The following is a 144,179-nucleotide window of genomic DNA, read 5'->3' as shown; positions in this document are numbered from 1 at the left end:
AATACAAAATTATTAGTGAATCATGACAAAAAAATTCAAAGGCATTAAAATCTATACATCAAATATCATGTATAAAGAAGTGTTGCACGACTAATAATGTACAATTAATTATATGTCTATATAAACTTGTAAACATTCATAAATCTTCATTTTTATTTTTTACTGAGTTGATTTTTTCTAGAATGACTCTTATTGATAATTGTTTAGATGTCGTAAACTATTTGTGCAAAAAAAAAAAACTAATCGTTTCTAGAAATTAATATTAACTCTTATTTATACTCGTCGTTTGACGCAGGTAAACGACTAGTGTGTGTGTGTGTGTATATATATATATATATATATATATATATATATATATATATATATATATATATATATATAGAGAGAGAGAGAGAGAGAGAGAGACTAAAAGAAAATGAAAAAAAGTATTAGTTAATCGAAGAAAATATGATATAGAAACATTAATATCAATAATGGTAGAAAGTAGGTACGATATAATTTCCAAAAATAAAAAGGTGCGTAAAGAAAGTGGGAAGGTAATGGGGTGATAGCAGACGTCACTTCAATTTGGGGTTGAAATCAAGTCAAAACTTGTTTGGAGTTTGTAAAATGGTTTTGATCAAGGTAAATCTGGTGCCAATAAAAACACCCATTTGACTAGTATACAAAAATCTATTTCCATATCTTCAATCGTGGTATGGCATCCATATTTGATGGTGTCGTGTTACCTTTTCTTTCTTGACCTCCTCTTCAAATGGAGATCATACATGGTAACTTTATACCATTCATTTGGAAGTTTGGTTTCAAATTCATTCTAGCATTTCCTACTTGAATCCTTCAATAGTTAAAGGAAACAAACTAAAACGTTAAAAACAATACTACAATTAAATAGTATTCAATTACGTGATGTACCCACTCTTGCTAAAGCTAAATGTTTGGAATCGATGATGGACCCACACTTGTTCCTAAAGAGGCAAACAATTAGCAATAGCCAACCAATTTGTTTATCCTAATAAAAAGATGGTTGGCGCAAGTACTAATTAATGTATTTCAATATTCCACTATTAATAAAAAGGGGGTGGAGGACTTCATTTGTAGTATCACAACACATGCATCATAGTAATCAAAGTACAAACAACCATTGTATTTAAAAGTATAATATTTACATGTGTTCAATCATTGTATATTGAAACCAAAACAGTTATACAAAGGAAGAAGATAAGACTCATAATGGCTCCATCTTCTCAAAAAGCTCGGGGAGTACCTGTTATTATTTCCCTGAGAATACAAGTAATTTGAAAAGAGAGTATCAACAATAAGTTGAGTGAGTACATAAGTCTTTATGTTTGCAAGGGTGTCTTTGTATTTTGAATAAGAAAATTGTTCTAGAAAATCCCATATTTTATGTGGTATGTGAAAAGTAGTTTTATTCCCATAAAACCGTCCTATTTGTAAACCATTGTATTTGTAAAACTTGTATTTGAGAGTGTGTCTGGCTTCACCAGCTGTTATTGAAAACTGTAGTATACCATTGTACTTTGTATTTTGTAAACTGGTACTTTGAAGATGTACTTTAGTTGTTTATACACTAACATGTGGTTAATATCTTTTTAATGAGTTATTATAACCATACTAAGACATGAACGCCTGAAACAAACGTCTTGTGAGCGCTTAAAATGTTGATAACACTTGTCACTCATTGGCGTGTATGCCTGACTGTAGCTAGCAGCCTGAGTGCGGGGTTGTCAATCCCGATATAAATCTACACACAACTTGTTTCGATCCCCGGACTGGAGATTCTGGTTATAATGTTAGGGCTTTACCTTGGTTGTCTAAACTGAATCTAAACAACCTGAATTGAATGTCTCATAAAAAGCATATAAACGTTACATGTATATTAGTTATGAAAACTCAATCATTCTGAAATAAATGATTGACAGTATGTTCTTGACTTAGTATCCCGAACATGTATTTGATAAGTGTAAACCCTTGATTTGTTTTGAATTAAAACCCTTGTTGCATGTAAAACAGTGTATTCATATGAATTATTGCTCTATGTATCATAAATTATACCTATTATAATTTATATGTACCTTATGAATTGGTAAATAACTATTTTTGCATGTAATCCTTTGCTCAACATGTTACAAAGGGTGATTAAACTGATGAAATAACTTTTAATTTTATATACATATACAATTTTATATATAAATAAAATTTGAATGACCTTCAGACAAATAACTGGTACTATAAGTCCATATCCAAACAAGGAAAAGGACCTAGAATGAAATATTAGTCCTAAGCCTTTTAAATCTTATTTATATTAAATTATCTATACAAATATGTATATTTGGGAAAAATATAAATTTATAAAAGAGTTTAATATTTAAATTATTTTTGATGCTTTAAAATCATTCTATCGTGATTTGAAATCATTTATTTATAACACAAAGTTGTTGTGTTATACTTGTATTTCCCCCCTTAAAACAGTAGAAATTATGAAAATACGGGGGTATGAACTCACTTGATAGGTGGTAATTCGGACAGGGTTTCGTTTCAGGAAAATGAGTTTATTTGTCGAGAAACCGGCTCAAATCGGGCAGAGTTTTGACAGGAGAGAGGACGAATTCTTGAGAATTTCGGGGCTTCACGGCTTACTTCGGGCTCGAGTCTTGATACCGGGGCTTTAAGGGTTGTATATAAGCTTAAGGGAGTGGAAAAGGTGAGAGAGGGTAAAATTTGGGGTGAAAAAGTGTAATTTCTTCGGAACCCTCGCATGGCTTATATAGGCCGAAGCCTCGGATCCGAAGCTTATGCGAGGCTATGCGAGGCTGACACTTTGCGAAGGGAAGCAGCTTCGGTTCGGAGGTGGTAGGCTCGGATTGGACCAGACCTCAGTCCAATGGGAAGAGGGCACGTGCGAAGGAGTGTCCGAGGAGCATCCGTGGGGTGTCTCCTGCGAAGGTTGTCGGTTGCTTATTGGACCTCGGTCTCGGTCCAATCAGATGGTGACACGACGAACTTCGGTCCAACCAGAGGATGACATGTGGAGGCCTCACATGCGAGGGTGACGTGGTAGTCACTGTTCATGCGAATTTTCCCGGTTTTTTCTATTTTTCTTTATTTTTTTGCCAAAACTTGTAAAATTCATAACTTTTGCATACGAACTCCGTTTTTGACGTTCTTTATATGCACGTGTAGGTAAAATTATACTCTACGACTTTCGTTTAGACTTTGTCGGCTAGTTTTGACTTTATTTTTAATATTATTATTTTAAACAGACCGGGACGTGAATCCGTTATAAATTCATAACTTTTTCATACGACGTCCGTTTTTGTCTGTCTTTTTACCGTTGTACTACTAATGACGAGACCTTCAATTCTTGTTTAGGTTGTGTCGGCTAAAAACCACTCGATCTTTATTTTGAGTTTTTAGCTGTACACTGCTATACTGAAACTTCGAAAAATCATAACTTCCTCATACGAAGTCAGATTTTGGCGTTCTTTTTATGAAAGTTCTCGGTTTAACATAAACTATAACTTTCATTTAGATTGTTAAGGCTAGAAATTTTATTAAAAATTCAGTTTTTACACTGAACACTGTTTTGCCGGTTTTGTCGCGGATTTTCGATTGGTCATAACTTCTTCGTTATAACTCGGATTTTAGTGTTCTTTATATTTTTGGAAACCTTGTTACAATCTCTATCACTTGGTTCAACCCAATTGAGATTATTTAATAATTTATTTTTGAGGGTCAATTATGTAAATATACATAGTATGCCAAAATTTCTCTTTATAAGTTTACAAATAAGTAGAAATTGACCTACACTATTACATAGGTTTGAAATAACGGTTTGTTACACTATGTGCCAAACATAGTTTGGTGGTTGTGCCACGGGCCGCACGTGGTCTTCCTGGTCCAGCCTGGGGCCATTCCATGGAAATGTTTCCATTATTGGGAGTTGGAAATTAAGAATTTAGTTTTGATTGAGTTTTAAAATGTTTCTAAAATTTAAAATACACATAAAACATTATATAAATAAGATAATACACAAGTAGCTCAAATGCTTTCACAAGATCTTTGGATGACTATTTACTATCACTTAAAGAGAAGGGCAAATCAAATTAACTAGATGAGTTTATTTCTCAAAGATTTCTTTATGCTCGCTTGAATATGACATGTTCCTATCTAAGTTAAAGAGGAAACAATTTACAATTCGATTATGTTTTGTGATGACAATCAGTAAAGCTTAGGGACAAACAATTCCAAATGTATGTATTTATCTTCAAGAATCGGCTTTCTCGCATGACCAACTTTATGTGACATTCTCTAGAGGGTTATCATGTGTCAATACAAAATTATTAGTGAATCATGACAAAAAAATTCAAAGGCATTAAAAACTATACATCAAATATGATGTATAAAGAAGTGTTTCACGACTAATAATGTACAATTAATCATGTGTCTATATAAACTTGTAAACATTCATAAATCTTCATTTTTATTTTTTACTGAGTTGATTTTTTCTAGAATGACTCTTATTGATAATTGTTTAGATGTCGTAAACTATTTGTGCAAAAAAAAAAAACTAATCGTTTCTAGAAATTAATATTAACTCTTATTTATATTCGTCGTTTGACGCAGGTAAACGACTAGTGTGTGTGTGTGTGTATATATATATATATATATATATATATATATATATATATATATATATATATATATATAGAGAGAGAGAGAGAGAGAGAGAGACTAAAAGAAAATGAAAAAAAGTATTAGTTAATCGAAGAAAATATGATATAGAAACATTAATATCAATAATGGTAGAAAGTAGGTACGATATAATTTCCAAAAATAAAAAGGTGCGTAAAGAAAGTGGGAAGGTAATGGGGTGATAGCAGACGTCACTTCAATTTGGGGTTGAAATCAAGTCAAAACTTGTTTGGAGTTTGTAAAATGGTTTTGATCAAGGTAAATCTGGTGCCAATAAAAACACCCATTTGACTAGTATACAAAAATCTATTTCCATATCTTCAATCGTGGTATGGCATCTGTATTTGATGGTGTCGTGTTACCTTTTCTTTCTTGACCTCCTCTTCAAATGGAGATCATACATGGTAACTTTATACCATTCATTTGGAAGTTTGGTTTCAAATTCATTCTAGCATTTCCTACTTGAATCCTTCAATAGTTAAAGGAAACAAACTAAAACGTTAAAAACAATACTACAATTAAATAGTATTCAATTACGTGATGTACCCACTCTTGCTAAAGCTAAATGTTTGGAATCGATGATGGACCCACACTTGTTCCTAAAGAGGCAAACAATTAGCAATAGCCAACCAATTTGTTTATCCTAATAAAAAGATGGTTGGCGCAAGTACAAAAAACTAATATACAAAATAAAAAATGCATCGTAAAACTTCTCAAAAAATGAAATAAAACAAAAAACTGTTTTTACAAAAGAAAACGAATTACATCAACCATGGTAGTTATCTTACAACTACAAATTTTGATTCATAATAAAACAAACAACCATTTCTTGTTTCAAACTTATTATAATAATCCCACATCGGTATTTTCACAAACTTTCGATCTCTTTATAAAACTCATTTGAAGAGAAGTCACCACCGGGCTTGGTAGCGCTTGCCTATAACTCAAGCGAGGGTATCAAAGGTGGTTGGACTGTGTCATGACCTGGCTCGATTGGTCATGTTAGAGCTCAAACCGGCTTGCCCATTCCAAGTTGTGAGTTGAACCATGTGGCTCGAGCGAAGGCTTGGCTCACTTGGCTCCTAGAGAAGAGGGCACTGCATTAGGCTGGCTTCACAGAGCTGTGAAAACCTCTCGCTTATGACAGTGGAAGGATAACAAGTCGCGGCTCTACTTGGCTATATAATCCGCTAGGCTCTCTCAAATGAACATCCATCTTTTTTCTAAGCTTACTTTTTTATCTTAAAAAGAGTTGCGATATTGACCACGATAAGGGATGAGATTTTACGTAAATAAATACAAGACATTCAAATATACATCGAGGTATATCCGCTAGTAAAATATAATTTAAATAAATAAATTTACACTATATTTTTGATTTTAGGCTGATTTAAATAAATATACATCGACTAGGAACAATCGAACACAACAACTCTTTCCCCTTTTGTTGATACGGTTTTACGATGAATAACGACTTGCCGGAGTATGACATATCGGTGGACGTGCCGGAGTGGTTATCGGGCATGACTAGAAATCATGTGGGCTTTGCCCGCGCAGGTTCGAATCCTGCCGTCCACGGTTTTTTTTTTCCGTACGTGTGTTTTTTTTCACAAGTTAGGGTTGATAGAATCCTGTTGGCAATCTTAAGGGGTATAGATGTCATTTGGTGCAGTGGAGAAAGGGTCGCAAGTTCTCTCCATAACAAAGGAATCATCATCACCTTCTTCATTTGGTTGAATCATTTTGTGGGCCAATGTTGTTATTTCTGAATTCGACTACAAAAAAAAAAAAAAAAAAAAATGAACACATTAATCACATTTGGTTGAATCATTTGTGGGCCAACCAGTAGAAGTATAGAAGACTTCAAGTTGTAAAATTTCTGAAATTCTTGATTTGGTACTTACTTGTTTATAGCATCTTACTTTTATTTCTTTTATTTACTTGCATATTAATTTAAAGCCTCTTACTTTCAAACATGTTTTATTTCTCTTTAATGAAATCTAATCACATTGCTCATGATTGTGTTATATAAGTTGTGAATGATTGAAAATTTTGGACAGGTGAAGGTGTTGTTAGAATGGAACTTCAAGTTCAAATATTCGGGCATTTTCTTGCTTCATTGTCTTGAGATTGGTAGATTTCAAGGCTGTCTTTCAGTGATCGTTTACCTAATAGTGTTAAGCTTACATTTATATGGTAAGTTTCAATTGTAAACCTTTGTTTTTTTAGGGATAATGACTTGAAAGGGTAACGAACTTTCGACTTTTGTCACATTTAATCACTAAACTTTTTTTGGTTATCTATTTGTCATTGAACTATTGAAACTGTTCACATTTTACCCTTATGACCGGCTGTTACCGGTCATAAGGGTAAAATGTGAACAGTTTCAATAGTTTAGTGGCAAATAGATAACGAAAAAAAAGTTTAGTGACTAAATGTGAACAAAATTGAAAGTTCGTTTCCCTCTAAAAAGTTCAATGACTAAATGTGAACAAACTTCATATTGTATTATGTTTTAGCAAAATTATTTATTTTTGTTTAATTGTAGCAACATTTGTTGATGAAGAAATCTATGAAATAAAAAAACAAAATGTAACATCCGGATTTCTAGGTATCATAATTTAAGTATTTTTCTTTTGAGTTAAGAAGAGAGACTCGACGAGTTGACGCCTCAACTCGTCGAGTAAGGTCGCGACTGATGACTTGGATTAATGAATGGACTCGATGAGTCGGTGAGGCGACTCGACGAGTCCGCGCTGTTGGTAGAAACCCGAAATCTTTGGGCCCGAGCCATACTTAAAGGCACTTATGGCCTTCAATTGTGACTAGTTTTCCCATAAGTGAGAACCCTAGCGAGCTTGAGTGTGTAGAGTGAGAGGAAAAGCTATCTTGAGCTTTTTGGTGTGATAGATCTGGACCCTTCTAGGTTCAGAGAGCCGAGAATATGAAACTTTAGTAGAGTAAACCTTGGGGTTCGAAGTTAGGAAGTATTTATGGGATTTTTATGGTATATATAGTTACTTTCATCTTACACATAGATATGAAGTATTTTATATAAATTACGTGCTATGTGTGCATATTATTTGAATACTTGTTGTCTATGCTGGATGAACGATTTTATACATGTTTTAAAAGATTTAAACGGTATATTTATTTTATATCTACAAATATGTTGCGGATGAAACATGGTAGATGAAATAGTTGGTGTGTGATAAAATAAAATGATGAGAGATAGGTGATGATAGAAAGGTGATGATAATTAGGTAAATAGATGATGAAGAATATGTGATGTAGGATTGAAGGAGATACCATAACCTTAACCAACAATGTGGCGATGTAGTCATCTACCAGAGTATAGATGGCGACCACGGACTATTCTAGACAACCCAGTGGAAACACCAGCAGACCCATAACCCGTAGGTGATAAATTACGAGTTCAAGCGATGTTGTAACTACGTGCTCATGCGATGATACTCTAACCCCTTACTATGAATTACGAGTTTAGACGATGTTGTAACTACATATTCATGGGATGTCACAAATTTCACATGCCAAACCAATGGTCATAATTCACATCAGTGAGAATGGTTCATTTTTTTGTAAAACCAAAATTAGATTGGAAATTTTGATTTTTTATTTTGGAAAATGTCAAACCATTGGTTTTTTATTTCAGTTTTGGTTTTTGGTTTTTTTTTAAATATATTTTCAGGGTTTTTTTTATTTCATAGATTTCTTCATCAACAAATGTCGTTACAATCTAACAAAAATAAATAATTTGCTAAAACATAATACAAGAGGAAGTTTGTTCACATTTAGTCATTGAACTTTTTAGAGGGAAACGAACTTTCGATTTTGTTCATATTTAGTCACTAAACTTTTTTTCATTATCTATTTGCCATTGAACTATTGAAACTGTTCACATTTTACCCTTATGACCGGCAACAGCCGGTCATAAGGGTAAAATGTGAACAGTTTCAATAGTTCAATGACAAGTAGATAACGAAAAAAGTTTAGTGACTAAATGTGACAAAAGTCAAAAGTTCATTACCCTTCCAAGTCATTATCCCTTTTTTTTATATGGGAAGTTGTGAGTATACAAAGTAATTATATGTTTTTACCTTTATTGGCAAAATACTTTTTAACTTTTAACTTTGTACCAATTTGGTTCGACTATTATACCTAGTTGTGCTAAGTTAATCTTTGTTCTAATTTTAATTAATGAATAAAGTGAATATGTGATGATAAAAGTTGGTCAAATAAGATGTGATTCTTATTTAATGGACTGGTGTAGTGGTGTTGGTTTTTTTGGAATTGACTAAACTACATAAATGGTCCCTATGGTTTGTTTAACTTTGGTCCAAAAAGGTTTGGACTAGCATCAGAGGTCCAAAACTTTCATATGTTGCGTTTTTTTATCAAATCTACTATGTTTTTTTTTCAAAATGATGATTTGTCCCTATTAATATGATTTTCCTTTTTTTTTTCTTATTTGCTTTTTTTTTATTTTCAAATTAAAAAAATAAAAATAAAAATAAATCTACAGCTAATAACCCACCAAACTATACCCCACCTCTCTCTCTCTCTCTCTCTCTCTCTCTCTCTCTCTCTTACTTCTCTGGAAACCATCTCCATATCGATGCCCCTTCTACGATCTCCGATCTTCGCTCCAGACCTCCGATCAACGGTACCGGCTACTGCTCCTTCTCTGATATGGTAAGTCCTATTTTCTTTATCGGGTTACACCTCCTAAATCGATACATGAATTTTGATTTTTGGAATCGATGAATCACATGATTTTCTTCTTCTGTTTTGAATCTAAATATCAATTCGTCTTTGATTTTTGGTTTGGTGTTAAACCTATTTTCTTTTTCTAGTTCAGTAAGCCAATGAAGAAAAAAGACCATTTTCAGGTGAGGTGATGAAGAAGAACACCGGGTAAGGGAATGTGGGTTTTCTTATTGAGCATTGTTTATTATGTATGTGTATATGTGTGTGATAGAGAAATAGAGAAAGATAAGGAGGATACTTGTGGGGAAAATGGAACACAAGTTGAACCCATTGTTGGATTAGTGTCTAAGTCCATAACTATATTTGGTATGTACTTGACCCGGTTGTAGCATGATCCTTTTGGGTTGCCTTCACCAGAACAACTTGACTGGATGATTAGCGGAGAAAGAGGATATTATGGTTTATTAATATATTATATGAATAATATATTAAAAAAATCATATTGATTAATTAATGTTGGTCAAGAATTAATTAAGAACTTAATTTTGTGATCAAAAAGATATTAATTAAACTTAGGGGACTGGAATTGCAATTATAAGATAATTGGATGTTGGGTTGTGGATCATATGGATAAAGGGGTGGATGAAATTAGAGTGGAAGCCCGCCTTGAAATCGTTCAAGGCCTTATTCCAGAAGGTTCCATTGGACTGCTTAAGGTTTAAGCTATCCAATTAGGGTCTTGACTGAAACCCTAGCAGGTGCACTATATAAGGACCCCTAGGGCTTCAGAAATCGGCACCCAGAAACCCTAAGAAGTCTTAGAGCCGATTTTGAGCCTCTCATCCTCTCTCTTCAAGATTATCCAACTTGCTTTGGTGTCTGTGATCCATTAGAGGCATCACATTTGAGGTACTAAGTTCTCATAAGCTAAAGATCTTCAAGCAACAATCAATGTGATCATCTAAACTTGTTTTATTTGTTATTTTCGGATTTTGTATGCTAGATCTAGGGTTTGTAAGATTTGGATGATTTGCATATACAATAGAGAAACCTAGATCCAAAGCTTTAGGGTTTGCATGTGCACCATAAGATTGATGTATTGCTCAAAACTCATCAGTGGTATCAGATCATTGATTGATTTCTATTGTATTTGATGCATTGTACGATTATTCATTGCTTAAAATCAAAATTTTTGCTTTCTGCCTGACTAACCCGTCGAGTCACCTGATGAACTCGACGAGTTAGATGAACTCGACGAGTCCAGATGGTGACTCGGCGAGTCGGAGAGTCAAACAGAGGAAATTTCAGGATTTTGGCCTATTTTGACTTAGGATAATTACCAAAAACATTTTTGATTAATAAAATCCGAATTTTATTAATATGATGTGATTATCCTTATCAAAATAGAAGATAATTCTTAAATTTATTAGATAATTATTGTCTTATATGATAAACTTTAATTATTTGAATTATTTGAAACAATTATCTTGCCATGGAATTGGATTAGGTCAAAATTAGATAATCATCAATTAATTCTTTAATTAAATTATTTAAATTTTTATCTAGAGAGTTTTGAAAACTTTTAAAACTTGCCCTTAAATTTTGGAATTTAAATTTTGATTAAAAAGTTTAATTTTGAAATATTTAAATTCTAAACCCTAGAATTTTACAAGTTTAAAATTCAACCATTATACTATTATAATATTATAAGAATAATGATTATATATATGTATAAGATTAATGTTAGTTTTACCGTTAGTAGGCCTCATTAATGAAGCCGATCTATAAGCGGTGTATAAGGTTGCTGTCTATAAAATGTCAGTTTAATGGGTGTCTACTCTCACCCACCGCTTCCTTGATTGGTGGAGGGTCGTTAGCCGAACGGGTAGTATAGGGCAACTAATTCCTCATTAAAAGTATAATGGTTAATAAAGTAACTAACTTTTTGTAAGATCCAACTGTAGATTGTGTAAAGCGTTTAGACATAGCAAAAGTATGTTGTAGTGTTCATGAGTGCTCCTGAAATAAGATTTGAGTATTGGATTAAACCCACGCTCACTTGAATCACTTCATGGATTTTATCACGAGTGATTAGTGAGACGATAATATTTTATATTCTTGAAACGGAGACATGTGAGTTGTAGTTTACAAGTCGGTTGCACATTGACATATGTAAACGCACTAGTAACTTGGTGTTATAAAACATATTGTTGTGTGTGATTTGATGAGTAAGTACAAGCAAACATTTGAGTCGAATTTTATCCGTTCCTTTTACCCAATGTGGGATAAAAGCGATATATGTGGTCCCCTCGATGATTTAGTGATGACACCCTACGCCCTTGGCCAAGCCTATACTAAGTTAATGTGTTCAACTGAAGTCTATTGACAGTCGTCTTAAATCGGAAATTAGGAAACAACCATCGGAAAGAGGTTGATTATAATCCATGTCTCATGTCCATATGATATCTTGTAGAATGGAGGAATATTTGATCCCTTATCTAAGGACACGTTACTGACTAGGTCAGAGTTCGACAGCGACTTTTGGTAGCTAAATTTTGCTAGTCGATTTTTGAAGTGATACTTGCAACTATAGTTATTAGACTTATCCAAGTGAGATCCTATTGGATTAGATGTCTAAACCGATAAATATAATTGGTATGTACTTGAATTGACAGTAGCAATGTCCTTTTGGGTTGCCTTCAAACCCGTGAATTGAATAGGATAACTGTTGGAGAGAGAAGAATGATTTATTAATTTATTACTTGGTTAATAAGTTAATCTGAAATCAAGATAAATGATTTATTAATGTATTATGGATATAATATATTAATTAGAAATCATATTGTTTAATTAATATTTAATCAGAAATTAATTTGGAATTAATTTTAGGATTAAAGGAATTAACTGAAACTGCAGGGACTAAAGGTGACAATGTTCAAAAGTTGAGCATTGAGCATTCTAAATCCTCACTTAGAGGTGGGGAACGAAATCTAGAGTGTCCTAGGGTTTCCTTGGGGTCTAAGGGTGCCTTGGAAGCCTTAAGAAGGAAGTTAAGGGATTAGGGTTATCTAAGATACACCTGCATCATCCTAAACCTTCCTTATCACCTATATAAAGCCCCATAGGGTTTGGATTTCGTCCCATGCACTCCAAGAAAGGCTTAGAGCCTAATTTTCAATTCTTTTCTCTCTCTCTCTCTCTCTCTCTCTCCATAGTAATCATTGTTATATTGTTATTACAATATAACAATAAATGTATGTATCCTAACCCTAATTATATGTTAATTTCAAAAATTACATGTGCCTCCTAGGGTTTCTAGTTTTTTTGTTCAATGCTTATATGTCTAATAGTGAAAACATAGATCCTCAAATTAGAGATGCATGCACACATAGGATAGTTTGTTATGTATAAAACCCAACAATTTTCATAGTTGACAACGATATTGTTGGTTGTCTTTTACTACACCACATGTCACACCCCCGAACCAGACGGCGGAAACGTCCGGGGGCTGTCGTGACTCAATTGAATACCATCACAATGAATATACATGAAACATAACATCATACAATACCAAGCATTGGAATATTACAACTGGTAGCGTTTACATTCAGTACATAGTTTCAAAATATTACATTCCCAAAAGTAAATTGTTCGATATTAATTAAACAACAGCAAAACGTCATAGAGTATAATTTTTCCTTCACTTTATCTGTTACCTGAGAATACAAGTATTTTGAAAAACGTCAACATATGAAATGTTGGTGAGTTCATAAGTAATGTTTGAAATCCAATGTTTTGTATCGTTTTGAAAACCACCAGAAAATCCGATATTTTCTGAAAATTGTATAGTATAAAAGGTGTGAAGATCCGAAAGTATGCTTGTTTGTTTCTATAAATGTAAGAGTAAGATTTGTAAAACTCGGTATGTAATTCGCAGGTGTAATAATTGAAAATCCTAGGAAAACCCGACGTTTTTCCATTACTTTGCATTAAATAATTTTATGTTTCGTTATTTCGTTACGACAAGTGTATTCGTTGAGCTCCGGGGACGTTGGATTAGTTGTGGATTGTGAATTGTTGTAAACGTACATTAATGAAAATGACCCGTTGACAACCGTACAAACGATTCCCTTAGGCGTCGCTCGCACTATTCACTTAACCCAACCACCCGGACTCATGTAGCCCCACGACCGAGGGGAAAAAGTGAGTGCGAAGCCCCAGGTAATTCCCTACGTCGTTCAAGGCTATAGTGAATGCGAAGGGCCCTTAGCCCAACTCGCATTGGTGAATTCTCGACTTTGCTAATAGTACCGAAGGACCCTTGGGGACCAGCAGCACGTTGCCATTGAAAGTCCTTTTACGCTGTGTTGGATCATGTAAGACCCAACAACTCGTAAGGTTGATGTCTTCGGGCCTAAAGATCAGGTCATTGGGCTAGCTAGGCCCAACAAACAAGATTTTACACTTTTGGGCCCAAAGATGGTGTATCGACGTCTGTGCACTCTCACGTGTGTATTGAATTCCCGAATTTTCCGTGTATGAATCGAGTTGTCGTCGTGTTAGTAGTTTCGGATTTGTTATTGATTCGAGACCGAATCAATTCGTTTGATAACGATTTTTGGTGTTGTTGTGTGTTGTAATTCGTCGGTAGTCGCAGTGTCAATATTTGATCACAACGGATGTATTGAATTAACATTGAAATTTTTCTGTTTACAACCCCTCTTTATTTTGTAAATTTACTTTTTCAACCCTTTGAATAAATTAATTTCCGGTTTAGTCCTTAAACCATTTTTCTTGGCATTCTAACACCAAAACTTATTGAAATTGATATTTTTCAGCACATTTTTAGTTGAAAACAGTTTTAGTCCCTCATGATACAGTTTTCTCGGCTGTAACCTCTCTTTTTCGCAATTTTTACACTTTTGGCCCAAATTGGAAAATTTTTGCAACTTTGGTCCTTTTTAATTATGAAAAGCATTTTTAACCTTTGAAAAGGACTTGGAACACTAGTAGTCCATTGTTTTACGGAAAAACACAGTTTCAGCCCCTCAAATTGGAAAATTTCGCATATTGGGCCCTATTGGGCCGAAAAGTTCATTTTTAGCCCATTAAGTTTAGAAATTTACATTTTAAACATTCTAAAGTGTATATTTCTGGAAAAATTCCTTTATGAAACTGTTTTGACACTTCTTAACCTCCAGAATTTGTATTTTTACATTTTGGGCCCTTAAACTTCATATTCTTAGCATTTTAAGTCCAAAAATGTGATTTTTAGCCCAAGATGTTCATCTAAACCAACTTGGTTATTTTTCTAGTAATGGCTTATGTATAATGATATGTTTTAGCACTTGTTTCATGCATCATAACACAAATCTCGATTTTTAGGTCCTTTTGACTAGTTTCAACACCATAAACACACAAAAGTATGTAAATAAACATAGAAATCATACAAGGCATACACATAATGATAGATCTACACATTTGCTTGTATTCCCCCCCCCCCCCCCACAAAACTTATAAAAACCGAAAATAAGGGGGTATGAAGCTCACCTTAGGGTGTGGTTTCGGTTTTGGAGGAGAAATGGAAGAAAGTTTGGTGATTTTTGGCCCTAGCACCCCTTGATGAAGATCTCGGCCTTGAGGTGTTTCTAAGATACAAGATCATGATTTCTCATGAGTTAAGAAGAGATTTTTGATAGATCAAGGAACCTAGATCATAGAATTTAGTATAACCTTACCTTGGAGGGTGATTTTTGGTAAAAAATCTCCTTGGAATGCCTTTAAATCTCGAAAATTTTAGGAGAAGGAGGGAGGAATGCTCTTCAAGACTTAGAGAGGTTTGGAATGAATTTTTGGTGGGTGTAGGAGGGTGTTCGGCCGAGAATGAGAGAGGGGAAGAAGAAGAGAGGGTTGAGTTGACATACATAGATGTATGTTGGTCCATGCATGGAAGTATGGTGGACATAAATGAGGTGGCATGAAGAAGTCAACTCCTTTCTTCTTGGGCTTGTCTTGGGCCGAATTTTGGAAAGAAAAAGAGAGTATTGGGCTTTAATGCCCCTAAGCCTAATATTAGAGTTAGGTTTGATGATTGTAAGATATAAGTGTGATTTTTTTTTATACTTTGTTGGGCTAGCTTAAGTTAACTATGGCCCATAATGTTTCATGAAGTTGATTTATTCCATTCTAGGCCTAATGTGGCCCAAATTATTGGAATAAATGAAAGTAGGTCCAATTAGAGCCCATTAAAAGGTTCTAAACCCATGATAGTCAAATTGGAGGCTTATTGGCCCAATGAGTCCAATAAGGAAGTCCTAGTCCAAATTGGACCTAACAAGAACTTCTAGGGTTTCCAATTGCTTATTGACTATTAGTAGTATTTGTATGGTGTATTGGATTGAAATTTTGTTGTCATAGAGTAAGTATCATACATGTTCTTTAGGTTTTTGATTCTATACTTTTACCTGAATGTAGTGATTACAAGACACAAAATTTCTAGTTGTGACACCACAAAAATTTTCCTGTCCCCGTTGAAATATTTTATATAGTTAGTTATGCCTCCTTTTGGCAAACTTGTATGCATGTGGTTTGTCTCCTTTGTAATCCTGAGCTAATTCCCCCAATGTTAACGTGTTATAACTGTTAGATTAAGAGTGACTTGTCATGGATAAAGGATATAATAAAAAAACAGGGTAAAGAGATACAATGTTAAACCAACATAACTTTTGATCTTTAGAAGGTGGTTTGTCTGTGATTAGATCAATGTTTTATAAGGAACTTAAGAATTGACTTCTTCCTCCCCATTTGAATTGCATATGCAGATTGTTTTAACCATAACTTGTGAAAAAAGATATACCAACAGAATTTTGAAAAACACAAGAGAAATGGTCATTTTGTAAAGTTTACAACAATTTTTTAAACGAAGTCCAACTCGGCCAATCACCTTTTACAAAAATATATGTATTTTTCATTTAAATGTGTTGGTGTAACCATTCAACTATGTAAACTATGTAGGTTCATGTCGTGTAGGTACTAATACTACATACATACAAATTACACTTTTAAAAAAAATGTACGATAATAAACAATTATTTGTTATCTTATTCAACAAAACTACAAGTACGCAAATCAAAATTGTTTGTTACTATCTTTTTTCCTTCGTTTGAGCACTAAATAAAATTGTTAGTTGCAACTGGCCTATAAATATATTCTAAATGAGCAGTTTTACACTGTTATTTATTTAGTTATTTATTTATTTTTAAGATAATGAAGCCACCATTTAATTTGCTATATCATGGTAGTTATTTTACAACACAATTACAACTAAAATTTATAAAATAAACAAAGGTTTCATTGGTTAAACATCAATAAAATAAATAACTTAACATAACTTACCGATTAAATATTCAAAAAAAAAAAAAAAAAAATCAATCACAAACTAAGCCATATAGAATTTTCTCTTTAATAGCTTGTCCCACATCGGTAGCTTCACAAACTTTCGATCTCTTTATAAAACCCATTTGAAAAGAAGATGAGTGTCGACATATCGCTATGGATATTATTACTAAGGTTTTAGGTTGAGCGGTTTTGGTAACCTGTTGCTCACACTTTTTATTATCTTCTTTCCACTTGTACCATATATATGATAATATGAAGCAAAATGTGTGGGTTGGAAGTGATGGATTTTCATATGTTTTGGATTTGGAGTTAGAAAAAATAAATAAAATAAATAAAAAAACTAATGTAACACCTAGGGGATGAATGGCTTGGAAGGAATAAATTCCCTCCACCCTTGTGATTTATGTTTTATTAAACATGCTAGTTGGTTTACAACTTATTTAGAGTAAAATTTATAATTCTTGATAAAATAAATAAAGATTTGTTTGGTTAAAAATCAACATAACAATTTACCGATTTAAATAAATTTAATCAACCACAAAATTTTGTGGCTGCAAAGTGTATTTTTACAAATTTATGTCTAATAGACCAATTTAAAAACAAGTTATTAAATCAAAAACTAGTGGATAGCTAATAAAAAAATATCCTTTGGTAAAACAATTGATAAACTCATTGAAATATGTAAACAGATATGAAGGACATGTAGGAGATCAAGTTTTCTTTTATAACTATCAAAAAGTATATGTGAGAATTTTTTAAAAAAGAAAATCACACGTAGAAACGTTAGTCTGGGTAGCTTTTAAAAGCTATTTTTTTAATTCGCCAAACATAACAACCTGACAACAACAAGCCTTTGTTGTTGATGGGGTTGAGAAAACAAGATTGGTATATAGAGTAAATTTCAAATTTATTGATGAAAATTGGGTTACTACCCGTGGAAATCACAGATGAGAAAGAAAAACACAATTAAATTTCAAATAGTAATAGTAATAAGTAATCAAAGATTTGCAAAATTTTACTAATTTACAAAGATAAAAGTTTTTTCTATAAGTTATAATGATTTAGTCAATGAAATTATACATTTTTTTCTTCATAACACCAACTAAACATACCATAAAACATGACAAAATAGAGTTTACCAATATAGCCCCATCTAGATATAACCACCTATTATCTGCATTTATACATTTCCTTTTTTATTATTCTAAAACTTCTGCTAAATTTAGTGGAAGGACGAACATTATTTTTTGAAATTCCAAATTATTAGAAACAAGTAACACCAAACATATAATGAAAATTTTATTTCATAAACATAATCCCTTTTATAAAAAGAACTTGATTGGCAAGGGACATTTTTGGAATGTGAAAATGTTCTTCAACTAGTAGAACATAAGATTTTTGTTGTTATAAAATAAAACTTTCTTGCTCCAGACAGCGTGCAATTTTGTTGGTAATCATCACTTTTTTGCTTCCATAAGATTCGGCTCCGGCTCCATGACCAACCTTTAATTTTCTGCTGGTTTAAGCATTCTCCCCTTATGACGGAAACCAAAATAGCAGCAACAACATTAGATGGACAATCATAACTTTTTATGTCTACTTATGTCATAAGAATAGATAAGTAACATTCTTTCAACATCGTGTATTTGGGAAACTAAACCATTACCTCTCACCCATTAACAACCGTTCCTAAAAGAATTTGAATACATATATGGTAGTAGAAACTGAAGTAACATAACAAAAATGTCAAAAACCAAACACACTTGACTTATTTCCCTGTTTAATAAACCAAACATTTCATCTAACACTTGGCGTGCATCAAAACCCATAGAAAATACCAAATACTGAAATACACACTTACATGTTACGGAAAGCATTTTACCCGAAAACATTACCGGAAGATCTAATGCTATCTGTGGGTGAATACAACTATAGTTGATCAGAACTACATCATCAGGTGCCTTCGAATTTGACTGTGAATCAATATATAAAAAGAAAAGTAACAAAGCTTATCACAAACATTGAACACAAAATAAATATTACACGTAAATGATTTTAAATGAATGAAATTGGTATAAGCTTTTACCTTGAATAAGATATGGTTGAAGTTGCAATGCGTTTTGAAGAGAAAGATGATGAATGTCTATCAAATTGAATGGTTATGGGACAAAAGGACATCGCCTGCCAACATCTACAACAAAATTGTTGTTTGATCAGATCTTTTCTTCATTCCTCTGACGCCCTTAAATTTTTGCCGACAACTTAGAAAGATAATCAACTACAAAGAATAAATAAGAGGACGTCGATAACTGAATAAAGTAGATGATTTGCTTCCTAGTTTCAAGCAATCCTCATGGAGTTGTTTGTAATTTAAATAGCAGAAAGAGAGAAAACCAATGGAAAGAACAAATATGAAGGGATGCAAATCAATCCATTTATCTAGTAGATTTACAAATACTCGGTGCGCAAATTACGACAATGAATTTTAGGAGCGTTTGAATTTTAATTTTGAGTTTTAAGGAGCTTATGAGCTGTCACATAAGAAAATGAATTCTTTTATTAGGTAAATTAAGGAGCTTAAGAGCTGTCACATAAGAAAATGGATTATTTTATTAGGTAGGGCATTAGGCTGTGATTTGGTTGAAGGGATTATACATTGGACACCTATTTTGTATATGCCAACTTTGGGAACATACTTTGTATCATTGTATGTATTTATATATACATAAAAGCTTAAAAAGTTTGGGAACCGTACCTTTTTTTCTCTTTCATAAATTCACACGAGACTTTTGTTTTTCTTATTTTGGATACGAATACTTCATACATTTTCTCCTTCTTATCTTATTTTGTTACCGCCTAGCCGCCCATTCCACCAATGATATTTATTGTGCTTTGTTTATTTCTTTTCCTCTTTCGTACCTCTTTCTTCTTATCTCAATTTGCTCCCAATTTCATCAGGAAGGCTTCCATGTCTGTAAGCCCCTTCTAGTGATGATGACAACAGATGCGTCGCTGCTGGTGGTGGTAAGTGACGGTGTCACCGGAGTGCAGAAACGGCGACCAATTCCTACACCGATTGAAGCATCTATTTTCCCGATTCTGGCATCCGACTTCTTCCGTAAATACAGGTGCCATTTTCGGATAATAAGCTACAACTGATTTGGTTTATTTTCTTTCTCTATCACTTTTTGTTCCTCTTATATGTTTCTGTATGAGAGATTTCGCTTAATCCATGGATGCTCTAATTGAGTAATTCTCCAACACGCAAATGGGAAACTTAATTTTTGGCTGCGATTGTTGCATTTGTCCTTTTTAGTATGCATAACAAGTGTTTGATAAAATGTCTCAATAGCCAACACAATGTACAGTCACACTCAAGTAGCTTAATTACTGCACATGAATTGGAGCCGACTTGAAACAAGTAGCTTAATCAAGGTTAGTCTTATTTACTTGAATTTGGTAAATTGGTGAATATAGTCACAGTCAGGCGGCTTAATTTCTGCACTTGATTGGTAAATTTTAGCATGAAAGCTTACTTAAATGTTTATTGTTGCTATTGAAATCACCGTTTCATATCTTGATTGAGCCCCGGTTAGTTACTTTTCCTGAAATTCAGATGTTGTTATCAAATGGTACATTAGACCAAGCTGTTGTCCCAGTAGGGCATCCACCGGTAAGATTTGTTTCTCTCATGAATCAATCTTTTTCTTAGAATGATTTCCCCAAATCCATCTATGCCTATCTTTCTACTTTTGTCATATTTGGTTAAAAAAAATTTAAAAATATGTAGCCTTTTATTTCGTATATCAATGGTGTACACAGTAGACATGCATGCATTTGATTTAACTTGCAAGCAGCCAAGCAGGTACTTTGCTAGAATTTCAGACGTAATAATAACATATGCACAACAATTTTTGTCTTGTAGGCACTAGCCATTGAAGACCGTATGCAAACATTCTCAAGATACAGGAACAAGAAAACAAAGAGGAATTTTGGCAGAAAAATCAAGGTATTACATACTACATTATCACATATTTTAGATTCTTAATGCACATTTCTTGACGGGTTAACAAGATTATTTTTAGAAAAACTTTGCATCTTTAACAATAATTTTTTTTTCTTTCCAGTATGTGTAGCACCTGGTTTCCGGTATGTGAATTTTATTTGAGCATTGCCCTAATTTAGCCTTAGACTCGGCGAGTCATAGGGTCCGACTCGCCGAGTAGGGACGAGACTCAGGACGCGTTTTAAGTAGGCGACTCGACGAGTCCATATCCTGGACTCGGCGAGTCACCGCTGCGGGATGAAACCCTAAGTTTCAAGGGTTTGCACCCTATTTAAACTCTCATTCCGCCCCAACTCGTCCCCATTCACCCCCAGAACTCCCCCTACATCGTTTCCCCTTGTTTCCTTGAGAGTTTGAGGTGTTCTTGGTGTGTTCTTGAAGGTTTTGAAGAGTAAGAGGAGTAGATCAAGAAGAGGAGAAGGAGATCAGCCATCCTTGTGTCATTTCAACATTTCCTTTGAGGTATAACCCGTTTTCCCCTTGATTTTATGCTTAAAACTTCATTTGGGTCCTTCTTGGTCATTTCCCCAAGTTTGCATGTGCATTATACGTTGTAATAAGGCGTTTGGCCTTTGGATCTATGTAAGATTGAGCTCCAGGAGCTCAGATCTGTTAGCTTTTTGACCTCATGAGGCTTGTTAACCTTAGATCTACCATTTTGAGACATTTTGAGCCCTATAATCCATATTGGTGAATATCCACACGTAAAGTTGGAAACTTTACGTGTGATTCGTGTCCTAGAAGTCCAGATCTATGAATGGCATGGTTTGGAACCGAGCAAATCGGTATATTTAAGGAGTGCATGGCGACGACTCGGCGAGTCGCATAGGTGACTCGGCGAGTCTGGTCGCGAGTCACCGAATTGGTCCCTTCTTCATGTGTCGAGTTGAGCCTTGAGTCACAGGGGGTGACTCGGTGAGTTGGGAGCTGAACTCACCCATGTTAGGACTCGGCGAGTCAATGCCCTGACTCGGCGAGTCCAAGGCAATCTTCTTAGCTCAAGAACAGACTCGGCGAGTTGTTCATACAACTCGGCGAGTCTTAGCATAAAGTGTTCATTGGATGAAGATGGACTCGACGAGTTGTTCATACAACTCGGCGAGTAGGATGAAGGACTTGAGTATTGGTCTTGAAGGCGAACCCGTCGAGTCGTCGCCTAACTCGACGGGTAGGATCGGGATTCAGGGCAGTCGTTTGTGTAGGGACTCGGCGAGTCGGAAAGCCTACTCGGCGAGTCGAGGTCAACTGAAAGTTGACTCTGACTTTGACTTGGGGCAAGGTCAGGGGTAAAATGGTCATTTTACCCAAAGGTCAGTGAGCAGTGTTTGATTGAGTATATTGTGGGAATTGCAGCCGGAGGGTTTCCGGAGCAGCAGCAGCAGTAGTAGGTGATCAGTTCCCACGCAGACCAGCAGCTATTTCGAGGTGAGTATCCTTCCCAGTAGGAACGGGTCTAGGGCACCAGGGCCGACCCGTGTAAACGAGATGCTAGTACCAGAGTGTGGGCCGAGCCCGTATCTCTGTTGTAGTTAAGTACGGTATATGTGTTAATAAGATAGTATTGCTTATACTTGTTGTCTGCGTGATACTTGTATGTTATGGGATAGTGGTTGAGTGTGGGCAGGGCCCGTATCTCGCCAAGGTCGGAGTGTGGGCTAGGCCCGTATCTCCCAGATAGCGAAGTGTGGGCAGGGCCCGTATCTTCACGAGTGTGGGCGAGGCCCGTATCTCCCGGCTAGCGAAGTGTGGGCAGGGCCCGTATCTTCCCGAGTGTGGGCGAGGCCCGTAACTCCTAGCTGAATAGTGGCTGTTACTTGTTGCATGGTATGTGGTATTATGGGGGAACTCACTAAGCTTTGTGCTTACAGTTTTCAGTTTTGGTTTCAGGTATCTCCTCTGCTAGGGGAAAGGAGCCGGCGCGGTAGCAGCACGTCACGCACACACTCTCCGGTTCCCGCATTTACGAGCTTTTCTGGGATTCGTACTCTGATATTTTAATTGAATGTATGAATTGACTTTTAGACATGATTCACTGGTGTGATATTTTGATCAGACAATGTTTTAGCCTTTTATATTTTCTAAAAGTAATGTTCTTTTAAAACGAAATTTTTGGTCATGAAAATTGGGTCGTTACAGTTGGTATCAGAGCCCTGGTTTGAGGGATTCGGACACACCTTCGGGGGTGCCTGAACTCAAATCGAGGGATTAAAAGATTTTCTGAAAGAAAATGTTTTTGAAAATTGAGAAAAGGATTTTGGGAAAGAACGAAGTGTGTGTGATGTGTGCGACCGGCCGAGCTCGAGTAAGTATTCCCCAAATTACCCATACAAGTTTATGTTATGCTTATCAGCTTTCGTAGAACAGCATGCTAGAATAGGACTAAGGATCTAGGAATGATACCTTATGTGCCTGCTATTTGTATTTTAGTTGTATGAAAATTGCATGCTAGTTTCGGGTAGACAGCAAGTAGGATAGCCTGATTAGGTTATGCCTGGTGGTATGAGCTTAGAACTTTATGCTAGCTCAGTTCCTGAAGTTGATGGAGTTAGTTGAGATTGTTACCCTTTTACCCGAATGCTGCTTGCTTTGTGCTTCGTGGGGCTCTGAATAATGGGAGTTAGCCATTAGGCGAATGCGTCACACCACGCGTGACTAGGGTTGAATAATCTTAGAATGCCGGATTTGATCCTACTGCGCAGCTCTTGTTTGAGTCCAACCGTTGTAGGGACGAGTCGGATACTCGAAGAATTATTTGGGCCTCGTCACATGTGATGGTATTCGGGTAATGGCTAACTGACATTACAAGGAGGCCTGTAGCAGCTGAGGACTGGTTAGAGTGGAACTAGAGATTTCCCTAGGGTAAGCCTAGGATGAGTATAGCAGTGATCAGCAATAGTGAAAGGGATCTGGTGGAGTCGAGGCAATCCTTGAAGAAGGTACGGATAGATGTGGAAGGTAGTATGGGCCCGTACTACTAAAAGCAGAGGATCTGTACCCGAACCAAGGATGGCCAAGATAAGACCAGGGAACTTGTAAGTAGATGTGATCTCTCAGGGAGTATCAGTATCACTAATGATTGTTATGATGTATTGCAGAATGGTGGTACTCCGATCGAGGCCGGTAGATGGTGGCTCAGGAGAGGGGTCAGGTTCGGGATCAGGTTCCGAGCCAATTGATGAGGGGCTACGCGAGTTCATCGCGTCAGAGATCACCAGGGGTATCCTTGAGTCGACTCCCATTATCTTTGGGTCGATCAAGGAAGGGATCATGGAGTTGATGGAGGATCGCCTTCGGGCATTCAGGAGTGATATGGCATCTAGCCAGTCAGGATCTCGCACGCTGTCCTTCAAGGACTTCAGGGGCAGCGGTGCACCGGATTTCCACGGGGCGAAAGACCCCATTGTTGCCAGGCGATGGATTGCAGACATCGAGTCTGCCCAGTTGACCAGCTTCTGCCCCGAGGGGTCGAAGGTGAGGTATGCAGCGGGGTGTCTACGGGACCGAGCCCGGGATTGGTGGGAGTCAGTGGGTGACTCGTTGGGAGCCTCAGCTATCGAGGCTATGACCTGGTCGGATTTTGTGACCAGGTTCAGGGCAGAGTTCGCGCCGGCGGTCGAGCTTCAGCAGCTGGCCAGGGAGTTTCTTGACATGAAGCAGACAACGGAGACTGTGGCGGAGATCACCGCCAAGTTCAGGGAGAGGGCCTTGTTGGTGCCCCAGTATGCCGGTGACGAGGACATGAGGAGGACTCGTTACCATGATATGCTACGAGCTGACATCCGGGAGCATGTTAGCTTTTCGGCTTGCCCTACCCTGGACTCCATGATTGTCAGGGCAAGGGAGAGGGAGATAGATTTGGAGCATATCCGGAAACGGAAGCTAGAGGAGGGTCAGGCAGGAGGGGCTTCGGGGAAGAAGCCCAAGGGATCAGATGGTAGGCCGAAAGGTCAGTCAGGACCGAGCCGCTGCGGGAAATGCGGCAGGTCGCATGTGGGGGCATGTAGGATGGGTTCAGTAGGCTGCTACAAGTGCGGCAAGGCAGGGCACTTTAGCAGGGATTGTACTGCTCCAGTTTCAGCTATTCAGACATCAGAGTTGCTGTGTTTTCACTGCAATCAGAGGGGCCACAAGAAGGCCAATTGCCCCCAGTTGACAGTTTCAGCGCCAGTGAAGGCGCCAGCTCCAGCGACCCTGCGGATCACGGATGGTCGGCAGGGCAAGGCAGAGGCTCCAGTGGTGAGAAGCCGGGCATTTCAGCTGACTACCGAGGAGGCACGCGCCGCACCCGATGTGGTGACGGGTATGATTCTTTCCTTCTGTCTTGTTTTTATGATGTTATGATATTGATATGTGCTCTGTATGCTTTAGGATCGTTCCATGTGAACGGCATTCCAGTTCAGGTATTGTTTGATTCGGGTGCATCCCGATCGTTTGTTTCTCTTGCGCTTAGCAAGAGGTTTCATGAGGCTTCAAGAGAGTTAGATTGTCCTTTAGAAGTAGAGATTGCCGATGATCGTTCGGTGCGAGCATCGATGGTATTCCGAGATTGCGTTCTGCGGTTGTTCGAGGAGCGTTACTTGGTAGACTTGGTTCCCATACCGTTGCGTGGGAACAAGGTGATTATTGGCATGGATTGGTTGAGCCCTAATGGGGCGGTGATAGATTGCGCGCAGCAGTTAGTGCGGGTCAGGACCCCAAGTGGGGGAGAGTTGGTGATTCATGGAGAAAGGCCGCAGTGTGGACCCGCCGTATGTTCAGCAGCGAGGGCTAGGCGCTATCTCCAGCAGGGATGCGCAGGTTATGTCGCGTATGTGATGGATACCCGAAAGGCGGGTAATGCATCGATGAGCGAGGTTCCGGTGGTTCGGGACTTTGTAGACGTCTTCCCAGAGGAGCTTCCTGGGATACCTCCGGAGCGACAGGTGGAGTTCAGGATTGACCTCGTTCCCGGTGCGGCTCCGATAGCCAAAGCACCGTATCGGTTGGCTCCTCCCGAGATGCAGGAGTTGTCTACGCAGCTGCAGGAGCTGCTGGACAAGGGATTTATTCGGCCGAGCAGTTCGCCCTGGGGAGCCCCGATTCTGTTTGTGAAGAAGAAAGATGGGTCGCATCGGATGTGTATAGATTATCGGGAGCTGAACAAGGTAACGGTGAAGAACCGTTACCCGCTCCCGAGGATTGATGACCTCTTTGACCAGCTTCAGGGCGCATCTTGGTTCTCCAAGATTGATTTGCGTTTGGGTTATCATCAGATGAGGGTCAGGGAGGAGGATATGCAGAAGACCGCGTTTCGGACGCGCTATGGCCATTACGAGTTTGTGGTGATGCCGTTTGGGCTCACCAATGCTCCTGCCGCGTTCATGGACCTCATGAACCGTGTATGCAGACCGATGCTGGACCGGTCTGTGATAGTCTTTATCGATGATATCTTGGTTTATTCCAAGACCCGGGAGGAGCATGAGGAGCATTTGAGAGAGGTGTTAGAGACCCTGAGGAGGGAGAGCTTGTATGCCAAGTTCTCCAAGTGTGAGTTTTGGTTGCGCGAGGTGCAATTTCTGGGGCACCTCGTCAACCAGAACGGGATTCTGGTCGATCCGGCCAAGGTTGAGGCCGTGATGAGGTGGGAGGTTCCGAAGTCCCCATCTGAGATTCGGAGCTTCCTAGGATTGGCAGGCTACTATCGGAGATTTATCCAGGATTTCTCCAAGATAGCCGTGCCCCTGACGCGGCTGACGAGGAAAGCCGCGGTCTTTCGGTGGGGACCCGAGCAGCAGGCTGCATTTGAGACGCTGAGACAGAGATTGTGTGAGGCGCCGATCTTAGCCCTGCCAGAGGGCGTAGAGGATTTTGTGGTTTATTGTGATGCGTCCATTTCTGGGTTGGGCGCGGTGCTGATGCAAAGGGGGCATGTCATTGCTTACGCTTCGAGGCAGCTCAAGCCTCACGAGGCGAAATACCCGACGCACGATTTGGAGTTGGGGGCGGTGGTATTTGCCCTCAAGATTTGGCGACACTACCTCTATGGGGTTCGGTGTACCATCTACACGGACCACAAGAGCTTGAGGTACCTCATGGACCAGCCGAATCTGAACATGAGGCAGCGTCGGTGGTTGGATGTGGTGAAGGATTATGACTGCGAGATCCTTTACCATCCGGGGAAGGCCAATGTGGTGGCCGATGCGCTTAGCCGCAAGGCGGCGCCGATCAGGGACGTTTGCATGCGGATGACCGTGGTGACTCCCCTGTTGGAGCAGATTCGGGAGGCTCAACAGGAGGCTATCAAGGAGGAGCATCGGAAGAGCGAGCGTGTAGTGGGTCAGGTTTCCTCCTTCGATTATGATAGCCGAGGGTTATTGACGCTACACCATAGGGTGTGGGTGCCGTATCGCGGAGGCGTGCGCCAGATTTTGATGGAGGAGGCGCACAAGTCCCGATTCTCTATTCATCCCGGGGCGACGAAGATGTATAGGGATCTTCGTCTAGACTATTGGTGGCCCAGCATGAAGCGGGATGTGGCTTGGTATGTCGAGCGATGTTTGACCTGCAGGAAGGTCAAGGCCGAACATCAGAGACCGCATGGCAAGATGCAGCCGTTGGATATTCCACTGTGGAAATGGGAAGATATCACGATGGATTTTATCACGAAGCTTCCCAGGACCGCACGTGGAGTGGATTCGATTTGGGTCATTGTGGATAGATTGACCAAGAGTGCTCACTTTATTCCGATTCAGGAGAGCATATCGGCCGAGAAGTTGGCCGACATCTATATCAGGGAGATTGTGGCACGGCATGGGGTGCCAGTATCGGTAATCTCGGACAGGGATGTGCGTTTCACTTCCAGGTTTTGGAAGAGATTCCATGACGAGTTGGGCACTCGTCTGCATTTTAGCACTGCCTTTCACCCGCAGACGGATGGGCAGAGCGAACGGACCATCCAGACTCTGGAGGATATGCTGCGGGCGTGTGTGCTAGATTTCGGTGGTAGCTGGGATACCTATCTTCCCCTGGCCGAGTTCTCCTACAACAACAGCTATCACGCGAGTATCGACCGCCCTCCCTTCGAGATGTTGTACGGACGGAGGTGTAGGACCCCGATATGCTGGGGTGAGGTTGGCCAGAGAGTCGTGGGAAGCACCGAAGTGGTGCTCAAGACGACTGAGAGGATCCAGCAGGTCCGGAGCAGGCTTCAGACTGCTCAGAGTTGACAGAAAAGTTATGCCGACAAGCGTCGATCCGACTTAGAGTTCCAGGTCGGGGATATGGTCCTCCTGAAGGTGTCGCCGTGGAAAGGCGTCATCCGATTCAGGAAGCGGGGCAAGTTGGGCCCGCGATTTATCGGACCGTTCAGGGTCTTAGCCCGGGTGGGCAAGGTAGCATATAGGCTGGATCTGCCAGCCGAGCTTAGCCAGATCCACAGCACTTTCCATGTTTCGCAGTTGCGGAAGTGCCTAGTGGACGATTCTGCAGTAGTACCTTTGGAGGATATTCAGGTTGATGACAGCCTGAACTACATCGAGCGCCCAGTCGCAATCCTCGACAGGAAGTCGAAGGATTTAAGGAACAAGAGGGTGGAGCTAGTGAAGGTGCAATGGCAGCACCGCAAGGGTTCAGAGTGGACTTGGGAGCCGGTAGACGAGATGATGGAGCACTACCCCGAGCTGTTTCAGGATCAGGCGGCAGACTTCGAGGACGAAGTCTAAAATAAGTGGGGGAGATTTGTAGCACCTGGTTTCCGGTATGTGAATTTTATTTGAGCATTGCCCTAATTTAGCCTTAGACTCGGCGAGTCATAGGGTCCGACTCGCCGAGTAGGGACGAGACTCAGGACGCGTTTTAAGTAGGCGACTCGACGAGTCCATATCCTGGACTCGGCGAGTCACCGCTGCGGGATGAAACCCTAAGTTTCAAGGGTTTGCACCCTATTTAAACTCTCATTCCGCCCCAACTCGTCCCCATTCACCCCCAGAACTCCCCCTACATCGTTTCCCCTTGTTTCCTTGAGAGTTTGAGGTGTTCTTGGTGTGTTCTTGAAGGTTTTGAAGAGTAAGAGGAGTAGATCAAGAAGAGGAGAAGGAGATCAGCCATCCTTGTGTCATTTCAACATTTCCTTTGAGGTATAACCCGTTTTCCCCTTGATTTTATGCTTAAAACTTCATTTGGGTCCTTCTTGGTCATTTCCCCAAGTTTGCATGTGCATTATACGTTGTAATAAGGCGTTTGGCCTTTGGATATATGTAAGATTGAGCTCCAGGAGCTCAGATCTGTTAGCTTTTTGACCTCATGAGGCTTGTTAACCTTAGATCTACCATTTTGAGACATTTTGAGCCCTATAATCCATATTGGTGAATATCCACACGTAAAGTTGGAAACTTTACGTGTGATTCGTGTCCTAGAAGTCCAGATCTATGAATGGCATGGTTTGGAACCGAGCAAATCGGTATATTTAAGGAGTGCATGGCGACGACTCGGCGAGTCGCATAGGTGACTCGGCGAGTCTGGTCGCGAGTCACCGAATTGGTCCCTTCTTCATGTGTCGAGTTGAGCCTTGAGTCACAGGGGGTGACTCGGTGAGTTGGGAGCTGAACTCACCCATGTTAGGACTCGGCGAGTCAATGCCCTGACTCGGCGAGTCCAAGGCAATCTTCTTAGCTCAAGAACAGACTCGGCGAGTTGTTCATACAACTCGGCGAGTCTTAGCATAAAGTGTTCATTGGATGAAGATGGACTCGACGAGTTGTTCATACAACTCGGCGAGTAGGATGAAGGACTTGAGTATTGGTCTTGAAGGCGAACCCGTCGAGTCGTCGCCTAACTCGACGGGTAGGATCGGGATTCAGGGCAGTCGTTTGTGTAGGGACTCGGCGAGTCGGAAAGCCTACTCGGCGAGTCGAGGTCAACTGAAAGTTGACTCTGACTTTGACTTGGGGCAAGGTCAGGGGTAAAATGGTCATTTTACCCAAAGGTCAGTGAGCAGTGTTTGATTGAGTATATTGTGGGAATTGCAGCCGGAGGGTTTCCGGAGCAGCAGCAGCAGTAGTAGGTGATCAGTTCCCACGCAGACCAGCAGCTATTTCGAGGTGAGTATCCTTCCCAGTAGGAACGGGTCTAGGGCACCAGGGCCGACCCGTGTAAACGAGATGCTAGTACCAGAGTGTGGGCCGAGCCCGTATCTCTGTTGTAGTTAAGTACGGTATATGTGTTAATAAGATAGTATTGCTTATACTTGTTGTCTGCGTGATACTTGTATGTTATGGGATAGTGGTTGAGTGTGGGCAGGGCCCGTATCTCGCCAAGGTCGGAGTGTGGGCTAGGCCCGTATCTCCCAGATAGCGAAGTGTGGGCAGGGCCCGTATCTTCACGAGTGTGGGCGAGGCCCGTATCTCCCGGCTAGCGAAGTGTGGGCAGGGCCCGTATCTTCCCGAGTGTGGGCGAGGCCCGTAACTCCTAGCTGAATAGTGGCTGTTACTTGTTGCATGGTATGTGGTATTATGGGGGAACTCACTAAGCTTTGTGCTTACAGTTTTCAGTTTTGGTTTCAGGTATCTCCTCTGCTAGGGGAAAGGAGCCGGCGCGGTAGCAGCACGTCACGCACACACTCTCCGGTTCCCGCATTTACGAGCTTTTCTGGGATTCGTACTCTGATATTTTAATTGAATGTATGAATTGACTTTTAGACATGATTCACTGGTGTGATATTTTGATCAGACAATGTTTTAGCCTTTTATATTTTCTAAAAGTAATGTTCTTTTAAAACGAAATTTTTGGTCATGAAAATTGGGTCGTTACAGTATGCTTGCAGGAAGGCTTTGGGGGCAGTCAAGAAAGCAAGGTTGTAAAGGTGTTAAATGAATAACCTCATTGTCACATTCCTTTTGTAACTCAACTGACTTTCTTACATACATTTTTCTCTTGATAACTTGATCCTCAATATTCATACCAATATATAATATATATTTCATCTGTAAGAGTAGGTTCAACAAAATATGGATAAGTTTATATTGTTCCTATCATATTTAATGAAATAAATACCCGAGTGATTATTGAAAAGGAAAATAAAATAATTATAAATCCCAATAATTATTTTGTGAAGTGATTAGGTACTTGACTGGCAACTCCCTGAACAGAAGTATTCCAGCATGGATCAATAGTGGAGATACTGCATAGTACGTTTTCTGTTTTCCTTTTCTCATTTTAGAAAAAGTTTTTCATGTGACATAATTTGATGTGATAGATGCATGGCTGTAGACTTGGTTATATACGTACAATCTATAATTTTGACCTAAAAATGTTCCTCTTAATATGTAATTTTACTCACAATAGTTATATAATTCATGAACGTTGATATGTGGTTTATTGACAATAGATGGAGCGGTATGATAGAAGACACAATGACTCTAGGAGCCGAAGCTCTAGTATGGATGGACAATCTAGTATGTGATATTACTAGGTGTACTATTTGTATTCCAAATATTAAAAAAAAAAGTTTTTTTATCACTTAAAAAAATTGTTTACTCAAAAAAGAAAAAAATTTTAATTGTCAGAAAATTTAAAATAAACTTATGATTAATAAAATATTTATTTATAGTTTGTAATTGAATGGTATCAGGGCGTTCAATAAAATCGACGGCAATCAACCTTTTTTTTATTGATGAGCTTGTGGGACAGAAAATAAAGAGAATGATAAAATAGTCCAAATGATGTGAAAACCAACTATATACCTTTCTGTTCCCTAAGATCAAAGTAAGATGCCTTAATATGACCATTTGAAATGTATAATGCAATATTTTAGTTTCAGAATCTTTTTCATTTTTTAAAAACAAATCTTTTTAGTATTCTAAAGTTTATTGTATTATTATAGTAATGAACTATTAAAAATGGAAAAAGGTAAAAGCGGTTGTAGCATGAACACAAGATTCATAATCATTGTCAGATAGTGGATAGAAATTTGGACCAAAATACCCCTACTATAGGATTAACTGTAGGCCTGTCGAAAAAACCCGAAACCCGTTCTACCCATCCGACTCGTTCCGAATTCGGGTAGAATGGGTCGGATAGAACGGGTAACGGGTATGAACATTCGGGTAATAGGTTAACCCGATAATAATATAGGTCGGGTTTTAGGTATGAATATTTATTTTCGGGTATACCCAAATACCCGAATTCGTTTTTACCTAATACCATATATACAATGCAGTCACGTACACACACTTCAAATAAAACAAAACCCTTCATAACATATTATAATGATTTGTATTCTTATTATATATGCATTTGCTAATTGTATGGAGTATTTTCCTAACCAATTCTATATTAAACCAACCAATATATAAAAAACAAAAAAAATATATCAATAAGTGTCACTTAATAAATTTTCGGGTATACCCGAAACTTACCCGACCCAACCTCAAACCCGAATACCCGAAACCCGAAAACCCAAATTACAATATAGGTCGGATATCGGGTATTATTTTCTTAAGGAAATACCCGTTCTATCCGAAACCCGAAAATTTTACCCGTTCAACACCCCTAATTAAATGCAAGAAACTTTGATGTTCTGCTGCTGCGTTCCCGCTAACCACCATCCTTACGTCTAATATCTTTTTATGTTTATTGTCATCTTTTGCTGTGTTCGCTTTCTAAATATAATGTAGTATTTTGCATGTAATATGTAATATCATTTTGCAACAACTATAGTAAGTTTTCTTATTTAGTTTGGTATCATTCAGGATAATAGTCAACCAATGACGATACTATTGATCATTGACATTGTTAATAGCATTACAAATCAAGATATTTGACATTATATACGCAATGAGTCAACCCAAGTCTTGCGACTTCTTTCTAGGGTTCCTTTTTTATCATTCTCTAATTTCTTTACATTTTACAATATCAATCAATCACCCTCAACACGAATGGCGACTAGGAACAATCGAACACAACGACAACTCTTTCCCCTTTTCTTGATACGCTTTTACGATCAATAACGACGTCAAAATCATCAAATCAATCGAAAGGGAAAGAACACAAACCCATAGTAATCGAATCGAGGTTTTGAAGGGTTTACATTGACGCAAAGCCACATCGGAAATCGCGACTCTGATCGGCGTACATTCCGTCAGGTTCTGTAAATCCGGATACGTTGCAATCAAATTCTCGATCGATTGAATGTACGCCATTGTTTTTCCGTATGAAGATTCTGGAAAAAATCTCCCTTGTGCTTTACAGATCTTTGTCGGTATGTTTTTTTCACAAGTTAGGGTTGATAGAATCTGCATACACACACTCCAAAAACAGAGAAAAGAAGACATTTTTTGAGTTCCTAATCAAAAATTGGATCTGAAATCGTAATCCATGAAATTGCAAGAAACAGATTAACACACTAACATTTGGGAGATCATGAATTTGAATTGAATCCTGTGGGCAATCTCCAGGGGCATAGTTGTAATTTGGTGCAGTTGAGAAAGGATCGCAAATTCTCTCCATAGCAAACGAATCATCACCTTCTTCATTTGGTTGAATCATTTTGTGAGCCAATGTTGTTATTTCTGAATTCGACTACAACAAACACACACACACACACATTAATCACAAATTTGAAATTTCCCTTAAACAAGACAATGTTACACAGCTCTTTCAATCTACCTCAGATATGTATTTATGAACAGTGTATCCAATTTGAGCCATGAATTTATCTGAATTTGAAGAATTTGAACATGAAGATAAGATCGACATGATACTATTGCTTTCGGGATTTTGATTTCGTTCAAAATTCTCAAAAGCTGAACACGTGTCACCTCCAAAACTGCATTGTCACCTAATGATTTCAGACACGAAGTATAAAATCGACCAAAATTGACCAAATTTTTTCTTGAAATTTAACTCACATGTGAAAGAAGAAATCAAACCCGGTTAAGATCCAACTAACAGTTGTCAAGATCCAGCAAACAATAATAACACTGTATATGAAGAGAGTATTAAATTATTAATTTAATTAATGCAACAATATTTTTTTTTTCTATGAAAAATAATATAAATTTTTACTCACATGATAAATCCTGGATGCCAATGCAAGAATACAACAACTGAATGAAATAGCAATCAATTAGTCCAAAAAGTATATTTTTTTTTAAAGGCAACAAAATAAAAATTAAAAAATTAAAAAATCTCACCACATCCTGCAACTAACACTACAAAATTTGCTGTTACAAGAACAAGATTCGCGATATAACTGAAAAACAAAACAAAAAAAATGTTATGATTTATAATTTATGAACACAAACAAAAACATTTATGAAGATTCATTAAAAGATGATTACTTAATACTTACACTGCTTTAATTGCATGATTAGAAGCTTGTCGTGCTTCTTTAACAAAATTCTGAATCGAAATTGTTTCTTTTTGCATTTGATTAGTTATATGATCCAAAAGGTCATATGTTTCAACATCATAAGGCCTTAAAAGGGTTTGGATTTTTATTAATCCTTGCGTTACAGATTCAATTGTTTGTTTCATAGAATTAGCAGCTCCAAGAATGGTGTTCATAAGGTTCTTGCTTCTGTGTAAAGAGGTTTGGTTTGCTACCACGATCAAACTTGAAAAAATTCTTCAAAAACAAGAGATTGAAGAAGAAGATTTGTAAAATTGGAAAATGGGTATTCAATTATTGAAAGATGTTTATGAATGATGATGAAGAACTTACATGGCGATTGAAGCGAAGATAGCAATGAGTGCAAAACATGCAAGGAAGTAAGAATTTGGGTGATTGATGAATGGATGAAAACCTCCATGAAAGCTCTTGATGATCAAGTAACTCCCGAAAGTTAAACCGAATAGCATCCAGATTCCCGCCATAGCATAGCCATGGATGCCTGTAAATGCCGCAGACTGACCATTTTTCAATATATTAATATACAAAACTTAAACCTTGTTCATAATCGTTGGGGATTTCATTATAAGAGAAATGAGGCTTCATTGAGGAATTTTAACAAACACTTACAGCCCAATAATGTTTGTTGCGAATATCATACCCTCCTTTGTACAATCTGAAATGGCGAAGAGGATCTGGCCTGGTGAATGTCTGGTTGCGAACAAAAGGGGAAGCGAAAACGGATGGATTTGGAGTAAAAATGGAGGTGAAAAGCAATAGGGAGATTAAGGGAAGCTGAAACGCTTTGAAATTCGACATGGGCAAAGGTGTTTGTGAAAATGCCAAGAAGAAAGAAAGAAATGGGGGTTAGGAGATTGCCATGAAAAGGGAAAAAGGGAAGGTGGCGAATGCATAATTCTTTAGATTCTTTAACTTGGTGATTAAGGTAAGGATAGCTTCGTGGTTAGTGTTTTATGGAGATGAAACTGGCGTTGTGAATGTGATGATCGGAGAATCAAGAAACCGAAGATTTAGGTGATACGCTAGATTTCTTCAGGAATCGGCCGCCATTTTCGTTCGTGTGTATTCAAGATTTTTCCTCCTTTCTAATTTCATATACCTTTCCACCCAAAAAGAAAATCTAAACAAGGCGATTTTGATGGGTATCTGGATTCTGGATGAGCGTGTGAGAAGAATATTTGATTACCATGGCTTCAAGTAATGCTATTTCATATAGAATATTTGAAATTTTGAATGCAAGGATGACAAGTTTTGTTATTCAAGGCTCGCATAATATGAATCAATTAGACAAAATTGCAAAAATGGTCCATGTGGTATGTCAAAACTAGTATGTTTTGACCAAAACGGTTTTGGCTAGCGGTCCAAAAGTTTCATTTTCTTGCAAGTTTGGTCCAATTTGGTTTGAATTTTTTTTGAAAGACGATTTTGCCCTTATTATTTAATTTTTCATTTTTGTTTTATTACCAACAATTAAAAATAAAACAAAATAAAATACACACACTCTCTCTAATACCATCTCTCTCTCTCTCTCTCTCTCTCTCTCTCTCTCTCTCTTCAAAGTTGTCGGACCACCACAGCAGCCGAACGACCACCGCCAGTCAGCCAACCACCATTAGTCGGACCACCACCTCTTACCGGAACCCTAGCATTTTCCGACGACGACTTCGTTGTGTCATCCATTTCATTGCCACAATTCAGATCAAGGGTTGTTGCCTCCAACCGTGGCTCAATTTTCCAATGATGACGAATGGAGACGGTGTTCTGAATCTTTGATGATGACCCCACTGGAGAAAGAATTTGCAAATTTGAGAGAGGGGGAAAGAGGCGTCTCCGGCAAACCTACCCCTAACGTCATTGTGTTTGTATCTCGAAGCTTAAAGCTGTCTTCGGAGAAAGCGAAGACGATGTAAAATCGAGCCACATACTTCACCCTTTCAACGTAGTTCTTGTGGAACCCTTCCCATTGAGGGTGAACAGACGTCATCATCGTTTTGGCTTCACCATTTGAGCTTTGTTCTCGCTTCACTGATGGTGTTGGAAACACTACTACACTCTCACCTTCGTCACTGCTACACCCATCACCATGCTCGTCGCCTTCAAATATGTTCAGTCTGTAGCTAGAGGATCCAGCGGTGGTGTGGAGATGTAACCTAGATCGATGACCCCCTTGATCAATGACAACAACCTCGTCGGAGGCTTAATAGCCGAGGAAAATTGATCTGAGGTGTCTTCCCCTCGATTTCCAGTCGCGAAACCCTCCATCTGAAAACCCTACCCGCCAAGAAACTCTAATCGTCAAGAAACCCGAACTTCAGATCTCGATCTCCTTTCTCTCGTTGGCATCTGTCTAGGTTCAAAGGGAGGGTAGCAACAATCGAATCGGGTGTTTGGGGTGGTGCTACCTGACCGGAGGGAGTCGGAGGGGCAGCCTAGGCCAGCGACAACCACTCATTCTTCTTTTGTGGACAGTGGTAAGCAAGAAATGAGAGAGAGAGAGAGAGAGGGTATTTTATTTTATTTTTAATTATTTTTAATTGTTGGTAATAAAACAAAAATAAAAAATTAAATAATAAGGGCAAATTCGTCTTTCCAAAAAAATTCAAACTAAATTGGACCAAACTTGCAAGAAAATTAAACTTTTGGACCATTGATGCTAGCCAAAACCGTTTTGGCCCAAACATGCTAGTTTTGACATACCACAGGGACCATTTTTGCAATTTTGTCAATCAATTAACACATGACATGATGGAAAAATTGAAACAAAATTTGTTGGGTCGGGTTTACTTTAGATGGGTTGATTACAATTGATATTGGATACGATTAAACCAGGAACTTAAAATTTTAGTAACATACAAATTACAAACTAGAATGCTAGTTGATCGATGGTTTTCCCTATTCATGATTCCATTGAAAATCCGTGTTGATAAGACCAACAACGACAAAATTAATGAGGAACTTAGAGAATTAGCGGCCAATCCAATCCAATTTTCTCTTTAATTATAGTTTATCTCTCATGAAGCTCAACCAAACCCGATTATTATATATAGGGTTTAGGTCATTTTTAGTCATTAGAAAAACCTGAAAATTTTAGTTTCACTTTGGGTCCCTTGTAAAGTTGTAACATCCAAAAATACATCTCAATATTTTTTTTTTGTTTTAATAATAAAAATCATATGTTGAACGTCATATCATAAAACCATACGTCAAATATGTCAAACCATAATAAAATGTCGTGATACAACTGTATCAAATCAAAATAAGTATCAAAACAATCTCCCAGGACAAAAACTGAAGCTGTGGTGTGTGCGATGCCATCATCCCGAGCTCTTCCCTTTACTTGCGGAAGTACCTGAAACCAAAACTGAAACTGTAAGCATGAAGCTTAGTGATCTCCCCCAAATTACCACATACCATACAAACATATAACAATTACTGGGCCTTGCCCACCACATCGGACCGAAGTCCGGAACTAACCAGGTCCTTGCCCTCTGCATCGGACCGAAGTCCGGAACTACTAAGGCCTTGCCTCCTACATCGGACCGGAATCCGGAACTAACTGCATCGGACCGAAGTCCGGAACTGACTGCATCGGACAGAAGTCCGGAACTACTGAACATAGCATAGCATAAACATATCAACTAACACAACAACACATACTGCATACTAATTCGGGCCATAACCCGGAACACATAACACGCAAACCTGTCTGAGCTACGAAGGCGTCAAACATACTAACTACTGCATCAAACCGAGGTCCGAAAACTATTACTAATTGAGCGGGCCGGCATTGTGGCCTTAGACCCGTTCCTACTAGAAGGGAACTCACCTCGTGAACTGGCTGCTGAGTGTATGGCTCTGGAAGCTATCTACTGCTGCTCCGGTGTCTCCCCGACTACAATTCCACAAACACACTCAATCAAATACTAATAACTGTATTGGGGTGAAATGACTATTTTACCCCCGGTCAAAGTCAACTTACAGTTGACCTGACTCGCCGAGTTGGGCCGCCAACTTGCCGAGTCCCTACTCTCACTTCTCAACCCTGTTCGCTGCTACTCGTCGAGTATGGCATCAACTCGACGAGTTTCCTTTCGATTCTAGAACTCAGGCTATTTGCATCCGACTCGCCGAGTTGTATGAACAACTCGACGAGTTGTTCTTGAACTAAGAAGATTGCCTTGGACTCGCCGAGTTGTATCAATAACTCGTCGAGTCCCTCCATTACTGAGTCTGACCCCGGCTCACTGAGTCCATTCCACTACTCACTGGTCCCCACTCAGAATCACTCAAAAAAGGGGAAAATCGGGGACTCGCGACTCGACTCGCCGAGTCACATGCATGCAGTTATTATAAACTCGATTCTGCTTGAATCCAGCACATATAACTTGTAGATCTGGGCTCCTTAGGCTCGATTAACAAGTAAAGATTCTATCTTTACGTGCCCATAAGCATCCATGAAGATTAAAAGGCTCAAAAAGCATAATAAAGGCTAGATCTATGGTTCTCATGCAAAGCAACTTCAAAAAGGCAATAGAGCAGGGCTCTACAACTCCTAAATGAACAGATCTAGGGATATCTTGACCCATCAAGGCATCCATACAACTACAAAGCTTGGAAAATACATTAAACTAGCCTTAGAGGTGTTCCAATGGAGGTTTTAAGCACAAAACAGAATGATTCCGAGAAATACATCAATGAACTCTGATTTTGACCTTGGATCTTTGCTCTACACCTCTTCTTTTTGGTCCTTTCTTCTTTTTCTTCTTCAAACCTTCAAGAATCCACACAAAACACTTTAATCAAACAAGGAATGGTTTAGGGTTGCTCACAGACTCTCTGAGGGTGAAGGAGGCAAGTTTGGGGCACATATCATTGCTTAAATAGTGAGCAAACCAGGGGATTTAGCGTTTCTTCCAGATAGGCGGACTCGCCGAGTCCCGAATATGGACTCGTCGAGTCGCCGACTTACACGTGCTCGAAATCCTGTCTCTACTCGACGAGTCGGGCTATAGATTCGCCGAGTCCCTCTGGAAAACTTCAAAATAAATAAACATGAAAACAACATACCAGAGACGGGACGTTACAAAAGTCTTTGCATCGGGTGGTCAAAGTGGACAATATTTTGGTAGCTATGAATTAATTGAAACATAAACAAGTCTATTTCTTCTTCTAGGAGCTCGAATCGAGGGACTCGGTCCTTTGAATTCTATGGTAAGTGATTAATTGATTAGTATTGGATATCTACTTTAAATTCTAGAAATCCAAAATACATATAAGAAAATAATCAATATTACATTAATTTCTATACATTAAAATGACGACTAAATTTAAAGGATGTATGAGACCAAAGTGAAACTAAGGTGTTTTTTTTTCTGAAGTCAAAACGTGTGCAGCCTGCGAACTATGTCTGCAAGCCTCTGCAACAGAAGAGGCGGACCAAATGTTTGTAGTCTGCAATAAGAAGTTTGTTTTTTAACGTCTGCAGGTACTGATATAAACTGATTTTTCAAACTTAATTTCATGCCATAAACATAAAAAAGGTATTTTCAACGAAAAAGATAGGCGGCGGAGAAAGGAAAAAAGATGGACGACGTTTTTTTTTTCTTTTTTGGTTTAGGTTACAATTAGGCATGAAGAACTTTGAAGACAGTAGCCCATGTCTGCAACAGGAAAACCTCGCGCAAACGTTTTTTGATCTGCGCACTTCCAAAAATCAAACACCCTGCAAGGGTATATGTCTGCGCGACACAGACAAAAGTGGTTGAGCAGATCTGCACAATAATAATAATAATAATAATAATAATAATAATAAATAAAAAATAAACAGCCCCTAAGTATCAACGGGTACCGGGTGCATTAATTCCGGAGACAAAAGCGATGGGGTGGATGAGGACAAAATAGTCTTTTGAAATCCGGGATCATCTAAGTTAAAGAAAAAAAACTAAGGACTAAATGTGCATTCTATCCTAAATCACATGGATCATTCGTGTAATTTATTTTAAAATAAATGATGTAACAAGTGTGGAGAAAAGGGGAAAAAATATTTTTTGTTATTTTCTTTTAAATGATAATAATAAAGTAAAGTGGCTGAAATGCAAATTTTAAACAAATCCAGTGATTAATGGTAACTTAAACAAAGTATAATAATTAAAATAAGACATTCAGAAAAATTCAATAACTAATTATAATCTTGATGAAGTTGTTCCATGTTATAAACTACAATCGGATATAATGACTAAAATGAATAATAATAATAATAATAATAACAATAATAATAATAATAAACAAGTTCAGTGACTAATAATAGCTTAAATAAAATATAATTACTAAAATAAAACACTTAAAAAAGTTCGGTGACTAAAAATGATTTATATTTCGATAATTTCATGAAGAAAATATTTTATTTATTTTGATATATTTTAATTTTTTGTAGTAAAGACAAACTTTATTATCAATCTCCATGGATGCACGGATTCTGATCGTTGCCTAGGTCACCACTTTTGGTTAATTTTTATTTATTATTTATTTTCATTTTGGTGAGCGGTTCACATAAAAACTACCACCGATCAGTTGGTCTTAGTTGTGGAATTAGGAAGAAACTTGGTGATGGAGTTAGCGATGTACTTTGGAACCAGGTGGGTTTTGCCATGGTGTCCTCGCTAATTCATTGTTGCTTGTCTTTAAATGAGCATTTTTACGTTGTTAATCATAGTCACTAATATAACTAACAAACAATTATATATTAGGTGTCGAGTCTTATTGTAGTATTAATAAATTATGCTTATATATAAACAAATTATATTTTGGGATTATTTTTACTTTTCACGTAATGCCTTCAAAGTAATCTGAAGAGCCTTGATAGGATAAAGGTATTTTCATAAAGATACTTATGTATCTTTACAATCCTCTCAAATATAATTATAAACAACAATGTAAATTCATATGTGTGTATCGGTCTAGTGCATATATATTCAGAAAGTTTTTTATGCATTTCTTATGCTTTTAAAGAGAAAATGGATTTTTCTCTTTCACAGTTGTAAAACTCATTGGAGTTTTTGTTTAAGTAACTATTAATTTTCATGATATTCAGCCACCTGGGTTGTCGTGACTTGGTAAGACATGTGAAAGATATGATGGATAACTTATTGATCCATGTTCAAATCCTAGCATCACTCAGCTCTTGTGGCCATGGAGGTTCGTCTGTAGTGACTCCAGGGCATGAGGCAAAGCCTCGTGTTTGGAGCGTGAGATTAGTCGGTACGTGAAAGCTGGCCCGGAAACCCTCGTTACGGAAGTTCCCTTTCCAAAAAAAAAAAAAAACGGTCATGATATTCATTGTTATTATTTTTATGTTTTAATATTAAAAAAAAAAAAAAAAAAAAAAAAAAAAAAAAAAAAAAAAAAAAAAAAAAACTGTATCAACACCCCTCATGCATGTGTGTATGGGTGGGTGGGTGGGGGCTCTTATTTTCATATATTCTATATAACAAGAAGCAAGATAAACCTTTAATTTCATGATCCCTATTGATCTATATCATATTTCTAAGTCTATCAAGTTTTTCACCATCCTTTCACTTGATAATGTCTTCTTCCTATGGATCCAAATATCCTTCCTTCGTTGTCACATAATTCTCTATGTGGCAATTGATCATTCATATGTAATCCTTTGATCCATACATGTTTTCAATCAAGTGATGAACCATATGTACTTACCAAGCTACCACTGCTTCAAATATTGGTGTTATTGTTGTTGAGGGTGAAAGACCAACTCAACCAACATGATTATAGGTCACGTTCATCAAGTAAGCTTTCGGTAGACAAGCATCAAATGATTTTCTTATATATTGATTGCAATAAATAACATATAAACTATAAAATATTGTAGAAGTGATTTGTACATTTGCTTCCACATAAATAAGATGGTGTTTCTCATTATATAATGTTTTACCAAAAAAAATGTTATATAGTACAAACAAGTTAAATAATGTTACAAACCTATAAATTCAATGGAAATTATACAAGTACAAGGCACAGTGGGCTCGGAAAATGTGCAACACAATCATTTTTAGACGACTTTCAGTCAAGTTCATGACATTTTCAACCAATGTGATTCGTTCATAAATGGTGGAGTTGACACTAATGCATTTTTATTATTTATATAGAACTAGGTGTGAGACCTGTGTATTACACGGGTTTATTAAAAGAAAGTTTTGGTAACCACAAAGACCATGTTCATAAAAAATAAGTAACGATTGAGTTTGTGACTTTTTGGTAAACCGTATGCACTATTTATGTAATTTGGTCTTAATTAATCTATACTAATAAAATTAACTAATATAAATTCACATATGGAATGTACTATCTATATTAATATACATACACATTAATTAATATATTAATAGAAATAAGAATTCAAAAACTGAAAGTTATTATGTACATTAATAAATATATTTATAAAATTAATTAATATGAGGTGACATTTAATAGGTGAGATTTGAATAAAAAATAAAAAATAAACTATAAAAATGACAAATGGATATTAAATAATTAAAACATCTAGAGAATGACAAGTGTCAAAATGAAAGAGAAGAGAACATGTGGCAAAATCATTCTTATTTATTAGGGTAGATTCACAAATTACCTCATATCTGCAAACATGATAATCAAGACCCGTGACATGTTGCTAATGATTAACTATCAAAGATCCTTGAGAACTGCACCTATATTATGATATATAAGGTATACACACGATCTCACAATTGATTAAACCCATAGACAGGTTCTACGACACAATTTTCAACAAACTGCATTGATTGTATTCCTAGCGTGTCATTCCAGACAAGTACAAAGTGATTAATTATCTAAGAACAATTTTGACATAGAATGTGAAGCAATAAAAGAACATAACATAATAAAAAATATATAAGGTTTTTATGTATTTATTATCCACTTTTGACTATAGAAGTCTTTATTCTTTATCTTTGACTTTAAATATTTTTGTTTTTGATATATAATATTTGATTCAAAATATATGAATAGATTGTGTTTTAATTTTTTTTCATTGCTATAAGTTTCATTAATTAATTTATAATACAAATAAAAATATTTAAAATTAAAGTTGAAAAATAAAGACTTTAAATTTTAAAAATAGATAATACATATAGGATATATGGAGTATCATAGAAAAGTACATAACTAAACACAGGTGTCATGTCAACTCGTGCATGTAAACAATTGAAATCTCTTATCTATACTCGTTTATTTCGGGTTAGGTTCGTGTCCTATTAGCTTATAATTTTTTTAATCTCGTCTATTAATTACAAATAAGTTGGAAGAAATGTATAAAACCATATATAATGTTGTAAATATATTTGTTTTTAAATAGGAAACCTGTATAATAGGGAATACAAATTCACAGAAAATGATTATTTGATTAATTATGTGATATTAATTGAAAGTTTGGTTATATTAATATATTAGCCTCGGATCTAATCAATCTTTTTGGAATTTACTCAACATTCAAAGTATTTTCCAAATTCACTCAAACTTGGGAGTTGGGAACATAAAACACCCGAACCTCTAACACAAACCAGCCTCCGCGGTTGGCCCATTTATAAAAAATAAAACACACGAACCAAAGAAAGAAGTGAACGACACGCACCAATACTATTAAGATGAAGTGTTGTCGTCATCCACTCACATCCATTCATAAAAACGCGTGATAGACACGCGCCATAGACTTGAATGAGATGTACCAGCTTTCAGATGATTGGTCCACGTCATGCTCACTCAGTGAAATCGAGCTTCAAAATCACAGGTCAGTTTTATCATTACGTTAATTCCCCAATTTGAAAATCACGGTATTCCTTCACCGAATTCCCTTGGATTCCGCTTCAAGATGTTCTTCAAAAATTAATCGAGAAGAGAGGGTGGGAAGAAAGGAGAAAGAAAAGTATTGTTGAAGAAAGTCAAAATCAATCCACGAAGGTCATAGAGAAAGAGAGAAAGAGTGATCTCGTTGGTTCAATAGATCTCTTTCTCTCTTTGTTTTTCGTTTGAGATTTCTATTTCTTCCTCTTATTTGAATCGTTATGGGTATATGGGAAGTTTTTCTGAATTGGCTGCGAAGGTAATCTCTTGATTTGTCCATCGAATTCGCTTATGTTTCGTTTGAATTTGAATGTGCGTGATTGTTTAAGGCAGAATTCTTCTAGGGTTTTCTGTTTGTTATCATTAGGTTGTTCTGGTAACGGTTGCAGGTTGTTTATTCTTAAGTTTATCTATGAAATTGTCAATATTTTGGATCATCCGTCTCTATTCTGTTGCGAATTTTAGGTGATGCGATTGATTATGTTCATGGTTGTGAAATCAGTCTGTTAACTGAAGAATATCAATACAAGATTCTTTTAGCACTCACTGAGCTGTTCGATTATAGATATGACTCTCAAATAAGCATATAAAGATGATCTTTGTGAAGGCTAATAATGTTTACGAGCTTTCTTTCATGCTACAAATTGGTGTAAAATAAACCTAATCCTGAAATCATCATATGTTGTATACAGCCTATTTTTCAAGCAAGAAATGGAGCTTTCTCTAATTGGGCTCCAAAACGCTGGAAAAACTTCACTCGTTAATGTTGTTGCTGTAAGTCAATCAACCCACATTTAGTAATTCAGGTTTAACTTTTATTCATTTATCAAGAAATCATCTTCTAACATGGTCAAAACTGTCTTTTCACTTTTCTTTCTCATAGACTGGTGGATACAGCGAGGACATGATCCCTACAGTGAGTTTTTCTTTTTCTTTTTACTTCAAATTTTACATCGATCTTTAACATAATCCCTAAAACTGATTTCATCTTACTTTTTTTTATTTGTGATTTCAGGTGGGATTTAATATGAGAAAAGTAACAAAAGGAAATGTGACAATAAAGCTGTGGGATCTTGGAGGTCAACCTAGATTTCGCAGTATGTGGGAGAGATATTGTCGAGCAGTTTCTGCCATTGTGTATGCTACTTAACTTTCAAGAAATCATTTTGACTTATGATTTTGTAAAAAAGCTTTCACCTTTTTCACATTTTCTTGATTTTTTTTATCATGGGTTGGATGCAGTTATGTTGTTGATGCTGCAGATCATGATAATTTAAGCATCTCAAAGGGTGAACTCCATGATCTTTTGAGTAAACCTGCATTGAGTGGCATTCCTTTGCTTGTTTTGGGCAACAAAATTGACAAGCCTAGTGCTCTTTCTAAACAAGCTTTGACTGATCAAATGTAAGCCCACTTTTCAACTTTTTTACATCTGGAGGGCATTTATGTCTTTTTGCATGGACAAGATATCGGGACCTAGTTCTAGTTCTTATTGTGACTTTTGACAGTCTGGTGTTAGTCGAATGCATGACAAACACAGTACAACACGGCATGTCATATCATAGGATGAGAAGGGCATTTACGTCTTTTACTTACTAATACATACATTTAAATTTTTTTTTGTAGGGACTTGAAAGGTATAGGTGATAGAGAAGTATGTTGCTTTATGATCTCATGCAAGAACTCAACAAACATTGATCAAGTCATTGATTGGCTTGTGAAGCATTCCAAATCAAAAACTTAAACTCAATTAGAAAGATTTTGAGGAACACCATTTTTTTGTGCTTGTTTTTTGGGTTGAGTTTTCCAAACTTTAAGTGGAATAGAGGAATATTTGAGTGAATTATGTCATGCTTTTGTTAGAGGTGTGTTTGTATTCTATAATTTTTTTAGTTTTTTTCTATTGATTTTAAGAAAGTTTCGTTTTATCAATACGTTTATATGCTAAACGCCTAATCCTCTGTGTGTATGTATCAGGGCTTTTATATAGATATTATTTATTGTGTGGTTTATAGCTCAAATCATTGGTTGAAATTTTGATACAAAAATGGTTTAAGTCTAAAATGTATAATTTAGGCTTAAAGTTTAATTTGCGATACTTGGATATTGTGTTAATGCGTTTGGAGTATGTGGACTCTATTTGATGTGAACTAGAATTAGAATAGTCCTAAGTATTTTATGGACAAGATTTAAGCTAAGAAAGTAGGAACATAAGAATTTCGACTAATTTCAATACAAGGTGACTTCACTTTTCAATAATCTTAGTCTCTCTTTTCTTCCTCTTCTTCTTATTATTATTAATGATTTGAGATGTATGATATTGCTGTTATTATTGCATGCAGCTTTTGTTTTTGACTCACAGAAGTGCAAAAGAGATTTTAGGCCCAAAAGTATTAAATTGTAAATATTATTGGAATTAAGCCCATACATATGTCTAATGTCCATTGTCCCTAATTTAGCGGTGATACTAGGACTTGGGTTTTTCTGTTGGACGGGACATCAAGTACATATATCTTTACCGATTAACTAATTTCTAAACACCGAAGGAATACCACTTCCTTGTGAATTTATCTTGAATTAGGATCTTTTGGCTCAACTTTATCCTAGTTTTGCCTAGGAAGCAACCCCATTTTTCACCTTGAATTGGTCAAAATATGCGGACTTTCTTACTTTTCATAGAGGATTAGACCGAGTAACTGGATGTCTATCATCATTTAGTTATTACAATAAATGTTGTTGTAGACTTTTGGTAATGGTCGTCGCATGGTATTCCAATATTTTGAGCATGAATTATATAGTTGTTGCAGTTAAAACATTAGCATGTATTTGGTTAAAAAGTGTATGCGTGTGTGTTGTATGGTTACTTTGTGAGTAAAAACTATTTTTGTAAACACTTTTGAAATACTAACTAGAATTTATGTGTGTAGTCACATTGATTAGCATGTTCTCATTCTTTTAGCTTGTGATTCCACGAGTCATGTGTGACATGTGATATTACGGGATTGAATTTGAGACATAGTGGTTGTTGAGTTTTGTGGTTGGAAAATTTTAATTTTTTATTATTAGTATGACTAGAGAAAAGGTCTTATGTGAACTGAAATAAAATGTCACATGTTGAAGTGAAATTATAGAAATCGGTTTTATGTATTTGAAAAGGAATGATAAACATGTTTTCTTAACTAATGATTTAAAAAACATACTATGAAGCTTCCATCATTATGTGTTGTCCACTTATGTTTACAAGCGGGGTTAATTACGTATCAAACATATAGGTTTAGGTGTTCTTTTGATATCTATTTAATTTAGGTTTGTTAGGCTAGCTGATTGTTGAATGACTAGCTACCATCGCATCACAATGTATGTATAAACTAGCTCAAAAAATAGGTCTACAATACTGAGGGAATTGCACATTGATATCATAACCACATCTACAACGAATGGTCATGCCCTTACTCCTTAGGCAACATGGTATACATCTCTTTTGCAGTGCGGTTTGCTGACTAGACAAGAAACTGCACCAGAGAACATCATACCATGAGTGCGGTCAAGGTGAAGGGTTTTCCCGTGTGGGGTAGCTTCCCCTCACTCTCTTTCCTACTCTTATTGGCCAACAGTTAAAAAATTATATATATATATATATATATATATATATATATATATATATATATATATATATATATATATATATATATATACACATACATATTTTCAGTTTTTATAGTATTTAATTAAATTATATATATACACTAAAAATTTATAAAAACATATTAAAATTTATGGTTTTTAATTCTCTACAAAAAAGTACAATATTGGTATACAATATATTTTTTTTTAAAAAAAAAAAAACTAAATGTAACACCCGTTTTCCAAGATGGATCGATTTAGGTTTTAAGGAATCAAAAGCTTGATTTTTGGAGAAAATCGAGTGTCAAGACGTGACCATAGGGTGGTCACGACATGACAAATGAAACATCCCAAAAATACAAGCCAAATTTTTTTGTTTTAACACATTACTAAAACCATAATATCAAAATACCATATAATAAAACCATAAGTCGTGTGTCTCAAAATATCATAAAATATGTTTCATATTACAACTGATGTCAAATCATGACAAAATATCAGAGTCTAACTCCCAAGCTAAACTGTGGTGGGTGCCATGCCATCATCCCGAGCCCTTCCCCTTGCTAACTGAAGTACCTGAAACCAAAACTGAAACTGTAAGCACGAAGCTTAGTGAGCTCCCCCAAACTACCACATACCATACAATAACATATAAAGCACATATTGGGCCTTGCCCATTGCATCGGACCGAAGTCCGGAAACTGCATCAGACCGTAGTCCGGAAACTGTATCAGACCGAAGTCCGGAAACTGACCATGGCCTTGCCCTCTGCATCGCACCGAAGTCCGGAAACTGTGTGACATCCCCAATTTCACGGCCAGAAAAGACCGATTTGTTTATGCTTTGTTTTATAGAATCAGAGTAATCATTTGATTAAAAGAGTTGCGGAATTTGTTCCCAAAACAAAATATGATAAAATTTATCAAAACGTTTCTCAAGAGAATGTATTTTCATTAAATAATAAAACATCGGGATGTCATGTTCCGATACAGACTAAAAGCATAAACAATATAAAATAGACCTTACAACAGTTATTTATAACTACTGATCTATAATCCAAAATTTCTCGTAAAGTCCACCAACTTATACTCTTGTGCCATTACCTGTAATGCAAAGAAAACTGAGTGGGTCAGGCTTGGGAGCCTGGTGAGCATATAGGGTTTTCAACCCACAATAATATAATTATTATATTCAATTATCAAACAATTAATTCAATTACCCACCCCCATTATCTCTATTTATTTCTTAAGGATTTATCCTAAGAACTGATTACCCTTCTCCCATTCATTCCTAAGGATTGCCCTAAGGAACTGACACAAAGTCTAGTGCTGCCAAGGTTCTTAGATTACCTCTGGTGAACACGCAATTCACAATAATTAATGAACACTTAGTTCCAATATTACCCAATGAACACCTAGTTCACAAACACTTAATGAACACTTAGGTCAATTATCCCTGATGAACACTAAGTTCAAATATCTAATGAACACTTAGTTCGAATATCCCTTGTGAACCTAATCACCTAAGGAACATAGAGTATGAAAGCTCTTAGTTCAAACAACGTGATAATAAAGTATATCTCGATCCTGCGAAACCACTAATGTTATAAACACATATAAATTAAAACAATATATCATGTCCCGTCGATCCCCACATACTGACCCTATACAATGATTTTACGATATCTAGCCTAAGGAATCGATATGAACCACACACTGACGAAGCTACTTCGGAAATTCCCTGGCAGCAAACGAGGATCAATAAAGATATCAAATGAGGGGAATGGAATAATTTTCACCACGAACCTTCGTTCGTAAAAGAAAGAACCACAAGACAGTTAAGTCAGGGGTAGTTATCTAGATAACAATGCTTAGGCGTGGTCCGACTATCATGAGGTATTATACCTCCAGACTCTACCTATCCCAACATCGAACTTTGCCTAGCAGTGGCCTGAATACATGAGGTATTTCACCCCCAGACGCACCCTATCCAGCAATATAACACCAGGTATACCTAGCAGTGGTCTATTACCGACGCACTTTATTAGGCAGTCTACGAAGTTCCCTTAATTACTTCGTAAAAGAAAACGCTGACATATGAAGCTCGATCGATCACTTCATAAAAGAAACGTTGACTCCAAAGATCTCTCAAAATAAAAGTATGGGGAAATACTAATAGAGTATTCCCATACTCTCCCATAGCCGACACACAAAATTGTCAAAAAGACTTTGTACATAATGGTACTTCTGGCACATTATAGTACTATGGTATGCGAAAGAATCGTACCCGAGAACATAATAGTACCCTGGCACAAGCAGCACCCAAGACACAGAGCTTTGAAAAAGACTTCGTACATAAAATGTACTTCTGTACGTAGGACGTACTCCACCGATCATCAATCTCACCCCACACGCACTCTTAATAAGAGACTACCCAAATTCCAATCTTAATTGAACTAAACATCCCATTTGAGTCTTAACCCATCACTAGGCAAACCTACAATGTTTATAATCAATTTTTTTTTATACTATCTCCGTTTAGGAAACGCTAACTAGTGTATACTTAACACAAGGTTTTAAGTAATAGTATCATATATACACATCTTAACACATATTGAACCATATCTGATTCACACTTTGTATATGATCAAATATATCTAACGCGTATTTCGGACAATGACAAATACTTGACTTACATATGTATATTTCATACTATAATCAATACTCGTATTAAAGCCACGTTCCTAAAAGGGACTATACACATGATACCTTATCGAATGAATACGTAGTTCTAAAATACATAATCCGTACTCCCGGATCTTAAATTTTCCTCATTACCTAATCCATATTCTCGGATCTAAAACTAACCTCTTGATCTGATCCATACTCTCGGATCTAAAACTAACCTCCTGATCTGATCCATACATCCAGATCTAGAACAAGTTTATCTCTTTATCCTTTTATCTCATGGTCCAACCCATCTTTTATCACCTACCAACAACCTCATCTACTCATGTTATACCCAACATATTTTTAGATACAAAATACATATATAGTTTAACTCATTAAAACTTATATAATTCATTCATTCCACAATCATCTCAAATAAACAACAATATATTATACACATAACACGTATTTCATAGCAAATACTTAATATTTATATGTTAGAAGAAAGTGACCACACACTCACTTGATTTAGAAGATGATTGGACAACACTACGACTTGTAGAAGTAGTATTCTTCGGTAGATCTGGAAGATCTTCACAAGAATTGGCTTTTCGCGGGTAGAGCTTCGGCTCGGGAATCTCACTTCTCGGGATCTTCGGGGCTTCGGGACTTGCTTCAGGGCTCGGGAATGATACCGGGGCTTCGGGATATTTCTTACACGAAAAACGATGCAAAAACGCGAGAGAAAGGGAAGAAATGAGCAAAGAACTCGGCTGCACTCGACTTCCTTTTATAGGGGGCTGGAAACCCAAATTACGCTGGGCGTAAATTACATTACGCTGGGCGTAATGTGGATAGGGTCGTTGACTCCCCCCCTTCGGATAATATCGAAATTTATAATTAAATTAAATATCTAAATTATTTAATAAACTTCAAAAATTCATATCTTCCTCATACGAACTTTGTTTTCGACGTTCTTTATAGCCCCGCTTAGGTGAGACTACACTATACAACTTTTATTTAGACTCTGTTGGCTAATTTTGACTTTATTTTTATTATATTATTTTAGTAGGCCGGGACAGGAAAATTCCGTTATAAATTCATAATTTTTTTCATCCGACGTCTGTTTTCGCCTATCTTTTTATCGTTTCACTACAATTGACGAGATCTTTGATTCTCGTTTAGATTGTTTCGGCTAAAAACCGCTCGATCTCAAATCGAGTATTCGGGCTGCATACTGCTAAGCTGAAACTTAGAAAAATCATAACTTCCTCATACGAAGTCAGATTTGGACGTTCTTTTTATGCACGCTCACGGTTTAACAAACTCTACGACTTTCGTTTAGATCGCTAAGGATAAATATCGCTCTAACGTAAATTCACTATTTACGTCGCGCTGTGTCGTGCCGGTTCTGTCGCGAAACTTCGACAGGTCATAACTTCTTCGTTGTAACTCGGATTTTGGCGTTCTTTATATGCACGGAAACCTTGTAACATATACTATAACTTAGTTAAGATTATTCATTCTAAATAATCTTTCATCAAAAATTCATTTTTGACGCCTATCGTCTCTAAATTGACTAGTCTGGATCTACGGGCGTTACAAACTGCATCGGACCGAAGTCCGGAAACTAACCAGGGTCTTGCCCTCTGCATCGGACCGAAGTCCGGAAACTGCATCGGACGGAAGTTCGGAAACTGCATTGGACCGAAGTTCGGAAACTAACCAGGGCATTACCCTCTGCATCGGACCAAACTCCGGAAACTACATCTGACCGAAGTCCGGAAACTGACTGAACATAGCATGTCATAATCACATCTACTAACATAACACATAAACTGCATACTGTATCGGACCGAAGTCCAGAACACATAACACAAAGACATGCTTGAATCATAAAGACATTGAGCACACTGAACTACTGCATCGGACCGAAGTCCGGAACTACTGTTGACTAAACGGGCCGACATTATGGTCGTAGACCCATTCCTACTGGAAGGAAACTCACCTCGTAACACTGGCTGCTGAGATGCTAAATTTGTAACTGGCTGCCTGCTGCTCCGAAACTCCTCAGCAACATTCCCATAAACACTAAATCAGATACTGATAACCGATCTCAGGGTAAAATGACTATTTACCCCTGGTCAAGTCAACTTCATGGTCAAAGTCAACTTTCAGTTGACCGGACTTGCCGAGTTGGGCCGCCAACTCGCCGAGTCCCTATCATCCATTCTAATCCTCTACCCACTTCTACTCGTCGAGTTTGGCAAAGACTCGACGAGTTCTTCTTCGATGCTAACATCGAGTCTAACTTCATCTGACTCGCCAAGTTGTATGAACAACTCGTCGAGTTCTCCTTCATCATGTAAACATGTCTAGTCTGTGAATCGTCGAGTTGTATGAACAACTCGTCGAGTCTGTCTTGAGCATGAACCGACTCGTCAAGTCTTAAGAACGACTCGTTGAGTCTCATGCATGCTAAAACTATACAATCGATTCTAGTCAATTTCAGTGCTTCCAAATCATAGATCTGAGCTTCTAGGGCCGGTTTTGCACGTAAAGTTTCTAACTTTACGTGCATGCACACGAGAATGAGGCTACAATACCAAAATCATCCAATACTAAGCACTTAGGGTTTGGAACAAGGCTATTTTTGCATAACGGTGGCTATACTGAGCTCCTGGAGTTCAATAACGTCCATATCTAAGGTTTCCATCCAAAGGAGAGTTCAAATTTGAGTTTGACTCAAGCCAACATTCCAAGAGAAGCATAAACAAGCATAAAAGAGGGTTTAATTGAATAATAACAAAGGTGTTAACTTCATTACCAAAATTTGCAGCAAATAGAGACTAGAATCTGAACCTCCTTTCTCTTCTCTTGATCTTCTTCCTTCCTTTTCTTCCAAAGCTTCCAAGCTAGCTCAAACACACTCAAGCTCAACAATAGGGGATAGGGTTTTACAGAGGAATGCTCTAAAGGTGCTACAGGTTGGGGTGGGAGGCTATAATGATGTTTAAATAGGGTACAAACCCTGGGATTTAGGTTTTTATCCAGACAAGCGGACTCGCCGAGTCCGGAATATGGACTCGTCGAGTCGCCAACTAAAACATGTGCAAATCTCGTCTCTACTCGACGAGTCAGGATACTGACTCGTCGAGTTCCTCTTAAGGAGGGAAGATACTTATATTTAAATCACATACCAGAAATGGGGCGTTACAATTCTCCCCCACTTATCTTAGAATTCGTCCTCGAAGTCTACTGCTACTGAATCCAAAAATAACTCTGGATAATGCTCCCTCATTTCCTCCTTGGTCTCCCACGTCCACTATGAACCCATCCAGCGCTGCCACTGCACCTTCACTAGCTGGACTACCTTGTTCCTCAAGGTCTTCGTCTTCCGATCTAAGATCGCAACTGGTCTCTCAATATAATTCAGGCTGCTATGAACCTAAATATCCTCCAATGGCACGACTGCTGACTCATCCACTAAACACTTTCTCAACTGGGAAACATGGAAAGTGTTGTGGATCTGGCTAAGCTCTGCTGGAATATCCAACCGATAAGTAACCCGACCCACCCGGGCTAAAACCCTAAAAGGACCAATAAACCTGGGGCCCAGCTTGCCCCGCTTCCGGAACCTGATAACACCCTTTCAGGGTGATACTTTCAGGAGGACCATATCACCCACCTGAAACTCCAAGTCCGAACACCTCCTGTCGGCGTAACTCTTCTGCCGACTCTGGGCAGTCTGCACCCTGTTACGGACCCGCTAGTTCAACTCTATGGTCTTGAGTACCACCTCCGTACTCTCGATGACTCTCTGACCGACCTCTCCCCAACAAATCGGGGTCTTACATTTCCTTCCGTAAAGCATCTCGAAAGGAGGGCGGTCAATGTTGGCGTGGTAACTGTTGTTATACGAAAACTCTGCTAATGGAAGATACGTATCCCAATTGCCACCAAAATCTAGAACACATGCCCGCAGCATGTCCTCGAGAGGCTGAATCGTCCTCTCGCTCTGCCCGTCCGTCTGAAGGTGGAAAGCGATGCTGAAGTGAAGACTGAGTCCCCATCTCATCGTAAAACCGCTTCCAAAACCTGGAAGTGAACCGGACGTCTCGATCTAATACTACTGATACAGGCACTCCATGTCGTGTCACTACCTCACGCACATAAATATCGGCTAGCTTCTTGGCCGATATACTCTCCTGAATCGGTATGAAATGCGCGCTCTTGGTCAACCGATCCACTATGACCCAAATCGAATCAACTCCACGTGCGGTCCTGGAAAGCTTAGTGATGAAATCCATAGTGATATCCTCCCATTTCCACAAGGGAATGTCTAACGGCTGCATATTGTCGTGAGGTCTCTGATGCTCCACCTTGACCTTCCTACAGGTCAGGCATCTCTCCATGTACCAAGCTACATCTTGCTTCATGCAAGGCCACCAATAATCGGGTCGAAGATCTTTGTACATCTTCGTCGCCCCTGGGTGGATGGAGAAATGAGACTTATGAGCCTCGTCCATCAACACTTGTCGTACTCCACCCCAGTACGGTACCCAAACTCTCCCATGAAGGGTCAACAATCCTCGACTGTCATAGTCAAAGGAAGCTACTCGGCCCACAATCCTCTCACACTTCTGCCTCTCCTCCTTTAGGCCCTCAACCTGTGCTTCTCTAATCTGCTCCAACAAGGGAGTAATCACTGTCGTCCTCATACAAATATCCCTGATCGGGGCTGCTACCGCCTTGCGGATCAGGGCGTCAGCCACTACGTTGGCCTTACCCGGATGATAAAGGATCTCACAATCATAATCCTGTACCACGTCTAACCATCGGTGCTGCCTCATGTTCAAATTCGGCTGATCTATGAGGTACCTCAAACTTTTGTGATCCCTGTAAATGATATAACGGACCCCATAGAGGTAATGTCTCAAAATCTTGAGGGCAAACACCATTGCCCCCAGCTCTAAATTGTGCGTTGGATAGTTAGCCTCGTGAGGCTTCAACTGTCTGGAGGCGTATGTTATCACATGTCCCTGCTGCATCAACACTGCTCCCATACTTGTGATTGAAGCATCACAGTAGACTACAAAATCCTCTACACCCTCTGTTAGGGTAAGAATTGGCGCCTCGCACAATCTCTGTCTGAGTGTCTCAAATGCTGCCTGCTGCTCAGACCCCTAACGAAACACCACTGACTTCTCGGTCAGTCGAGTGAGTGAAACTGCTATCTTGGAGAAATCGTGGATGAATCTCCTGTAGTACCCTGCCAATTCTAAGAAGCTCCGAATCTCAGATGGAGACCTCGGGACCTCCCACTGCATCACGGCCTCCATATTGGTCGGATCTACTAGTATACCCTTCTGGTTGGCGAGGTGTCCAGACAAGCAGACTGCTCCGAATCCCAGATGGAGACCTCGGGACCTCCTCAGTACAAACCCTGGAATTTAGGGTTTCATCCAGACAATCCGACTCGCCGAGTCCGGAATATGGACTCGTCGAATCGCCAACTAAAACGTGTTCAAATCCCGTCTCTACTCGACGAGTCTGGCTACTGACTCGTCGAGTTCCTCTTAAGGAGGGAAGATACTTATATTTAAATCACATACCAAAAATGGGGCGTTACAACAAGCCAATATGAAAAACGCATTTCAGAACTGTTGTAACACCCTGTTTCGCATCGTTTCGTAATACGGGGTGGTGACCTGAAGACTGAGGATCATCAGGTTTAGGGAATTTAAGGAAAAGATATTTAGACCTATTTGGGTGTGGTCGTGTGGGTAATGTAATTTGGATGATCCGGGAGTTCGGTTTGTGTTTTGGAGCCAAAGGGTATTTCGGTAAAGTGTTATTTTGGGATTTTATGGGAACTGGATTTAAGTTTGGGAAGTTTTAATGCAAGTATGGGTTTATAAAAGCGTAGAGCTTCTCGTTACCTCTTCGTGAATATAAGGATAGTCATAAACGAACTTATAACGAAGAAGTTATGACCTTCGGAAGAATCATTGCTTTTGGGTTAAAGCAAGTACACGGGGCGTACACTTATGTGCGCATGGCGTACTAGTGCTAAGGCAGTACGCCGGGTGTACCATGGTGTACGTTGGGGCGTACTAAGCATTTTGGTCGCGGATGTTCTTTGGAGTACACATGACGTATAGGAATTACGCATGACGTACTCCAGTCAGACCCAAACCCTATTTTAGGGTCTTGTACCCTATTTAAGATCCTTATCTCGTCACCTAACCCTAATATCTTCAGCCTCCATCCCTCAAAACCCTAGAATCGAAACCCTAGCCCCCATTTGAGTGGTTTTTGAGCTTTTGGTGGTATTTCATGCTTTTCGGTGTTCATAGAAGAAGAAGGAACTTCTTGGAGAAGTGTAGGATTGCTTGAAGCTTTTGGATCCAGGGTTGTTGCATCTTGATCTACTGGAGGTATAAAGTTTCTATCTTGATAATTTTTTTTGTTAGATCTAATTCATGGAGTATTTTGTGCATTTTGGATCTTTTGTGATAAAGATGGGTTTTTGATATACTCCAGAAGCAATGGGTGCTAGATCTTAACCCCATTCAGTCCCAAGTTCATAAAAATGCAAGCTTTATGGTGTATTTTGGTCCATGCAAGCATTAAGACCCTTGTTAAGTCCTTATTGAGCTTTCAAGTCCCCTTTTTCCATGCAAGCACGTAAATTTGCCAACGTTACGTGATAAGTAGTCTTATAGAATCATATATGAGAGTTTGGCACTTTGTCTTAACCGATTAAGGGCTTATTGGAGTGAAAAGGTGGATAGAGGAGTATGCGAGGCATACTTAAGAGTACGCTCAGCGTAATGTTGAGCTTGTGTATTATGGACTTGTATAGTATGCTTCTAGGGCGAGTACATGGGACGTACCATTTTAGTACGCGGGTTGTACTCCCCAGTTTGCATTTTTGGATTTTTGAAGATTTGAGCCTTGGTGGGCCATTGGATTTCTGACTTTGGGTCATGGATGGACGTAGGGTTTTCTTGGAAGTAGGTCCATGTTGGTTTAGGAGCCCAATCGGGTTATTGGGCCATAATGGGCTTTTGTTGCTTTTGATTTGGGTTTTGGGCTTTTTTATGCATTTTAAGATGGGCCTTGGTTATGGAACAAGTAAGAAAAGGGTAAAATGTTCTTTTACCATTTAGGAGGTTGGTTTATGGATTGAGCCTCAGATTTTTGGATTATTGGGTTAATTATTGATTAAGATTGTATTTCTTTTGTTAGTTGGCGCGAGGTTATCCGGTTCAGCAGTCCAAGCAGTTATTTGGTTATAAGTAGATTGATGTGAGTTTCCTCACTATGTTTAGTGGGTCAAAGGCACCATGCAACGACCCAAAATTTCACGTCCAAAAATTTCGTTTATAAAACATTACATAGAAAACGTTAACAATTAAAATATTGTTTAGTTGAACCACTTCTCATCGAAAACCAAATTAAAACCACAACATTCGATCAATCAAAATATCAGAGTATCAATCCCAGAATAAACTCGTAACTGCGGAAACAAGAGAGTGTGTGTGTGACATGCTGCTACCGCGCCGGCTCCTTTCCCCTAGCTGAGGAGGTACCTGAAACCAAAACTGAAAACTGTAAGCACGAAGCTTAGTGAGTTCCCCCATAATACCTCATACCATGCAAGCATATAACAAACAACGTTCAGCTAGGACTTACAGGCCTCGCCCACACTCGGGAAGATACAGGCCCTGCCCACACTTCGCTAGCCGGGAGATACGGGTCTCGCCCACACTTGTGAAGATACGGGCCCTGCCCACACTTCGCTAGCCGGGAGATACGGGCCTCGCCCACACTCTACTATCTGGGAGATACGGGCCTAGCCCACACTCCAACCTCGGAGAGATACGGGCCCTGCCCACACTCAACCGCTAACCCATAATATACAAGTATCACACAGACAACAAGTATAAGCAACTTTATCATATTGACACATATATCATACTCGACTAAACCCAGAGATACGGGCTCGGCCCACACTCTCGTACTAACATCTCATCTACATGAGTCGGCCTTGGTGCCTTAGACCCGTTTCTACTGAAAAGGAAACTCACCTCGAAATAGCTACTAATCTGGTAGAGAACTGACTGCCTACTGTTGCTCCGGAAATCCTCCGGCTGCAAATCCCACAACATACTCAGTCAATCACTGCTAACTGTCCATTGGGTAAAAAGACCATTTTACCCCTGATCATGTCATAAGTCAAAGTCAGAGTCAACTTTCAGTTGACCCGACTCGCCGAGTTGGCTCTCCAACTCGCCGAGTCCCTAACCAAACGACTGTCCTGGATCCCGACCCTACTCGTCGAGTTAGGCGTTGCCTCGACGAGTTCTTCTTCTTAACTGAGGTTCAAGTCCTTCATCCTACTCGCCGAGTTGTATGAACAACTCGCCGAGTTCATCTTTATCCGAAGAACACTTTATGCTGTGACTCGCCGAGTTGTATGAACAATTCGCCGAGTCTGTTCTTGATCTAAGGAGATTGCCTTGAACTCGCCGAGTTAGGGCATGGACTCGCCGAGTTCCTCCATGGATGAGTTTGGCTTCCAACTCACTGAGTCACACCCCGTGACTCACTACACCCACTCGACACAACGAAAATGGGACAACTCCGAGACTCGCGAGCAGACTCGCCGAGTCGTCGCCATGCATTCACTATATATGCGATTTTGCTCGATTCCAGTCCATTCCATTTACAGATCTGGGTTCCTAGAGCATGAATGACACGTAAAGTTTCCAACTTTACGTGTGGATACTCACCAATGAGGGATTTAGGGCTCAAAATGCCTCAAAAGGGTAGATCTAGGGTGAACAAGCAACATGGGTCCATAAAGGTAACATATCTGAGCTCCTGGAGCTCAATCTTGCCTAGATCTAAAGGCCAATCAACTTATTACGACTTATATTGCACATACAAGATTGGGGATTGGCTTAAGAATGACTTAAATGAAGTAATAAGCATAGAAACAGGGGGAAAACGGGTTATACCTCAAAGGAACTGCTGAGAGAGCACAAAGATGCTTGGATTCCTTCCCTTCCTCTTGATCTACTCCCCTTTTGCTTCAAAACCTTCAAGAACACACAACAATTTCTTCAAAATCTCAATGAACAAGCTTAGAAAGAGGGTTGGGAGATCTGAGGGTGAATGGGGGCTGGCCTGGGGCGGATATGACGTTTAAATAGGGTGCAAACCCCTGAAACTTAGGGTTTCATCCAACAGCGGTGACTCGCCGAGTCCAGGATATGGACTCGCCGAGTCGCCAACTTAAACGTGTCCCGGGTCCCGTATCTACTCGGCGAGTCGGACCTATGACTCGCCGAGTCCAAGGCTACAAAAAAAGAGAATACTCAAATAAGATTTACGTACCAGGAACCAGGTGCTACACACCAGTACCGGCCCATGGTTTGTTATGCTTAGAATGATTATTGTCTGCATGACTCTTGCATGTGTTATGTGTTTTATGTTTATCGAGCGGGGCTGGATGTTGGGCGGTGCCTGATGAGTATATTGTATGTTAGTTATTTGTATGTGTTTTTATGATTATCGGGTACGACCCGATGTCGGGCGGGTCCCGAAGACTAGTCTGTATTCTATTTATCTCTATGATTATGGCATGTGTTGTGTTTTTATATGTTTATATGTTTATACCGAACATGGCCTGATGACTAACAGATCTATATACTGAGCGGGGCTCGATGTCGGGCGGAGCCCGATGCCGGGCGGGGCTCAATATATGTTGATATGTATGGTATGTGGTATTTTAGGGAATTCACTAAGCTTTGTGCTTACAGTTTTCTGTTTTGGTTTCAGGTGTTTCAGTTTCAAAATGGTAGGGCCTGGTTTGATCGCAGTGCATCCACCCATGTTTCCGCAACGTGTCAATTTTGGGATTGTACTCTGATAACTATTTTACTTTGAATGATTTTGTAAAAGATAATTGGTGATTCGATTGTATTAAAAATGGAATTTTTACCTCTTGATTTTGGGATGTTACAACTGTTCGCACGACGTGATACATAGGTGATTACGATGTGAAGCCTATTGCAGCCCAAGCCCATGATCTTTTATGGTTTCCTTCGTATTTAAACCCCTCTAAGTCAATTTTAGGGTTCATTATCAACTTTCATCATCCTCAAACTCAGAAAAACCCTAACCATAGCCTCTCCTTGTGGTTCTTGGCTCATTTTGGCGCTTTTGGAAGCTTGAAGAAGAAGAAGACGTGTTCTAGAGTGTTGATCCAACAAGGAAGCTTCATCATCATCATCATCTTGAACTCATTCTGGACCTTTGTAAGTGTCCAAGATCCAAACTTTATTGCTTAATGTCGCTAGATCTAAGTTTTTGTCCCATGTTCTTCATGTTTGTGCAAGCTTAAATGGAAGGGAATCATAAACTTGGCAACTGTATGGGTTCTAAGGGTCCCTTGAGTATCATAAGGTTCAGATCTAGAAGTTGATTGATTATTGGATCCATGCATATGAGTTTTGGTGTTATATCTTCGCTTTTAACTTAGAAGGGATAAAGGACATACATAAAGCATGTATGCCCATAAAGTGATCATTTTTATGGACCTTTGGAGTCCCCTTTAGCTTATGGAAAAGTTGGAGTTAGAGACTTAATAGATTAAGGACTCAAATATTTGGGATGTTGCTTCAGACTATAGTCACGACATGACACTAAGGGTGTCACGACGTGACCATGTAAGGAATCTGTGACTGTTGTGTCTTTTATGCTCACGACGTGATAGAAGAATGTTCACGTTGTGAGGTTTGCTTAACGAGTTGTCTGTGACCGAGTTGGCTGAGTTGGAGCGAGTCGAGTTGGAATCAGGCCGAGTGTGCTCTCACGACGTGACTGGTCATAATGTGAGACTTAATTTTGGACGGTGTTTGTTGTTGGCTTTGACTTTGACCGTTGACTTTTGGCATGGGTTGACTTTTGGTCAAATTTCTATTTTTTAGAATGTAGACTTAGGTTTACCTTGTGTGAATTATTAGGAGGTGTTTAGCACCCATTTGTTGGCTGGAGGAAACTGTTAGCTGAGGATGTCGTGACATTGAGCTGAGTTTTTAGCCGACTTTGTGAGACATGTGAGTCTTCTCACTATACCCTATAAGAAGACCATGTGGTATCAGAGCCATGGTTTGAGTGCACTGGATGAGCATTCGTGTGAATCCGAACTCAAACTAAGGATCTATAAAAGTTTTCAAAGGTAACTAAAGAAGGATGCGATGTGTACGATTAGTCAGAGCAAAAAAGTGTACCCCCAAGATACTCACATTGTTATTTGTTTATGATGATACTCACATTGTTATTTGTTTATGATGATTTTGATATAATTGCATGCTAGTTTGTAGCCTAGAAATCCTCAAGAATTGCATGATAAAATTGTCTGAAGTGTGATGTGTGATGCCTGATAGCCTAGGAGAATCTCTTGTATACTAGATGAAATTGACATCATTCTTGTTGTTGCTTAGTGTGTGAATATTTTTAGGCACGTGAAAAAAAATATTTATTAGAAAATGATAAAATCTATGTCATAATTTTGAATCAAATATTATTTTTATTATTAAAAAGGTTTAAAAATGCAACATATTTTTATTTTATTCTTTTTTAAATTCATACGATATACTATAATTTATTTTTTTTATTTAAAGTAACATATTATTATACCAATTAGCACTAAAATATGCAGTTAGCCCTTGAGAGTTTAGTTTAGCAAGAGTGTTTTGGATTGCTAATAGAAGAATTTGTTAATGTATTGTATGTTTATATTAAAAATTATTTGACTATTTGGATTATAAAAATTTATTGAGTTAACTGATTATCTTTGTATAAATTGTTTTGTATTAACTTATCATGTTATTATAGTTTTATATCGTTAATAAGTCAATTTTAGTATTTCAGTTGTTATGTTAATTCAGAAAGAAAAAGCAAATTATCATATTATTAATGATATTATACCACTAATAAATTAACTTACATATTTGGATAAAAATTTCGATTTATTACATTTTCATATAAACATTTTTTTAAAATTATATTTCGATAAAATTTCTTTTAAAGAAGCAAATCCCAAACCCCTAAATCTATGAACACATTTGTGCGATGCATTGGGTTGTTGTACTATCTAAAACCCCGGCCTTATAGATTTTTTCATCTTCCTTGTTTCCAGATGAGCTAAATTCTGTTCTCAAGTCTCAACAATGGAATCCTTAAGGTTAAGGTTGCCACCACGTCCACCCATCCCTTCTCAACAACCAGACACCGAACTCATCAAGCGCAATCTCCTCAAAAATGGCGTCACTCCAACCCCCAAAATCATCCACACCCTCCGGAAGAAACAGCTTCAAAAATCCAACCGCAGCCGTCCTCCTCCGCCCGACCAAACCCCAGAACAAGAACAAGAACAACAAGAAGTAGCCAATTTTCAGACCCTAAAGGCCGAATTCAAAACCTTCAACAGGGAAATCGTTAAAGCCACAAAAAGTAAACAAGACACGGACATAAAACACGCTGGAGTGTCATCGTCGCTGGTGGGGAAGCCATGGGAGAGGTTGGAGAGAACTGAATTGATGGAGTGTGCGATTACTAACAAGGAGTTTGTTGGTGGGGAGAATCTGAAGTACGAGCATTTGGATGAATTGAGCGAGTTTATCGAGAAGGAGCGTGATAAATTCAAATGGATTATGGAAGATGACATCGAATTGGAAGATGGAATGCTTCAGAATAAGAACGACAATTGGGTTCCACCCAAAAGGAAAGTTTCAGATGGTGAAGCTATTCGGTTTCTTGTCGATAGGTATCCATCCATCCATGAGGCTTTTCATTTTTCTTACAATCGATTGCAAAACAGTAAAATTGGGGCTTTTTTTGTTCGTTTTGTAGGCTTAGTGGAACAGAACCGAGTATGAAGAACTGGAAATTTTCTAAGATGATGAAACAATCGGAATTACAGTTCACAGAAGATCAATTGTTGAAGATTGTAGGTGGACTTGGTGATAAAGGTCAATGGAAGCATGCTTTATCTGTTGTAAAATACGTATACAACTCTAAAGAGCATAAACATTTCAAGAGCAGGTTAATTTTTCTTCCAATTTAGTAATAATCTTTCTATAGTTTCTTCCCCATTTGAGCAATAAACATTCCATTATTCCATATATGAACAATTCTGTTTTCTAATCTATAGGTTTGTATACACAAAACTCTTATCAGTTTTGGGAAAATCAAGAAGACCCCATGAAGCCCTTCAAATCTTTAATTTGATGCTAGTAATGATCAAAATCACATCTTTTCTTTTTATTATACACCAAATTTGTAATTTTCTTCTTCTTATGAAATCAAACAATCGATGTAGGCTGATTACCACTTATATCCTGATATGGCTGCATACCATTGTATTGCAATTGCACTTGGTCAATCTGGTCTTCTTAAAGAATTGGTCAACGTGATTGACTCCATGAAGCAAAATCCTTCAAAGTTTATCAAGAAAACAAAACGCAAAAACTGGGATCCTGTTCTTCAACCGGATTTAGTCATATACAATGCTGTAAGTTAGATTTCCAAAAGATTTATCGTTTAGCTTCATGGGGTTTTGTTATTTATTTCATAATAATGTTTTTAAATTTTTTTTGTTAGGTGTTAAATGCTTGTACTTTATCTGGTGAATGGAAGGGAGTTTCATGGGTGTTTGAGGAGTTGAGAAAAAGTGGCTTAAAACCATCTGGAGCAACTTATGGACTTGCAATGGAGGTATACTTACAAGGGCAAATTTGTAAAAAGCCTCATTTCCCACACTTTCATATATAGATTAAGTAAAAAAGAAATTATAATAAAAAAAATTATAGGTGATGATGGCATCTGGGAAATATGACCTTGTGCATGAGTACTTTGAGAAGATGAAGAAAAGTGGAAATGCTCCAAAAGCCCTTACTTATAAAGGTACCGATTTTCCTTTCAAATGTATCATGATTTCACATATATTTGATGTAACAAATAGTGAGAAAGTAATTTCAATATCTTTGAGAGTATGTTATTGAAGTGTACAATGAATTTAAACACTTTTTTTTATTATGCAAATGGTTTAGTGCTTGTGAAGGCGTTCTCAAAAGAAGGAAAAGTGAATGAAGCCATAGAAGCAGTTAGAGATATGGAACAAAAAGGTGTTGTTGGAGAAGCATCCGTATATTGTGAGTTAGCATTCTCCCTTTGCTATAATGGATTGTGGCAAGAAGCTATTTTAGAGGTACTTTTTAACTTTGACTTGGTTGACTCAATGAGATTAATGAGTTAAGCACTTAATTTGGATAGTTATATGTGGTTGTTTCTTGTTTTACTTACTCTTGACATAATGACATTGTGAATTTATTAGCTTTGAAAAGCAAGGACAAAATGGTCATTTAGTCTCATCTAGATGGTTTGAAACAACCCCTTAATCTTTTTGGCTTAATGTAGAAAGAACAACTTAATAAAGAAAGTCAAGAAAATGAGATTCTCCCATAAAGTCCAAGCTTTTTACAAATTTACCCTCATCTATCATTTTTATTCTTGTAGATCAAGAGAATGAAAAGACTTCGACTCACTAGACCATTGGTGGTTACCTTCACGGGGATGATATTGTCTTCAATGGACGGAGGGCATATTGGTAATTGTATAAGGATATTTGAAACAAGTAAAGAGCATTGTTCACCTGATATTGGGATTATAAACGCAATGTTGAAAGTTTATGGGAGAAATGATATGTTTTTTGAAGCAAAAGAATTATTTGAAGATACAAAACGATCCAACGGTCATAATATAAGCTTAGGGCGTGATGGTCCTTTTGTTAGCCCGGATGCGTATACGTATGGAGAGATGCTTAGAGTCTCTGCAAGTGCTCATCAATGGGAGTATTTTGATTATATTTATAAAGAAATGGTTTTTTCGGGGTATCAAATTGATCAAAATAAACACACGTTTTTGCTTGTTGAAGCCTCTAGGGCCGGAAAGGTACGTTTTATTATTATTATTATTAGTAAGGTTGACTTATGTGGTCAACCTTACTTATAGCAATATGTAACATGAAACTCGTTAGCATTTTACAAGTTTCAGGTTACATATTGCATTTGTAAGTTTTATTTTGATTATATCAGTAAGGTTGATTTTTGTTGTCAACCTTACTAATAGCAATATGTAACATGAAACTCGTAAGCATTTTACAAGTTTCAGGTTACATATTGCATGTTACAAGAGTAACATAATGTTATGATTTCTCGTGGGAAATCCATATTTTACCAAAAATAATAATAATAATAAAAATTTTATGTTTATTTACAGACTCATTTACTAGAGCATGCTTTTGATGTGATGTTGGAATCGGGAGAAATCCCACCATCATCATTCTTTGTTGAAATCATATGTCGATCCATGATCCAAGATGACTTTGACCGGGCGTTGACCATTCTCAACACCATGGCCCACGCCCCATTCCACGTGCGTGAAAAGGAATGGCGGGGCCTATTTGAGGAGTACAAAGGTAAGATCACCCGGTCCCACTTACGAAAACTTTTCGAAAAAATCGGGACTCATGATATCACAATGGAAGCTTCCGCATATAAGTTATCAAGACTATTGCAATCGCTCTGTGGGCCGAAGTCAAAGTCAAAGCCAAAGTCAAACGAAGGGGGTGAGATTGAACGTGAATTACCAGGAAAATTGGATAGTATAATGGAACATTTTGCGGATGAGTTGACTATCGATGAATCGGTTGACTGTTTTGGTGATGAAAAGTCAAAGTTGACCGATTATGATGAGGAGTTGGATGATGATGATGATGGGTATGATTCGGAAGGGTTTTTGGTGGGTGAATTGGGGGAAGGGGGAGTGGATGAATCGAAGAAAAGTAAGTTGCCTTCTGCGGATGGGATTTTGGAGAATTGGAAGGAAAGTATGATAAAAGATGGAGTTTTTTTGCCTTTTAAAATCGGGATGAAGTGATTTGCATACAAGTATGAAGATGAGAGTTTTAGTTTGTGTAAAAGTGTGTATGTATAATTTATAAATGCTTTTATATACGGCTGAAAATCTAGTTTTCAAACGCTTTAATTTATACGAATCTTCAAATTCACTTGAAAAACCCTGGCAATGACTTTTTTTTTGAAAATAACCCAATTGTTTATTTCAGAGTTTTCATTATAAGATACCAAGATGATTAAAATCATCGTCTTTTTTTCAACTCAATTGCTCATTTGAATTTGGAAATTTTCTTTTCAACATATTGTCCCTTATACACATACGTCTCCTTTATGGAATGGGTGATGATAATATATAAGAATTCAAAGAAAAATCAACACACTCCTTGGAGAAAAAAAAAAAAAAAAGAACACAAAATTTTATAAACCAAAGTACAAATTACATATCTTGATACTACTTCCATGTATCATAAGAAAATATATATAAAAAAAAAAAAGATCACATCTTGAATCAATCATCAGAATCAAAATTATCATCATCTTTCATGTACTTCTCTTGCACTGCTGCTGTTGTGAAATTACTGTTAAAGACACCATTGAAATAGCAATGTATTTTTAAAAAAATCTACTCAATTATAGAAATTATACACAAATATATTAAAAAAAAAAACAAATGAAATTTATTAAAAGGATATCTATAGTATTCCCAATCTGTTGGAGCAATAGCAATTTTGCTGAATTCAACTGCAGTAGCATCAATCCCTTGAAATATATAACCATTTGTTTTGTCTATTAATTTCACAAGATTTGTAACACTCTCTTTATCCTGAACATATCAAAACTACATAAATAAAATATATTTATTAAATAATTTTTTTTTTGGGAGAAATCAAGTAATCAACATACCTGAATAGCCAAAGTAGTGAAATTGACCAATCCAAAGTCTTCAATCACTTCACACAGTTCCTTTGTAAGTTTTCTAACACCATAAATAACAATTCATTACAAAATTCCTGTTGCTGAGTTGGCGCTGACGTGGCACAAATAAACCAAGTGAAAAAGCTTTACCTATACTTAGAAGATCGGGGATCTTGATCAAGATGATGTTGTAAATAAGATAAATCTTGAACATCCATGTAAAAATCAAGATTGAAGGCTACATAATAAACAAAGCAAATAATTTTTTTTAATGGTTTAATCACTACAAAAATATAATGACCAAAACGCCCCCACAACCGACATTGTGGAGGATTGAAAAGCACAAGTGTCCCAGTCGATTCAGGGGCAATTTTGGTATAAAGTAATGAAAAAGATTTTGATACCTAGTTTTCCATAGTTCTCAATAAGATCAATCTTTGATAAAACATTGACATGTGGCAATTCCATATGCAACATTGTTGATAGTGAGAGAAGCAATGCACTCACGTATTTCCCAGGGTCACTACACAGGTGTGCATCTATTAAGTGGACAGCTGTCAACTGTAGAAGAAATTAAAAAGTCATCTAATAATGTTAAGGGAAATGTACAAATGTACAAAAGAAACTTGAAAATGACATCATTAAATTACCCGAAGATCAAGTTTTTTGATAAGTTGCATGATGACTTTTTTTGCATTTGAGTGAAGGAAGAATAGTTCTACTTGGCCAGGGAAATCAAAGAGAAAATAGTGATCTGTAAATAAATGTAAAGTTAAATCAAAGGAACAAAGTTAACTTGAAAGTTACATAAAAGCCTTCAATGAATACTAACCTTTCAGAAGTGGCTTCAATTTAGATTCCAACCAATCGATATTTTTCTCCAAGTAATCCATACAATAAACAAGACCTAGTTGAGAACAACAAAAAGATCAAATATAAATAGTATTATGTATTAGTCACACATGAATAATGAGAAGATTCTTTTTGACTTAATGGGCTTATTGGGGACATGAATTAATCAAGTAAACTACAAAAGATGTCTAACCTCCATTAGGACCAAGATTGTGCTCATTCATCACATCACTGAGTTTTATAAGATCCTCAATGTTGATTGCACAATCATATCTTGATATAAATGTTAAAGAAATATGAATTCCCAAATCCCAATTGCCAAAAACAATAAAAATAGCGAAATTTGCAGTAATCTAAGCTTATAGAGGATACGGCAATGAATCATTTGCAGGGTCTAGGTTAATAATAGCGACTTTCCTGCAAAAAGTATAAGTGTCATCAACATGATATATATTCAGAATCCAGGCTCGAAATTGAAAACAGCTGCACACTGATTTTTAGGGAAGTGAGAAGTAACAAGGATAAATTTAAGATGAATACAGATATTACCTCCCGATGAGTTGAAGGTACTGCGACATGCCATTGCAGTAAGTGGTCTTGCCGGAGCCCGGAGGACCGATAACCACCTGACCGAACACCATCTTTTAGCCCTTCCGCACAACCCTAAATTTTAAGAATTGTGTGAGAAAAACGAAGATTCTTAGGGAAAATGCAAGGAAATTCTTTGGAGAAAATCTAGGGTATGTGTATGGGTACGCCAAGCAAAAGTAGATAAACAGTAGGGTGGTCGCCGGCGATAAGGCCTCTGAAAGAACAGTCGTCGGGAAGTCGTAACTCGTTAAGCAGGCAAGCAGCGGCTGTTTTGTTCTGCTTCTCCAGCCGTGATACTAGAAAGTTCTTTTCCAAACAACCCGACCCGAAGCCCATACAAATTCATATTCATTTTGTTTAACTTTATGTTTTACAATTAATTTTTTGGGTTGATGACACTTAGCTTTTAATTATTTGATTTTGGTTTAAATGGTCATTAAACTTTTTTTTTTTACGAAGACATAACGTGGGTTATAACCTATTTATTTGGTCTCTATAACCTGAAATAGTAATATCAATATAAATATTATGGTTGATGTAAAACATCGTAGACAACTTATATTTTACTTTAAAATATAACATAATTTGGTTTTCATAATTCAAACTTGCTGACAAATTAGACGATTCTCAAATTGGCTTAGTTGATTAGATGTTTTCATTTAATTGATATATACACACCCCTACTAAGAGTGTCTAAAATATGACTTTTTTAGGAACTTATATTGTCAAATAAGCTATTATAAATCAAAAGAAGTTATAGTGTTTATTCCAACGCTTTTTTAAATAGTTTATAAATTTACAAAGACTTAGGATAGAAAGAGTTGTAAAAGATGGCACGAAAGGTGGTTGTGGTACCTAGTTACCTCCAAGATCACCACCCATTTTCGTGAAAGATGTCAAAAGATGAGGGTTGGGAAAGATGGTGATCTTGTTGAACACACCGCCCTCTTTCTTTCTCAAGCTGTACAATACACTTTAGTAGTTGTATAATGGGAGTGGATTGGAAAAGTTGGATTCCTTATAGAGATGATCATGATACTGGACCAATCGATACCGATCCAAGAATATCGGGTATAAAAAATGAGGGGAAAATGATAATGAATATCGAATAGAACTGAAGTTAATGGTATTGGTACCCGATACGGTACTGGTTTTTGGCAGTAGCACTGATACCCACCGTACCAAATCCTAAATTTTGTGATTTTCAAGCATCAAGCATCGTCTCATATTAACATAAACAACGTTGATTTAGTATTCTAGTTCGGGGCTTTTTGTTCACCATAATTCATTGTGTTTGAGGATTATAAAAATGAAAGTAAAAAAAAGAGCTTATGTAGCTCCTAGGTGGCCATAGATTGGAAGGGGCGGAAAAAATAGGTTCATCCGCCCTTATATTGAACTTATTTACTGATTATGTGGTCCTATAGATTTTCTAACAAATTTGAAATGAACAATTTGTATAAAATTTGATCAAATAATATAAATAGAACTGATGGTTTTCATAGATAAGTTGATGAAAACGTTAAGGAAGTTAAGTTGTGAGATCAAATACCTATCGAAATGACAAAATCACCACTCTCTAAGCAAAAATTGGTCCAATTAAAGCTATACACCACATCTCACAATAACTGAAAGTAGAGGGACTCAAAGCGCAAATAAGTCTAAAATGTGAGATCAAATACCTATCGAAATGACAAAATCACCCTCTTCTCGTCTTAACTCACTCCACCAGACCACTATGGAACCCTAAACCCCCAAATCTGAAACCCCAGCCAAAATGATTGCCAGAACTGCTCCTAAATCGCTAACCAGATTCTTCTCGCTTTCACGCCACCTTTGCACGGCCACCGGAACTCAATCACAGAAGCTCGAAAGAATCGCCGACGAGATCCTCAGCCTTACAAAACTCGAAAGGAATGATTACGCAGTCCTCCTACGTTACAAGATGGGTTTCAATAACTACGGCCCGGCGGTGACCGGCATTGGTTCACCATCATCCGCCGGCGCTGCCTCTTCCGGACCAGGATCCGATGCCAAAGCCGCCGAGAAGGTTGTTTTTGATGTGAAGTTAGAGAAATATGATGCAGCTTCGAAGATCAAAATCATTAAGGAAGTTAGATCTTTTACTGATTTAGGATTGAAAGAAGCGAAAGATTTGGTGGAGAAAGTACCGGTGGTGGTCAAGAAAGGAATCACCAAGGACGACGCTGAAGCAATCATGGCGAAGCTCAAGGATTTGGGTGCTACTGTGGTATTGGAATAAACTTGATCTCTTTTTAGTTCTTCATTATCATTTTTGAATAACTCTTGAAGCTCTTTTGAGTAGTTGCAAACGATTTTTCTAATTCGATTGTTGATTTCCTCAGTTTTCAATGTGTTTTAGATCAAAGTATTATATAGCCACACATTTTAGAATGAAGATTCCATTGTAATTCATTGGGAGAAATGTTGCACTTGATGTTCTTTGTTAGTTTTAACTTTCATATTCGGTTGCCTAAGAGAGGTGCTCATAAAATGTTCATTGAGGTAAAACATGTACCCAATTTGTATAACTTTTTACTTATCATATACACTTTCATAATAACAAAAAATTATATTACAATGCTTTTTAAAACAAATATACATATGTCTTATATATAAAATTGTTAGAGGAGGTAAGATAATGCGAAAAATTTGTATAGAGTGTCATGTTGGGGGATGGGGTCATTGAGAGATTCAAGAAGAAACTCTAGTTCGAAAGTAAAAATGTGAGTACACCTTTGTTGAAATCGGTTTTGGGTTGCTTGAGCAATTTTATAGGTCACATTTTAAAGTCTAGGAAGAATTAGTGCAAAAGTTTGAGGTTTCCTTTCTTTTGAGGAGTTGAAGAAGGTCAATATGAAATTCTTTGGATTAAATGGAGTAAGGTGTTGACCTCTAAAGACAAAGGTGGAACTCGCATTGGGAGTTTTTGATCGGGCCTTGTTACTTGAATGGAGGTGGCGGTTTGTTGTTGATTCGAGTTCCTTGTGGGCTACTATATGGTGTTGGAGGTTGGTTTGGGTCGAATGGTTATGAGGCAAATAGGCATCGGGTTGGTCCATTATTGTTGGTTTGATAAATCAATTACACAATAAAGGCATTGTGCCTCATAATAGTTTTGTTTAGTTCACTTGCTCATTTGTGCCTCATATTAATTAAATAAGTGGGTTTTGGATATAGATAGAGATATACTTAAAACCATAACCGTTAGAACCGAATATATAAAACTGGTTCGGGTTTAAAGAATGACTTTTATTCGAGTTTGGGTCCTTCGGGTCTAGGTAAACTGGGTTTGGGTCCTTTGGGTCTGGGTAAACCAGGTTTAAGAACCAGAATCGATGTTAGGAACAAAAACCGGTTTTTGTGAAAAGTTTAAAACATGTGTATCTCATTCGTTTGAACGCAGATTAGAATGCATTTTTTTCAGGTGTATAGTTTAGGGTGAATTTGGTTGTGGAAAGTTTTTTTTTTTTTTTTTTTTTCATTTTTCAAGAAAACGTTTTTAGAAAATAGAATTGAGTTTTCATTTTTAGTTTTCCAATGAAAATTTTAGAAAACGCGTTTGGTTGAAACTGATTGAGTTATTTATTTATTTTTTATAAGTTGGAAAACTACATAAATCACTTTCCTAATTTACATAAATTTGAAAAACGAGAAATTTTCATTTTCTTGGAAATCTTTTGAAAACTGAATCAACTAAGTGCGTTTTCAAAATTTTCATTTTCATTTGAAATTTTTCATGGAAATTGGAAAATTTTTCACAACCAAACGCAACCTTAGAGTTTGTATATGACTTTAAACTGTAACTTTTTCATTTTCGGTTTCATATCCATTAACTTACAATCCCCAAAGTTAAGATACCAAAACTGGAAATTTTATGTTTTCCAACTTTTTTTGTTATTCTATGAAATTTTAAAAATGCATATATAATTTGTTTGAAGTCGAATTAGCATGCAATTTTCAACAAGACAAAATTACATAAATGGTCCTCATGGTTGACAAAATCGACCAATTATGATCCTTACGACGAATTTTTTACACAGATGGTCCCTGTGGTTTTAAAATCTTGCGAAGACGGTCCTTTTGACTAACGACGTTAACTTTTTCAGTTAAGTCCTATGTGAAATGACATATTTGCCCTTCATGCATAAGGACGCTTTATGTAATATGTTTCTACCACAAGGACCATTTATGTAATTTTCTCTATTATTTATTACTTTTTTTATTTATTTTAATTATATATTTAAGGATTTAGATTTGTTTAAATTTATTGTTTAATATATATATATATATATATATATATATATATATATATATATATATATATATATATATATATATATATATATATATATATATATATATATGCTAACATTTTTTAACATTTTGCTCAAATTATTTTTTCTAATCTTTTTGACATTTTCTTCAAGTAAATTTATTAATGTTTTTTATTTTGACTTTTTATTCGAATATTATTTATTTATTTTTTTATTTTTTTGACGTTATGAATACATTTTTCAACTATATAAGGTTGTATAATTATTATATTTGTAAACTAATTTATTAACATTTTTTTATAAAAAAGTGTAAAATGTTTGTTAAACGTGAATATGATTAATATAGATTAGGTAGACATAAGCTAAGCTGAGACCGCCTCACAACGTTGCCGAGAACGACCAGGTCATTTCACATTGAATTTAAATGTAATTATTTCGAGTTATTATTTTTTTTGTTTTTAGCAGTGTTATAAAAAATCACAACGCAAGGGCTCGGTCAGGTAGCGCTTAGGGATTAATCTGAGATTAATCGGGACCTAGTTGTAATTTTTTACAACACTGCTAAAAACAAAAAAATAATAACTCGAAATAATTACATTTAAATCCATCACAACGCAAGGGCTCGGTCAGGTAGCGCTTAGGGATTAATCTGAGATTAATCGGGACCTAGTTGTAATTTTTTACAACACTGCTAAAAACAAAAAAATAATAACTCGAAATAATTACATTTAAATCCAATGTGAAATGACCCGGTCGTTCTCGGCAACGTTGTGAGGCGGTCTCAGCGTAGACTATGTCTACCTAATCTATATTAATCATATTCACGTTTAACCAACATTTTACACTTTTTTATAAAAAATGTTAATAAATTAGCTTACAAAAATAATAATTATACAACCTTATATAGTTAAACATTTGAATTAAAAAATAATAATTATATAACCTGATAAAAGAAAAAAAATGATAACATAGGTGAAAGTGAATTAAGTTACGAATTATAATTACAATAGCCGTGAAATCCTTTAACAAATATAAACATACTATATGTTGAAAAAGGTATTCGAACATAACGTCAATATATATATATATATATATATATATATATATATATATATATATATATATATATATATATATATATATATATATTCGAATAAAACGTCAAAATAAAAAATATTAAAAAATTTACTTGAAGAAAATATCAAAAAGATTAGAAAAAATAATTTGCGCAAAACGTTAAAAAATGTTAGCATGCATGTGTGTGTGTGTGTGTATATATATATATATATATATATATATATATATATATATTAAAAAATAAATTTAAACAAATCTAAATACTTAAATATATAATTAAAATAAGTAAAAAAAATAATTAATAATAGAGAGAATTACATAAATGGTCCCTGTGGTATAAACATATTACATAAAACGTCCTTATGCATGAAGGGTAAATATGTCATTTCACATAGGACTTAACTGAAAAAGTTAACGCCGTTAGTCAAAAGGACCATCTTTGCAAGATTTTGAAACCACAGGGACCATCTGTGTAAAGAATTCGTCATAAGGACCATAATTGGTCGATTTTGTCAACCATGAGGACCATTTATGTAATTTTGTCTTTCAACAATATGTAGTTAGAGTTTGTGCATGATTTTACACTATAATTATGTCAAATTTGGTTTCATATTCATTGATTTACAGTCCCCCAAGGTCAGGATATCAAAACTGAAATTATATAAAAATTTTAAAACATGCATATTTAATTCGTTTTAAGTAAGATTAACATACAAATTTTCCAACGTGTAGTTTAAAGTTTTACATGATTTTAAACTATAATTTCATTAATTTTGGTTTAATATTCAATGAATTATAATCCCCTGAAGTCGGGATATCAAATATGGAAAATTTCAAATTTCAACCTACTAAGTGATTACCAAAATTTTTTGGTTTTCCCAAGTTTTTGGGTTTTCAGTACTAGACCCACATTACCAGGTTCCACCGACCCATTTTGACATTTTCGAGTTTTCCAGTTCTACACCCACTTTACCCTGTATTGTACCTGAAATAAAATCGGAATCGGTTCCTATATACCGGTCTGTTTTCCGGTCCTGTGTTTGGGTCCATCCGGATTGGGTTTGATCCACTTTCATCCCTAGATATATAGATGTTTTAGAGGATTTCGCTATTAGTTCAACGCGGAAATCATAATGATGATGTTACTAGAGGTTATTCCACTAGATGGAATTGCTCTAAAAGTTAAATACCCTAATGTGGAGAGTTTTGTTAAATTGCGTTTCAACATGATCAATTCTGCTAATAGGGGTGTTGATTTGGATTCTATTTTTTGTCCGATTTGTCAAAATCACGATGATAATATTGATTAACTTGTTCATTTTGTGTGAGGTGGCGACGACTACTAGATATCTCATCAACCGACGATGGGATTTGGCGACTCCTTATGTCAATACGATTAAAAAATAACTGTCTTGGGTGGATTATGTGCACTTAACTATCACATAATGTTCATGTTTAGAGGTAGTCATTTTAATGATCATATGGGAGTTTTGGAAGTACACAAATGTGGCGTTATTTAAATCTCATAAGTTTCTTAAAGGTTATGTTTTCGATAAAATAATATATCATTGTTATTTTTTGACTTGTTCAAAATAATTTCAATTGATTTTCTTAGTAACATAACCAAATGTTAGCTTTAAATGCTTTGTAATTGTTTTTCCTTTTCTAGCTCCTTAAATATAGTTATACTTTTATAATGTATAATGGGTAAATTACGAAAAGGACCTCTATGGTACAGTGGAAATTAAATCTTCTGTCTAACTTTTCATTTTGTGACATGGGCATCCTTTTTAATCTAACTATTTAACTGTAAACTTTTGAAATGAACAAACTTTCTTTGAATCAAACCGAAAATAACGTACATCAATCACTATATTTGTTCTATATGTATACACACATGTGTATGCATGGCCCAATGATCATTTTATACAGTATATTTTTTGAATAGTAATTCTAGGTACTCTTGAATGTTACATAGGCTTAAGGTTCTAGAAACATCAATGAATAGTGAACCAATATATCCATTTGTAACTCCTTAAGAAATATTACTTAGATTGTTTTTCTTTCCCATATTTCATGTGTGTGTATATTGCTGGGTTTTTTATTTAAATGTTATACATTCTTTATGTGAAGGTTAACCTCTAATACACCATTTATTGTTGCAGACTTTTTCCTTATACACAACAATAATACTCCAAGTAAACAGGTTGGTCACAAACACAACTATATGAATCCTGATGTGGTGGTGCTCAAATATTTCTTATGTTACCTACACACAAACATGTTATTTTTATAATTTCATTTAGGCTCTATTTGACATAAATAAGACAATTTATAATTTAGTGTTTGTAAGACCATAAATGTAGCTTATCCTAGCTTATAAAATACCTTTGTAAGCTAGCTTTTGATAATTTGATTTATAAGCTAAAAGTTAGCTTTTCAGCTGGGCCCCAAACAAAGCTTTAACATAACATGATGCTCGATTGGAATTGATATCTTCACAGCAAAAAAATTGTAACGAACCAGATTTTCAAGGAAAATTTCATTTTTAATTAACAAAACACATTTGCTTTCAAAACAACATTCATTACATCTTTTTTTAAATCATCAGAGTATCCCCAAACATATCAGTGAAAGAGAGATAGAGTGCACACCGCGCCATTATGCCTTGCCCTTACCCTTGGGCTCAGATGTACCTGAAACAAATCAACAACCTGTAAGCGAAATGCTTAATGAGTTCCCCAGAGCATACCATACATTACACATACACATATCTTGTTAGCTAATTAAAGCTACACACATATCACATAAGCCATGCATACAGAAAACCTGTAAGCGTGCCATGGGCTCCCCCACATGGTCTTACATCCAATGTCATGGGCCACCCCACATGGTCTTTACCTAGGACTGTCATGGGCTACTCCACATGGTCTTACATCCAATGCCATAGGCTACCCACATGGTTTTTACCTAGGACTACCATGGGCTACCCCACATGGTCTTACATCCAATGCCATAGGCTCCCCACGGGGCCTTCATGCAAAACACGCAATCACATATCATATCAAATCATAGAGTGACTAACACATATATCATAATCACATAATGGGCCGGCCTTGGTGCCTTAGACCCATGAGTATGGTGATAAGACTCACCTCAGTCTGCTAAATACAAAAGCTGCTCTCTTAACAGTCTGTAATCTCCCATGCTGGACAAATAATATTAATCAATGTTAGGACCTTAAATTAATCAAAGGAAAACCCAACCCCAAATCCTTCCATGAGGCCCAATTATCCTTCCCTTGCTAATGGGCCCAAAATCCAAGTCCAAAATCACTAATGGGCCTCTTGGCCCAATAAGGCCCAACCAAAATATCCATGGCCCATAACAGATGAAGTGGCCCATAATTCACAGAAGGTAATCAAATCCAATAACCAAGTGAGGCCCCAAAGCTCAAAGGCCCAAAACAGGTTCGACCCAACTGAGATGCGTACGCTTGGCGTACCATCCTGGTACGCGCAGTGTACTGGGGTCTTAGGACTACGCTTAGCGTACACTGGGTTACGCCCAACGTACTACCATATTAAGCACTTTCTCCATTAAGTGCTTAATACTCGGTTCCTTTACGTCCAAAAGCCAGATCTAAGTCCATTAAGATGTCCTAAGGCATAAAGTTGGCAACTTTATGCCTTTGCATGCCTCATATACACCCAACACCTCCAATAAGACCTTTCCAAGGTCTTTAACCCATGCATGAGGCCAAAACTCCCATCAAGACTCCATTTTTATGATACTAAAGGACCAAGGGACCTCATATCTGTCATCCCCACCTTTTGGAGTTGCTTAACTCACAAATGGGTGTCCAAAATCAACCAAAGAGACAAGACTAGAAAACCCTAGCTAGATCTAGAGATTTAAATGGAAAGGTGCAAGCTTTTTACCTCCAGGAGCTTTGCAAGATGACCAAGATGCAGATCCTTGAAGCACCAAACCGACCCAAGCTTGCTAGACCACTTCCTCTTCTTGAAAGAACTTTAAAATGGCCACCAAAAACCCTCTCCTTAAGCTCAAAACTCTCACACACAATAACACAGCTGAAGGTAGACGAAAAGAGGCTCAAGAGGCTGATAAGGTTTGGTCCAAGAGGCTAAAAGGTGTATACGCCCGATATTTAGGGTTTTAGCCCTCTGGTGCATACGCCCGACGTACCCTTACGTATGCCCAGCGTACGTAAGGCTCCTCCACGATCCTTCATGCAGAGTACGCTAAGCGTACTCATAGGTACGCCCAACGTACTCAAGGGACCAATTATGCAAAAATATAAAATCTTGATGGTTTCAAGACATATTAGTTTTTGGGTGTTACAAAAATTCCGATTGTGAAGTTCTTTTTTAGCAAATATAAAATATCAAGCAAGACCTTAAAAAAACCAGAAAAGAAACCACGAAAGGTGAACATGTAAAGCGTCTAAGAGGTTGTTTGTTGAGCATCTTAATGGTTCTATTAAGAGGCTCGTTGAATCTGTTAATTCAGAGTGTTTTGTTTGTTATTTTTACGCACATGAATAGGCCAACAAGGCTTTGATTCGATCAGACCTAAGGAGATTCCAAATGAAATAATAAATTGTGTTTTCCTTTTTCCCTAATTAAGCGACACCCATATTTTCCTTCTTATGCTCCTCCATCTTAGCAGGCACACACAACTACCTCCGACCTCGCCAACGCCACCTCTTCCATTGCCAACGACACATATCATGGTAAGAAAAATCTTGCTTGAAAACCTATTTGCTAAAAAAAGCAGATTGCTTGAAAATTTGAATTTGCGAGCAGTTTAAAGCAACAAACTTGAGTAATAAAGTGTCAACAATGGCTCATCCTGAGGAGGTAATAAGGTGTCCATGATGAGAAAGATTCGACATGTTCGAAGCGGTCAATGTTTCGATTTAAATTTAGAACTTACGTTCGTTAATTAGAAAAACTTACTTGTTTTTTTTTACATACGTGTCGATATAAATTTGAGTTTGCCTATATTTTGATGGAATTTTGTTTTTGTTTTTGTTTTTATGTTTTTGTGCTAATTTTATAAACACTTTCCATGTATGAGTCGATTCATATATTATATATTTTTGATTATTTGAAATTCTGTTTGTTAACTTTAAACTTTTTTACTTTATATACGTGTCACTATAAATTATTGTATTTTACTCCATCCGTCCCAAAATTATAGTCAATCTTTCCTTTTTGGTTTGTCCCAAAATAATAGTCCACTTCTAAAAATAAATAACATTTTTACCAAAATACCCCTTATTATTACTTAACCAATTAAGCATTTAATAGAACATTAAATGCAAAATAAGGACAAAACTGTCATTTTATTATATAAAATTAGTGTTAATTAATGTTTTTTTTAATTTTTATGTTTTTTGTTTGTGGACAATAATATTGGGACGGAGGGAGTATATTTTTTTACTTATTTCTTTAAACATTTGATACTAATGAACCTGATTATATATAATATGTTTCGTTATACAAAATCATAATTTAATTCAATAAAAATAAAGGCTTTACTGAGGTTAACATTCCTAGTCGGACATCCAAACACCCTAGGCATCTGCTTCTCTGCAGACAAATGGCGAGCTCTCTCCGTCGTATCGGAAGCCATTCAAGTAACGCGCATCGGTTTGTTCTTCCTCAATTAATCAGTCGATTCTCTACAGATGCCTTGTCTGTTGAGTATAAAGCTGGAGAAATCGGCACTGTTTCCGGTATTCCGGATGAACATCTTCAACGGAGGGTAAGATCCGTTTATCATTCTTTAATTTACTGCATCTTTCCGTTCGCCGAATTCTCATTTTCTTCCATCGATTAGAACCTTTAGCACTTCATTTTCCCCCTTTTTATCTAGTTCGTCGATCGATGGGATTCTGAATCTAGGGTTTTTGTCAATCATGATGTCATTTTGGATATGCATATCACCAATAAGCTAACATGCATCCCTAATCCCCATCTCGTATTTTTCCAGTTGATTGTTTATGGTAATATGGTATTCGTATGCAATTGTTGATTGTATGTATTGTTAATTTTTATGTCCCTGTTGACCTAATTGATCAAAACGTTTTAATTCCCTATCTTGTTGATTGTTTAACTTGTATAACTTCCATAAATGCCAGGTTCTGATCTATTCACCTGCTCGAACAGCTTCACAGCAAGGAGCTGGAAAAGTTGGCAAGTGGAAGATTAATTTTATGTCGACACAGAAGTATGCTTCTTTCTCTTCTTTTGTGATTCTCACATACACCACAACTTAAAGGAAGTATTGTCATTCATTTAGACATCTACCTGATGGAATAAGTCTTGTTTTCTTCCAATGTAGATGGGAGAATCCATTGATGGGTTGGACATCAACAGGGGATCCTTATGCCAATGTCGGTGATTCTGCACTCAGTTTTAGTAGTGAAGCAGATGCAAAAGCATTTGCAGAAAGACATGGTTGGGATTACACTGTGAGAACTACATCCAAAACTATTTCACAGCTTTGTTCTTGTTCTTAAACTTGTTTATTGATCATCTAAATGATTCTTAACTACAGGTCAAGAAGTACCAATCACCTCTATTGAAGGTTTGACACTCAAAAACCAACTCTAATTACCTCTACATGAAGCAATCATGGGTTTGTTTTTTATAATCCAATTTAATTTCTTCTTTTGACATAACTTTGTAATTAACTTTTTTCAGGCAAAGGCATATTCAGACAACTTCAAATGGAAAGGGCTTCCAAAAACACCTGAGAACTAAAGTGGCTTTACAATTACAACACTTGTTCAGGTTCTTTCAATTGCAATTTGTATGTTTGGTTTCATGGATTACAATAAATCAGTCTGTTTGATGCACTTACCCTCATTTCTCCTTATTCTGTATGTTTAAGTGTTTAACAATTCTACAAAAACATTTATGCTCATGGAATCTGATTAAGAACATTTGATTTATTTACATGATTACATAAGATAGTTATATGCTAGTTTACACATTGTTTTCAACATGAATTCTGCTAGCAATTGTTTCATATAAAACTTAAATTTTGTTATAAAAAGATTTTATCTTTTTTCTTCTTTCTTAGCTACCATTGTTCCAACTCCATTGCTTTGAAATAATTCCTTCAATAGCACTCCACAAATGTTCCCATCTAGTAGATGCACTCTCTTCACACCTCCCTGTGGTATAAAGTTTATGTTAGATGAGGGCATTTACGTCTTTTTGTACAAACAAAAGATCTAGAGCAAAGTCCCTATCTCTATCTTATTCCACCTTTTTAGGTTAGTCTAGATAAGGGTCTGTATATATACATAAGGTATGTTTCTTTTCTAGACGTGATAAACTGTCTGAATGAGACTAAATGACCATTTTACCCTTACATTCAAGAAACAAATATCAAGTAAAAAAAAGCAACCCTTACTCTACACACAAAAGCTGCAGCAGCTAACTCTGAGAGATAACCATTTGATCTTTCTTGATCACCAATAGCAAAACCATTCCCATGGTCAAAGTCAAATCCAATTCCATTCCGGAACGTGGGATTGGAATCGGAATTGGAATGGTCTTTCTCAGCAATGGCATTTACGTAATTATCAGCTATTTCACTTTGCTTGATCAACCTATCCGCATCTTCAACACTTAAAAACCTAATAACACGGCTCATTTCATCCAATATGGGCCCATTTATAATGCAAATAAGCTTTTCAGCTCCAATTGCCATAGCACAAGCTGTAGCAACTTCATATGTGCTGCATTATTTTTTTAATAACAAAAAAAACTTAAAATGGTTTATTTGTCGTCATAATTCATAAAGATTGTAAATGTTATATTCTTGTATTATATTTATATCAATCATACTTGCAATTTAGTAATTCCCCAGAGCTCGAATATCCAATGTTGTTTAAGATCACAATTGAGTCGTTATCCAGTGTTTCATGGATACGTGAAACATCTATTTTCTTTACTTCACCCGTGGCTTCATAATCAATGCCTTCAACCACTCCTTTTTTCTACCAAAAAAATGGACAAGTATATGGTGATTATTCTAAAAGATAATGTCAATTTTATAAAATCCATAAAATCAAAGACACATGTATATCAATTGTTTTATAGATCGTTCTATGATGTGTTTTTTATTTTTTTATTTAAACTGAAATAATTTTCGAATCAAAATTTATTTATTTCAAAACCGTATTGGATTCTATTCTAGTGGAGAAAATCTCCCTGTTCTAATAAATGAATAAGTTTATTTTTTTATTGACAAGTGTCAAATTATTAGAGGTTCTCATTAATATTATATGTCACATATCATTGCTACTTGTCAACCTATTAATTATAAATTATAAATTTCTCATTTTAATTACATTAAATTAATAATTGATTTTTTGTTTAAATTTCAAATTTTAATTATTTTCACTTTAATTATATTAAATTAATAACATTAGATTAAAAAACAAAATAAAATTAATACAGATTATAAGGTGATATAACTTCATGTATTTATTTAAATAAACGGTTATAATTTTATATACCTAAAAAATTGATTAATAATTCAAATAAACGTATTTATTTAACTTATTTAAATAATTGATTAATAATTTTGATTTTTTAATATGAAAGTTTAATTAATTTTATAACCGTGGTTATTACGGGTTATAAAATAGTGTATTATATAATAGTAAAACAATTATTTCAAAAAGAAAGATAATGAGTGTGTTTGGCATGCAACTTTTACAAGCTTCTAGCTTTTAGCCTATAAAAAAAGCTTGAAAAAAAGAAAAAGATTTGTTCAGTAGTAGGAGCTTCTGCTTTTAGTTTAAACAAAATGTTTCAAATCCAAAAGCTACTTCAAGTGGCGTTTAACAAAAAACTCTTATATTTTTGCAAATTATCCTTTTTTAAAATTATGTTTCTATTTTACATTTTACAAAGATGTATTTTTATATAAGTTTATATGTTTTAAAAACTTTCGGCTACTTTTGCAGAACGCTCATATACAAATAAAAGCTATAACTTTCAGCTACACAGCTACAGTTTCTTTTTGTTAGTTTTGCCAAACATGTCCAATGTATATATATATGTTTGATGATTTTACCTTGGCTGCAAGAAAATTACCGGTAGCAACAGTAAGATTGTGATGCCAGCAAGTGTTGTCTGTGATGTTTAATGAGGGTGTGGGAGAGAGCTTTGACTCGATTATTTGACTAATTCTTCCGGCTGAATCGATTGAGGCTTTAAGAGAATTAGGGTCGGTAATTCTCCATTTTCCAACATACTTGGGCTTGCATCCTGTAATATAATTTTATAAACTTTCATTATAAATAATTAATTAATAATATTATCCATAATTTATAACAAATAAAAGAGCTAAGTTTTACAAACCCTTCTCAGCTAACAGCTTGTCGATCAGTTCGTGTGTCCCTGGGACAAGAACAAACTTTATTCCTAGGCCATGAAGAAGAGAGATATCCTGCATTGCATTGCATGTTATTAAAGTAGGTTACATTTTTGGTCCCTGAGATTGTTCAAAAACTGCAAATTTGGTCCCGTATGGTAATTTATTCCTGAGTTTGTTACAAGAGGAAATTATCTGGGAAAAAAACTGTAATTTATTCTTCATATTATGAAACTTCAAAAGGAGGTTTGTTACCATCGTTATTAAGTATTCATCGCGTGGAAATCAATGATAAAAAGATGAAATCGCAATATATGATATCACAAAAAGTAAGTTTGTAAAGTGGTGGACATTTTTGCTATATAAATGATCATTTTGTTATTAACTCTTAATTAAATGGTATCAGAGAGGAGATCAATGGAGATATTCGAGATATTTACTCTATATATCGCGGTGGAGGATGTTACATTTTGATTTGTAAATATATTGGAACCTAGCCGACATATTATTATTTTTGTTAAGATATGATATGATTAATGAAGCAACATGTGCGATGTTATTTGTAAGGTGACACCTTGATGCATTGTGTGCCGATCTTCTTCAAGATAAACAAGACTTTTAACATAGAAGGAAACTTAAGATCCTTAAAACCATCTCTGAATTCGATCTAGAATAAATGGTGCGTGAACTTATCATGTTTCAACTAGAAATAAGTGGTGAAACTATACCTTCGAGGTTGGGCGAAAATATCTCAAAGAAGTTGGATACACTTTAGATAGGGCAAAGAAGAATTTGGAGGTTCCATGTAAACTTGGATGTTTGCTCAAATTGCATTCTTGGTGAACAAAATCGGGTCTTAGATGGAGTTGGGAAGCATAATTCAACTTGAGTTTTTGATTATGCATACACGGGTGTTGGGGATATGCAAGCACGTTCTCCCTCTCACTTTCCCCTTCTCTCAATTTGTCATTGATGCATAGAAACTTGTACCAAAATGAGTTTAGGTTGGAATGGATTTCCAAGGTTGGGAGTGAAGGAAATAAAAGGATAGAGTATTCTTGAGAATGAGTTTATTAAAGGATTTTTCGAATACAAAGCATTCTCGAGAATGTGTTTTTTTCGATTTTGTTGGTTTTCCTCATACATTTGTAGTATTCTTAAGAATGTGTGATTCTATATATAATCGTACATTTTCCTACATAGTATTGCTCTCTCTTATTACCCCTAGGGTGGCAATTTGATTAGTGAAAAACGACACTATAATTGATGAAAGAAAAGATAGTTGCTGTTATTGATAGTTGAGTGGTAGTTGGTTGCTATAATTTGCAATTAACCTTAAAATAAATGGATATTAACAACCACTTGGGTTGTGATGACTTGGTAAGACATGTGGAAGATATGGTGGATAACCTATTGATCCATGTTTAAATCTTGACACTACTCAACTCCTGTGGCCATGGAGGTTCGCCTGCAGTGACTCCAAGGCATGAGACATAACCTCATGTTCGCAGCGGGGGATTAGTCGGTGCGTGAAAACTGGTCCGAAAACCCTTATTAGAAAAGTTCCATTTCTAAAAAAATGGATATTAACAAAAGTAACCATCAGGAACCAAGTTTTCTGTCATTTTGAAAAAATTACCACTTTGTCCTAAATAGGATCATTACCAATCAAGAACATATAGTGTGTATTTTTTTCTCTCATTTGCACAAAAACTTTTCAAAAAACTCTCTCTACTCATATCTATAATGTTCGAAATGTCAAATTTCAATATTTTTCAATAAAATGTCACATTTTGTGCCCATGTATCGTATACATACTTCCATTTGCTATGTTTCTTTATTTGTTTTAGATTTTAGTAAAAAACAAAAAAAATTCGAATTTGGAATTGTTCATTGGATTTAGAACTTGTTACGCTATAGTTTTTATTTATTTATTTATTTATTTTGTCTAAAATCCGGAATTTCAATAAGAAAAAATACATTTCATTTGACCTAAAGTAGTACGGAGTTCTTTTTAAAAAGTTGACCATTTTTTAGATAAAGGGTTATTTTTATAAATATTACATTCAAAGCGGTTGGTTTTATAAATATCCATAAAATCAAATCTAAGTGTATAGCTACTAAATTGTCGAGCTTGAATTAATGCTTTTTATTGTTGATGATTTTTTAAACTTTATTAAAAATATCAAATTAGATTTTTTATTTTCTTTATATCAGATTAATTTTAAACAAGTCGATCAAATCAAATATTGTACTAGTAGTTAATTAAACGGAAATTAATTAATATAAATACCTCAAGAATGCCCCCCAAATTATTGCTCTCGATTATTTCAGCACACAGCACAACTACAAACGTTCGTCCGCCGTGAGCCTCAAAATACGGCCAAGCTTCCCTCATCATCTCCACAAACTCATCCTTCTTCCGACCACCGTCGTCCGTACAACAATCACGACACCTTCTACACTCTTCATTAACTTTACAATTCATCACCAACTTAGCTCCGATCTTACTTACACCAAACCCTCTCAAAGTTCCACCACCACATTCCGCCGTGTTCCACCATGAATGACGGTGTTCCAGAGGAAAAAAAGGTTTCGATCTTGGAACAGCCATGAAAACGAAAGCGGTGATCGAGTAGAATATTATTATAATGTGAATGATTTTGAGTACGGACTACTGTCGATAGTGATTCGTGAGTGAAAGATGCAGCGAAATGTTTGTGGATTGATTGATTGATGTGAGAGAGAGTTTGGACGTTTGTGGAATTGCATTTGAGCTGGTTTTACAGTCAGGTACATGTGTACATACACCGTCAATGTTGCAATTTGCGTGGAGTGTTCTTGGAAGAAGGGGATATGCCGATATGGATATTTCTTATTCATTTAACTGTTTAAGCATATGTAAAGGTGTTTGTATATTTTGAAAACAATTAGTGTGATTTTTGTTTTATATTGTTTAGATGTGTAAAAACCAAACTGTAAATATAGAAAATTGAAAAAACCGTATAAAATAAACAAAATCCGATAATGTGGTTTCTAGTTTTACAAAAACCACAAAAAAAAAAAAAAAAAACAAACCGTAATTATTTATATATTCAATTTCTTTAAACTCTTCTTTTAATTCAAGAATAAAAAAGATATTGTTCTTTTTTTAATCATATTGATTCAGATAGTTAATCGATACGATTAAATAAAATTTATGAATAAAAAACATGATTTATAAAAAATAACTGGTATGTTATATGTTTTACAATATTTAGGTTAAAAAAACCATTTTTTCAATTAAACTTTGATTTAGTTAATCAAAGTTCATTAATTTGTTAATTGAACTAATGGTTGAACAAAAGAAAGTAGTTTAGGATCTAATTTGTGGTATATTTCTATATGATTGATCATGATCTTTACTCGAAATTGGAAAACTAAACCTTATGTTTAATGATGCTTTACAGGTGTTTGATGAAATGTATAAGAGAGTTCATAGTTTTTCTTGTAGTGTTTATCGTTTTCAGCTCGATTTTGTGTTTAGTGAGTGTCTTTCAAATGTGTTTTCTTTTGATGGTGTGCATATTTGTAGGTTTCATAATGTTATTTGTTGTCTTTTGGATTGCTTGACGGTTCAACTTGCTCTATAACTGATGTCCTAATGATCATAATTTGTGTGTGGTGGTTCCTAAATGTTATATAATTTTGTTGTATTGGCCTCCTTCTAGTGGCTTGACCTATTTTTTTTTTTGAAATGGAATGTCATAGGTGATGATCATGGGTATATGCTTGATCTTAATGTTCATCTTATGGGCATTAAACTACATCTTTGGTTGGTTTGGTTCCACTACAAAGTTGGTTTCTGATGTTGCTTCCCTATTGTTCACAATACATGGTTTTTATTTAGTAAGGGGATAAAAGCTCATCTCCATTACTTTAATGGGTTAATTGTGATAGTATGAACAAGATTCATAGCAATTTTAGCTCTTAAAGCTGCTCTTTTAGTCATTGTTAAGGATTAAAGTCGTTTTCTATTATTGTTGGGGACATCAATGTGTATAAGGTTTTCAAGATGCCTAATGTTTAATCATAGAGCTTTACAAGTGTAATGTTTTAAGGTTTTCAAGATGCCTAATGTTTAATCATAGAGCTTTACAAGTGTAATGTTTTTCATGGTTTTCAAGCTGCCCTAATGTTAAGCTAAAAGTTGCTCAAGTTAAATGTTTTTGAATGTCTTCTATTTGTAGGTTTATATTGGTATTAGGTCTATACTTTGATATATTCTATGGTTTATCACATGTTTGAATCATTTTATTGTTGAATTGGAGCATTATACAATTATCGATCATATCATAGTTTTGGCTCATAACATACTTGGATTTTTAATTCTCTTTTGGATTAGATAAATTATATATTTAGTTTTAATCTCATTGGTAGAGTTGAAACCTAACATGTTTAGATGATAAAATTATTTGGATTGTAAACTGTTCGAATTAGATAATTGTAGAGTTTAGGATCATAATATATGTGTTGATATAAACTAGAGCATTGTAGTGATTGAGATCATAATATATTTGTATCATATCATTTTGGACCAGAAAAATCAATTTAACTATTTGCTATTGGATCATAGTCGGTTTTGGATCATAACATGTATTAGATCATAACAATTTTTACATCATTTAAAATATTGGATCATAACAACTTTTAGATCACCAAAGGGCCAATGGCCTAGCGGTATGGAGTGACATTCTCATATGAGAGGTCAGGGGTTCAAGTCTCTATGGAGACATAGGTGGTTATTTAGGAGTAGATTAGTTAGTTTGCTGTTTAAAAAAAAAACAACTTTTAGATCATAACAAATATGGGTTCATAAAAAGGATATGTGAAGAGTGAATAATGTGGCATGAAATGTTTATAGTTGTTACAATACATAACTAAAAAAAAGTACACAATATAGGTTTTATGTATTTGAATCATAGTAGATTATTTGCACCATAACATTAAAAAAATATAATTTTATACTCATGTAGATTTATACCATTATAATGCTTGAATAAATAAATTTAGAAGTAGGTAGTTAGAATGCATATTCACCATTTGAATCATAACATACATGTATATTTTGTAAGGTCAACTTGTACAATTTAATGGATCTTCAAAACTCCAATGCTATAACTAGGAATATTTGTAAGAGTATAATGTCATAGTTTTAAACATTTGAAAGGACAATGCTATAATTAACAAAAGCTTCAAAGTATGTCGTACATTTTGAATCATAAAAATTATTTATTGTATATTTTGAATCCAAAGATATAAGTTACAAAATTAATGATCCAAAACTTATGATGCCAAATTTTACACCCCCAAAATATAAGATGAGTTATAAAGTTATGGATCATGACCAGTGTTATAAAACTCGCCGAGTTGTCCGATTACTCCTCCGAGTACTCGCTACTCCCCCCCTCGCCGAGGCGAGTTACATAATCCCGAGTACTCCCCGATCGGCCCTTTACGAACTGAGTAGTGTTGTGAAATTCGGTCAACTCGGTGATTAATATGTATAATATACTTAATGATTTATTATTTAGCACACACATGTGATTATTACTACATATATATCTTAAATTTTGAGTAATTATTCACGAAGTGAGACCATTATGTGTGTGTGTGTGTTTTTTTTTTTTTTTTTTTTTTTGTATTCACATGTATCCAATTTTGTTATATATTTCAATCAACTTATGATTTTATCTTATGATTTTGACATATATAATTTCCCTAAAAATATTTCCACACAAATTTCCAAATCCGAGTACTCCCCAAGTACTCCCGAGTACTCGCTACTCGGTAGTCGGCTGAACAGGTACCAAGTAACGAGTTCTACAACCTTGGTCATGACTATAATAATTGAAATTTATTATCCTAAAATTATAATCCAAAAGTTATGACGCAAAATATTAGTTATGATCCAAAAATATAGGATATAAAAGTTTGGATCTTTATGATATTTGTAGTATAAAGTTCAAGTATTTTTATAATAAGAAAAGATTAATGATCCAAAATAAAATGATACAAATTTTTTATGATTTAGAATTGTATGGTTCAATTTTTTTTTTCATATCTAAAAATATGATTAAAAAATACATGATAAAAAACAATTCTGATTTGTATGATGTAAAACTTTTTGATCCAAAGTAAATGATGAAAATTTTTATGATTTATAATTGTAAGATTCAAAAAATTCTTTGATACATAAAAATATGATCCAAAGTTTATGAGTCATAATTTTTGATGAATGTGTATATTATCCAAACACTCATTTTGCATCTTAAAATTATAGATCATAAAATTTGCATCAACAATTATTATTGATTATATTTTTTTTACATCATAAAGTTTTAGGATCCATGTAACATCCCAAAAATTCAAGGTAAAAAATTCATTTTTAAAATAGCCAATAACCAACATCCATTCAATATAAATAAAAATGATCAGAGTATGATAATATATCCTAAAGCATCAATGATAAATCAAGAGATAATGCGGAAGAAACTTTAGGGTGTTCAATGCCATCATACCAGACTTTTCCCATTTGAACCGAAGTACCTGAAACAATTAAACATAAATCGTAAGCAGAAAGCTTAGTGAGTTTCCCCCAAAGTACAATATATCAAACAAGAACGGGTCCAACCCAACATACATGCTTCAGGCCGATCCCACATAATCAAGCCCAACCCATATAAAACATACATACATATACAAGAGTCACAAAGACAGTTAGCATCCTACAAACATAATCCAGTGGGACGACATTAATGCCTTTGACCCATGAGTATAGTGAGAATGTAACATCCATAAAATTTGAGCCAATTTAAACCTTTTCAACCAAATTAAAACCATTAATTATTACAAAGTGTTTTCAAAATATTTTCATGTCAGAGTATCCCAGAAATCAAAATCAAAATGTGAGGAGCTGTATGATCATGCCTCCGCCTTCCCGCGATCATCTGATGTACCTGAAACCAAAACTGAAACTGTAAGCCCGAAGCTTAGTGAGTTCCCCAAAATACCGATACATAACAAGTAGCACACATAAAAAACAACATGTGATGGGTCCACAACTCTACAGACTGGATTACCCCTGAGCCCACACTAGGAGTCTGGCTTGCCCTACAGGCCCATAGCTCATATCTGGCTTGCTCCCTCAGTCCTTGGACTGTAACGAAATGACTAGCCCTCAGTGCGAGTCTGGTATGCTCTTCTGGCCCTCAGCTCGCATCTGGAATGCTTAGGAGTCCTTAGTATGAGTCTGGCATGCTCTCCTTGGCCCTCAACTCATATCTGGCATACTCCATGGTTTGTTGGTCACCGCATGGAGCAGTGCAACCTCAACCCTACCCACATAACATGTCGACATATAATACTAACTATGCATACAGATAATCAGGCCATATCACATGTAGTCCTACAGATCTACCAAGCTATTATAAAAACTAGCATGCATAACCACTCTTAGACTATCCTAACAACTAGCATGCCATACTAACTCATACCCGACATATCAACAACTACTAGGATATCAAATCCAATGGGCCGAACTTTGTGCCTTAGACCCCTTAGTATAGTGAGGAGAACTCACCTCACAAATGTCGAACTGAAGTGATAAGCTCAAACTATCGAATTACAGCCACGAACTCCACCACCTATATATACCATAAGACCACTTCCATACATTTCCAATTTATTAAAATACCCTCAAAAGTGAAATTGGTCAACCCTTGGTCAAAGTCAAAGTCAACAGTCAAGGTTAATATTCCATGTTGACCCAACTCGTCGAGTGCAGCTTATTGACTCATCGAGTCCTTCCAGAACTCGAGAATTCCTGAAACCCAAGTTGACTTGCCGAGTTTCCTGACAACTTGTTGAGTCCATGTGCGTCCAAAAGTTGGGAAAACCCTAACTGACTCGTCCAGTCGTCTTACTGACTCGCCAAGTCCATGCAAAAACTATCCACAGTTAATCGTCATCAGACTCGTCGAGTCTTCTATGCGACTCGTCGAGTTCATGCAGTCCATTTCTGTCACACCCCAAAACCAAGAATGACGGAAACGTTCTGGGGCGGAGGACGTCATTTAATGTATCACAACAATGCAAAGTAGTAAACAAGCAACAACATCATCCATTGCATTAATAGTATAATTTTAGTTACAAGGGTGTTCTTTCATAGTATAAGACAACAAAATGAACAATCAAAATAAAAGACGAGTCTGAACTGCTCCGTCTTCACAAAACCCGGTCGTCGTACCTATCTATTAGTCACCTGAGAATACAAGTTATTTTGAAAGTGAGTATCAGCCAAAAAGCTGGTGAATTCATAAGTATTAATGTGTCTTTGTTTTGTAAAACTTGTAATGAAAGTCTTGACATTGTTTTGAAAGAAAGTTCGTACAAGTGTGGAAATGCTTGTAAGTACTGGAAAACGTTTGAAAAACCCTAGAAATCCCTATGATTCCTATTAGTATAGATGAAATCTTCTACCAAGACCTAACTGTTTTGAAAGTAACAAAGATGGTTTTTCCCTTGTATGACTACCATTAACAATATATATAGTCTACCTCATCGTTTATGTGAATGTATCACAAAATAAAAGTAATAGGAAAAATATAGCCATGTAAGTGTTTATCCTTTTGTATTAGGATCAACCCGACATCGCGACTGCCGAAATAGTAATAACCTTGGACGTCCGTAGATGTTCATTTTCCTCTATAGCTAATAGCAGGGCGTAGGAATGGTTAGTCCCGTAAAGGTACCCTAATATAAGTATTAACCGTAGGCATCCGTAGATGTTCATTACCTCTGTTGCTAACAGTTGGGTGCCGGAATGGTTAGCCCCGTCTAGTAAGTAAGTAGTCTTCTCACGAGACCCGCTGTAAGTAAGTAATAATATGATTGGTAGTCCCTATTCTACATTTGGAACTAAATGTGACTTCCGCAACGAATCGCTAGGTCGAAATCCATATTTATTACCAAATCATATATAAGCCCAAACTATACCTATAATAGCTTACTAGGAAATAAAGCGGGTTAGCCTTCCTAAGTCCTTTAAACATTACTTATATAACTATACATATACAGACATGCTTTTAACAAAGTATCTATGTAAAGGTATCCAAGTAAGTGTATCCCTTCATATATCATTTAGTATAGACTCATGAATGAACTGACTCTGGTGTATTCCTTGTACTTGGAATGGTAAGTAGTATCTCCTAACTATACCTATAATAGTTATTAGTAAGGTACAAGTATACTAAAGGTATACCTTTGCTAGCCAAAGGTACTTAACTGACTGAGGGTACTTTTATGTCTATATATATATATACATGATATATAACTAATAGTTGAATGACCTTTGGACGGATACTCGATACCCTACCAGACCATATCCCGACGAGGAAAAGGAAATAAAGCGGGTTAGCCTTCCTAAGTCCTTCAAGCATTACTTATATAACTATACATATATAGGCATGCAATTGATAATATAAAAGCATAAGAGGAGTTTTATAAAGCCTTTGAAAAAGATTAATATCTAAGAAAAGTTCGACTTGATGTCGGTTTATAAAGCGGTTTGATAAAGAGTTTTGAACATATATTACCTTTAATAAAACATTTGAAGAAATCTGTTTGGTAAAACAACCAACGTATAGTAAATCTAATTGCACGTTAGTTATTAATCACATGTGCTTGATATAATAAATAGCATGATTCAACCTGTATTCCCCCCCATAAACTATTTAAAATCATTTAGAAACATTTAAAAGGTTAATTCAAGGGGTATGAACTCACCTGTAGCAAGTGGTTTGGATGAACTAAAGATGTAGGATTGCTAGGTGTCAAGTGAAGTCTTGAACACACTCTATGATCCTAGTTATTATATAATAGACATATGTGTAATCTAATTAGTCAATTAATAACTAATTAATCAAGTTAAGACACTCTAGGACATGGGAACCCTTTGTTTCAAGTGTTAAAGATCACAAGGGTTGCAACCAAGTGTTGTAGGGCATGGCTAGTGAGTGTAGGGTTCAAGGAAAACTCCCTAAGGGAGTTTACGGTTTTGTGGTCACAACTAAAAGAGTTTATGGTCGTAAACCCTTGAGTTTATGGTCGTAAGCTCCTACTCTTTTAACCATTTGATGGTTTGAAGTCTAAAAAGTCCCTAGAAGCTTTTCTACTTGAAGTATAAGCCTATGGAAGAAGTTAGGGCACCAATTCACTCCTAATTGGAGTTTACGGTCCCTAAACCATTTTCCTTTGAGTTTACTACCGTAAACTCATACGGTTTATGGTATTTTGGGGGTTTTCAAGTCCTTAGTTCAACAAAGAATGGATCCATGCTAGCTTCTAAGGCATAGGAAGGAATATGGGGCATTTATACTTACTTTGGGGTGTTTACGGTTTTGGGAGCTCCCAAAACCGTAAACACGTATAAAAGAGGGATTTTGTGTCTTTTTATGTGTTAAACACATCAAGGAAGGAGCTAGGCATGTCCTTAAGGCATTGTGAAGGACTAAGGCACCTTAAGGCACCCTTTGGCACCTTTACTTGGTGTTTACGATTCAAGGACTTCTTGAATCATGGACACCTTGTTTTTGGTGTTCTTGGGACACTTTCTTGATGTTTGGAAAGGAAATAAGCTGTACAATACACTAGGGTAGAAGCACTTACTAGTTAGAAGCTTGAAAAGGTGCTAAGGACCCAAGAACACTAGTGTGTGTTCTTGGTGTTTTGGAAATCTAAACAAAACACGAAATTTGATGGATGAAAAGATGTATACTCACTAGTTGTTATGATAGAACAACAAATCAAGCCAAGAAGTACTTATGTTTTTGGGAAATCGGGTGAAAGACGGGATGGTAGTTGAGAGTGTTTGGAGTTTGCTCTTGAGATTGCAAGTAAGAAGTGAGGTACTTTGGGGAGTAAACTCATGCTTAAGGAATGAGTTTACGGTTTTTGGAAGAATTTACCGCCCAAACATAAAAGTTTGGCCGTGAATTCCTTAACTACGTGGTCCTTGCGGTTTTGGAATTTCAAGACTCGAGACGACACTTCCTTTCACCCGTTCGTTTAAAAAATAATTATTATTATAATCAAACGAACGTTAAATTTACTTTTAAATAAATAAAAATGAACTTGACTTATAATTTGAAGTGATTGATTTTAGGGTTTGACCGAACGAAAATTTCGGGTTGTCACAATTTCTTATCCAGACGTTTTTAAGCCACACCAAAGCTCCATATTGCAGATCTAATCTCATAGGGCATGGTTTCCACGTAAAGTTTCAAAGCCATTTTAACACCACCAAGAACTTCAAAATATACAATATTTTTGAATATTACAGTATTTTAGACTCTTATCTTTTCAGAAAGTACTTTTGAAGGTCCAAATGATTTTTCTACAATTTTATATGGATTTTACAAGACAACCCATCCGTGCAGCTAAATTGTGACCATATGGTGAAAAAGACGATTTTCACCTAAGTTGGAGGAAACAACAGGTCCTGAAAAAATTCATGGACAAACTAGACTCAAAATGAAAACTTTGAGAGTTTACGGATCACTGATACGATCTCTGATGATTTTTCTACATTTTTTTTCAAAACAGGGGCAGATTGATAATTTTTCAGAATTTCCCAGCAATGCATTTTAAGGGTTATTTGACAACTTAACCCATTAAGACTTAACCAAAATTAACTATATAGATGAAAATTGTAACGTCCCAGAAATCAGGGGTAAAATTTCATTTTTAATATAACTAAAACATAGATACCATTTAATTCTAACAATCAAATCATAGTCAATCAAATCGTTTATCAGAGTTTATCCCAAAATCATTCATTGCGCAAATCATAGGTGTGTGCACTGCGATCAACCGGAGCTCTTCCTTTCCAAAACGATGATACCTGAAACCATAAACAAACATGTAAGCACGAAGCTTAGTGAGTTTCCCAGAGCATATCATTCACACAAACTACATATCACATATCTTGTTAGCTATAAAAGCTACACATATCATATATATAGTTAGCTATAAAAGCTACCATATATCACATAAGCCCTGCTGTGACAACCCGAAATTTCTATTTTGTACAAACAATATCAAGTCAATAGAAGTTAGAACAGTTGCAGTAAATTTTCAGACTTTTTAGTATAAGTTTGAGTATTTCAGGATTTACACTTAAAGAGATATCAGGAGAGAGGATGCACTAGGGTATTGTGCAACTTTGTTATTCCAAAACTCGTTGATATTAGAATTCAATGTCTGAATAAAATATTTTCTGCCAAAAACCCTAGGGGTATATATATGGTTCTTAGCCATATTTATTCATTTGTTACATTTCCAACTAGAGAAAAGCCAAATTCTCTCTCACGGATCTTCGGCTTTTCGTCCCAAATCGTGAGTACTTCTATCTAAGTGTGTTATAAGGCTTGATATGTGTCTAATACACTAGAAATCATAAGAAACCAACAAGATTTAAGAGTTTACGGCCCAAGAACATCTTGGACCGTAAACCCTTCTTTAAGGGCCAAATTAGTGCCTAGGTCCCTTCCTTTTGCAATGAAACTATGCTAGGCTCGTACCCTAATGTGTGTAGAACTTGAAAACACCATAAACACCATACCCATGAGAGATTACGGCCGTAATCTCTAAGGGTTTTGGTTCTTGGGCCGTAAACATCAAATAAGGGTACCAAAGTGTGCCTAAGGCCTTCATTAGCCTTAGATAAATGTCTAAACCCTATCCTAGATGAGCATGGGACTTGAAAACATAAAAATACCACTTTCCATATGGGTTTACGGCAGTAAAACCAAAAGGAAATGGCCTTGGGGCCGTAAACTCCTCAAAGGAGTGTATTGATGCCCTAAACCTTTCCAAGGACTAAACCATCAAGTAGAAATGCTTCTAGGGAACATGTAAAGCTTCAAAGCACCAAATAAGCTAAGGCTTACGAGCTTACGGCCGTAAACTCAAGAGTTTACGACCGTAAACTCCTTGTGTGATGGTTCTTGGGGATTAAACTCAAGAATGGGGTCCTTTGGAACCCTAAACCCACTAGCCTTGTCCTACAACAAATTAGATGCAATCCTTAGGGATTATAACGCTTATATAAGGTGTTTATCATGTTCTAGGATTTCTTAACATTTTCAATTAGTAGTTTAAGACTAATTGGGTACATATATGTGTGATTATATAAGGTGTTTAGCATGTTCTAGGATGTCTTATATCATTTTACCATGGGCTACCCCACATGGTCTTTCATGCAAGTATCACAAAGACAACTAGCATATCACATAATTACCAGCATACCACATAGTATAAAGCTAACTATCATATCACACAACATAAGATGGGTCGGCCTTGGTGCCTTAGACCCATTGGTATGGTGAGAAGATTCACCTGCAACTGTCGGCTGAAGAAAATAAGATCACGCTGCTCTAATCACCGACACGAACTCCTCCATTGGTCAACACCAGATAACTGAACTCAATAAATGCCAATAATTACCAAAATACCCCTAGAAGTCAACTGGTCAACTTTTTGTCAAATTCAACCTTCCAGGTTAACCCTACTTGCCGAGTCTGCCTATTGACTCGCCGAGTTCATACGCTCAGAGTCCTTCCATTCGCGACTCGACTCGCCGAGTCAGCCCCTGACTCGCCGAGTCTACCGATTTCCGAGTCCAGTCCTGTCCAACTCACTGAGTCCCCACTCAACTCACTGATCCGAGTCTTAACTTGAAGGGTTTGGGGTTTCGCGACTTGACTCGCTGAGTCCAAGAACAGACTCACCGAGTCCAAGGCATTCTTCAACAAACTCGCCGAGTTGTTCTTCCAACTTGCCGAGTTCCTTCCCATCTTCATCCAACTCGCCGAGTCGCTTCAGTTCTTAATCTATTCAGTGGCTTTTCGAGCCATGCAGGGGCTCCAAATCATAGATCCATACTTCCAAAGTCCATTCCCCACGTAAAGTTGCAAACTTTACGTATAACTAAGGAGATCTAGGCTCAAAACACTCTAGGGCTAGGTTTTAAGATAACCATGCTTCACCTACACCACCAAGAATAATATTTTATGACTCTCTAGGCCAGAATACACTTAGATCTGAAGTAGCAACTTCAGATCTGGGCTCTAACTCGAAATGGTTCAAGAACATGGCATAAGAGTCCCAAATCTCACAATCAAGATTGATTTACATGCAAAAGAGGGAAGGTAACGACTCCTTACCTTGAATTGCTCTGGAAAGGCCCTTAAACTCTGGATTTACTGCAAACCCTTGAATCCCCAATGGTTCCTTCCTTCCTTCTTCCTTCAAATCACCCAAAAATGGCAAGAAACTTGAATGAGCAATAATGGGGGCTTAGGGTTTCGATTTCTGGATGAGAGAGGCTATATGGAACCCTAATGGAGAGAATAAGATGCTTAAATAGTGCCCAAAGTCTCGGATTTAGGGTTTCCCTCTTTAGACCGGACTCGCCGAGTCCATGAGGCCGACTCGCCAAGTTGGTCACTTACCCCATCCCCGGATCCCGCTCCGACTCGTCGAGTTCCTCCTTGGACTCGACGAGTTGACCCTTTGACTTAGGGTTGCCTTTCCTTTCTTGACCATTCTAATTTCGGGTGTTACAAAAATTAAGTACTAAACAGTAGCAACATGTTAAGAAGTTTAGATAACAGTTCCCACCTCAAGCCATGATTCAAAGTACATTGCTTATATGGAAAAAACAAAGTACGTTGCTACAGAGAAAAATATCACTAGGGCTTTAGTTTTCTCCACCATTAAGCCTCACATTAAGACATTTTAGGGACTGTTTTGAGGACCTTTTGGATGGTTCAACACAAGGTATTAGATGAAGGAAATCAATCATACGAATCCAAAAGAATTGAAGATAACAAAAACAAGAACTTGAACAAGGAAATTATTTAAGGTGTTCATAAAATTGTTAATTAAGCCATCAAAAACACCCAACACCAATGGAATTAAACCATATGAACTTTCAAAGGTTTCTAGGAAGAAGAAGATGAGATTTTAGTCATCAATTAGGAAGAGAATTGACAACAACAATCATCAATTGACATGAGATTTGATATATAAACATAACAAAAGAGATTAGAAGAGAATTTTTTACCAATTGTTGCCAAAATCGCAGCCCTCTTTCTTCTCTCTAGGATCGATCAAGCAAGGTTTCTTTCCTCCCCCCTCCTCCTTTGGTTTGTTGATGTCTTCTTCCCTCTCAACTTGTTTTTTTTTCTTCCCTTGCAGCTTGTGTCGCACGATCATACACACAAATAATTGTTTTTTCTTGTTTCCCAATCGACACACACACAAGAATAGAAGATATTGCCGTTTTCTTTTTTGGACGTGAATAGGGAACGGACGCCAAGGAGAAGGATCGATCCTTCTCCTTGGGGAGTTATGGCATAATTTACCTAATGCCCCCTCACTTGTTAAATTTAAACCCTTTCCAACCTACTCCTAGAGTCTTGATAATTAAAGTTTCCTTTTATGACATTTGAGTTCCTTAACCCCAATTACCCTATTAAAACGAATTATATTTTACCCTAATAATTTCATAAGTCAATTTCATTAAATTACACACCTTTTAATTTTTGTTAATTCTTTTAGATATTAAATAATACTATTTTAGTTAATTTATTCCATTTTAACCTCATAGAGCTAAAATATTTTGCATAAATAGTTCCTCAAGTAACAGAAAAATTATCGTTGTTTACAATATGATTTTCGGGTCGTTACATGGTTAACCACACATGCTCCACTAATAAGTTGGCAAGGGGCAAAGTGCAATTTCATGAAATAGCACCATTTTCAAATATTTCTAAAGTAACTAAGATTGAGAATTTATAAAAGTTTAGTTACTTTATAATTTCATTATACTTATTAATAAGGATTAATGTCCTATCCTACCCATTAGGCTAACGACCCTCCACTCGTCAAGGGAGCAGTGGCTGAGAGTGGACACCCATTTAATCGCCATTTTATATGCAATTTTCTTATACCCTCCTTATAGACCAGCTTTGTGAATGTGGTCTAGTAAGGGTAAGATTGACTTGTTTTAGACATATATATATATATATATATATATATATATATATATATATATATAAGTATTAACTTTTAGTATTATAATAGTATAAAGGTTGAATTTTAAACTTTTAAAATCCTAGGGTTTGGAATTAAATGTTTCATGAATGAGACTTTACAAATTCCAAAACTTGAGGGCAAGTTTTGAAACTCTTCAAAACTCTTGGTTTCCATAACTTATGAGTTAATGCATTTTTTTTATGAATGAGACTTTTCATTTTCCATAACTTGAGGACAAGTTATGGAATTCTTTAAAAGAATTAGATCAATTTTAACTAATAAAATTATCATGTAATTTGTCGTTGATATAATCTAACTCATAAGACAAGACAATTCAAATCAAATAATACAAATAATCAACTTATTACCTTAAAAATTGATAATTGTCCTTTAACTGGATGAGAGAAATCATTACTTTATCACAAAAACGATTTTTAATAGTCAAAACAGTTTGTGGTAATGATTCTAATCCAAAATTTGGCCAAAAAACTGAAAAAAATGTTCACTGAACAGTCACCACATCGTGGTCATCAGTCGGATTCCAAAGAAAACAATTTTCTTGCTTTGAACAATTACCAATGTATCAATATAACAGAAAACTACCCTAGGCTCTGATACCACTGTTGGGTTTTGAGTACTATAACACTCCTATGATGCACATACAACCCTAGATGCTTTGGATCTAAGTTTTCTCTAATTATACATGCAATTTCATTTTTCCAAAGCATACACCTTAACTAGCATGCAATTGGAGATATACAACATAAAACCAAGTTAGCTTAATAACTCTTAATGTAGCTTGTAGTTCGTGGCCTTAAAAAGCTTTAGCAACTCAAATGTGATGCCTCTAATGTGTCACAAACACCAAATGCAAGAGGAGGCTTATGAGAGAGCGGCTAGGTAACACCAAAAGCGGTTATGGTTCTTCTTTGGAATGCATGGGGGCCGATTTTAGGGGTTAAGGGATTGCTTTTATAGTATGGCAAAGACTAGGGTTTCTTCCATGCAAACCCTAATTCACCATGACCCTTCATATTTCTTAGGCCCTTTAAGTTAAACCTTCATGGACTATCATATAGGTTTAGCCCATCCTAATCAACCATGGATCATTAGCCCAAACTATAAGTATTATTAATTTACTTAATCAATCCCCATAAATTTAATTATTCTCTTTTGATCACAAATTTAATTCCAAATTAATTCTTGATCAATACTAATTAAATAATATGATCTCTCAATTAATATATTATACTTATAATATATTAATAAATCACAAATAACCTCTTTCTCAAAAGTCCATCCTATCAAATTGTTCCGGTGAAGGCAACCCAAAAGGATCATGCTACTATCGGGTCAAGTACAAACCAATTATAATATGCTTAGACACCTAATCCAACAAACTGTTGTTATACGGAACCTCCGCCAAAGGGATATATGTATCCCAACTCCCGCCAAAATCCAGTATACATTCCCGCAGCATGTCCTCCAGTGTTTGGATAGTTTGCTTACTCTGACTGTTAGTTTGTGTGTGAAAAGCCGTGCTAACGTGCAATCAAGTACCCCAATTATCATGAAATCTATTCCAAAACATGAAAGTAACCGAACATCTCTATTAGAGACCATGGAAACCGACACCTATGCTTTGCCACAACCTCCCGAATGTAGATATCGTCTAACTTCTCCACCAAAATACTCTCTTGGATCGGGATAAAATGCGTGCTCTTGGTCAATCGATCCATGATGACCCATATCAATTCCACTCTGTGCGTCGTTCGTGGCAACTTTGTGATAAAATCCATTGTAATCTCTTCCCATTTCCAAACAGGAATTTCCAATGGCTCCATTTTTCCGTGAGGTCGTTGATGCCCGTCCTTGAATTTCCTGCAAGTCAACCACCTCTCCACATACCAGGCCACGTCTCGCTTCATACATGACCACCAATAATCAGACTGGAGATCTATATACATCTTTGTTGCTTTGGGATGAATAAAGAATCTAGACTTGTGAGCCTCCTCCATCAAAACCTGACACAAACCACCCTAATAATGAAACCACACCCTCCGATGAAGGATCAATAATCCTCGGCTGTCATAATCAAAGGAAGCCACCTGACCCACTATGCTCTCACTCTTCCGGCGCTCTTCCTTCATTGCCTCAATCTGAGCCTATTGAATTTTCTCTAAGAGTGGGGTAATCACAGTCATCCTTAAACACACATCCTTGATTGGGGGGAAAACCTCCTTGTGGCTGAGAGCATCGGCCACCACGATGGCCTTCCTCAGGTGATAAAGGATCTCACAATCATAATCCTTCACCACATCTAACCATCTATGCTGCTTCATATTATGATTTGGATGATCCACCAGATACCTCAGACTCTTGTGATTCGTGTAGATAGTATAACGGACCCTATATAGGTAATGTCGCCAAATCTTGAGGGTGAACACCACCCTGCTAAAGATAATGCCTGAGCCTGACTGCTGAATAGAGGACTGAACTATAATGAACTCCCTCTCCCTGGATCACTAACTCTCCCCCACTTGGGGTCCAAATACGTACCATCTAATGTTCGCAATCAATCATTGCCCAATTGGGGCTTAACCAATCCATCCCCATAATAACCTTGCTCCCACACAGAGGAATAAGAACCATATCAATCAGGTAATGATCACTAAACAACTCCAATATACTTCCCTAATGAACCCTAGATACCCGTACAGGACGATCATCCACAATCTAAACCTCTAATAAATACTCCAACTCCCCCAGAGCATCAACAAATCTCTTGTTGAGCACGAGAGATACAAAAGATCGGGTAGCCCCTAAATCAAACAAAACCAAATTAGAGATACCGTTCATCAGGAACGACCCTAAAAACAAAACACATATATAAGAAGGAAAATCAAAATAAATAAAAAGATAAGGATAAGATATATAATCGTCAACACATCTGGTGCTGCACGAGCCTCCTCGGATGTCAAATGAAATGCCCTGCTCCTAACAACAGGTGCCTCTGCCTGGCCCTGGCGACCATCTATGATCCTCAAGGTCGTTGGAGCGGATGCTGCAACTGGTCCTCAACATCTCGTGATATCTCACCTTCTTCATTTCCTCGTCCACCGCACACTAGGGAACTAGTAACACCCTCTCTCAGAACATAACAGTGATCTCCACCACCGTCTCAGTAGTCTGGAGAAGGTCCTGAAACTTCCTTGCCAACTGTTGGACCTTAATCAATGGTGCAAACTCAGCCCAAAACCTCGTCAACAAAATCCTCCCAAGTCATTGACTCCACCGCCTCACCTCCCAAGGCGTATCCAACCTCCTCCCAGCAATCTTTAGCTTTGTCTTTCAGAAGACAGGATGCAAGTCTAACCTTTACCCCATCGGGGCAACAACTAGTACGGAAGGCGTTCGTGACATCCGCTAACCAACTTTTGCTCGTGATCAGGTCCTTCTTCTCAAAGAACTCTGGAGCCCCACAAGCCTGAAACTCACAGAAAGTCAAAGTGCGAGCTCCCATCATTGCCACCATCTCAGAAAAAGCGCCTAAGCGCTCATCCATGATATCCTCCTTGATTGTACTAAAGATAACATGAGTCTGCTCAAGAATGTTGCGGGTAATATTTGATGAAATGAACTCCTACATCTAATCATCCATAATCCCGACCCCATAGCCTGAACCCGAACCATCACCAGTACTAGAACCGACACTGGTACCCATATCAACACCAGAATTTCCTTGAGTGACCACCATACTGAAAATAAACCATACAAACCAACTGAATATACTCGAAGAATTCCACACCCTACAAGCTCCCTGGTATCATCGTGACTTTCCTTGACTTGAGTAAGAATCATTTGCTTCTAGTAATACGAGCCCATACTCCCTTACACATCTATCTATACTTTCCTCAAGAATCACCCCGAATCCTCCAAGTTACTTTTCTAACAATCTAAATATCCACTTACATAGCGAAATGCTCAATGCTCTAAAGCATCTCCTAGGATCTCCTAGGACACTATCACACCACTCTCCGATATCAGCTGTAGAAGGAACCCCCTTTAATACCATGTAACTACCTCACGAATGCAATTACATAGTACCGAAACTAGATAATTCTTCGACTAAAAGGTCTCACATGTAACAACCCGAAGTTGTTCATCGCCGAAAACCCGTTTTGCCCGAATAACTCGTCGGAGATTGAAATATCCTGATATCGTTTTGGGTTTAGTTAATTAAAATAATATGTTTATTATCATTCAATGAGGGTCCAAATCATTTAGGAACTCATGAATTTAGCCCAAAACATTTATTTCATAAGTTTTAGAAATATCCTCGTTGGGTGACGGAAACTCAATCGGGTACGACCTATAGCCTCGTTTAAGGCCGGTATCGGGTAGAATTCCACCGTGTCCAAGTTTTAGGAACTATATAAACATGTTTAACCTCTCATTTGAAGCTTTTTCCTTCTCTCTCTACTCTCTCTCTAACCTCTCTCCTAAATCCAAAGATTAAGTGTCCAAAACTCAATTTTAAGGCCTCAAATCCTTAAGGTACCTTCCTAGCCTTAATCTATAGCATGTTTAGCTTCCAAATTAGACACTTAATCATGAAATTGGACAATATATGTGAGTTTACGGCCCAGGAGGCTGCCTAGGCCGTAAACACCATTTTGAAGGGTTTTTAGCCCTTAAACTCCTTCCTTAACTCAATTGGACTTTAGATATGGCTAAGGGACTTCAAGATATGGACTTAGAACACCTAAAACTATGATTTTGAGGACTTTGAAGGAGTTTACGGCCAAGGCATAAGCTTAGGCCGTAAACTCATGTTAATGGGGTTTTTCATGCCTTTAAACCCTTCCAAATCACCTCTATGGCTTAGATATGAATTATAGGACCTTGGTATTAACATTTGGACACTTGAAACATGAATTTTGGGGGATTTAGATGAGTTTACGGCCAAGGATAGTGCTTGGGCCGTAAACTCCCCAAAACTTGACATAAATCCAATTCTAAGGTGTTAGAAAGCCATCCAACACCACCAAAAGCCTTGGAATAAATCAAGGGACCAACCAAAAATACTTTGAAGGCCTTAAACACATCTTTTATGGGGTTTCTAAGAGTTTACGGCCAAGACCTGTTCTTGGGCCGTAAACTCCAAAATCTTTGGTGTTAGAATGCAAACTAAACACCCCTACAGCCTTTAGATGAATTTTAGAAGCCATTCTATGCTAGTTTCAGGCCTTGAAACACATTGTAGCTTGTCATATTAGAGTTTACGGCCATGAAGGGGGTTTCATGGGCCGTAAACTCCATAAATCCCTTATATGTCACTTTCAAACTCATTTCTAGGCTTATGGGAAATTTTAGAATCACATGTGATTGGTTTTAACAACATTTAGCATCATTTTCATAAGGATTAAGGAGTTTACGGCCAGGAGCCTATGCTAGGCCGTAAACTCCCATAAATTAATCATTTTGGTGATTTTAATCCATTCCATGCATTTAGATCAAAGCCTAGAATCATTTCCCATGTCTATGTAAGCCATTTAAGCCATTTAAACACCTAAAACCACACCCACATGAGTTTACGGCCGTAAACTCATGTATGTGTGTGTTTTGTGGTTGTAAACTCATTTAAAATTTTACTCATGGGGAGTAAACTCAAGTCCCAAGTCCCTAGTGTCATTTCACATCCTTAAACGCCACCCGGGTCCCTCCAAACACTCGTATCGGAGTGTTTTCGCGACTAGAAGCAATTGTCCCTATCCAACAATCAATCTAAGTCCTAATTAGATACAAATGTGTATCTTTTCATTATAATTAGGAACCTCGTGTATTTACAAGCCCCATATCAACTCTTAGCATCCAAATCGTCCTACTTCTCGTCCGGTGAGTTCATACCCCTACGCCTTTTTCACTGTTTTTAACTGTTTTCAGGGGGGGAATACAAGCAAACCAAAACTGTTTTCAAATCATAACATTTATGTGTTTCAAATAATATCTGGCAAACTTATAAACTCTTATACTCCTTATGTATTATGTTGAGCATAAGGAATGATTTATCAATTCAACTAAATGGATTTTAGTTAAGAAAATAATCAAACTAATCAAATTATTATGGGAATAATTTGGGGTTCTATGTTTCTCATTATATCACTTACTGATATCTGTATTAAGTTATTAGATAAACTATGTCTGATTCAGTTTATCTCCGTATAATTCGAATGTTTTGCCAGATAGTTTCGTTGTATGTATCTATTTTCATTGTATCATGTCTTAAAGTCTTTGTATGTTTGTTATCGTATGAGAATCCTGTGAATAGTTTAATACTAGCTTGTGAGATAGTCACTACCCTTTATGGATGATCAAGTAAATCCTCTCCGGAAGTGTAACCAGAGTCTCCTGGAGGGAGAGCGAGGAATTTGTGAATAGATCTATTCGGGACTGACAATCCCACACCTTAACTGCTAGCTACAGTTAGGCGGGCACGCCTGGGGTGACAAATTCTGTATATCATTCGACGTCTGACTAACGTCAAGGAGGTCTCGTTGTCATATCAGTATGGTTACCCGACTCACAATACGTATTAATATAAACTTATTCACAGCTAAGATTTGTTTAGAATCTAAATCTTGTTCGGGATGATAATCCCATGGTCTTGTATCTATATTTCGTTCGGGATGGTAATCCCATGGTTTTATATCTATATCTTGTTCGGGATGGTAATCCCATGGTTTTATGTCTATATTTCGTTCGGGATGATAATCCCATGATCTTGTGTCTATATCTCGTTCGGGATGGTAATCCCATGGTTTTGAAACTAAATCTTATACGGGATGATAATCCCATGATTTTATCAATCTATCATATATCTAGTTTCGGGATAGTGATCCCATGGTTTATCAAGTTATCTTATATCTACTTTCGGGATAGTGATCCCATGGTCTTTATCGAATTATCTTATAACTGGTTCGGGATGTAGTCCCAAGGTTTTCAAAATACTTTCTATTTACAGTTTGTCTAAATTATAGTTTTGTATATTAAACTATACTATGTGTTATTCAATCAATCTTGCAATTAGGAAAATATGGGATTTTCCTGGGGTTAACTTATAACTTGTAACAGAACTGTAACGAAAGATAACTTAACTACTTTACATAAGAAAATATGGGATTTTCTTGGATATCAAACCTTTTCAGAAAACTAAAGGAAACCGACACATTTTCACAAAACAAAACCGCTTATGAACTCACCAGCTTTATGCTGATTTTCAAACTGCTTGTATTCTCAGGTCCAAGTTAGACAGGTACCCGGCGATATCTTTTGATGAAGATGGAGTGCTCCGAAGACTCGTCTCTTTTGTTCATATGATATATGTATAACTTTGTATAATTTACTTTTGAACCAAATGTAAACTTTCACATATATGTAATGTAATGGTTGTTTACTGTGATTACTATGTACATTGGATTTGATACACAACTCGGAGTCAACCCCGGGAACGTTTCCGCCTTTGGTTTTCGGGGTGTGACATCACACTACAATGGTTGGACTGAGACAAGATATGCGCAATAGAGTAACACCTATCCTCTAAAATTATGTAATCTAAGCATTATGCAGCTTAGCACATTCATGCTCTAATTCAATGAAAAAATTGAATAAAATACGAAACATTCACCAAATTGTATGAAAATTTAGGTAAGATCCTTATTTCGTACATAAATCCGTTCTATAAATTGTCAGAATTTTATCTCATCCATAAGTATTTATTTTGAGTTTTTAGCCATTAAATCGTTATTTTTGTAGAAAAACAAAAAATTTGTTCTAGCACTTGGGGTTTTACAGAACATCCCTTCCCTTGAAACCATGAGCTTACATAAATCAATTTGGATAAAAATTATTTCGGAGCTAAATAGGGGTATTCAACCCCAACAAGTTTAGAAATATAGCACTAACTAGTGCATGAATTCCAAATGTAGTTGGAAGTTCAACAATTTTTGTAGAAACTTCTATAACGTTTTTGTTCATGAAAGTTTAGGTCTTTTGAGATAAATGTGTCACCTAAAAAAATTTTCTACAGATTTAATGTGAGGTTTAAGGCCTTTTATTATGCTATGAAATACTAGTGATCATAGAAAAAGTTATGCCTGCGCAACTGTTTTGTAAAAATCGAAAAAAAATCGAATTCTTAATGTTTTACAGTGAGAGCACTGGGTTCGAAAATTAACTCAGAGAATTACATCTCAGAAAAAGAATATCATGATTTGGTCAAGAAATGAGTGAGATATGGCTGTTCACAGCCGAACAATTGTTTCTGATAGAATGCATGTTATTTTTGGTTGATTAAAGTTCCCATTTGGGTCATATGTTCAGAATAACAACATGCATAACCTTTATGGTTGAAAGTGAATGATAATATACTAGAGTTTACAGAAGTACAAGAATCTTTTAGATGCATGTATCCAAGCCTTATATTTAGGGTTATCCAAGGCCCCAAAGTGGGTGTTTCATTCTTGTAATAGAGATCTCCTTGGAACCACCAAATCTTACACTAGGATTGCACCACAAATCCAATTTCTATCACATGCATGGAGTGAATGAGCTAGCTTCTTTCCCTTTGTATTTTCATCAACCCACCGACTCTCATTACAAATTGGACACCTTTGCAACAACTTGTGTTTTTTTCCAGAAAAGAAAACAGTTGTTTTTACATACATGTATCGACTCATAACCCACGCCGATTTTTTAAGTGTCTTTTTTGCTTCATAATGTGACCCCGGGGGGGGGGGGGGGGGGGCTGTTTCCAAATGCAGTTTTCAACAACTCAAGAAGCTGATCGAATGAACTATTAGTCCATTTGTTGATCACTTTGATATGCATTAGCTTTGCTAAAAAGTCAAGGGACGAAAACGAACATCCAGGATATAATTTTAATTAGACTTCATCTAACAGCTTTTGAAATCCATCATCGACACCGCTATCACCAATATCTGGGTTCCCTTCGTCGTGGTTGGTATCATTTCCAATCACACCCCCATAACATCAACAAGAACACCGTCCATCTCGTTACTACGCGGTATGCCTTCAACAACCGGATGGACTATATTTTCGCCGTGATACTTCCATATAACATAATGTGGACTAAAACCGTGTTAAAGTATATGGAATTTCATTATGGCTAGTAGTATAAATTTATTGACATTACATTTGTTACACGGGCATCTGATTTGACCTTTGTTATTGACATGTGGTTTGGACCTCTCGATAAAAGATTCGAGTCCTTGTTGGAACAGGGTAATGTTCCGGTTTTCAATAGTAGTCCAGGTTTTATCAATAGACATGTTGCAACTGAAACATAGGTTATGTTTTAGTGTTACTCTACAAGAACCAGAATTAGGAATGAAAATATAGATATTGAAGTGATAAAGTTAATGGATATGATGGATTAAGTAACTAAATAACCTACTTTTTATTTTACGTAATAAGATTCATTTAATAAGTTTTTTTTTTTTTTTTTTTGTTTTTTTTGTTTTCATAATAAGGTTCATTTAATCTAATTTATACTTAAAGTGATTAATATTTCAATAACTAATTTATAAATAATTTAATTAGTTTATTATGATTGTATTATTGAATGATAACTATCATATTTTTTGGAAATAGTATTGTTAGTGTAAAAGATATGAAAGTTGATTATATCAAAAGAATAGAAAAGTTGATTATATCAAAGTCTTTTTTGGAAATAGTTAGGTTTATTATTATTAAAATATATAAATATAGTCACTAATGTTTTAAATCATAAAATATGTTTATTTATATTTTAAAAACTGGACTATGACTTTTTTTAATATATAAAATATATTTCATAAATGATATTAGCTTATAGAAAAAATTATATATTAGAGATAATGAAATTAAAAGATTTAGCAAAAGCTGAATTGGCTGTAGCAATTGCAAGTTTGTTTATTATTCTTCTTCTTTTTCTTTTAAAAACATTTTTGACCAATGTTTCTTTATTAGCTTATAGAAAAAATTATGTATTATGATGTATTTTTTTTAATATAGAATAAAATATATTTCTAATAATCATATAAACATTCTTAAATTTTACATATAAATTCATGATAAACATACAATAGTTTCACATATATACATCAATTTCACATATAAATTCATCAATTGATAAATGATCAACAAGTGAAACATATCAATTTACATATAAATTCATACATGATCAACAAGTGAAACATATCAATTTACATATAAATTCATCAATTCTTACATTATCAACAAATGAAACATATCAGGCTAATCAAACTAACATGTTCCTGCATACAATAGTTTCCATCAATTTCACAGTCAATAGTTTCAATCAATTTTACATATACATTCAAACAAGTGAAACAAATCAAAATAATCAAACTTATATGCAATAGTTTTCATCAATTTCACAGTCAATAGTTTCCATCACATTTACATATACATTCCAAATTCATACAATGATTAAGATATCCACATGCATATAATCCATATTCAGAAGTGAAACAGATCAAACTAACCTGTTCTTGGCTGGAAAAACGAAGCTAGACTCGGTGGTGAAGCTGCACTCGGTGGTGAAGTTGGGAACTTAAAACAGAAAAAAAAACAAATTAAATCAGTTGAAATCGGAATCGGTGGTGGTTATGTGTGTTAAGAGAAGAAGAGAAAGAGAAATGGGTCGTGAAAACAAACCTCGCCGGAGATACCAAGTCTAAATCGAAGGTGCAGTCGGCAATGGAGGTGGCAATCAGATTTGGAGGTTATACCGGCAGTGGGAGTCGGCTTTGGAGGTGAATCGGCGGTGGAGAGCAGTGGTGCCACCGGAGATGTCGCAAATCGTTGACGGAGAGATCGTTTAGTTGAGATAGGTTATCAATTGGAGTTACAGAATAGAGTTTGGGAAGACGCAGATGAACAAAAGGGGGCAACACTAATAGCAGCGACAAATGGGCTATTAGCGGCGACATACTTAAGGGAACTGAACGCGCCCTTTCTGGGGATCACCAACCGTTGGATTGGGTAAGAATCGTAGGGCCAGGATTTGATCTAAGGTTGGTCAACGGATCGTCACCTATAGCGGCGACATGTCGCTGCTAAAAGCGTCGTCTCTATTGCCTTCCACTGGAACAAACTCTATCCGTTGGATTATGTGCCGAACCAAGGGTCAGCATTGAAAGGGGCGTGTCTCCGACGGATCTCCGACGCATATCTTTAGCGACGCCTCTATTAGCGACGACGATGTTGTTTTAGCAGCGGTAGCAAGCGCGTCTACTTTGGTGTCGCCGCTATTGGTCCCGTCATTGCAAAAAGCGACGTCCCAAATACTCCCAATTCTTGTTGTGATATGTTTATCTTTTCTTTCTTTTGAAGATACCATTTATTTATCTTTGGGAAAATGACTTAAAAGCCCAACGAAGTTTTCAAACTATTCAAAAAACCCCAATCATGTTTTGTTTGTTCAAAAAAACCCAACGAACTTAACATTTTGTTTAAAAAGTCCAACAAAGTTCTAAATCGTTCAAAAAATCTCAATTTTGTTTTGTTTAAGTTCGTTGGTTTTTTTTTGAACAGTCAAAACATGATTGAAGTTTTTTAAACGTTTTGGAAACTTCGTTGGTCTAACAAGTCATTTTCCCGAGACTGTAATAAGCCATACAAGTCATTTTCCCGAGACGGTAATAAGCCATGTCATCTATTTCTCTTATTTGACTTTCAGGAAAGTGTAACTTAGTTGAGCTTTTTAGACAAAATGTTAAGTTTGTTGTGTTTTTTTGAACAGACAAAACATCATTGGAGTTTGTTGATCGGTTTGGAAACTTTGTTGGGCCGGTAAGTCATTTTCCCATTATCTTTTAACATATTTAGATCACATCTTTTGATTTAAATGCTATGGGGGAACGTATAATAATGCGGAGAGATCTCTAAATGTGTTGGAGGCGGTGGGAAAAATATCATGAATAACAAATGTCAAGATATGTAACAGATCAAGCACAAAACTAGAATTACCCTCACAAGAAACAAAGTAAGACACGAACAATATAATATGAAGAACTACAGCTGCAGATATTTTGAACTACCAACATTAACGAGAAGTATCCAAGATTTTTAACAATTACCACATTAATTCCCTACGACGAAAAAGAAAACAAAAAGACATTATCAACATATTGTTCCAGAAAAAAAAAACTACTTGACGATTAAGTTTACTCGAGTATAATCTAGATAAGTACGAACTCCTCCTGCGCCCCTTGTTCTTTAAGATTAAGTTGAAAGTATTTGTTTTTCCCAAATGGCCTGAACATGCAAAACATCACCATATATAACACAAGACCAGTTGTTTCCAATGACCTAATAGACATCAACTGTCCGACAACGCCGCACCACACAATACCGAAGTATCCAAAAACAACCATAGAGAACATTGCCAAATATTTCCTAGCAGCCTTCGCATCTTGATCAGTCTCATGAGTCTCATCACAAAACCAACAAATCACCTCTGTGGGGAGCATTATAACATAGCAACAGGCGGCCTCTATCACCAATACGACACCGTTCCAAGTCATCCAGCCTTTAATAAAAGGTCCGCTTTCCCCTATTACTATAGAAGCCACAGTAGCCAAAATCTGAATTGGAATCACTACCATTAAAACCTTCTTGTTAATTTTCTTTTCTTGCACAAACGGCTTTAACAAAAACCAGCCATCACTGATCACCATCATCACAATGTACAAAAGCACAGCCGTGATGAGCTGAAATATGTGAAACATGACATTCCAGCCATGATGAGGATTACCTGTAACCTTCATATGATAATGAATTTTTGCAGCACAGAACAAGCTAAGTGACTTCATAACAAGCAACACACCCATTAGTAAATGAAACCTGTTGACAGATACCTTGTTCTTGAAGCATACCAAGATCCAAAACCCTAGAAAAATGAGATAAACGTGGGAGAAATTATAGTAATGAGACGGAAGCTGTGTTAGCTCGGCTGATAGATAGTCTTTGGTGTTGCCATTGTCAGTGTTGTAGAACTCTGTCCTGACGTCCATCGTCACGTAGGATAAAGGGTTGCAATTGGTGAAGTAGAGCGAGTAATCACTGGGAAAAGTCACAGAGTGGGATTTGTTGAAGGAAGACTGAGGAGAAGGGGAGAGATCTTGGAAAGTAAAGAGTAGTGAGATGTATTTGGAGTCCAGACTGCATGAAATACGTTCGTAATTCTTATAGGGTCTTGCAACATCTGAGATAAGATAGAAACCAATACGTGAAGGATCAGGTCGTGTTAAGTTGGAGGTGACCGGCATTGAGGTAACAAAAACGGAGGAGATGGCAATGGAGACATGACCGGTTTGTGTAAAGCCGAAATTCTCGAAGAAGATAAAGCGTCGGTTATCGGATCGGATCTTCACAGAAGTGATCTCCCCGGTGGATGGTGCTGTGAAGAGGAAGAAGAGGAGGAGAACACCAGTAAGGATTCTGGCTAAATTCATCATGCTGGATTCACCGGTAAGGAAGACAATGAATATCAGATAATACAATGGATAGTTTATATAGAATCTAAAACTAAACCCTAATATTGAAAAAATCGAAAGGATATACACGAAAAGGTATATATCCACTGATCATCCTAATCATATAGAAATATGTACTTGGTAGATATATCCACCGAAGGTTCGTGAAATTCAATCCTTTTGTTTTTCTACCAAGTAAAAGTCTTTGTATATATTTCCACACGCGTTTGCTTTCGAATTTTATGTTTCAACATCCTAATAAATAAGTGTAGCAACCGAAAAATATATAGAAAACGGAATTAGGCTGACAGGAAGAATTGCATTCATGAACTATATTTTTATTGAAGAATAGGAAGAGTATTTATACAAGAACATTCTTGATCAACAAGTAATAATAAAATAAGGAAACTATAACTATCCTAATAATAAACTACATATATGGAAATCTAATCCTAAACAAACTCCTTTATTCCTTTCAAGTTGGAGCGTGGAGGTCACGAATGCCTATCTTACTTAATAGAAAACGAAAACAGGGTGTCCCTAGTTGTTTGGTAAAAATGTATGCAAGTTGATTTGTAGTAGTAATTGCACATGGTAAAATTTCTTTGGACTCCACACGCTTACGAAAGAATTAACAATCAATCTCGACATGTTTTGTTCTTTCATGAAAAACATGATTCTTAGAAATATGGTGAGTGGCTTGATTATCAAAATAAAGTAAATAAAGTGGAGTTGGTCCTGACTGAGTGACTTCTAAATCAGTGAGCAATCAACAAACCCATATGAGTTCACTGATTTCTGGCCATCGATATGTACTCAACTTCAACAGAAGAGCAGGAAGAATAGATGATTTCTTGGTTTTCCAAGATATAGGTGCCCTGCCTAAGGTGATAAAATAAGTTATTGATCTTCTAGTAAGTGAGCAACCAAGCTAGTCTGAATCATAATATGCAACTAAACCCAAGTTACCCTTTGTAGGGTAAAAATATTCCTTTCTTGGGTGTAGTTTTAAGATAGCGAGGTACTTGCATCGGTACTTCCTAGTGAGGTTGTCAGGGAGACCAGACAAACTGGCTAAGCATGTTTACAGCAAGGGTGATGTCCAGTTAGGTGACTTGTTCCATGGGAATTTGATTGGGTTTGCAGCCTTGTAAGCCACTGTTAGTCAAAGTCCAATGTATACTTTCGTTGACTAATGACAATTCCATTAGCGATGCTGTAACACCCGATTTTGAAAGTGTCCGATTGTGTCTTCGGAGGCTAAGGGTATAAGCGTAATATGAAGATTCGGTCTTTTATGGGTCTCAGGTTTTATTCGAAAGGTTTTAAGGCCTGGGGTGTAGCTAGGAGCGTAGGACTTCTTTCCACCTTTTCGTGGATATAAAGTTCGTCGGAAATGGACTTAGAGCAAAGAAGTTATAGTACTTTGAAGTTATTGGCAGAATTGGTCACTGAAGGGAAAAGTTTGCATTTCAGCCCATACATGTAAGGTGGCAGCCAGGTGAGTACGCCAAGCGTAGTGCCGGATAATGAAACGCAGATGTTGAAGACGTACGCCCAGCGTACGGGGATTACGCCCATCGTACATCCAACATCACCAAAACCCTAATTTTTAGGGTTAGCTCGCTATTTAAGCACCTTAAGTCTGAGGGAAGTACGCCTCCCTTTCATTCTTAGAGCCTTAAACCTTAAATTCGAGTGGTAGCTTCATCCAAGAGTGTTGTGAGCTTTGTGGGTGCATTTTGGGTGGTTTTTGGTGCATTTCAAGAAGATGGAACTTGTTTCGAAGATGGGAATCAATGAGGAGCTTGTGGATCTAGCATTTGGGACTCATTCTCAACTTGATGAAGGTATAAAGCTTTGATCTTGATCATTCATCTCTTAGATCTACCATTGAGAGTTTTAGTTCATTTTGGTCCCAAGGATGGAACTTTATGGTTGAAATCTGATTCTTAGACTTAGAGTTGCCACTCTCAGTGTTAAATGAGTCCCTAAGCTAGAAAGTTGCCATCTTAGAGGTCTTAATGGGTTCATGCTTGAGTTCAGACCATTTCCATGGAAGTAGATTATCATTTTTGGAGTTTAAGCTTATGTGGGTCATACAAAGCCGTCAAGTAAGCAACTTTATGGTTTAAAACGTTGAAAAGGACTTGGAACTGTAATTGTAGCTTCTAGAGTAGAGTATTAAGCACTTAATGGAAAAGTGGCTTAATAGAGGAGTACGCTGGGCGTACATGCAGGTATGCGCGGCGTACACTACCTTCAGCCGCTATGCTTAGCGTACAAAGGAGTACGCCCCGTGTACTCATCAGTTATGGGCTTGGAGTGTTTTGGGCCTCGGGTTGGGCCAGGTAGTGGACTTTGGGCCTTAGTGGACCATCAAAAGTCAGATGTTTTGGACCAAGAATATGTTTGGGCTTAATGTTAGGCCCAATTTAGCAAATTAGGCCATTACTGGGCTTAGAAAGCCTACCTAGTGTTGGGCTTTTGTTTTGGATTGGGCCTTAGTTTGGATCATACTGGGCCAGGGGTAGAATGGTCACTTTACTCCCATGCATGGATTAAGGATTATGGTATGAGAGCTAATTGCTAATTGTGTATAGTGTCTAGTAGTGACAGCTCGGGAACCTGGCGGGGCAGCAGCTGAGGAATTCATGCGGGAAGCTTCTGCAGTGCGAGGTAAGTCTTCTCACCATACCAATGGGTCTAAGGCACCAAGGCCGGCCCATTTTATGTTATGTGGTACACTAGCTGTAGTAGAGATATGTGGTATGATAGTTAGCTTTATGCTAAGTGGTGTGCTAGTGATTATATGATATATGTTATGCTAGTTGTCTTTGTGATACTTGTATGGAAGACCCCAATGGGATCCCATGACATTGGATGTAAAACCATGTGGGGTAGCCCATGGCATTCTTAGGTAAAGACCATGTGGGGTAGCCCATGGCATTGGATGTAAGGCCATGTAGGGTAGCCCATGGCATTGGATGTAAGGCCATGTGGGGGTAGCCGATGATATTCCTAGGTAAGGATCATGTGGGGTATCCTATGGCATTGGATGTAAGACCATGTGGGGTAGCCCATGGCATTCCTAGGTAAAGACCATGTGGGGTAGCCCATGACATTCTTACAGGTTTATGTATGCATGGCTTATGTGATACATGTAGCTTTTATAGCTAATATGGTATGTGTTATGTGGATTGTGTGTCGGGTATGCTTTGGGGGAGTCACTAAGCTTTGTGCTTACGGTTTACAATTTTGGTTTCAAGTATCATCGTTTTGGAAATGAAGAGCTCGGATTGATTGTAGTGCACATACCTATGATTCCGCAATGAATGATTTTGGGATGAACTCTAATAAATGTTTTATTTAATGATAATTTGAAATGTTTGGAATAAATGGTATCAATGTTTTAGCTATATTAAAAATGAAAATTTTACCATTGATTTTTGGGTCGTTACAAGTTGGTATCAGAGCCTTGGTTTGAGGGATTCAGACATACTTTCGGGTGTGTTTTAACTCAGACTGAGGACCAGTAAAGCTCTCAAGAGAAGAATGATTTAAGTAAAGAATTTCCAAGACAAGAAAGGGTGTGGTGCATGCAATCAGCCGAGCTCGAGTAAGTTTCCCTTGAATACCCACATTTGTTATCTGTTATGATTTGATTATGAATCTGTGAATCGCATGCTAGTTAGGTCTAGGGGAGATGCCTGTATATGTTATATGAGCTGGTAACTTGCATGCTAGTGTCGAGTAGTCAGTAATAGGTTGGCCTGATATGTGGTTCTTGTAGTCATGAGGATATTGGATGTCATGTCGGAATGAGAATAATAATTGGTATTTATAACTGCAACGTGTATGCTTTTAAAATTGTATACAGTTAGGATCTTATAGCCTTAGAATAATTGATTTGGCCTTATTTCCTGTTATGTGTATAATTTTCATGCATAAGGCAGCCGACAACAAGGGTGGATGTGGACAGCATGGGTTGTGGTATATGGGCCGAATATTCTATAATAGTTTGTGGGTCGGAGATTACCCTAGGGTAAGCCCAGGATGAGGTTAGTGACACGAGTCACCTGATTGTGAATTGGAAGTATAGATAGAACTGTTTGATTGTAATATGTTGGCTAGTTATCCGTTGTCTGAATGCTGCTTGCTTTGTGCTTTGTGGGACTTTTATTAATGTGAGTTTGCTGTTAAGTGAATATGCTAAGTCATATGTAGCAGACTGGATAATCTCAGAGTGATGGACTTGACCCTATTGCGCAGCTCTCGTATGAGTCTAACCGTTCTAGGGATGAGTCTTTTACTTGAAGGATTATTTGATCTCTACTACATGTGGCTATATTCATGAGGTAGCTAGTTGACATTAATGGGAATCTTACAGCAGCCGAGGGCAGGGTGAGGTTGGGAATCTAGGGAAGCCTAGGATATGCTCAAGTGAGTTTAGTGGGGTGATTCGGTGAAGTGGGAACCTAGGAGGTGCTATGGTAGAGATTGTCTTGCTGTTTAGCAAACATTTAGTATACCGGTGGAGTAAGTGACTTAGAGGATTTGGGAGGATTGCTGAGGAAAGTATGGATAGGTGTGGAAGGTAGTATTGGGCCCGTACTACTGAAAGCATAGGATCCATACTCGAATCGGTAAGAGTCTTGGAGAATCTGAGAAGCTTATGGGAAGGATAATTCTTGGTTATGCCTTGATCGTGGGAACAGCTGCTTTGCAGAATGAGGATGAGCACGCAGGGGATGGGACTAGGGTTTGGTCCCGGCTCCGGTGGCGAGCCAGTTAGCGGAAGGACTGCACGATGAAGTTTCGTTCCAAGGTTTTGAATTGTTATTAGGATCAGAATAAGGTGTTACATCATGTTCTCAGGGTGGTCGAGGTATCACAGAGGAGGTGGTCAGGATTCCTTAAGATGTTTGCGGATATGTTATATTCAGCCATTTCTAGTGGATATCGGGTATTTGTATCGCTTTAGAAATTGTGATAAATTGGTTGTTGGGTTGGTTTTCTGCTATTGTTTGGGTTAGCAAGGGTTATTAGATGCCATCCAACATGTCGAGGAATATTTGAGAGATCTTCATATGGGTGTATCTCACGGAGCGGATTCCGCGTGTACCGTGATTGCTCCAAGTTGTTGTCGGAATCTGTCCAGTGATCTGGGTTGCTACAGGTGTATTAGGTTTGGCCACGTCATCAGGGATTGGCCATAGGGAGTAAGCCCGTTATATTTTCATTGTGTTCAGGTGGACGACAAGGAGGTCGACTGTCTGACAATCAGGGAGGAGCAATGAGTGTACCTACTCCAGCCATTCTCACGGTTGGTTCAAGGGCTTGAACGAGGGAGTTATGGCTAGTTTTCAGTAGTCTTAGTATTTATGTTTTGGAGGAGCCATCAGGATTGCCGAGGGAAGAGAGAGTGGTTGCTGAGGTTTTTGTTAGACTATCCGTTCGTTTGATGCCAAGATCTGAGTGTGATATCGCTTTTAAGCGATTGAAGTCATTGATGTAGTTGGAATGAAAGAAGTGTTAGTTGGTTTTCAGGAAGTGTGTTGTTTGGATAGGGGTATTTTTGGTGTTCTAGCTTTGGTAAGCACCGACCGTCAACAAGGTGAACATTGGAACATAATGAGGATTGGGAACCTTCAATTATCATGTGCCAAGTGGACTTAGTTGAATCTAAGTGGGAGAGAACCGTCCAGGTATCCAGGGCAGAAGCAAGGGTGAAAGTGTTGTAAGACTACGGGGGTGTCGTAGAATTCACTAGCAGTAGAGAGTGTTGTAAGACTGCGAAGGTGCCGTAGCGTTAACGATTTTTTTTTCTAGGTGATTTGGTCTAGTGTAGGCTAGTTCGCAGGGTTATGGGGGAACCACAACTTAGCTAGAATCAGGACCAGAGGTGATTGGCCGATCAGTTATTCAGGGGCGAGCTGAGATGGTTATGGGAATTTAGGATGGAACCGGTAGAGACTGCTGAGCTAAGGGTTGGAACTTGTGATACAAGATCTTTTGGTCAAGTAGTACATGTTGCTGTAGGGCTACAGCTGGGTAGCCTTGATATTGGATCTCATAAGAACCTAGTGGTTGGACCGGGTGCGAGACTGGGAGTCTCAGGGAATCGAAAAAGGGTATTTATTAATCGGTCGAGTAAAGGATGACGGGAAGTCATGGTGCATTATGCAAATTCCGATTCAAGGATCTCTGGATAGGAACAGAGTAACAATTCAGATTTAGGTAGGAATCAGAATTGGAATTCGTGCATGATTTTGTTTTAGCGAGATGGGATGTGGGGCATCGATATGCCGAGGGCATCAAGGGTAGAATTCCAAGGTGGAGAACGGTTGGTTTGATGGTAGTTTAAGCCATTGTGATGTGTCTCGGGTGGCTCTATCCGTAATAGAGCCACATCATGTCGGAATCAGGAAACGGTAGGTCGAAGGAGACCGGGTAGGATGTAAGACTACATCTATTCTGACAGTATTTACCTTTTTGTGTTGGTTTCAGTGGCGACAGGTTGTCAGCCTATCTCGATCGGATGGATCAAATGGATTGAAGGAGATAGGGATTTTTTGGTTAGACGAGGTATTCTTCGGAGGTCGCAGGGGGCTACAAAGAGTGTTTTTGGCTCAACAATCGGGTAGGTGTATGATATTCCGGGCAGTCGCCAGACAGGTTGGGACTAGGGAGGTCCCCAATTGTTCTTCAGGAAAGCAGCCATGTGGCAGCAAGAGGAGTACGAGTAACTTCAGTGAGTTGGGGTCTGTGTTTGGAATTGCTTATTATTCGGTAGTCGCATTTGACTAGTGATTTTGTCCTTGTGGAAGCCTCAAGGTATTACGGGTGGAAAGTATTCTAGTTTAGGCTGGTTTTCTTGAGGAATCAGTTCGATGATGATTCGGTGTGAGCAGTCTGTTAGGGGGAGAGATTGCCTCGAACTTCAGATTTCGGATGAAGCAAATGTGATAAGGTTGCAAGGAATTCATTCATCTTCGGGTTCTAGAACCCTACAAGGGTTGGTTTCGGTTGCCTTGGAAAGGCTAGGGTATGCTCGGGGCTGTGGCCATGAGGCCTTAGTTATTTGGCATGAGGAATGGTAAGGAATGATTTCGAGGACGAAATCTAATTTAAGTGGTGGAGAGTTGTAACACCCGGTTTTGAAAGTGTTCGATTGTGTCTTCGGAGGCTAAGGATATAAGCATAATCTGACGATTCTGTCTTTTATGGGTCTCGAATTTTATCCGAAAGGTTTTAAGGCCTGGGGTGTAGCTAGGAGCGTAGGGCTTCTTGCCACCTTTTCGTGGATATAAAGTTCGTCGGAAATGGACTTAGAGTGAAGAAGTTATAGTACTTTGAGGTTGTTGGCAGAATTGGTCCCTAAAGGGAAAAGCTTGCATTTCAGCCCATGCATGCAAGGTGGCAGCCAGGTGACTACGCCCATCGTAAGCTGGGGTACGCCCAACATAGTACTGGATAATGAAACACGGATGTTGAAGATGTACGCCCAGCGTACGGGGATTACGCCCAACATACGTCCAGGATCACCAAAAACTTAATTTTTAGGGTTAGATTGCTATTTAAATACCTTAAGTCCGAGGGAAGTGCGCCTCCCTTTCATTCTCAGATCCTTAAACCCTAAATTTGAGTGGTAGCTTCATCCAAGAGTGTTGTGAGCTTTGTGGGTGCATTTTCGGTGGTTTTTGGTGCATTTCAAGAAGATGGAACTTGTTACAAAGATAGGAATCAAGGAGGAGCTTGTGGATCTAGCATTTGGGACTCATTCTCAACTTGATGAAGGTATAAAGCTTTGATCTTGATCATTCACCTCTTAGATCTACCGTTGTGAGTTTTAGTTCATTTTGGTTCCAAGGATGGAACTTTATGGTTGAAATTTGATTCTTAGACTTAGAGTTGCCACTCTCAGTGTTAAATGAGTCCTTAAGGCAGAAAGTTGCCATATTGGAGGTCTTAATGGGTTCATGCTTGAGTTAAGACCATTTCCATGGAAGTAGATTATCATTTTTGGAGTTTGAGCTTATGTGGGTCATCCAAAGCCATCATGTAAGAAACCTTATGGTTTAAGGCGTGAAGAGGACTTGGATCTGTAATTGTAGGTTCTGGAGTAGAGTATTAAGCACTTAATGGAAAAGTGGCTTAACAGAGGAGTACGTTGGGCATATAAGCAGGTACGCGTAGCGTACAACACCTTCAGCCAGTATGCTTAGTGTACAAGGGAGTATGCCCCGCGTACTCATCAGTTGTGGCATTGGAGTGTTTTGGGCCTCGGGTTGGGCCAAGCAGTGGACTTTGGGCCTTAGTGGACCATCAGAAGTCAGATGTTTTGGGCCAGGAATATGTTTAGGCTTAATGTTAGGCCCATTAGAGGGGTTAGGCCCAATTTAGCAAATTGGGCCATTAGTGGGCCACTAGTGGGCTTGGAAAGCCTACCTAGTGTTGAGCTTTTATTTTGGATTGGGCCTCGGTTTGGATCATACTGGGCTAGGGGTAGAATGGTCATTTTACCCCCATGCAAGGATTATGGATTATGGTATGAGACCCGATTGCTAATTGGGTATAGTGTTTGGTAGTGACAGCTTGGGAAGCTGGCGGGGCAGCACCTAAGGAATTCATGCGGGAAGCTTCTGTAGTGCGAGGTGAGTCTTGTCACCATACCAATGGATCTAAGGAACCAAGGCCGACCCATTTTATGTTATGTGGTACACTAGCTGTAGTAGAGATATGTGGTATGATAGTTAGATTTATGCTAAGTGGTATGCTAGTGATCATATTATATGTGTTATGCTAGTTGTCTTTGTGATACTTGCATGGAAGACCCCGGGGGGAGCCCGTGGCATTGGATGTAATACCATGTGGGGTAGCCGATGGCATTCCTAGGTAAAGGCCATGTGGGGTGACCCATGACATTGGATGTAAGACCATGTGGGGTAGCCCATGGCATTCCTAGGTAAAGACCGTGTGGGGTAGCCATGCCATTGGATGTAAGACCATGTGGGGTAGCGCATGACATTTGTAGGTAAAGACCATGTAGGGTAGCCCATGAAATTTGATGTAAGACCATGTGGGGTAGCCCATGTCATTCCTATGTAAAGACCATGTGGCGTAGCCCATGACATCCTTTTAGGTTTATGTATGCATGGCTTATGTGATACCTGTAGCTTTTATAAATGATATGGTATGTGTTATGGTGATTGTGTGTGGTGTATACTATTATAACATCCTAAAAAATACAAGCCAAAAATTTCATTTGAAAACATTACTAAAACCATAATATCCAAATATCACATAACAAAACCATAAGTCGCGTATCTCAAAATGTAATAATAAATGTATCAAATCAAATCTGATGTCATGATCATGTCAAAATATCAGAGTCGAACTACCAGGCTAAAACTTTGGTGTGTGCCATGCCATCAACCTGAGCCCTTTACCTTGCTAGTTGAAGTACCTGAAACCAAAACTGAAAACTATAAGTACGAAGCTTAGTGAGCTCCCCCAAACTACCACATACCATGCAATAACAAATAAAGCACATACTGGGCCTCGCCCACTGCATCGGACCGAAGTCCAGAACTGACTAGGGCCTTGCCCACTGCATCAGACCGAAGTCCGGAACTAACTAGGGCCTTGCCCACTGCATCGGACCGAAGTCCGGAACTGACTAAGGCCTTGCCCACCGCATCGGACCAAAGTCCAGAACTAACTAGGGCCTTGCCCACTGCATCGGACCGGAGTCCGGAACTGACTGAACATGGCATAACATAATTATAACATATAACAATAACTCACAAACTGCATATTGCATCGGATCACAGCCCGGAACACATAACACATAGATATGCCTGAATCACAAAGACATCAAGCATACTGAACTATTGCTATCTAAACAGGCCGACATTGTGGACGTAGACCCATTCCTACTAGAAGGAAACTCACCTCGTAAAGCTAACTGCGGAAATGCTAATCAGGAAATGTCTGTCTGCTGCTCCGGTAACTCCCCGGCTACAATTCCCACAAAGAAACTCAATCAAACACTGATAACAAATCCTAGGGTAAAGTGACTATTTTACCCCTGGTCAAAGTCAAGTTCCACTTGTCCTGACTCGCCGAGTTGGGACGCCAACTCGCTGAGTCCTTATCCTTTCTTCTCCTCCCTTACCCGGTTCTACTCGTCGCGCCTAGCAAAGACCCGACGAGTTCTCCTTCTATAATTCCTCGAGTCAATCTTCATCTGACTCGCCGAATTGTATGAACAACTCGTCGAGTTCATCTTCATCATATGAACACGTCCAGACTATGACTCAGTGAGTTGTATGAATGACTCATCGAGTCTGTTCTTGTGGGTAAGGAGATTGCCTTGGACTCGCCGAGTGTGTTCTAACACTCGTCGAGTCCATGATTTCTAGATTAAGGCTATAACTCAATATGTCGAATCACTCCTCTAGACTCCTCTAAATGCTTGCTATCACTCAGCCGGGTCCCTTTGAACTACAACATATTGGGGACTGAAGCCTCGGACTCGCCGAGTCGCCTATTGTCCAAGTCTATAATCTCGATTTCTGGCGTACAACTCTCATCCAAAAGGTAGATCTGGGATTCTAAGATTGATCTAGCACGTAAAGTTATGAACTTTACGTGCATGCATCGAAGTATAAGATTTAAGGACCAAAAATGAGGCCTAAAGGGGTGCATGGGCTAATATTTCCATAAAGCTTGAATCTTTATGCCATGAACTCGGTTCTATAGTCTAGATCTGAAGGTGAATCGACTTGGGACGTCCAAGTCTTAAGGATCAAGATTATTGACCCCAAAACTCCATAAAGGGGCAAAGGAGGAAATATATAAAACCACAAGTCAAGTATTGAGATTGATTACCTGAAAGTGAAGAGAAAATGATGTTGCTTCTGGATCTAGTCCTTCTCCCTTGATCCTTCTTCCTTCCATTTCGTCTACTAGATATACAATGCACCAAAACCCTCCAAGTCACTAAGAAAGCTCAAGTTTACCAAAAAGGAGTTAGGGGTTTGAAAGCAATGCTCTGGAGGTGATGGAGGCTGGACCAGAAGCTCATAATGTTGCTTAAATAGGGTGCAAACCCTTTAATTAGGGGTTCATCCAGACCGGCCTACTCGTCGAGTCTAAGCGCGGACTCGGCGAGTAGATTACTTAAACCCGCGTCCCAACATCGCATCTACTCGACGAGTTAGGCTACCACTCGTCAAGTCACTTAACACAAATGATATAAAAGTAGATCAATTACATACCAGGAACGGGGCGTTACAATTCTCCTCCACTTATCTTAGACTTCGTCCTCGAAGTCTGCTGTCTCTGTAAACAACTCTAGGTAGTGTTCTTTCATCTCCTCCTCGGTCTTCCACGTCCGCTCCGAGCCCTTGCGGTGCTGCCACTGCACCTTTACTAGTTGAACCGCCTTGTTTCTCAAGGTCTTTGTCTTCCGATCCAAGATCGCAACAGGTCTCTCGATGTAATTCAGGCTTCCATCAACCTAAATATCATCCAATGGTACAACTGCCGACTCATCCACTAGGCACTTTTGCAGCTGATAAACATGGAAAGTGCTGTGGATCCGGATGAGCTCTGCCGGAAGATCTAACCGATACGCAACCCGACCCACCCAGGCCAAAACCCTAAAGGGACCAATGAATCTGGGGCCCAACTTTCCCCGCTTCCGAAATCGGATCACACCCTTCCAGGGTGACACCTTCAGGAGGACCATATCGCCTACCTGGAACTCCAAGTCAGAGCGCCGCTTATCGGCGTAACTCTTCTGCCGACTCTACCCAGTCTGAAGCCTGCTACAGACCTACTGTATCAACTCTGTGGTCTTGAGTACTACCTCCGTATTCCTCATGACTCTCTGACCGACGTCACCCCAACAGACTGGGGTCCTACATTCCTCCCATAAAGCATCTTAAAAGGAGGATGGTCAATACTGGCGTGGTAACTGTTGTTATACGGAAATTCCGCTAATGGAAGGTACGTATCCCAATTGCCACCGAAATCTAGGACATATGCCCAAAGCATGTCTTCGAGAGCCTGAATCATCCTCTCGTTCTACCCGTCCGTCTGAGGGTGGAAAGCGGTGCTGAAATGAAGACGAGTACCTATCTCGTCATGAAACCACTTCCAAAACCTGGAAGTGAACCGGATGTCTCGGTCTGACACCACTGAAACTAGCATTCCATGTTGTGCCACTACCTCTCACACATAAATATCGGCCAACTTCTCAGCCGAGACGCTCTCCTGGATCGGTATAAAATGCGCACTCTTGGTCAACCGATCCACGATGACCCAAATCGAATCAACTCCATGTACGGTCCTAGGAAGCTTAGTAATGAAATCCATGGTGATATCCTCCCATTTCCACATGGGAATATCCAATGGCTGCATTTTTCCATGGGGTTTCTGGTGCTCTGCCTTGACCTTCCTGCATGTCAGGCATCTCTCTACATACCACGCTACATCCCACTTCATGCAGGGCCACTAGTAATCAGGTCGAAGATCTCTATACATCTTCTTCACTCCCGGATGGATGGAGAACAAAGACTTGTGGGCCTCGTCCATCAACACCTACCGTACCCCACCCCAGTACGACACCCAGACCCTACCATGCAGGGTCACCAATCCTTGACTGTCATAATCAAAAGAAGCTACTCGGCCCACGATTCTCTCACACTTTTGCCTCTCCTCCTTCAGGCTCTCAACCTGTGCCTCCCTTATATGCTCCAGCAATGGAGTAATCCCTGTCACCCTCAGACATATATCTCTGATCGGAGCCACCACCACCTTGCGGCTCAAAGCATCGGCCACAACGTTGGCCTTGCCCGGATGGTAAAGGATCTCACAGTTGTAATCCTTTACCACATCCAACCATCGACATTGCCTCATGTTTAGATTTGGCAGATCCATGAGGTACCTCAGACTCTTGTGACTCGTTTAAATGGTACAACGGACCCCATAGAGGTAATGTCGCCAAATCTTGAGGGCGAACACCACTACCCCCAACTCTAAATCATGTGTCGGGTAGTTAGCCTCGTGAGGCTTCAACTGTTTAGAGCCATAAGCTATGACATGCCCCTGCTGCATCAACACTGCCCCCATACCTGTGATTGAAGCGTTACAGTAGACTACAAAGTTGTCCACTCCCTCTGGTAGGGTAAGAATCAGTGGCTTGCACAGTGGCTGCCTGAGCGTTGCAAATGCTGACTGCTGCTCAGGACCCCAACGAAATGCCATTGACTTGTTAGTCAGTTGAGTGAGCGGTACTGCTATCTTGGAAAAATCTTGAATGAATCTCATGTAATACCCTACTAGACCTAGGAAGCTCCGAATCTTAGAAGGAGACCTCGGGACCTCCCACTACATCACAGCCTCTATCTTGCCGGATCTACAAGTATACCCTTCTAGTTGACGAGGTGTCCAAGGAATTGCACCTCGCACAACCAGAACTCACACTTGGAGAACTTCGCGAAACGTTTCTCCCTCCTCAGTGTCTCTAACACCTCTCTTAGGTGCTCCTTGTGCTGATCTTGGGTCTTGGAATAAACCTAGATGTCATCGATGAACACTATCACAGACTGATCCAACATCGGCCTGCATACGCGGTTTATGAGATCCATGAACGCGGCTGGAGCGTTGGTGATCCCGAACGGCATCACTACAAACTCATAATGACCATAGCGGGTCCTAAAAGTGTTCTTCTGTACATCCTCATCCCTGAACCGCATCTGGTGATATCCCGACCGTAAATCAATTTTGGAAAACCAAGATCCTCCCTGAAGTTGGTCAAACAGATCATCTATCCTCGGAAGTGGGTAATGGTTCTTCACCGTTACCTTGTTCAGCTCCCGGTAGTCTATACACATGCAATGCGACCCGTCCTTCTTCTTCACAAACAGGATCGGGGCTCCCCATGGTGAACTGCTTGGCCTGATAAAACCCTTGTCTAGCAGCTCCTGCATCTCTGGAAGAGCTAACCGATATGGTGCCTTGGCTATCGGAGCCGCACCAAGAACCAGGTCAATCCTAAACTCAACCTGTCTCTCAGGAGGTACTCCAGGAAAATCCTCTGGAAATACATCTGGGGTATTCTCGTACCACCAATACATCGTCAACTATCGCCTTACCCTTCTCCCGGGCATCCATAACATATGCGATGTACCCCGCACAACCCTGTTGAAAGTAGCGCCTCGCTCTCGCTGCGGAGCAAAGAATCGGTCCGCGCTACGACTTCTCACCCTGAATCACTAACGCTCCCCCACTAGGAGTGCAAACCCTCACTAACTGCAACTCACAATCAATCAATGCCACATTGGGGCTCAGCCAATCCATACTTACTATAACCTTATTCCCTCGTAGGGGAATAGGAACCAAATCCACTGAGAACGGCTCATCAAATAATCACAGCGAACACCCCTTATATACCCTCGCGACCCTGACGGTCCTGTCATCTGCTATGTCAACCTCAAGTGGGCAATCCAGCTCCCCTGGAACTCTGCTAAATCGCTTGCTAAGCGCAAGCGAGACAAATGATCGGGTAGCCCCCGAATTAAATAATACTGTAGCTGAAATGCTGTTCACTAAGAACGACCCTATACACAAACATATAATCACGAGAAACAATCAATACTAAATACAAAGATAAGAGGAATATACATACCCGTTACCACGTCAGGAGTCGCTCGCGCCTCCTCTGCTGTCATCTGGAAGGCTCTGCTCTTCGCCACTAGCGCCTCAGCCCGACCCGGACGGCCGTCTGTAATCCTCAAAATAGCAGGGGCAGGTGCCACCACCTTCCCTGTTGCTGCTAAGCTCAGACACTGGGACCTCTTGTGGTCCCTCTGCTTGCACTGAAAGCAAATTAGATCAGATGCTGAGGTGGGAGTCGTAGTGGTAGTAGCGGTACAATCCTTGCTCATGTGCCCAGTCCGACCACACTTATAGCAGCAGAAACTCCCTGCCCCTCACACTCCATCGTGCAACCTCCCACACTTGCCACACCGATTATGGCTCTGCTATCCCCTCGGTCTGTGATCGGATACCTTGGGATTTTTTCTCGAACTCCCTATGCCAGATACCACCTCTGGCTTCCTCTTCCTCTCCATCTCTAAATCAATCTCCCTCTCATGAGCCCTTGAAATCATGTCATCTAGGATTTGACAGTTGGAACGACTCACAAACTGTCTGATATCACTTCTCACCATCTCATGGTATTGGGCCTTCTTCATCTCCGCGTCTGCCGCGTACTGAGGAACAAGAAGAGCCCTCTCCCAACTTGGCGGTAATCTCCACCACTGTCTCTGTCATCTGCTGGAGATCCTGTAACTCCCTAGCAAGCTGCTGCATGTCAATAACAGGTGTGAACTCGGCTATGAACCTAGTCGTGAAATCCGTCCAGGTCATAGTATCAAGAGCTGCGTCATCCCCGATGACATGTCCGACCTCGTCCCACCAATCACGTGCCCTGCCCTTTAAAAGACAAGATGCAAGTCGGACCTTGTCCCCCTCGGGACATCTGCTAGTGCGGAAGGCATTGGCCATATCAGCCAACCATCTGGTACTCTCGATGGGGTCTCGGGCCCCCTGATAATCTGGAGCTCTACAAGCCCTGAACTCCCTGAATGTGAGCGTGTGCGACCCCAACATGGCCACCACCTCAGCTCGGAACGTACTCATCCTCTCATCCAAAAGCTCCAAAATACTTTCCTTTATCGAACTGAAGATCACAAGAGTCTGTTCAAGTATGCTACGTGTAATCTCTGAGGAAATGAACTCCCTAGTCTGCTCATCTAAATGCTCGACCCCCGAGCCTGAACCTGATCCCTCTGCGACACCTAGGGATGGAAAAAAGCCCCATACCCAATGGGGAACCCAAAACCTACACCCGTTTTGACTGGGGAATCCCCAGGTTGACCGGGGATGGGGACGACGGATGGGGAATACCTGAATATAAAATGTGGGGATGGGGATGGGGATACCTTTAATCCCAGACCCTGGACCCATCCCGACATATATTAATATATAAAAATAATACAGAACATATATTTATAGTATAGTTTATAATACATAAAATTTGATCTAAGTTACCTAACTCATTAGTAATTACTTGGTTGAAATTATACATTTTGCTTTTTCTTTTATCCAATTTAAACGCGTATATATATATATATATATATATATATATATATATATATATATATATATATATATATATATATATATATATATATATATATCTTTGGTTGATCTATTTTACCTTAAATATCAATCTGATAATTTTTTTTCTACTTGATTTTTCATATATGCATTTAAATTTGGTAGAAAATTTATTTATATTTTTTATGCAGTTTATGGGTACTTATATATTTTATAAAATCTTTAAACTTATGCTGGTAAAATTGAAATATAGAGTTTTTTCTTACATAAAAGTTTGCATGTTAAAAGAGATAAAGAAATTCCCGTTTCCCCGTTGGTGATCCTCGGTCCCTGTTGGGGGTGGGGATGGGGTTTTATTTATATTCCCCGATGGGGTTGGGGATGGGGATTGGGGTCCCCTGTGTTCCCCGCCCCCGTTGCCATCTCTAACGGCACCGGAGCTGCTGACTGCTGGTTTAGGGCTTAAAACCACCATTCTCGTAAACACATAATGACAACATCAGAATACAATTATATCTCGAGGGATCATATCTACTACGAGTTCCCTGGTCTTATCTCTGCCCTTCTTGATTCGGGTATGGATCCTTGGCTTTCAGTAGTACGGGCCCATACTACGTTCGACATCTATCCGTACCTTCCTCAAGAACTGCCTCGACTCTACCAAGTCCCTTCTACTACTACTAATCTTTGTTACTCTCATCCTAGGCTTGCCTTAGGGAACCTCCAACTGGCACCCAATCCTCAGCTACTGAAGGCATCTTTGTAATGCCGATTAGCCACTACGTAAATACCATCACATGTGACGAGGCTTGGATAATATTTCGAGTAAAGGACTTGTCCCTACAACGGTTAGACTCAAACGAGAGCTGCGCAGCACGACCAAATCCAGCCCTTTGAGATTATTCAACCCTGATCATATGTGGCGTGACGTATTGACCTAATGGCCAACTCCCATCACTCAGAGTCCCACAAAGCACAAAGCAAGTAGCATTCAGACAAAAAGGGAAATCTAATCCAGACAATTCTGTTCTAACAAGAATCTATACTAGCGTACGATTCTAAGCTCATACTATCAGTCATAACCTAAACAGGCTATCCTACTACTATCTACTCGATACTAGCATGCAATTCTCATATAGTTGAAACACATATATCAGGCACATAAGGCATCCTTCCTAGATCCTTAGTCCAATTCTAGAATGCTGTTCTACTGAAACTGATAATCATAACATAAACTTGTATTGGTAATTTGGGAGTACTTACTTGAGCTCAGCCGATCGCATGCACCGCACCTCTTCTTTTTCTTTTTCAAAAACTCTTTTCTTTTTAAGTTTCTTTTTCAAAAGTTTCTTTCAAAAATGTTTATCTTTTGAAAACCTTATACCATTTCCTCAGTTTGAGTTCAGACACACCCGAGAGTGTGCCCGAATCCCTCAAACCAAGGCTCTGGTACCAATTTGTAACATCCCAAAAATACAAGCCAAAACTTTCATTTGAAAACATTAGTAAAACCATAATATCCAAATATCATATAACAAAACCATAAGTTGTGTATCTCAAAATGTCATAGTAAATGTATCAAATCAAATCTGATGTCATGATCGTGTCAAAATATCAGAGTCCAACTCCTAGGCTAAAACTATGGTGTGTGCCATGCCATCAACCTGAGCCCTTCCCCAGGCTAGCTGAAGTACCTGAAACTAAAACTGAAAATTGTAAGCACAAAACTTAGTGAGCTCCCCCAAACTACCACATAGCATGCAATAACAAATAAAGCACATACCGGGCCTCGCCCACTGCATCGGACCGAAGTTCGGAATTAACTAGGGCCTTGCCCACTGCATCGGACCAAAGTCCGGAACTGAATGGGGCCTTGCCCACTGCATCGGACCGAAATCCGAAACTAACTAGGTCCTCGCACACTGCATCGGACCGAAGTCCGGAAATGACTAGGGCCTTGCCCATTGCATCAGACCAAAGCCCGGAACTGACTAGGGCCTTACCCACTTCATTAGACAGGAGTCTGGAACTGACTGAACATGGCATAACATAATCATAACATATAACAATAAGTCACAAACTGCATACTGCATCAGATCGCATCCCGGAACACATAATACGTAGACATGCCTGAATCACAAAGACATCAAGCATACCGAACTACTGCTATCTAAACAGGACGACATTATGGATGTAGACCTGTTCCTACTGGAAGGAAACTCACCTCGTAAGGCTAAGTGCAGAAAGGTTGATCGGGAACTGTCTGTCTGTTGCTCCGGTAACTCCCCAGCCACAATTACCACAAAGACACTTAATCCAACACTGATAACAAATCCTAGGGTAAAGTGACTATTTTACCCTTGGTCAATTTCAACTTCCGCTTGTCTCGAATTGCCGAGTTGGGCCGCCAACTCGCCGAGTCCTTATCCTTTCTTCTACCCCCTTACCCGGTTCTACTCGTCGAGCCTAGCAAAGACCCAACGAGTTCTACTTCTATAATTCCTCGAGTCAATCATCATCCGACTCGCCGAGTTGTATGAACAACTCGTCGAGTTCATCTTTATCATATGAACACGTCCAGACTATGAGTCGCCGAGTTGTATGAATGACTCATCGAGTGTGTTCTTGTGGTAAGGAGATTGCCTTGGACTCGCCGAGTGTGTTCTAACACTCATCGAGTCCATGATATTTCCAGATTGAGGCTATAACTCAATATGTCGAATCAATCTTCTGGACTCGTCTAAATGCTTGCTATCACTCAGCTGGGTCCCTTTGAACCACAACAGATTGGGGACTGAAGCCTCGGACTTGCCGAGTTCCAAGAACAACTCGTGGAGTCGCCTATTGTCCAAGTCTATAATCTCGATTTCTGGCGTACAACTCTCATCCAAAAGGTAGATCTGGGCTTCTAAGATCGATCTAGCATGTAAAGTTTTGAACTTTATGTGCATGCATGGAAGTATAAGCTTTAAGGACCAAAAATGAGGCCTAAAGGGGTGCATGGGATAATATGGCCATAAAGCTTGCATCTTTATGCCATGAACTCGGTTCTAGAGTCTAGATCTGAAATGATGCCTAAAGGGGTGCATAGGCTAATATGGCCATAAAGCTTGTCCCGACTCGCCGAGTTGGGCCGCCAACTCGCTGAGTCCTTATCCTTTCTTCTACCCCCTTACCCGATTCTACTCATCGAGCCTAGCGAAGACCCAACGAGTTCTACTTCTATAATTCCTCGAGTCAATCATCATCCGACTCGCCGAGTTGTATGAACAACTCGTCGAGTTCATCTTCATCATATGAACACGTCCAAACTATGACTCGCCGAGTTGTATGAACGACTCGTCGAGTCTGTTCTTGTGGGTAAGGAGATTGCCTTGGACTCGCCGAGTGTGTTCTAACACTCGTCGAGTCCATGATTTCTAGATTAAGGATATAACTCAATATGTCGAATCACTCCTCTAGACTCGTCTAAATTCTTGCTATCACTCAGCTGGGTTCCTTTGAACCACAACAGATTGGGGACTGAAGCCTCGGACTCGCCGAGTTCCAAGAACAACTTGTCGAGTCGCCTATTGTCCAAGTCTATAATCTTGATTTTTGGCGTACAAATCTTATCCAAAAGGTAGATCTGGGCTTCTAAGATGGTTCCAGCACCTAAAGTTATGACCTTTACGTGCATGCATGGAAGTATAAGCTTTAAGGACCAAAAATGAGGCCTAAAGGGGTGCATGGGCTAATATTTCCATAAAGCTTTCATCTTTATGCCATGAACTCGGTTCTAGAGTCTAGATCTGAAGGTGAATTAACTTGGGATGTCCAAGTCTTAAGGATCAAGCTTATTGACCCAAAACTCCATAAAGGTGCAAAGGAGAAAATATATAAAACTACATGTCAATTTTTGAGCTTGATTACCTGAAAGTGAAGAGAAAATGATGTTGCTCCTGGATCTAGTCCTTGTCCCTTGATCCTTCTTCCTTCCATTTCTTCTACTAGATATACAATGCACCAAAACCCTCCAAGTCACTAAGAAATCTCAAGTTTGCCAAAAAGGAGTTAGGGTTTTGAAAGCAATGCTCTAGAGGTGATGGAGACTGGACCTGAAGCTCATAATGTTGCTTAAATAGGGTGCAAACCCTTTAATTAGGGTTTCATTCATACTGGCCTACTTGTCGAGTCCAAGCGGGAACTCGGCGAGTAGATTACTTAAACCCACGTCCCAACCTCACATCTACTCGACGGGTTAGGGCTGCCACTCGTCAAGTCACTTAATACAAATGATATAAAAGTAGATCAATTACATACCAGGAATGGGGCGTTACAACTCTGGGGGACTCACTAAGCTTTATGCTTACGGTTTACAGTTTTGGTTTCAGGTATCATCATGTTGGAAATGAAGAGCTCGGATTGATTGCAGTGCACACACCTATGATTTCCGCAATGAATGATTTTGGGATGAACTTTGATAAATGGTTTACTTAATGATAATTTGAAATGATTCGAATAAATGGTATCACTGTTTTAGCTATATTAAAAATGATTTTTTTACCCATGATTTTTGGGTCATTACAGATGCGTGAGATCTCAATACCTAAGAAATATTTTAGGGGACCCAAATATTTGATGTTGAATTTTTCGTTAACATACACCTTTATCTTCTCTTTTTTGTTTCCATTGTTTCACAAGAGAATGACATCGTCGACGTATATGAGGGCTGCAACATAAAGCTCATCTCTTTTGAATATAAAAAGAGAATGATCGGCTTTGGAGTATCTAAAACCAATGGAAAGTAGAGCTTTAGTGAATTATTGTACCAATTTCTATAAGCTTTTACTAATTCATATAAAGTTTTCGAGAGTTGACAAACACGTGCATCATTCTCTTTTGCAAGTCCTTGCATGACTTTCATGTAGACCTCTTCATCAAGATCACCATGTAAAAACACATTGTTTACATCTAACTGATGAATGTACCGGTTTTTCTTCACTGCCACATCTAGCATGGTGCGCATAGATACCAATTTGGCAACCGGGGTAATAGTTTCATGGAAATCAATCCCTTGTATATGTGTAAAGCCTTTTGTGACAAGTCTTGCCTTATACATCTTTATCTCACTAGACGACTTGTACTTGATTTTATACAACCACTTTGAATCGATGGCTTTCTTCTTGGGAGGCAATGTTGTCAATGTCCTAGTGTTATTGCTTTCAAGGGCAAGAATTTCCTTTTGCATATAGCATATCTCCATTACTGAACCTTAACAGGTTGAAAGAAACATTTAGGCTCATCTTGGGAAGATATGTTAATAAGGTAATCCTTATGAGAAGCAATAAACTTTCTATAAGAGACAAAATGAAATAGAAGATTTATCGATGAGGAAGCCTGATTGACATTGAAGGAGGAATGGTCTATGGAAGGTGTAAAATTAGTTTCACATTCTTCAAGATGTCGTGGCAGTGTTTTAGCTTGGGTAGGTTGGCAATGTATGTTTGAAGTGGTATTGGGTATCTGGATTGAGTTTGGGTGTAAGTATTCGTTATAAATTGGTAGGGGGACTCATTAATTGGTTGTTCGGTTAGGTTTATTTCTTATGAACTGGGCTCAACAGTCTTATCTTGATGGGAACCCGATGTTATGCGTATGGGATCCCTTGTGAATTTCTTAGTATCTCTTTCGTTATCCCTTAAATTTGGGTGTGTTTTATTTGTTTCGTATGGCAAAGAGATCTCAACAAATTTTACGTCTCTCGATACTATAGATTTTTTCTCTTGTAGACCGAAAACATGATGTCATCTTTGGCCTTGGTGATACCCTATGAAAACACAGTCCCTCCGCTCTCTTCGACTTTATCCTTTCATGCCTTGTTTTCCTTTATATATGCCAAGCAACCTAGTACTCTCATGTGCTCATGTTGAGGTTTTTGATTTAAATGGATTTCATACAAGGTTTTGTTATTGATTGCTCGTGAAGGTAACCTATTTATGATATAGGTGGCAGCAATAACACATTCTCCTCAGAATTCTATTGGTAGGTTGGCTTGAAAACGTAGAGCTTTAGCAATCTCTAATAGATGCCTGTGTTTTCTTTCTACGACCTTGTTTGTTGTGGGGTGTGTACACATGTTGTTTCTAAAAGGATTCCATGATCTTTATAGAATTTTTTTCATAATGTTTAACAAATTCCCCCATTGTCACTTCGTATTCCGTTGGTCTTCTATTAAGTTGTTTTAAGAGCATTTTGTGAAAATTGATTAAAAATAAACTAGTGCCAGACTTGTTTTTCATCAAAGAAACCCATGTGTTCTACTATAGTCATTAACTATTGTGAGAAAATAACATGCTCCTGACATTGAAGGTACTTGATACCCACCCTATATATCACAATGAATTAAATCAAAATAGGAGCTTTTCTTAATATTACTATAAAAAAAGGTATTTGAGCTTGTTTAGCTCGAACACAAGAATGACGATGATCAAACCTTGCTACGCTACCTATCTCATTGATTTGTTGAAGCTTATAGTTTGAGATACGCCATAGTCTTCTATGCTAGATCTCATAGTTTATAGTGACAACGATGAAAATTTCCCTTTTCTCCATCTTCTCCATGTGATAAAGACCATTCCTACATATCCCCATGCCAATCAACTTCCTTGAGTGCAAGTGCTGCAAATAGAAAGAGTTGGGAAAAAAGGTTACAAAATAGTTAAGGACTTTAGTAATCCTACTAATAGATTAACTATTGCATTTAAAATCAGCGATATATAAAACATTAATGACATCTAAGTTGTTTGTTAATTCTACACTTCCTACACCCTTTACTGCAACACTATCACCATTTGGGATGCTGATGGGTATCCCATCAGTAGTTTCCTTTAGGGATCTCATCATGGAATTACTACAAGAAACATTTTTAGTGGCTTCGAAGTCGATTACCCACAGAGAAATGAAGTTTAATTTACATTCCATGTTTACTTCTAGTTTTGGTTGATCATTCACTTGTATAAAAAGCGTTTTGTATTGTTCGAAGCTGAGACCGGGTATGGGACTAATTTTAAGCTCAAGTGTGGAAACTTTTGGCTTCACTTTAGGGTTTCTTCTTTGGTCGCTTGTAGGTTTGTGTTGGCGAGTTTCCCACCGGTAGGAGTATCCAATCTTTTCAAAACAGTTGTCAATATTGTGGCAACTTTTTCTGCAGTGTTTGCACTTCAACTTCTTCTTTTCGAGAAGATTTTTATCTATGGTTTTCTGACTCTAGATTTGGTTGGCTACTACCTCAACAATGGCTTTGCGTGAGGTGGTAATACTTCTCTGTTGTTCATCTTCGGTAGCTATATGGTACATAGTCCCTAAGCTTGGCACCGATTTGACGCTAAGGATTTGGGTTCTAACCGTTCCAAATTCATGATTGAGACCCATTAAAAATTCAAAAATGTGGTCTCTCTCTCTCTCTCTCAGATGGGTCTTTTTCCAAGGTTACATGAGCATTTTCCGAACATAGACTTGGATTGCGATTACATGGATTGTATCTCATCCTAGATACATGTTAATTTCATGAAGTGTGTTGATGTATTACCCATTTTCTAGAATAGATCGGTTGAGGGATTAGAGGAATGTAAGCTAAGATTTTTGGGAAAAACCTTGTGCCACGACATGGTGAATTGTGCACCATGATATGGCATGTCAAATGCATGGAACATGTATTCGATATCCTCCACAACGTGGCAAAAGGAAGGCCATGACGTGGTAGCCGCTGCAACCGTAGCCCATGATTAGGATTAGGGCATCCTATTTAGCCTCCAAACTCTAGACACGAAACCCTAGCCTCAATGGTTGTTTATAAGCTTGTTTACTTGATTGAAGACGTTGTTCTTGGTTTTTGGTGGAGCTTGAAGAAAGAGGAAGGTCATCCTGGTGCAAGGGAGCAAGGAACTAGTTTGGATCCACTATCTTCATCAGATTTTTGAGTGATTGGAGGTATAATGATCACATCTTGACTTATGTTCTTCTTGATTCAAGTTGGAGTCCATTTTGTATGATTTTGTTTGCTTTCTTGGATGCTCTTGGAGTTTGAAGAACTTCAAATCTTGTGATGGTTTTTTCAACGACATTAGACTTCTGATGAATAAGAAGAAGGATCATGGTTGGTGTACATTGTGTTCATGCTCAAGTTATAGCCTCAGTAAGGACTTAATGGACTTAGGGTTATAGTGAAGGGTTTTGAGCATCCTAACAACCATAAGGTGCAAATACAACCCTAAATGCTTTGGATCTATGTTTTCTCTAATTATACATGCAAAATGATTTTCCAAAGCATTTCCCTAACTAGCATACAAACATGGGTACTAGTATAACAAAAATCTAGTTAGAACACATACTTTTTCTTGTGGCTTGATTCCTAGCACCTTTAAGAGCCTAGCACCCCAAATGTGATGCCTTAAATACTTCACACAACACCACCAACAATTGAGGACTTGAGCGAGGATGACTTACACTCAAAATCAACTATGGCTCTTCCAAGAACACTAGGGTGCAGATTTTAGGAGCTCATGGGTTTCTTATATAGCGTGGAAAAACTAGGGTTACACCATGTAAACCCTAATGTGCATGACCTTCCATATTCCTTATGCTCCATTGGTTTAAACCTCCATGGATCATCCATGGGTAGTCACATGGGTTTAGCCCAACATAAGGAATCATGGATCATTGTCCCACACCATAAGAATGAATGATTTACCAAATCAACTACTTATATTTTATTAGTCTCTTTTGATCACAAAATTAATCCAAACTAATTCTTGATCAATGCTAATTAAATAATATGATTTCATATTAATATATTAGAACTTATAATATACTAATAAACCATAAATATCCTGTTCTGATAAGTCCATCCTTACAAATTGTTTCGGTGCCATACAACCCAAATTGACCATGCTACTCTCGGGTCAAGTACATACCAATTATAGTTATGGTCTTAGACACTAAATCCAATAATCTCCCACTTGGATAACTTTAATAACTATAACTATAAGAACGACTTAAAACACCAACTAGAAATCGTAGCTATTAAAAGCCTCCGTCGAACTGAGACACTCCATTTTACATAAATGATCATATAATCCTCTGTTCTCAAGATATCAGCTGGACAAATACATGGAACAATGTCATACTTATTCTCCAACAGTTTGTTTCTCAATCTCCGATTTGTTTGACATAGAACTTAATCGAACACATCAATTTAGTTCTGACCGGGCCCAACACATAAGTCAAAACAAAATCATCGAGGGGCCCAAAATATCGCTTTTAATCCTCCTAGGACTAAAAGGAACATATAAACTTTGACTCATATGGTTGTACTTGATGGGTTTTGAGCATTCTAACACTTCCTAAGTGTACATGCAACCCTGATAACCTTGGATCTATGTTTGTCTAATTATCACGCAAAGTTGATTTCCAAGGCTATGATCCTATCTAGCATACATGGGGAACAATTTTAACATTAATAATAGATAGAATTACATACCTTGTTGTTGTAAGTGTTCCTTGAAACCTTGTGAGAATAGCAACCCAAGTGTGATGCCTCAAATGCTTCACACAATACCAAATGTTATGGAGTAAACTTGGAGAGAATATATAACACACTAAAATCGGCCAAGCCCTCTTGTTTCACTAGTAGTACCGATTTTGGGAGAATACATGACCTTTATATAGTGTTGACACATCTAGGGTTACACCATGTAAACCCTAATGTGTCATGACTCTTCATTTCCATGACCCATGGGTTTGTAACTCCCATGGAGCCTCCATGGAGCATCCAATGGGTTTAACCCAACTTGATTATCCATGGAGCCTCTTAGCCCACTATATAAGTTATGGATGATTTACATAATCAACCCATATATTTAATTAGTTATCTTTCGATCACTTAATTAATTCTAAAATTAATTCTTGACCAAACTAATTAAATAATATTATTAATATATTAGAGCTTATAATATATTAATAAACCATATGTGTTAATTCTCTCATTTAGTCTATCCAATTGCATGGTGCCATGCAACCCAAATGGACCATGCCGGGTCGGGTCAAGTATATACGAGAAATAGTTATGGACTTAGACACCTTATCCAACAGTCTCCCACTTGGATAAGTCTAATAACTATAACTGCAAGTATGACTTCAGGAACCGATCGGCAATCGTAGCTCTTTTCAAGGTTTCTCGGAACTGAGAAGATGATGGTACGCCATTTAAGATAAGGGATCATATAATCCTCTGTTCTAGATATCAGCCGAACAAATACATGGAACAATGTCTTACTTATTGTCTAGCAGTTTGTTTCCCGATTTCTAATTTGTTTGACAAAGAACTCAATTGAACACATCAACTTAGTTCTGACCAGGCCCGGTACATAGGTCAAAGCAAAATCATCGAGGGGCCCAGATATCAGCTTCTAATCCAAGAAAGAACAAATAAACTTCGACTCATATGCTTGTTCTACTACTTGTTAAATTACACACAAACGCACGTTTTATAACATCGAGTTACCAATGCGGTTTCGTACATTCAATGCATAACTAACTCATAGTTAACAAGTCATATCTCTAGGTTTGAAGACTTATATGATATTACCGTCTCGTGATCACTCGAGATAAATTCCATGAAGTGATACCAGCGAGCGTGGGTTGAATCCAATACTCAGAACTTATGAGCACTCATGAGTGTTGAGGCCATGTCCAACATCTTAGACCTCTACAACCAACTCATGACAGTCTTACTTCATATCTACTTCTAACATATGACTGACTGTGGATAATTTGAATAATATGTAAAATAACATGACTATTCTGGAAGTCAAAACATGCAAAAGAAATATAGTAAATGATTGAAAAAAGATAGTAACACTTTACTCATAAATAAACACAACTTTTATTCATCATCAAATGTCAATTACAATTTACAAATTTCAAAATTATCGAACTACTAAAACTAATATCATCCTTCAGCCCTATGCTCCTAGCATGTTGGAGATGCTTAACCCTACCCAGTCCCTTCGTGAGTGCATCTGCCGGGTTCTCATCCGATGATACTCTCTTTGCCACGAGAAGTCCTTCTTCTATGCGATGTGTCTGGATCTCTCATGATCCCTTGGTTCCTTTGCTAAGGCAACTGCACTTTCACTATCACAGAAAATCTCTATGAGCTTTGATATAGCTGGTACAACTCCAAGGTCTCCAATGAAGTTCTTTATCCATATAGCCTCTTTTGCCGCCTCGCTTGCCGCTATATACTCTGATTCGCAAGTTGAATCAGCCACTGTCTCCTGCTTGGAAATTTTCCAAGAGATTGCTCCTCCATTTAAGGTAAAGACCCAGCCCGACTGAGAGCGGAAATTATCCCTATCAGTCTGGAAGCTAGCATCACAATACCCTACAACTCTCAAGTCATCACTCACACCGAGGGTAAGGACCCAGTCCTTAGTCCTCCGCAGGTACTTGAGAATGTTCTTTACCGCTGTCCAGTAAGCCTTACCAGGATTCCCCTGATACCTGCTAACCATGCTTAAAGCAAAGGCTACATCAGGACGAGTACAGGTCATATCATACATGATCGAGCCTACTGCCGAAGCATAAGGTATTTGTAACACTCGTGTTTCTAGCCTAGGCATTTATATTGAGTTGATAGTCTAGGTTAACCTTTGTAACTCATTTTGAAGAAATGAAAAGGAGTTATGTGAATATTATGTGAATTATGTGTTTTATGCTTAATTATTAGGGCTTAATTAATTAAGAATAAAAATAAGTGTCAAAATTAAAGTGTGAGATAAGCCCGATATCTTTACATAAAGTTGTAGTGGTCGAAACAAGGATTTCGGGGATATAAAGAATACCAAAATCCGAGTTATAACGAAGAAGTTATGACCTGTCGAAGTTTCGCGACAAAACCGGCACGGTGCTGAATGTTGTAAAAAGTGAGTTTTTGATAAACTACTTTTTAGCCTTAGTAATCTAAATTAAAGTCATAGTATTCGTTAAACCGAGAAGTTCGAAAAAAAGAACGCCCAAATCTGACTTCGTATGAGGAAGTTATGATTTTTCGAAGTTTCAGCGTAGCAGTAGACAGCTAAAAACTCGAATTTTAGATCGAGCGATTTTTAGCCGACACAACCTAAACGAGAATTGAAGGTCTCGTCATTAGGAGCACAACGGTAAAAAGTCTGACGAAAACGGACGTCGGATGAAGAAGTTATGAATTTTTAACGGATTTCCTGTCCCGGTCTGTTAAAAATAATAATATAAAATTTAAAGTCAAAATTAGCCGACGAAGTCTAAACGGAAGTTGTAGATCGTAATTTTAGCTACGCGTGCAAATAAAGAACGTAAAAAACGGAGCTCGTATGCGAAAGTTATGAATTTTAGAAGATTTTGGCACAAAATTCGAGAAATTTCGCATAAATAGGCTTCACCCGGAAGTGCCACGTGTCCTCGCTTCGCATGTGCCACGTATCCGGAACCTGCTGAGTCACCGAAGCCACATGGCAAGACGTGTTGCCTTCCCTCGCATGCGAGACTGCCCCGTGTCCTCTTCTGATTCGACCGAGGAGGAGGCCCACTCCGAAGCAGCCAGCTCCCCAGCCGAAGCTTCGCCCAGCTGCCGCGTGTGTCCGAGCCTCACACCTAGCTCCAAGCCTCGCACCTAACTCCAAACCTCGCATGTGCGCCAGTAAGCCGCGGTCCAATCGGAAGCTGCCAGCGAGCCCTCGCATGCGCAGACCATGTGCGATCCATGTCCGAGCCATCCCCCTCTGCGAGCTTCGGATCTGCGACGCGTGTCTCCCTCCTGACCATCCGATCAGAAGCCTCGCCCCTATAAATAGAAGGGTGCGAGACCTCCCGGGTATTTTTGGAATTTTGCCATATTTAGCCCCTAAGCCCATATTTTCTTCATATTAACATCCCGCAAAGCCCCGATATCGATTGTAAAGCCTGGAATACCCCACGAAGTGCCCGAGAAGCCCGAAAAATTTATCTTTTCGGTTTCGAAGCCCGACTTTTACAAAGCCCGGTTTCTCATCAAAACTCTCGGTTTTATTAGAAACGATCATTTTAGGAAACGAATTGCTGCCCGATTATCATCAAATCATGTGAGTGTGTAGTTACTTGCAATTTACACATAGATATGAGGTATTTACCTTGAAATACATGTTATGTGTAAATATGCTAATTGTTTATTCGAGGTGACTGTTGAATTGATGTGTTATACAAGTTTTAAACTGTATATGCTTTTTATCTACAAAATATGTTGGGTAGAACATGGGTAGATGAAATAGTTGATGTGTGTTAAAATGGTGAGAGGCCTCGATGTCGATGTTATTGTTGTTGTTGTTGTTGTAGTCATCTAGCGAAGTATAGATGACGACCACGGACTTTCTAGATAGTCCAGTGGAACACTAGCAGGTTCGCAACTTGTAAGTGTTGATGAATTAAATGTTCATTGGCGTACTTCATCCCCCTCATGGTTGCCTTAAGGACATGTATGGCTGAGGAAACCCCTTAGCAGTAGTGTCCATCCCGATGATAATCCTTAGGCTAGGTCCCTTGTGATAGGTGTTTAGGGACGTAAAGTGAGGACAACGGGAATGGGTAATCAGGGTTATTGTTGATTGGTGAACTTAATAAGTATATTATTATTGTGGGTTGAAAACCCTATATGCTCACCAGGCTCCCAAGCCTGATCCACTCAGTTTTATGATTACAGGTAGTGGACCCCGAGCATAGTCGGAGGATGACGAGAGATTTTTGGATTATAGGCCAGTAGTTGTAAATAACTGTTGAAAGGCTTATAATGTCTTGTTTATGCTTTTGATCTGTATCGGAACATGACATCCCGAGGTTTTGATATATATATATATATATATATATATATATATATATATATATATATATATATATATATATATATATATATATATATATATATATATATATGGAAAATATATACCTTCTTAATGAAGGATTTTGATAAACTTTTATCATATATTGTTTGGGGACCAATTCCGCAATATCTTATAAAATGATTTCTCTGATTTTATTTTAAAAAGCATAAATTAAATCGGTCTTATCTGGCCGAGAAATATGGGGATGTCACAATATTCGACTCATTTTTTCTATCTCATCCTCAGTACTCGGGCTCTGAGTCTTACTCAGTCTAGTGTTACTCTGGATGGGTAACTCTCCTTTCTTGGAATCTTGCATGCTGAATCTCTTCAGTACCTTATCCAAGTATGTACTTTGACTAAGTCCAATTAGTCTTTTACTTCGGTTTCTCAAAATCCTTATCCCTAGAATATAGGCAGCTTCTCCTAGGTCCTTCATAGCAAAACACTTCCCAAGCCAGGACTTAACTTCCTGCAGAGTTGGGATGTCATTTCCTATGAGTAGTATGTCATCCACATACAGTACCAAAAAGCTAACTATACTCCCACTAGCCTTGACATATACACAAGATTCATCTTCACTCCTAGAGAAGCCAAACTCTTTGACTTTCTCATCAAAGCAAAGATTCCATCTGCGAGGTGCTTGCTTTAATCCATAGATGGATTTCTCAAGCTTACACACTCTATTAGGGAACTCTGTGCTGACAAAACCCTCTGGCTGATTCATGTAAACATCCTTA

General features: G+C 37.8%; 8 protein-coding genes, 1 long non-coding RNA gene and 1 other non-coding gene across 13 annotated transcripts; 5 read left to right on the top strand and 5 right to left on the bottom strand.

Moving 5' to 3' along the window:
• The first annotated feature begins 6,209 nt into the window (after positions 1 to 6,209).
• On the top strand, positions 6,210 to 6,291 carry TRNAS-AGA (transfer RNA serine (anticodon AGA)). The gene has a single exon. It is a non-coding gene; the product is annotated as a tRNA-Ser (tRNA).
• A 26,342-nt stretch (positions 6,292 to 32,633) lies between these two features.
• Positions 32,634 to 35,554, bottom strand: LOC111906421 (uncharacterized). 2 transcript variants are annotated; one of them, XM_023902179.3, is made up of 9 exons: positions 34,902 to 35,554; positions 34,605 to 34,789; positions 34,233 to 34,508; positions 34,075 to 34,133; positions 33,951 to 33,987; positions 33,790 to 33,861; positions 33,548 to 33,707; positions 33,290 to 33,460; positions 32,634 to 33,174 (listed from the first exon to the last, which is right to left on the bottom strand). In XM_023902179.3, the coding sequence occupies exons 1-9, from the start codon at positions 35,088 to 35,090 to the stop codon at positions 32,809 to 32,811; spliced, it is 1,515 nt and encodes a 504-aa protein (XP_023757947.1). In that variant the 5' UTR covers positions 35,091 to 35,554; the 3' UTR covers positions 32,634 to 32,808. The 2 variants fall into 2 exon arrangements, with proteins under 2 accessions (XP_023757947.1, XP_023757948.1); XM_023902180.3 differs by having other exon boundaries at positions 34,605 to 34,773; positions 34,902 to 35,034.
• Positions 35,555 to 44,125: 8,571 nt separating this feature from the next.
• Positions 44,126 to 46,174, top strand: LOC111906424 (ADP-ribosylation factor-like protein 8a). Its single transcript, XM_023902185.3, has 6 exons — positions 44,126 to 44,421; positions 44,855 to 44,936; positions 45,046 to 45,078; positions 45,178 to 45,299; positions 45,405 to 45,566; positions 45,789 to 46,174. Exons 1-6 carry the CDS (start codon positions 44,384 to 44,386, stop codon positions 45,904 to 45,906), a joined length of 555 nt encoding a protein of 184 aa, XP_023757953.1. The 5' UTR covers positions 44,126 to 44,383; the 3' UTR covers positions 45,907 to 46,174.
• Positions 46,175 to 62,595: 16,421 nt separating this feature from the next.
• Positions 62,596 to 66,611, top strand: LOC111906422 (pentatricopeptide repeat-containing protein At5g67570, chloroplastic). The gene is made up of 9 exons (XM_023902181.3): positions 62,596 to 63,299; positions 63,386 to 63,577; positions 63,687 to 63,768; positions 63,855 to 64,046; positions 64,136 to 64,249; positions 64,345 to 64,438; positions 64,585 to 64,742; positions 65,051 to 65,485; positions 65,813 to 66,611. The coding sequence occupies exons 1-9, from the start codon at positions 62,704 to 62,706 to the stop codon at positions 66,470 to 66,472; spliced, it is 2,523 nt and encodes an 840-aa protein (XP_023757949.1). The 5' UTR covers positions 62,596 to 62,703; the 3' UTR covers positions 66,473 to 66,611.
• Positions 66,612 to 66,845: 234 nt separating this feature from the next.
• LOC111906423 (GPN-loop GTPase QQT1) lies at positions 66,846 to 69,127 on the bottom strand. Of its 3 annotated transcripts, none has more exons than XM_023902184.2 (11): positions 68,974 to 69,127; positions 68,767 to 68,880; positions 68,590 to 68,634; positions 68,411 to 68,490; positions 68,198 to 68,272; positions 68,016 to 68,119; positions 67,770 to 67,926; positions 67,516 to 67,603; positions 67,354 to 67,426; positions 67,143 to 67,273; positions 66,846 to 67,019 (listed from the first exon to the last, which is right to left on the bottom strand). In XM_023902184.2, exons 2-11 carry the CDS (start codon positions 68,856 to 68,858, stop codon positions 66,959 to 66,961), a joined length of 906 nt encoding a protein of 301 aa, XP_023757952.1. In that variant the 5' UTR covers positions 68,859 to 68,880; positions 68,974 to 69,127; the 3' UTR covers positions 66,846 to 66,958. The 3 variants fall into 3 exon arrangements, with proteins under 3 accessions (XP_023757952.1, XP_052626599.1, XP_052626598.1); XM_052770639.1 differs by having other exon boundaries at positions 69,021 to 69,122; XM_052770638.1 differs by having other exon boundaries at positions 68,767 to 69,084.
• A 1,380-nt stretch (positions 69,128 to 70,507) lies between these two features.
• LOC111906425 (uncharacterized) lies at positions 70,508 to 71,278 on the top strand. Its single transcript, XM_023902186.3, has one exon. The coding sequence runs from the start codon at positions 70,586 to 70,588 to the stop codon at positions 71,069 to 71,071; it is 486 nt and encodes a 161-aa protein (XP_023757954.1). The 5' UTR covers positions 70,508 to 70,585; the 3' UTR covers positions 71,072 to 71,278.
• A 5,380-nt stretch (positions 71,279 to 76,658) lies between these two features.
• LOC122197421 (uncharacterized) lies at positions 76,659 to 79,741 on the bottom strand. The gene is made up of 3 exons (XR_006191006.2): positions 78,125 to 79,741; positions 77,339 to 77,391; positions 76,659 to 76,879 (listed from the first exon to the last, which is right to left on the bottom strand). It is a non-coding gene; the product is annotated as an uncharacterized LOC122197421 (long non-coding RNA).
• LOC111906427 (NADH dehydrogenase [ubiquinone] iron-sulfur protein 4, mitochondrial) lies at positions 79,742 to 81,168 on the top strand. The gene is made up of 5 exons (XM_023902188.3): positions 79,742 to 79,976; positions 80,353 to 80,441; positions 80,556 to 80,685; positions 80,772 to 80,801; positions 80,918 to 81,168. The coding sequence occupies exons 1-5, from the start codon at positions 79,812 to 79,814 to the stop codon at positions 80,975 to 80,977; spliced, it is 474 nt and encodes a 157-aa protein (XP_023757956.1). The 5' UTR covers positions 79,742 to 79,811; the 3' UTR covers positions 80,978 to 81,168.
• On the bottom strand, positions 81,131 to 86,474 carry LOC111906426 (probable amino-acid acetyltransferase NAGS2, chloroplastic). The gene is made up of 6 exons (XM_023902187.3): positions 85,903 to 86,474; positions 83,597 to 83,684; positions 83,310 to 83,503; positions 82,073 to 82,224; positions 81,636 to 81,963; positions 81,131 to 81,393 (listed from the first exon to the last, which is right to left on the bottom strand). Exons 1-6 carry the CDS (start codon positions 86,221 to 86,223, stop codon positions 81,277 to 81,279), a joined length of 1,200 nt encoding a protein of 399 aa, XP_023757955.1. The 5' UTR covers positions 86,224 to 86,474; the 3' UTR covers positions 81,131 to 81,276.
• Positions 86,475 to 111,879: 25,405 nt separating this feature from the next.
• On the bottom strand, positions 111,880 to 113,387 carry LOC111906438 (protein CANDIDATE G-PROTEIN COUPLED RECEPTOR 7). The gene has a single exon (XM_042901924.1). It carries the CDS (start codon positions 113,291 to 113,293, stop codon positions 112,016 to 112,018), a length of 1,278 nt encoding a protein of 425 aa, XP_042757858.1. The 5' UTR covers positions 113,294 to 113,387; the 3' UTR covers positions 111,880 to 112,015.
• Between the last annotated feature and the right edge of the window lie 30,792 nt (positions 113,388 to 144,179).

This window comes from Lactuca sativa, chromosome 4 (genome assembly GCF_002870075.4).
Source record: "Lactuca sativa cultivar Salinas chromosome 4, Lsat_Salinas_v11, whole genome shotgun sequence".
NCBI classification, from domain to species: Eukaryota; Viridiplantae; Streptophyta; class Magnoliopsida; order Asterales; family Asteraceae; genus Lactuca; species Lactuca sativa.
Note: the sequence above shows the minus strand (reverse complement) of the source record. Positions and strands in the feature narration are given on the sequence as shown.

Excerpts from the sequence above, each read along its gene's own strand:
- LOC111906421 (XM_023902179.3), bottom strand. The coding sequence starts at position 35,090 with ATGTCGAATTTCAAAGCGTTTCAGCTTCCCTTAATCTCCCTATTGCTT. Across the intron at positions 34,134-34,232 it reads AATCATGCAATTAAAGCAGT|TTATATCGCGAATCTTGTTC; the intron begins GTAAGTATTAAG and ends TTTGTTTTTCAG. Across the intron at positions 33,175-33,289 it reads AAATTCATGATCTCCCAAAT|ATTCTATCAACCCTAACTTG; the intron begins GTTAGTGTGTTA and ends GTGTGTATGCAG.
- LOC111906424 (XM_023902185.3), top strand. The coding sequence starts at position 44,384 with ATGGGTATATGGGAAGTTTTTCTGAATTGGCTGCGAAG. Across the intron at positions 44,937-45,045 it reads CACTCGTTAATGTTGTTGCT|ACTGGTGGATACAGCGAGGA; the intron begins GTAAGTCAATCA and ends TCTTTCTCATAG. Across the intron at positions 45,300-45,404 it reads CGAGCAGTTTCTGCCATTGT|TTATGTTGTTGATGCTGCAG; the intron begins GTATGCTACTTA and ends GGTTGGATGCAG.
- LOC111906422 (XM_023902181.3), top strand. The coding sequence starts at position 62,704 with ATGGAATCCTTAAGGTTAAGGTTGCCACCACGTCCACCCATCCCTTCT. Across the intron at positions 63,578-63,686 it reads CATAAACATTTCAAGAGCAG|GTTTGTATACACAAAACTCT; the intron begins GTTAATTTTTCT and ends TCTAATCTATAG. Across the intron at positions 64,047-64,135 it reads ATTTAGTCATATACAATGCT|GTGTTAAATGCTTGTACTTT; the intron begins GTAAGTTAGATT and ends TTTTTTTGTTAG.
- LOC111906423 (XM_023902184.2), bottom strand. The coding sequence starts at position 68,858 with ATGGTGTTCGGTCAGGTGGTTATCGGTCCTCCGGGCTCCGGCAAGACC. Across the intron at positions 68,635-68,766 it reads TACCTTCAACTCATCGGGAG|GAAAGTCGCTATTATTAACC; the intron begins GTAATATCTGTA and ends TACTTTTTGCAG. Across the intron at positions 67,274-67,353 it reads TCACTACTTTGGCTATTCAG|GATAAAGAGAGTGTTACAAA; the intron begins GTATGTTGATTA and ends TGATATGTTCAG.
- LOC111906425 (XM_023902186.3), top strand. The coding sequence starts at position 70,586 with ATGATTGCCAGAACTGCTCCTAAATCGCTAACCAGATTCTTCTCGCTT.
- LOC111906427 (XM_023902188.3), top strand. The coding sequence starts at position 79,812 with ATGGCGAGCTCTCTCCGTCGTATCGGAAGCCATTCAAGTAACGCGCAT. Across the intron at positions 79,977-80,352 it reads ATGAACATCTTCAACGGAGG|GTTCTGATCTATTCACCTGC; the intron begins GTAAGATCCGTT and ends CATAAATGCCAG. Across the intron at positions 80,686-80,771 it reads GACATGGTTGGGATTACACT|GTCAAGAAGTACCAATCACC; the intron begins GTGAGAACTACA and ends TCTTAACTACAG.
- LOC111906426 (XM_023902187.3), bottom strand. The coding sequence starts at position 86,223 with ATGGCTGTTCCAAGATCGAAACCTTTTTTTCCTCTGGAACACCGTCAT. Across the intron at positions 83,504-83,596 it reads CAAGCTGTTAGCTGAGAAGG|GATGCAAGCCCAAGTATGTT; the intron begins GTTTGTAAAACT and ends ATTATATTACAG. Across the intron at positions 82,225-83,309 it reads GTAATTTTCTTGCAGCCAAG|AAAAAAGGAGTGGTTGAAGG; the intron begins GTAAAATCATCA and ends TTTTTTTGGTAG.
- LOC111906438 (XM_042901924.1), bottom strand. The coding sequence starts at position 113,293 with ATGATGAATTTAGCCAGAATCCTTACTGGTGTTCTCCTCCTCTTCTTC.